This window comes from Oncorhynchus mykiss, chromosome 24, assembly GCF_013265735.2.
Source record: "Oncorhynchus mykiss isolate Arlee chromosome 24, USDA_OmykA_1.1, whole genome shotgun sequence".
Classification (NCBI taxonomy): domain Eukaryota; kingdom Metazoa; phylum Chordata; class Actinopteri; order Salmoniformes; family Salmonidae; genus Oncorhynchus; species Oncorhynchus mykiss.
The window spans coordinates 45,254,350-45,396,940 of record NC_048588.1 but is presented as its reverse complement, the minus strand read 5'-3'; the positions used below and the strand labels follow the sequence as shown (position 1 = coordinate 45,396,940).

At 42.7% G+C, this 142,591-nt stretch overlaps 1 protein-coding gene and 1 long non-coding RNA gene across 10 annotated transcripts; both read left to right on the top strand.

Annotated features, from left to right (window-relative positions):
* Nucleotides 1-26,588: 26,588 nt before the first annotated feature.
* LOC110503298 (Yes1 associated transcriptional regulator) lies at nt 26,589-95,627 on the top strand. 2 transcript variants are annotated; one of them, XR_005039359.1, is made up of 9 exons: nt 26,589-27,472; nt 31,612-31,841; nt 48,488-48,606; nt 57,520-57,633; nt 68,065-68,243; nt 75,929-76,062; nt 88,756-88,952; nt 92,944-93,301; nt 93,364-95,627. XR_005039359.1 is itself a non-coding variant. In XM_036961713.1 (8 exons), the coding sequence occupies exons 1-8, from the start codon at nt 27,272-27,274 to the stop codon at nt 93,177-93,179; spliced, it is 1,410 nt and encodes a 469-aa protein (XP_036817608.1). In that variant the 5' UTR covers nt 26,589-27,271; the 3' UTR covers nt 93,180-95,627. The 2 variants fall into 2 exon arrangements, 1 of the variants encoding a protein (XP_036817608.1); XM_036961713.1 differs by having other exon boundaries at nt 92,944-95,627.
* LOC118944063 lies at nt 59,969-62,820 on the top strand. 8 transcript variants are annotated; one of them, XR_005039364.1, is made up of 3 exons: nt 59,969-61,378; nt 61,557-62,016; nt 62,181-62,820. It is a non-coding gene; the product is annotated as an uncharacterized LOC118944063 (long non-coding RNA). The 8 variants fall into 8 exon arrangements; XR_005039362.1 differs by having other exon boundaries at nt 62,122-62,820; XR_005039367.1 differs by having other exon boundaries at nt 61,557-61,898; nt 62,062-62,819.
* Nucleotides 95,628-142,591: the final 46,964 nt, after the last annotated feature.

Below are 142,591 nucleotides of genomic sequence, written 5' to 3'. Positions count from 1 at the left end.
ACCCCTAACAACATGGATCACTCTAATGACACCACCAAGACCCCTTACAACATGGATAACTCTAATGACACCACTAAGACCCCTAACAACATGGATCACTCTAATGACACCACTAAGACCCCTAACAACATGGATAACTCTAATGACACCACTAAGACCAATAACAACATGGATCACTCTAATGACACCACCAAAACCCCTAACAACATGGATCACTCTAATGACACCACCAAAACCCCTAACAACATGGATCACTCTAATGACACCACCAAAACCCCTAACAACATGGATCACTCTAATGACACCACCAAAACCCCTAACAACATGGATCACTCTAATGACACCACCAAAACCCCTAACAACATGGATCACTCTAATGACACCACCAAAACCCCTAACAACATGGATCACTCTAATGACACCACCAAAACCCCTTACAACATGGATCACTCTGTCACCACCAAAACCCCTAACAACATGGATCACTCTGTCACCACCAAAACCCCTAACAACATGGATCACTCTAATGACACCACTAAGACCCCTAACAACATGGATCACTCTGTCACCACCAAAACCCCTAACAACATGGATCACTCTAATGACACCACCAAAACCCCTAACAACATGGATCACTCTGTCACCACCAAAACCCCTAACAACATGGATCACTCTAATGACACCACTAAGACCCCTTACAACATGGATAACTCTAATGACACCACTAAGACCCCTAACAACATGGATCACTCTAATGACACCACTAAGACCCCTAACAACATGGATCACTCTAATGACACCACTAAGACCAATAACAACATGGATCACTCTAATGACGCCACCAAGACCCCTAACAACATGGATCACTCTAATGACACCACCAAGACCCCTAACAACATGGATCACTCTGATGACACCACCTGCTTTTTTTGTTTTATGTACTTTATGACTGATGTCATCCACCTGCTATTTTAAATATAATTCAAACTGATAATTTTTGCTGAATTAGTATGCATTCCAGCCCTACTAGAGCTGAGGACCCAGTGACCCACAGACTTTCCACTGAACTCTCCCTGCACATCGTGTTGGATTCTAGTCCAACAAAAACTGAACTCTCCCTGCACATCGTGTTGGATTCTAGTCCAACAGAAACTGAACTCCCATATTGTATTGTATTCTAGTCCAACAGAAACTGAACTCCCCCTGCATATTGTATTGTATTCTAGTCCAACAGAAACTGAACTCCCATATTGTATTGTATTCTAGTCCAACAGAAACTGAACTCCCATATTGTATTGTATTCTAGTCCAACAGAAACTGAACTCCCCCTGCATATTGTATTGTATTCTAGTCCAACAGAAACTGAACTCCCCCGGCACATCGTGTTGGATTCTAGTCCAACAGAAACTGAACTCCCATATTGTATTGTATTCTAGTCCAACAGAAACTGAACTCCCATATTGTATTGTATTCTAGTCCAACAGAAACTGAACTCCCCCTGCATATTGTATTGTATTCTAGTCCAACAGAAACTGAACTCCCCCTGCATATTGTATTGTATTCTAGTCCAACAGAAACTGAACTCCCCCTGCATATTGTATTGTATTCTAGTCCAACAGAAACTGAACTCCCCCTGCATATTGTATTGTATTCTAGTCCAACAGAAACTGAACTCCCATATTGTATTGTATTCTAGTCCAACAGAAACATAACTCCCCCTGCATATTGTATTGTATTCTAGTCCAACAGAAACTGAACTCCCATATTGTATTGTATTCTAGTCCAACAGAAACTGAACTCCCATATTGTATTGTATTCTAGTCCAACAGAAACTGAACTCCCATATTGCATTGTATTCCAGTCCAACAGAAACTGAACTCCCATATTGTATTGTATTCTAGTCCAACAGAAACTGAACTCCCCCTGCACATCGTGTTGGATTCTAGTCCAACAGAAACTGAACTCCCATATTGTATTGTATTCTAGTCCAACAGAAACTGAACTCCCCCTGCATATTGTATTGTATTCTAGTCCAACAGAAACTGAACTCCCATATTGTATTGTATTCTAGTCCAACAGAAACTGAACTCCCCCTGCACATCGTGTTGGATTCTAGTCCAACAGAAACTGAACTCCCCCTGCATATTGTATTGTATTCTAGTCCAACAGAAACTGAACTCCCATATTGTATTGTATTCTAGTCCAACAGAAACTGAACTCCCATATTGTATTGTATTCTAGTCCAACAGAAACTGAACTCCCATATTGTATTGTATTCTAGTCCAACAGAAACTGAACTCCCATATTGTATTGTATTCTAGTCCAACAGAAACTGAACTCCCATATTGTATTGTATTCTAGTCCAACAGAAACTGAACTCCCCCTGCATATTGTATTGTATTCTAGTCCAACAGAAACTGAACTCCCCCTGCATATTGTATTGTATTCTAGTCCAACAGAAACTGAACTCCCCCTGCATATTGTATTGTATTCTAGTCCAACAGAAACTGAACTCCCATATTGTATTGTATTCTAGTCCAACAAAAACTGAACTCCCATATTGTATTGTATTCTAGTCCAACAGAAACTGAACTCCCATATTGTATTGTATTCTAGTCCAACAGAAACTGAACTCCCATATTGTATTGTATTGTTTTCTAGTCCAACAGAAACTGAACTCCCATATTGTATTGTATTCTACTTCAACAGAAACTGAACTCCCCCTGCACATCATGTTGTATTCTAGTCCAACAGAAACTGAACTCCCATATTGTATTGTATTCTAGTCCAACAGAAACTGAACTCCCCCTGCACATCGTGTTGTATTCTAGTCCAACAGAAACTGAACTCCCATATTGTATTGTATTCTAGTCCAACAGAAACTGAACTCCCATATTGTATTGCATTCTAGTCCAACAGAAACTGAACTCCCATATTGTATTGTATTCTAGTCCAACAGAAACTGAACTCCCCCTGCACATCGTGTTGGATTCTAGTCCAACAAAAACTGAACTCCCATATTGTATTGTATTCTAGTCCAACAGAAACTGAACTCCCCCTGCACATCGTGTTGGATTCTAGTCCAACAAAAACTGAACTCCCATATTGTATTGTATTCTAGTCCAACAGAAATTGAACTCCCCCTGCATATTGTATTGTATTCTAGTCCAACAGAAACTGAACTCCCCCTGCACATCGTGTTGGATTCTAGTCCAACAGAAACTGAACTCCCATATTGTATTGTATTCTAGTCCAACAGAAACTGAACTCCCCCTGCATATTGTATTGTATTCTAGTCCAACAGAAACTGAACTCCCATATTGTATTGTATTCTAGTCCAACAGAAACTGAACTCCCATATTGTATTGTATTCTAGTCCAACAGAAACTGAACTCCCCCTGCATATTGTATTGTATTCTAGTCCAACAGAAACTGAACTCCCCCTGCATATTGTATTGTATTCTAGTCCAACAGAAACTGAACTCCCATATTGTATTGTATTCTAGTCCAACAGAAACTGAACTCCCCCTGCACATCGTGTTGGATTCTAGTCCAACAGAAACTGAACTGCCATATTGTATTGTATTCTAGTCCAACAGAAACTGAACTCCCCCTGCATATTGTATTGTATTCTAGTCCAACAGAAACTGAACTCCCATATTGTATTGTATTCTAGTCCAACAGAAACTGAACTCCCCCTGCATATTGTATTGTATTCTAGTCCAACAGAAACTGAACTCCCCCTGCATATTGTATTGCATTCTAGTCCAACAGAAACTGAACTCCCATATTGTATTGTATTCTAGTCCAACAGAAACTGAACTCCCCCTGCACATCGTGTTGTATTCTAGTCCAACAGAAACTGAACTCCCATATTGAATTGTATTCTAGTCCAACAGAAACTGAACTCCCATATTGTATTGTATTCTAGTCCAACAGAAACTGAACTCCCCCTGCATATTGTATTGTATTCTAGTCCAACAGAAACTGAACTCCCCCTGCATATTGTATTGTATTCTAGTCTAACAGAAACTGAACTCCCATATTGTATTGTATTCTAGTCCAACAGAAACTGAACTCCCCCTGCATATTGTATTGTATTCTAGTCCAACAGAAACTGAACTCCCCGTGCACATCGTGTTGGATTCTAGTCCAACAGAAACTGAACTCCCATATTGTATTGTATTCTAGTCCAACAGAAACTGAACTCCCATATTGTATTGTATTCTAGTCCAACAGAAATTGAACTCCCCCTGCATATTGTATTGTATTCTAGTCCAACAGAAACTGAACTCCCCCTGCATATTGTATTGTATTCTAGTCCAACAGAAACTGAACTCCCATATTGTATTGTATTCTAGTCCAACAGAAACTGAACTCCCATATTGTATTGTATTCTAGTCCAACAGAAACTGAACTCCCCCTGCATATTGTATTGTATTCCAGTCCAACAGAAACCCTTTGACAGAGCTTTACTCTCTTTGTGTGGCTGCCAGTTTGCAAATTTGTTTGAGATTCTTTGGAGATATTATTTTCTCTTTGGAAAGCTTCTTCTTAAGTTGCATCAATACGCTGTGTTTTCATTCCCCCTGTCCCGTTCACCACCACTTACAGGATTACTATGTCATGGTGGAAATGTTATTTTTGGGTCACCTCATGTTTTTATATTGGTGGACAATTTCGAGAAGATCTTGAGGTTTTTCATAACAGAATGTATACCAGGCAGGGAAAACGAGTAACCTCTGGAAATGAAATTCCTTGAACCTTTTCCCTGACGTTATTCTTCTATTGCCTTATTGGGGGCTGTGTAATCACCTTCGATGACCCTAGAACCATTTTGCCTCTCAATGGTTAATTGTGTACTTTGCCTCAAGCCCGTGCCAACCTACAATACCAGTCGAAAGTTCCGACACACCTATTCATTCAAGGGTTTTTCTTTATTTTTTTACTAATTTCTACATTGTAGAGTTATAGTGAAGACATCACAACTATGAATTAACAGATATGGAATCATGTGGTAACCAAAAAAGTGTTAAACAAATAAAAATGTATTTTATACTTTAGATTCTTCAAAGTAGCCACCCTTTGCCTTGATGACAGCTTTGCAAACTCTTGGCATTCTCTCAACCAGCTTCACCTGGAATGCTTTTCCAAAAGTCTTCAAGGAGTTCCCACATTTGCTGAGCACTTGTTGGCGGCTTTTTCTTCACTCTGCAGTCCAACTCATCCCAAGCCATCTCAATTGGGTTGAGGTCAGGTGAATGTGGAGGCCAGGTCATCTGATGCAGCACTTCATCACTCTAGTTCTTGGTCAAATAGCCCTTACACAGCCAGGAGGTGTGTTTTGGGTCATTGTCCTGTTGGAAAACAAATGATAGTCCCACTAAGCGCATACCAAATGAGTGGCGTATAGCTGCAGAATGCTGTGGTAGCCATTCTGGTTAAGTGTGCCTTGAATTATAAATCACATACAGTGTCACCAGCAAAACACCCCCACACCATCACACCTCCTCTTCCATCCTTCATGGTGGGAACCACACATCCGTTCACCTACTCTGCTTCTCACAAAGACACAGCGGTTGGAACCAAAAATCTCAAATTTGGTCTCATCAGACAGTTTCCCATTGGTCTAATGTCCATTGCTCATTTAGATCAATAGAGTCCATATTAACAAAGGAAATTGAAGGACTAACAGTACAGTTAGATAGCAATAAAAACGTTACCATAGAGGCACAGAATAAGTTAGAGGAAAAACAAAAAGAAATGGAGGAATTTATTCAAGAAAGATCTCATGTAATATATTCTAAAAATAAAGTGAACTGGATGGAATATGGGGAAAAATGCACCAAATTCTTTTTCAATCTTCAATATAGAAATGCTACCAAAAAAAATGTATTAACTTGTTACAAATGAGGGAGTCACGCATGATTCACCAAATTATATTTTGAAATAGGAAGTAAAGTACTTTAAGAATATGTTTTCATTTCAGGCTCCTCCATCTCCACTGACTGAAACTAATTGTATGGATTTTTTTCCTAATAATATTATAAAATTAACATCTGTACAGAAAGACTCATGTGAAGGCCAAATTACCGAGGAGGAACTGCTTGATGCAATTGTGGCCTTTAAGGATGGGAAAACTCCAGGGCTGGATGGCATACCAGTGGAAGTATACAAAACTTTTTTTGGTATACTAAAAGGACCATTATTAGCATGTTTTAACCACTCCTATATAAATGGTAGATTATCAGACACGCAACAAGAAGGTCTGATATCATTATTACTGAAACAGGACCCAAGTGGTATATATAAAGATCCAGTCCATTTAAAAAATTGGAGACCTCTTAGACTTCAGTGTTGTGATGCAAAAATCCTAGCAAAATGCTTGGCGCATAGAATTAAAAAAGTATTGTCAGATATTATTCATCCTAATCAGACAGTTTTTTTTTTACATGGACGATACATTGGAGATAATATAAAACAAGTACTGGAAACAATAGAATACTATGAAATATCGGGGACACCAGGCCTGGTTTTCATAGCTGATTTTGAAAAGGATTTTGATGAAGTACGGCTGGAGTTTATATATAAATGCCTAGAATATTTCAATTTTGGGGAATCTCTTATAAAATGGGTTAAGGTTATGTATAGTATCCCTAGGTGTAAAATAGTAAATAATGGCTACATCTCAGAAAGTTTTAAACTCTCCAGAGGAGTAAAACAAGGTCATCCACTATCGGCATATCTATTTATTATTGCCATCGAAATGTTAGCTGCAAAGATTAGATCAAGTAATAATATTAAGGGATTAGAAATCCATGGCCTAAAAACTAAGGTGTCATTGTACGCTGATGATTCATGTTTTCTTTTAAAACCACAATTAGAGTCTCTCCATGACCTCATAGAGGATCTAGATACTTTTTGCTATTCTCTCTGGATTAAAACCAAATTATGATAAGTGTACTTACTATATTACGTATTGGATCACTAAAAAATACACATTTTACATTACCATGTAGTTTATCAATAAAATGGTGTGATTGTCATGTTCTGACCTTAGTTGTTTGGTTATGTCTTTGTTTAGTATGGTCAGGACGTGAGTTGGGTGGGTTGTCTATTTTCCCTTTTTCTATGATTTGGGATTTCGGTGTTTGGCCTGGTATGGTTCTCAATCAGATGCAGCTGTATATCGTTGTCCCCGATTGAGAACCATACTTGGTCTCACTTTTGAGTGGTGGGTGATTGTTTCCTCTGTCTGTGTGTTCCACACGGAACTGTTTCGGTTTGTTATTTCACTTTGCTATTTTTGTATTTTGTGGTGTTCAGTTTGTTCTATTAAATATGGACACTTACCACGCTGCGCATTGGTCCTCCTCTTCTCCTTCATACGACAACCGTTACAGAATCACCCACCACCAAAGGACCAAGCAGCGTGGTAACGGGCAGCAGCAGCGATCTCAGGACTCCTGGACATGGGAGGAGATTCTGGATGGCAAGGGACCATGGGCACAGGCTGGAGAGTATCGCCGACCCAAGGCAGAGCTGGAGGCAGCGAAAGCCGAGAGGCGGTGGTATGAGGAGGCAGCACGGCAGCGCGGTTGGAAGCCCGAGAGGCAGCCCCAAAAATGTATTGGGGGAGGCAGACGGGGAGTGTGGCTAAGTCAGGTAGGAGACCTGAGCCAACTCCCCGTGCTTACTGTGGAGAGAGAGGGACCGGGCAGGCACCGTGTTATGGCGTGAGGCGCACGGTGTTCCCGGTGCGCAGCCATAGCCCGGTGCGGTACATAGCAGCGCCTCGTATCGGCCTGGCTAAAATGGGCATCGAGCCAGTTGCCATGAAGCCGGCTCAGCGCATCTGGTCTCCAGTGCGTCTCCTTGGGCCGGGGTACATGGCACCAGCCCTACGCATGGTGTCCCCGGTTCGCCAGCACAGCCCAGTGCGGGGAGCATTTAGCCAGGTAGGGTTGGGCAGGCTCGGTGCTCGAGACCTCCAGTGCGCCTTCACGGTCCGGTCTACCCGGTGCCACCTCCACACACCAGCCCTCCGGTGGCAGCCCCTCGCACCAGGCTGTCTCTCCGTCTCCTCCTTACAGGTGCTCCCACCTGTTCAGTGCTGCCAGAGTCTTCCTCCTGCCCAGCGCTGCCAGAGTCTCCAGTCTGTCCTGAGCTGCCAGAGTCTCCCGTCTGTCCTGAGCTGCCAGAGTCTCCCGTCTGTCCTGAGCTGCCAGAGTCTCCCGTCTGTCCTGAGCTGCCAGAGTCTCCCGTCTGTCCTGAGCTGCCAGAGTCTCCCGTCTGTCCTGAGCTGCCAGAGTCTCCCGTCTGTCCTGAGCTGCCAGAGTCTCCCGTCTGTCCTGAGCTGTGGTCAGGACGTGAGTTGGGTAGGTTTTCTATGTTCCTTTTTCTATGATTTGGGATTTCGGTGTTTGGCCTGGTATGGTTCTCAATCAGATGCAGCTGTATATCGTTGTCCCTGATTGAGAACCATACTTAGGTAGCCTGGTTTCACTTTTGAGTGGTGGGTGATTGTTTCCTGTGTCTGTGTGTTCCACACGGAACTGTTTCAGTTTGTTATTTCACTTTGCTATTTTTGTATTTTGTGGTGTTCAGTTTGTTCTATTAAATATGGACACTTACCACGCTGCGCATTGGTCCTCCTCTTCTCCTTCATACGACGACCGTTACACTGATGGAGATGTGGACATACTCGGTATACAAATCCCAAAAGAAAGAAATGATCTCGCTCCAATACATTTTTTATAGAAAAAATACCTGTCTATTTGTGGAAAAATCACCCTGATTAACTCCTTAGTCATACCACAGTTTACCTATTTGCTTATGGTTTTGCCTACACCTAGTGACCTGCTTTTAAATTATATGAACATAAAATATTCAATTGTATATGGAACAACAAGCCAGATAAAATTAGACCTCTCACTAAAGGCATCAGTCATACAAAAGTTATACTTAAATCCAAACTAGTTCTCTAGTAAATTGGTGAACGTATCCTCTGCAGCATGGGTAACTCTGGGGCTTCCTTTCCTGTGGCGGTGCTTATGAGAGCCAGTTAACTCTAATGAACGTATCCTCTGCAGCAGAGATAACTCTGGGTCTTCCTTTCCTGTGGCGGTGCTTATGAGAGACAGGTAACACTAATGAACGTCTCCTCTGCAGCATGGGTAACTCTGGGGCTTCCTTTCCTGTGGCGGTGCTTATGAGAGCCAGTTAACTCTAATGAACGTATTCTCTGCAGCATGGGTAACTCTGGGTCTTCCTTTCCTGTGGCGGTGCTTATGAGAGCCAGTTAACTCTAATGAACGTATTCTCTGCAGCATGGGTAACTCTGGGTCTTCCTTTCCTGTGGCGGTGCTTATGAGAACCAGTTAACTCTAATGAACGTATTCTCTGCAGCATGGGTAACTCTGGGTGTTCCTTTCCTGTGGCGGTCCTCATGAGAGCCAGTTAACTCTAATGAACGTATCCTCTGCAGCAGAGGTAACTCTGGGTCTTCCTTTCCTGTGGCGGCGCTTATGAGAGACAGGTAACACTAATGAACGTATCCTCTGCAGCATGGGTAACTCTGGGTGTTCCTTTCCTGTGGCGGTGCTTATGAGAGCCAGTTAACTCTAATGAACGTATCCTCTGCAGCATGGGTAACTCTGGGTCTTCCTTTCCTGTGGCGGTGCTTATGAGAGCCAGTTAACTCTAATGAACGTATCCTCTGCAGCATGGGTAACTCTGGGTCTTCCTTTCGTGTAGCGGTGCTTATGAGAACCAGTTAACTCTAATGAACGTATCCTCTGCAGCATGGGTAACTCTGGGTCTTCCTTTCCTGTGGCGGTGCTTATGAGAACCAGTTAACTCTAATGAACGTATCCTCTGCAGCAGAGGTATCTCTGGGTCTTCCTTTCCTGTGGCGGTGCTCATGAGAGCCAGTTTCATCATAGTGCTTGGTGGTTTTTGCGACTGCACTTGAAGAAACTTTCAGGGTTCTTGAAACGTTCCGCATTGACTGACCTTCCTGTCTTCAAGTAATGACGAACTGTCGTTTTTCTTTTGTTTATTTGAGCCGTTCTTCTTTTAATATGGACTTGGTCTTTTACCAAATAGTGCTGTCTTCTGTATACCACCCCTAGCTTGTCACATCACAACTGATTGGCTCAAACGCATTAAGAAGGAAAGAAAATACAACAATTCACTTGTAACAAGGCACACCTGTTAATTGAAACGCATTCCAAGTTACTACCTCATGAAGCTTGTTGAAAGAATGCCAAGTGTGTGCAAAACTGTCGTCAAGGCAAAGGCTGGCTACTTTGAAGAATGTCAAATATAAAATATATTTTGATTTGTTCAACACTTTTTTGGTTGCTAAATTATTCCATATGTGTTATTTCATAGTTTTGATGTCTTCACTATTATTCTACAATGTAGAAAATAGTTATTAAAAAGTAATATGATGATAAGTTCTGCTCCCTAACAGATGTCGGGGTGATTAAATTATCAATACCTTTTAAATTTCTCATTAGTAGCCTTGATTGTAGTTGTCTGCAAATAAACCTGTTAACTAAATCATCATTATTGACATACAGTAGGCTACATTTCCAGTAAAAAAAATAGATTTCAGTTGTAGTATGCCATATTATTTCTTTCTTCCATTTTCTATTTTGTTGTTCCTATTTTGTTGGCCCTCACCTCCTCCCTGTAGATCAGCTGTCTTAACACCGTAACAGCATCAGATCAGCTGTCTTAACACCGTAACAGCATCAGATCAGCTGTCTTAACACCGTAACAGTGTCAGATCAGCTGTCTTAACACTGTAACAGTGTCAGATCAGCTGTCTTAACACCACAACAGTGTCAGATCAGCTGTCTTAACACCGTAAGATCAGCTGTCTTAACACCGTAACAGTGTCAGATCGGCTGTCTTAACACCGTAACAGCATAAGATCGGCTCTCTTAACACCGTAACAGCATCAGATCGGCTGTCTTAACACCGTAACGGCATCAGATCAGCTGTCTTAACACCGTAACGGCATCAGATCAGCTGTCTTAACACCGTAACAGCATCAGATCAGCTGTCTTAACACCGTAACAGCATCAGATCAGCTGTCTTAACACCGTAACAGCATCAGATCAGCTGTCTTAACACCGTAACAGCATCAGATCAGCTGTCTTAACACCGTAACAGCGTCAGATCAGCTGTCTTAACACCGTAACAGTGTCAGATCAGCTGTCTTAACACCGTAACAGCATAAGATCAGCTCTCTTAACACCGCAACAGTGTCAGATCAGCTGTCTTAACACCGTAACAGCATAAGATCTGCTGTCTTAACACCGTAACAGCATAAGATCAGCTGTCTTAACAGCATCAGATCAGCTGTCTTAACACCGTAACAGCGTCAGATCAGCTGTCTTAAAACTGTAACAGTCAGATCAGCTGTCTTAACACCGTAACAGCATCAGATCAGCTGTCTTAACACCGTAACAGTATCAGATCAACTGTCTTAACACCGTAACAGTATCAGATCAGCAGTCTGTATATGAAGAGTCATCAACAGTCTGTATATGAATATATGAAGAGTCATCAACAGTCTGTATATGTAGAGTCATCAACAGTCTGTATATGAAGGGTCATCAACAGTCTGTATATGAAGGGTCATCAACAGTCTATATATGAAGAGTCATCAACAGTCTATATATGAAGAGTCATCAACAGTCTATATATGAAGAGTCATCAACAGTCTGTATATGGAGGGTCATCAACAGTCTGTATATGAAGAGTCATCAACAGTCAATATATGAAGAGTCATCAACAGTCTATATATGAAGAGTCATCAACAGTCTATATATGAAGAGTCATCAACAGTCTGTATATGTAGAGTCATCAACAGTCTGTATATGAAGAGTCATCAACAGTCTGTATATGAAGAGTCATCAACAGTCTGTATATGAAGAGTCATCAGCAGTCTGTATATGTAGAGTCATCAACAGTCTACATATATAGAGTCATCAGCAGTCTGTATATGAAGGGTAACCAACAGTCTGTATATGAATATATGAAGAGTCATCAACAGTCTGTATATGTAGAGTCATCAACAGTCTGTATATGAAGGGTAATCAACAGTCTGTATATGAATATATGAAAAGTCATCAACAGTCTGTATATGAAGAGTCATCAACAGTCTATATATGAAGAGTCATCAACAGTCTATATATGAAGAGTCATCAACAGTCTGTATATGAAGGGTCATCAACAGTCTGTATATGAAGAGTCATCAACAGTCTAGATATGAAGAGTCATCAACAGTCTATATATGTAGAGTCATCAGCAGTCTGTATATGAAGCGTCATCAACAGTCTATATATGAAGAGTCATCAACAGTCTATATATGAAGAGTCATCAACAGTCTGTATATGAAGAGTCATCAACAGTCTGTATATGAATAAATGAAGAGTCATCAACAGTCTATATATGTAGAGTCATCAGCAGTCTGTATATGTAGAGTCATCAACAGTCTGTATATGAAGGGTCATCAACAGTCTGTATATGAAGAGTCATCAACAGTCTGTATATGAATATATGAAGAGTCATCAACAATCTATATATGTAGAGTCATCAGCAGTCTGTATATGTAGAGTCATCAACAGTCTGTATATGAAGGGTCATCAACAGTCTATATATGAAGGGTCATCAACAGTCTGTATATGAAGAGTCATCAACAGTCTATATATGAAGAGTCATCAACAGTCTATATATGAAGAGTCATCAACAATCCGTGCTTCTACACCTGCATTGCTTGCTGTTTGGGGTTTTAGGCTGGGTTTCTGTACAGCACTTTGAGATATCAGCTGATGTACGAAGGGCTATATAAATACATTTGATTTTATTTTATTTTATTTGTATATGAAGAGTCATCAACAGTCTTTATATGAAGAGTCATCAACAGTCTATATATGAAGCGTTATCAGCAGTCTATATATGTAGGGTCACCAACAGTCTGTATATGAAGAGTCATCAACATTCTTTATATGAAGAGTTATCAACAGTCTGTATATGAAGAGTCATCAACAGTCTGTATATGAATATATGAAGAGTCATCAACAGTCTATATATGTAGAGTCATCAGCAGTCTGTATATGAAGAGTCTTAACAGTCTGTATATGAAGCGTAAGGGGAAGTCTATATATGAAGCGACATCAACAGTCTGTATATGAAGAGTCATGGCAGTCTATATATAAAGAGTCATCAACAGTGTGCATACAGTATGAAGAGTCATGGCAGTCTATATATGAAGAGTCACAACAGTCTGTATATGAAGGGTCATGGCAGTCTATATATAAAGAGTCATCAACAGTGTGCATACAGTATGAAGTCATGGCAGTCTATATATGAAGAGTCACAACAGTCTGTATATGAAGGGTCATTGCAGACTACATATTTAAAGAGTCATCAACAGTGTGCATACAGTATGAAGAGTCATGGCAGTCTATATGTGAAGAGTCATGGCAGTCTATATATGAAGGGTCAAGAACAAAATATGTTTCCTATACTCAACAAAGTCATTACTTCCTAATATGTGGTGCAAACACTTTATTAAGGTGTTTTTGAAAATGTTACAAGTTTTCATTATACCTGGTAAACAAATATATTCTGTCAGTGCCTGCAAAACAACAATACATCTTCATAATCATTCATTCAGCTGGATGTATGGGAAAAGGACCGAAACAGAGGCTCTATGTCCAGAGACTGGGTCCAGAGGCTGGGTCCAGAGGCTCTATGTCCAGATGCTGGGTCCAGAGGCTCTATGTCCAGAGCCTGGGTCCAGAGGCTCTATGTCCAGAGACTGGGTCCAGAGGCTCTATGTCCAGAGACTGGGTCCAGAGGCTGGATCCAGAGGCTGGGTCCAGAGGCTCTATGTCTAGAGACTGGGTCTTGAGGCTGGGTCCAGCGGCTGGGTCCAGAGACTCTATGTCCAGAGACTGGGTCCAGAGACTCTATGTCCAGAGCCTGGGTCCAGAGACTCTATGTCCAGAGACTGGGTCCAGAGGCTCTATGTCCAGAGGCTGGATCCAGAGGCTGGGTCCAGAGGCTCTATGTCTAGAGACTGCGTCCAGAGGCGCTATGTCCAGAGGCTCTATGTCCAGAGGCTGGGTCCAGAGACTCTATGTCCAGAGACTCTATGTCCAGAGACTGGGTCCAGAGGCTCTATGTCCAGAGACTGGGTCCAGAGACTGGGTCCAGAGACTGGGTCCAGAGGCTGGGTCCAGAAGCTCTATGTCCAGAGGCTGGGTCCAGAGGCTGGGTCCAGAGGCTCTATGTCCAGAGGCTGGGTCCAGAGGCTCTATGTCAAGAGACTGGGTCCAGAGGCTCTATGTAAAGAGGCTGGGTCCAGAGGCTCTATGTCCAGAGACTGGGTCCAGAGGCTGGATCCAGAGGCTGGGTCCAGAGGCTCTATGTCGAGAGACTGGGTCCAGAGGCTCTATGTCCAGAGGCTCTATGTCCAAAGGCTGGGTCCAGAGACTGGGTCCAGAGACTGGGTCCAGAGGCTGGGTCCAGAGACTGGGTCCAGAGACTGGGTCCAGAGGCTGGGTCCAGAGACTGGGTCCAGAGACTGGGTCCAGAGGCTCTATGTCCAGAGACTGGGTCCAGAGACTCCATGTCCAGAGACTGGGTCTAGAGACTCTATGTCCAGAGACTGGGTCCAGAGGCTCTATGTCCAGAGGCTGGGTCTAGAGGCTCTATGTCCAGAGGCTGGGTCCAGAGGCTGGGTCCAGAGGCTCTATGTCCAGAGGCTGGGTCCAGAGGCACTATGTCCAGAGCCTGGGTCCAGAGGCTCTATATCAAGAGACTGGGTCCAGAGGCTGGGTCCAGAGACTGGGTCCAGAGACCGGGTCCAGAGACTCTATGTCCAGAGGCTGGGTCAGAGGCTCTATTTCCAGATACTGGGTCCAGAGACTGGGTCCAGAGACTGTGTCCAGAGACAAGGTCCAGAGACCGGGTCCAGAGACTCTATGTCCAGAGACTGGGTCCAGAGGCTGGGTCCAGAGACTGGGTCCAGAGGCTCTATGTCCAGAGACTGGGTCCAGAGGGTCTATGTCCAGAGACTGGGTCCAGAGACTGGGTCCAGAGGCTCTATGTCCATAGACTGGGTCCAGAGGCTCTATGTCCATAGACTGGGTCCAGAGGCTCTATGTCCATAGACTGGGTCCAGAGACTGGGTCCAGAGGCTGGGTCCAGAGGCTGGGTCCAGAGGCTGGTTAGAGAGGCTGGGTCCAGAGGCTCTATGTCCAGAGACAGGGTCCAGAGGCTGGGTCCAGAGACTCTATGTCCAGAGACTCTATGTCCAGAGACTGGGTCCAGAGGCTCTATGTCCATAGACTGGGTCCAGAGGCTCTATGTCCATAGACTGGGTCCAGAGGCTCTATGTCCATAGACTGGGTCCAGAGACTGGGTCCAGAGGCTGGGTCCAGAGGCTGGGTCCAGAGTCTGGGTAGAGAGGCTGGGTCCAGAGGCTCTATGTCCAGAGACAGGGTCCAGAGGCTGGGTCCAGAGACTCTATGTCCAGAGGCTGGGTCCAGAGGCTGGGTCCAGAGGCTGGTTCCAGAGGCTCTATGTCCAGAGACAAGGTCCAGAGGCTGGGTCCAGAGACTCTATGTCCAGAGACTGGGTCCAGAGACTGGATCCAGAGGCTCTATGTCCAGAGGCTGGGTCCAATGGCTGGGTCCAGAGGCTGGGTCCAGAGACTATGTCCAGCGACTGAGTCCAGAGGCTCTATGTCCAGAGACTGGGTCCAGAGGCTCTATGTGCAGAGTCTGGGTCCAGAGGCTCTATGTCCAGAGACTGGATCCAGAGGCTCTATGTCCAGAGACTGGGTCCAGAGACTGGGTCCAGAGGCTCTATGTCCAGAGGCTGGGTCCAGAGGCTCTATGTCCAGAGCCTGGGTCCAGAGGCTCTATGTCAAGAGACTGGGTCCAGAGGCTCTATGTCCAGAGGCTGGGTCCAGAGGCTGGGTCCAGAGACTGTGTCCAGAGACAAGGTCCAGAGACCGGGTCCAGAGACTCTATGTCCAGAGACTGGGTCCAGAGACTGGGTCCAGAGCCTGGGTCCAGAGGCTCTATGTCCAGAGACTGGGTCCAGAGGGTCTATGTCCAGAGACTGGGTCCAGGGACTGGGTCCAGAGGCTCTATGTCCAGAGGCTGGGTCCAGAGTCTGGGTGGAGAGGCTCTATGTCCAGAGACTGGGTCCAGAGGCTCTATGTCCAGAGGCTGGGTCTAGAGGCTCTATGTCCAGAGGCTGGGTCCAGAGGCTGGGTCCAGAGGCTCTATGTCCAGAGGCTGGGTCCAGAGGCTCTATGTCCAGAGCCTGGGTCCAGAGGCTCTATATCAAGAGACTGGGTCCAGAGGCTCTATGTCCAGAGGCTGGGTCCAGAGGCTCTATGTCCAGAGACTGGGTCCAGAGGCTGGATCCAGAGGCTGGGTCCAGAGGCTCTATGTCTAGAGACTGCGTCCAGAGGCGCTATGTCGAGAGACTGGGTCCAGAGGCTCTATGTCCAGAGGCTCTATGTCCAGAGGATGGGTCCAGAGACTGGGTCCAGATGCTGGGTCCAGAGGCTGGGTCCAGAGACTGGGTCCAGAGACTGGGTCCAGAGGTTGGGTCCAGAGACTGGGTCCAGAGACTGGGTCCAGAGGCTCTATGTCCAGAGACTGGGTCCAGAGACTCCATGTCCAGAGACTGGGTCTAGAGACTCTATGTCCAGAGACTGGGTCCAGAGGCTGGGTCAAGAGACTCTATGTCCAGAGGCTGGGTCCAGAGTCTGGGTCCAGGGGCTCTATGTCCAGAGACTGGGTCCAGAGACTGGGTCCAGAGGCTCTATGTCCAGAGACTGGGTCCAGGGGCTCTATGTCCAGAGACTGGGTCCAGAGACTGGGTCCAGAGGCTCTATGTCCAGAGAATGGGTCCAGAGGCTGGGTCCAGAGACTGGGTCCAGAGGCTCTATGTCCAGAGACTGGGTCCAGAGGGTCTATGTCCAGAGACTGGGTCCAGAGACTGGGTCCAGAGGCTCTATGTCCATAGACTGGGTCCAGAGGCTCTATGTCCATAGACTGGGTCCAGAGGCTCTATGTCCATAGACTGGGTCCAGAGACTGGGTCCAGAGGCTGGGTCCAGAGGCTGGGTCCAGAGGCTGGTTAGAGAGGCTGGGTCCAGAGGCTCTATGTCCAGAGACAGGGTCCAGAGGCTGGGTCCAGAGACTCTATGTCCAGAGACTCTATGTCCAGAGACTGGGTCCAGAGGCTCTATGTCCATAGACTGGGTCCAGAGGCTCTATGTCCATAGACTGGGTCCAGAGGCTCTATGTCCATAGACTGGGTCCAGAGACTGGGTCCAGAGGCTGGGTCCAGAGGCTGGGTCCAGAGTCTGGGTAGAGAGGCTGGGTCCAGAGGCTCTATGTCCAGAGACTGGGTCCAGAGGCTCTATGTCCAGAGGCTGGGTCCAGAGGCTCTATGTCCAGAGCCTGGGTCCAGAGGCTCTATGTCAAGAGACTGGGTCCAGAGGCTCTATGTCCAGAGGCTGGGTCCAGAGGCTGGGTCCAGAGACTGTGTCCAGAGACAAGGTCCAGAGACCGGGTCCAGAGACTCTATGTCCAGAGACTGGGTCCAGAGACTGGGTCCAGAGACTGGGTCCAGAGGGTCTATGTCCAGAGACTGGGTCCAGAGGGTCTATGTCCAGAGACTGGGTCCAGGGACTGGGTCCAGAGGCTCTATGTCCAGAGGCTGGGTCCAGAGTCTGGGTGGAGAGGCTCTATGTCCAGAGACTGGGTCCAGAGGCTCTATGTCCAGAGGCTGGGTCTAGAGGCTCTATGTCCAGAGGCTGGGTCCAGAGGCTGGGTCCAGAGGCTCTATGTCCAGAGGCTGGGTCCAGAGGCTCTATGTCCAGAGCCTGGGTCCAGAGGCTCTATATCAAGAGACTGGGTCCAGAGGCTCTATGTCCAGAGGCTGGGTCCAGAGGCTCTATGTCCAGAGACTGGGTCCAGAGGCTGGATCCAGAGGCTGGGTCCAGAGGCTCTATGTCTAGAGACTGCGTCCAGAGGCGCTATGTCGAGAGACTGGGTCCAGAGGCTCTATGTCCAGAGGCTCTATGTCCAGAGGATGGGTCCAGAGACTGGGTCCAGATGCTGGGTCCAGAGGCTGGGTCCAGAGACTGGGTCCAGAGACTGGGTCCAGAGGTTGGGTCCAGAGACTGGGTCCAGAGACTGGGTCCAGGGGCTCTATGTCCAGAGACTGGGTCCAGAGACTGGGTCCAGAGGCTCTATGTCCAGAGAATGGGTCCAGAGGCTGGGTCCAGAGACTGGGTCCAGAGGCTCTATGTCCAGAGACTGGGTCCAGAGGGTCTATGTCCAGAGACTGGGTCCAGAGACTGGGTCCAGAGGCTCTATGTCCATAGACTGGGTCCAGAGGCTCTATGTCCATAGACTGGGTCCAGAGGCTCTATGTCCATAGACTGGGTCCAGAGACTGGGTCCAGAGGCTGGGTCCAGAGGCTGGGTCCAGAGGCTGGTTAGAGAGGCTGGGTCCAGAGGCTCTATGTCCAGAGACAGGGTCCAGAGGCTGGGTCCAGAGACTCTATGTCCAGAGACTCTATGTCCAGAGACTGGGTCCAGAGGCTCTATGTCCATAGACTGGGTCCAGAGGCTCTATGTCCATAGACTGGGTCCAGAGGCTCTATGTCCATAGACTGGGTCCAGAGACTGGGTCCAGAGGCTGGGTCCAGAGGCTGGGTCCAGAGTCTGGGTAGAGAGGCTGGGTCCAGAGGCTCTATGTCCAGAGACTGGGTCCAGAGGCTCTATGTCCAGAGGCTGGGTCCAGAGGCTCTATGTCCAGAGCCTGGGTCCAGAGGCTCTATGTCAAGAGACTGGGTCCAGAGGCTCTATGTCCAGAGGCTGGGTCCAGAGGCTGGGTCCAGAGACTGTGTCCAGAGACAAGGTCCAGAGACCGGGTCCAGAGACTCTATGTCCAGAGACTGGGTCCAGAGACTGGGTCCAGAGACTGGGTCCAGAGGGTCTATGTCCAGAGACTGGGTCCAGAGGGTCTATGTCCAGAGACTGGGTCCAGGGACTGGGTCCAGAGGCTCTATGTCCAGAGGCTGGGTCCAGAGTCTGGGTGGAGAGGCTCTATGTCCAGAGACTGGGTCCAGAGGCTCTATGTCCAGAGGCTGGGTCTAGAGGCTCTATGTCCAGAGGCTGGGTCCAGAGGCTGGGTCCAGAGGCTCTATGTCCAGAGGCTGGGTCCAGAGGCTCTATGTCCAGAGCCTGGGTCCAGAGGCTCTATATCAAGAGACTGGGTCCAGAGGCTCTATGTCCAGAGGCTGGGTCCAGAGGCTCTATGTCCAGAGACTGGGTCCAGAGGCTGGATCCAGAGGCTGGGTCCAGAGGCTCTATGTCTAGAGACTGCGTCCAGAGGCGCTATGTCGAGAGACTGGGTCCAGAGGCTCTATGTCCAGAGGCTCTATGTCCAGAGGATGGGTCCAGAGACTGGGTCCAGATGCTGGGTCCAGAGGCTGGGTCCAGAGACTGGGTCCAGAGACTGGGTCCAGAGGTTGGGTCCAGAGACTGGGTCCAGAGACTGGGTCCAGGGGCTCTATGTCCAGAGACTGGGTCCAGGGACTGGGTCCAGAGGCTCTATGTCCAGAGAATGGGTCCAGAGGCTGGGTACAGAGACTGGGTCCAGAGGCTCTATGTCCAGAGACTGGGTCCAGAGGGTCTATGTCCAGAGACTGGGTCCAGAGACTGGGTCCAGAGGCTCTATGTCCATAGACTGGGTCCAGAGGCTCTATGTCCATAGACTGGGTCCAGAGGCTCTATGTCCATAGACTGGGTCCAGAGACTGGGTCCAGAGGCTGGGTCCAGAGGCTGGGTCCAGAGGCTGGTTAGAGAGGCTGGGTCCAGAGGCTCTATGTCCAGAGACAGGGTCCAGAGGCTGGGTCCAGAGACTCTATGTCCAGAGACTCTATGTCCAGAGACTGGGTCCAGAGGCTCTATGTCCATAGACTGGGTCCAGAGGCTCTATGTCCATAGACTGGGTCCAGAGGCTCTATGTCCATAGACTGGGTCCAGAGACTGGGTCCAGAGGCTGGGTCCAGAGGCTGGGTCCAGAGTCTGGGTAGAGAGGCTGGGTCCAGAGGCTCTATGTCCAGAGACAGGGTCCAGAGGCTGGGTCCAGAGACTCTATGTCCAGAGGCTGGGTCCAGAGGCTGGGTCCAGAGGCTGGTTCCAGAGGCTCTATGTCCAGAGACAGGGTCCAGAGGCTGGGTCCAGAGACTCTATGTCCAGAGGCTGGGTCCAGAGGCTGGGTCCAGAGGCTGGTTCCAGAGGCTCTATGTCCAGAGACAGGGTCCAGAGGCTGGGTCCAGAGACTCTATGTCCAAAGACTGGGTCCAGAGGCTCTATGTCCAGAGACTGGGTCCTGAGGCTCTATGTCCAGAGACTGGGTCCAGAGACTTGGGTCCAGAGGCTCTATGTCCAGAGACTGGGTCCTGAGGCTCTATGTCCAGAGACTGGGTCCAGAGGCTCTATGTCCAGAGACTGGGTCCAGAGACTGGGTCCAGAGACTCTATGTCCAGAGACTGGGTCCAGAGGCTCTATGTCCAGAGACTGGGTCCAGAGGCTCTATGTCCAGAGACTGGGTCCAGAGACTGGGTCCAGAGGCTCTATGTCCAGAGACTGGGTCCAGAGGCTCTATGTCCAGAGATTGGGTCCTGAGGCTCTATGTCCAGAGACTGGGTCCAGAGACTGGGTCCAGAGGCTCTATGTCCAGAGACTGGGTCCAGAGGCTCTATGTCCAGAGACTGGGTCCAGAGGCTGGGTCCAAAGGCTCTATGTCCAGAGACTGGGTCCAGAGTCTCTATGTCCAGAGACTGGGTCCAGAGGCTCTATGTCCAGAGACTGGGTCTTGACAAAATTATTTCTTAAGGGAGCGGGGATGCTCATTTGCATAACAATTATGGGAACTGCATGGGATTACTTTTTCTATCAGCACTAGAGAAAGAGAGAGGGCGAGAGAGGGAGAGAGAGGGAATAAGCTACGCAATGTTTAAAAATAGCATAGCCTACATTTGCAACAGTGCAATCTAATTTTAGAGTGAGAGAGAGGGAGAGAGAGAGAAAGAAAACAAGAGAGAAGAAAGAAAGAAAGAAAGAAAGAAAGAGAGAGAGAGAGAGAGAGAGAGAGAGAGAGAGAGAGATAAGAAAGAGAGAGAGCAGAGAGAGAGAGCCGAGAGAGAAAGAGGGAGAGAGAGAGCAGAGAGAGAGAGAGAGAGAGAAAGAAAGAAACACAGCTCATCACAGCACAGCACTGACCACTGGTCTAGGGTCAGGCAGAACACTGTCCTTCAGAGAAGTACACCACATGATGCAGTCTACACCATGTATCATTCAGATCATCAGCCTACATATGCAGATGTAACTGTTATGTTTGTTCCTTATATAATGACAAACCGGGGCGTAGGTTTAACTACTGTTAATGAACATATACTTCAGCTAGAAAACTCCATGTTTAGCCATGCAAGGCATTCTTCAACCATCCGCCTAGCCCGCATAGCCTGCTGGGTAACGCAGTCTAAATGTTATTAACACATAACAACACAGCAACCTTTGGCAAAGGACACCTATAACTATCAATGATTGGACAGGTGCACCAGCAACTGCATCTAATATGCAGACTACTGGGCTAGACAGACCCTTTAATTCATAAACACACACACACGAAACACACACTAAACACACACTAAACACACACTAAACACACACTAAACACACACTAAACACACACGAAACACACACGAAACACACACGAAACACACACTAAACACACACTAAACACACACTAAACACACACTAAACACACACTAAACACACACTAAACACACACTAAACACACACTAAACACACACGAAACACACACGAAACACACACTAAACACACACTAAACACACACTAAACACACACTAAACACACACAAAACACACACTAAACACACACTAAACACACACTAAACACACACTAAACACACACTAAACACACACTAAACACACACTAAACACACACTAAACACACACTAAACACACACGAAACACACACTAAACACACACTAAACACACACTAAACACACACTAAACACACACTAAACACACACTAAACACACACGAAACACACACTAAACACACACTAAACACACACTAAACACACACTAAACACACACTAAACACACACGAAACACACACTAAACACACACTAAACACACACGAAACACACACTAAACACACACGAAACACACACTAAACACACACTAAACACACACTAAACACACACTAAACACACACTAAACACACACGAAACACACACTAAACACACACTAAACACACACTAAACACACACTAAACACACACGAAACACACACGAAACACACACGAAACACACACGAAACACACACTAAACACACACTAAACACACACGAAACACACACTAAACACACACGAAACACACACGAAACACACACTAAACACACACTAAACACACACTAAACACACACTAAACACACACTAAACACACACTAAACACACACTAAACACACACTAAACACACACTAAACACACTAAACACACACTAAACACACACTAAACACACACTAAACACACACTAAACACACACTAAACACACACGAAACACACACTAAACACACACGAAACACACACTAAACACACACTAAACACACACTAAACACACACTAAACACACACTAAACACACACTAAACACACACTAAACACACACGAAACACACACTAAACACACACGAAACACACACTAAACACACACTAAACACACACGAAACACACACGAAACACACACGAAACACACACGAAACACACACTAAACACACACTAAACACACACGAAACACACACTAAACACACACGAAACACACACGAAACACACACTAAACACACACGAAACACACACTAAACACACACTAAACACACACGAAACACACACTAAACACACACTAAACACACACGAAACACACACTAAACACACACTAAACACACACTAAACACACACTAAACACACACTAAACACACACTAAACACACACTAAACACACACTAAACACACACTAAACACACACTAAACACACACTAAACACACACTAAACACACATTAAACACACACGAAACACACACGAAACACACACTAAACACACACTAAACACACACTAAACACACACTAAACACACACTAAACACACACTAAACACACACGAAACACACACTAAACACACACTAAACACACACTAAACACACACTAAACACACACTAAACACACACTAAACACACACTAAACACACACTAAACACACACGAAACACACACTAAACACACACTAAACACACACGAAACACACACTAAACACACACTAAACACACACTAAACACACACTAAACACACACTAAACACACACTAAACACACACGAAACACACACGAAACACACACTAAACACACACTAAACACACACTAAACACACACTAAACACACACGAAACACACACGAAACACACACGAAACACACACTAAACACACACGAAACACACACTAAACACACACTAAACACACACTAAACACACACTAAACACACACTAAACACACACTAAACACACACTAAACACACACTAAACACACACTAAACACACACTAAACACACACTAAACACACACTAAACACACACTAAACACACTAAACACACACTAAACACACACTAAACACACACTAAACACACACTAAACACACTAAACACACACGTACAAGGGGTTGCAGATTGTATTGTACTTATTTTTAGTTCAACCTTATTCCCTTCTTATTGATTTGTTGACAACTATTCTTAATTTTGTTGCCATTGGTATTATTGCTCCTCTTCCACCCCAGCTGCCAAACTAACCCTGATTCAGATGACCATCCTACCCATGATAGATTACGGAGACATAATTTATATACCGGCAGGTAAGGTTGCTCTCGAGCGGCTGGATGTTCTTTACCATTCGGCCATCAGATTTGCCACCAATGCTCCTTATAGGAAGCATCACTGCACTCTATACTCCTCAGTAAACTGGTCATCAGGTACCTACTACAGCCCTCATCCTCCACATACAACACCCGTTCTGCCAGTCACATTCAGTCACATTCTGTTAAAGGTCCCCAAAGATGAAAATATAGAAAAAATCATTATAATTTAATGCACTTTAAACCCAAGAGCTGAGCCCAGAAACAAGCCCTCTCAGTCAGCTGGTGTTGGACCTAACCAACCAAACTGACACCAGCACTGCTTCGGAAAAAAAAGTATTAAAATAAACAAAATCATGAACCAATCAAATGACTCATATTTATAAAATTGGAAAAACGAAACAAAATCTCAAAGCCGAATAAATTGCTATCTGGCCCTAAACAGGGAATATGAATTGGCTGATTATCTGTAACGGTTGTCTTCTTCCTCCTCTGAGGAGGAGGAGTAGGAAGGAGGACCAAAATGCAGCGTGGTATGGATCCATAATGTAATTTAATGGAAAAATTCATACAAAATACAAAAGAACAAGAGAATCGAAATGAAAACCGAAACTGTCCCGAATGGTGCAAACACCATGGGGAAAAAACATACAACATTATACAATCCATGTACACAAACAACAAGTGTGCGGTTCAAATGGGCAAAAAACACACATTTCTTTCCACAGGGCCGTGCAGTGAGACGGGATAAAGCTTCAACTCCAGCCTCTTCAACATATATATCAACGAATTGGCGAGGGCACTAGAACAGTCTGCAGCACCCGGCCTACTAGAATCTGAAGTCAAATGTCTACTGTTTTCTGAAGATCTGGTACCTCTGTCACCAACCAAGGAGGGCCTATAGCAGCACCTAGATCTTCTGCACAGATTCTGTCAGACCTGGGCCCTGACAGTAAATCTCAGTAAGACAAAAAATAATGGTCTTCCAAAAAAATGTCCAGTTCCCAGGACCATGACACCATGACATCTAGACACCGTTGCCTGAGAAAACTATACGTTGCACAGAAAACTATACATATCTCGGCCTAAACATCAGCACCACAGGTCACTTCCACAAAGCTGTGAACGATCTGAGAGACAAGGCAAGAAGAGCCTTCTATGCCATCAAAAGGAACACAAAATTCAACTTACCAATTAGGATCTGGCTAAAAATACTTGAATCAGTTATAGAACCCATTGCCATTCATGGTTGTGAGGTCTGGGGTCCGCTCATCAACCAAGAATTCACAAAATGGGACAAACACCAAATTGAGACTGTATGCAGATTTTTGCAAAAATATCCTCTGTTATAACGTAGAACACGAAATAATGCATGCAGAGCAGAATTAGGCTGATACCCGATAATTATTGAAATCCAGAAAAGAGCCGTTAAATTCTACAACAACCTAAAAGGAAGTGATTCACAAACCTTCCATAACAAAGCCATCACCTACAGAGAGATGAACATGGAGAAGAGTCCCCTAAGCAAGCTGGTCCTGGGGCTCTGTTCACAAACACAAACTCACCCCACAGAGCCCCAGGACAGCAGCACAATTAGACCCAACCAAATCATGAGAAAAACTAAAAGATAATTACTTGACACATTGGAAAGAATTAACATATCAACAGAGCAAACTAGAATGCTATTTGGCCATAAACAGAGAGTACACAGTGGCAGAATACCTGACCACTGTGACTGACCCAAACTTAAGGAAAGCTTTGACTATGTACAGACTCAGTGAGCATAGCCTTGCTATTGAGAAAGGCCGCCGTAGGCAGACAAGAAGACAGGCTGTGTGCACACTGCCCACAAAATGAGGTGGAAACTGAGCTGTACTTCCTAACCTCCTGCCAAATGTATGACCATGTTAGAGACACATATTTCCCTCAGATTACACAGATCCACAAAGAATTCAAAAACAAACCTGATTTTGACACACTCCCATATCTACTGGGTGAAATACCACAGACCACAGTGTGCCATCACAGCAGCAAGATTTGTGACCTGTTGCCAAAAGAAAAGGTCAACCAGTGAAGAACAAACACCATAGTAAATACAACTCAAATTTGTGTTTATTTATTTTCCGTTTTGTACTTTAACCATTTGTACATCGTTACAACACTGTACATATATATAATATGACATTTGAAATGTCTTTATTATTTTGGAACTTCTGTCAGTGTAATATTTACTATAATTGTTTTTGTTTACTTCACTTTTGTTTGTGATCTACTTCACTTGCTTTGGCAATGTTGACAAATGTTTTCCATGCCAATAAAGCCATTAAATTGATATTATTTACTAAGGCATGACTATAGAGTATTCATAATGTATGAAGGCTTAAATAGTTTATTCATCATTTATTAAGGAATAACTATAGTTTATTCATCATTTCCCAAGACATGACTATAGTTTATTAATCATTTACTAAGGCATGACAATACAATGGCATTTCAATTGCTATAACAATAAAACAGAACAAGTTTCCCGACACAAAAACACTCCAGATTAGTCTCAAATCTAAATCACAGTCGTAAGAATAGTTGATGAAACGTTGCTGTAGAGAAAGTTCTCCCCACTAGAGAAGAGGGATGTGGTCTCTGTAAAGGCTCTCTGTCCCAGTGAATGATCCCAAGCCCTGCCCATTCCGAGGTTCAGATCACATGAGTCAGAGTCGGATGTCCTGCCTGGAGTGTAGAACCAAGTCAGCTTCAACTTTACAACAGTGAGAAGGCAATGATTTACAATGCGCGCTGTCACTCCTGTTTCATGGCAAAATCGGTAAACTCTCGAAAGTTAATCTGTGCAGTTATTTGAGTTTCGCTCAAGATACGTTTTTAGCTGTTCTCTTTGTGTTTCTTTTTGGAAAAGTTACAGATACAGTTGGGTAGATATGCACGTTGTTATATTAGCTAGTGTGTCTTTCCGAAACAGCAGAAAGAAGAGTACACTTTTCGGAGATTACAATAGTTAGCACGTATATTAGCACGCCATATTGTTGGGAGAAAATACATTCACAATAAATTAACAACCTCATCGAATTTACTTTTGGAAGAATTTACTTTTGGAAGTTGGATGATTTGAGGTTTCAAGTTTCGTTCTGAAGAAAACTTTGCATTGATTTTGGCTCTTTGAATCTTTTCTATACATTTTTTTCTCGAGCAAATACGTTTTGTATTGTTTTTGGAATAACCATGGATCCCAGCCAGCACAACCCTCCAGCCGGTCACCAGATAGTCCATGTCCGGGGAGACTCGGAGACTGATCTGGAGGCCCTTTTCAACGCTGTTATGAACCCGAAAAACACAATCGTCCCTGCCTCCGTCCCCATGAGGATGAGAAAGCTACCCGATTCCTTCTTCAAACCGCCTGAGCCAAAGTCCCACTCCAGACAAGTAAGAGATTAGAGACCACCCTCACACACACAACCCACCTACTAGGCCCACGACACTTTACTGACTAGTAGAGGAAAACCTTTTGTGTCGTTTTACACTTACGCACACATGTTACTACTCGGGAGTGTCCTACAACTCCAGACAAAAGCGGGAGGTTTAAAACATATTTAAAAGTCGCCAAAGTTCAGGAGCATGTCTTTAACTAATTCAACTGATTGAGAAGTTATCTTCTATTTCCTAAATACAGACCAATCAACAACTGAGCACGGTAACCTTTGAGGGAGTTGTTGATTAACGTTTAAAGTGTTATTACTATAGTAGTGCGTGCTGTGTGCATGGATTACTTTTAAAATTAGTTATTTGAAGTTAGTACACAAGTTCTGGTTGCAAGTTGTAGTTGCAAAAGTGATATGAGTTATTTTATAAAAAAACTGTATTTTTTTGTGTTGCCTAAATAAGCTTATTAATATACAGTACCACTATAAAATATACATTATTAATTTTAAGATTGATTAAAGGTGTAACTTTTGATGTTTGTAAATTTGAACAAAATGTCCTGTGATCAAAAAATGGACTGTAGGCTTATATTTACTTCGATAGCAACAGATACGTTTGTGTAGAAGTGGATGCTGCCAGCGCGGTTTGTGAAACAATGTAGCGGTTACAAAATCATATGCTGGTTGTTGAATCACTCAATCCTATTGACAATTTCTTCTTTTTAGTTTCTGATCTTTGGTAAAAGAGTTGAGCTAACTACATTTCGCAGTAGCTTGGAGGTAGTTCACTAGTTAATAGCCTTTTTTTTGCCATGGAGTGGTAGAGCTAACTACTGGAACTACAAACCACTTTTTCTTCTCCAAAAATATAAAAAAATATGGGTGAAGTAGGCAGTCATTTCCTTTATTTTTTGTCATCAGACCTGCCTAATTCTCACTTGAAACATTCTTGTTGTTTTTAATAGACTACATTATACATTCTGTTAAAATATAACCCCAAAAGTTATCTCTTCTTCTAATTTTTTGTCTGTGACATGTTAGATTTATATATGATAATTGTTCACTAAGTAGTTCGGATGTAGTGGACTACTTTTTCAAAGTAACTATAGTTCATTAAACTGTATTTTTGGTATTGGCTTTAAGGGCGGCAGGTGAGGTTAGAGTATTGGGCCAGTAACCAAAAGGCTGCTGGTTCGAATACCTGAGCTGACAAGGTGAAACATCTGTCCATGTGCCCGTGAGCAAGGCACTTAACCCTAATTGCTCCAGGGGCACTGTACAACGGTGAAGGTGGCCGTGACCCCACTCCCTGTGGATGTCTCAGGGGCAGTTGGGATATGGTGATCGTGGCCGTGACCCCACTCCCTGTGGATGTCTCAGGGGGAGTTGGGATATGGTGACCGTGGCCGTGACCCCACTCCCTGTGGATGTCTCAGGGGGAGTTGGGATATGGTGACCGTGGCCGTGACCCCACTCTCTGTGGGTGTCTCAGGGGGAGTTGGGATATGGTGACCCTGGCCGTGACCCCACTCCCTGTGGATGTCTCAGGGGGAGTTGGGATATGGTGACCCTGGCCATGACCCCACTCTCTGTGGATGTCTCAGGGGGAGTTGGGATATGGTGACCCTGGCCGTGACCCCACTCCCTGTGGATGTCTCAGGGGGAGTTGGGATATGGTGACCCTGGCCGTGACCCCACTCTCTGTGGATGTCTCAGGGGGAGTTGGGATATGGTGACCCTGGCCGTGACCCCACTCCCTGTGGATGTCTCAGGGGGAGTTGGGATATGGTGACCCTGGCCGTGACCCCACTCCCTGTGGATGTCTCAGGGGGAGTTGGGATATGGTGACCCTGGCCGTGACCCCACTCCCTGTGGATGTCTCAGGGGGAGTTGGGATATGGTGACCGTGGCCGTGACCCCACTCCCTGTGGATGTCTCAGGGGGAGTTGGGATATGGTGACCCTGGCCGTGACCCCACTCTCTGTGGATGTCTCAGGGGGAGTTGGGATATGGTGACCGTGGCCGTGACCCCACTCCCTGTGGATATCTCAGGGGGAGTTGGGATATGGTGACCCTGGCCGTGACCCCACTCCCTGTGGATGTCTCAGGGGGAGTTGGGATATGGTGACCGTGGCCGTGACCCCACTCTCTGTGGATGTCTCAGGGGGAGTTGGGATATGGTGACCCTGGCCGTGACCCCACTCCCTGTGGATGTCTCAGGGGGAGTTGGGATATGGTGACCCTGGCCGTGACCCCACTCCCTGTGGATGTCTCAGGGGGAGTTGGGATATGGTGACCCTGGCCGTGACCCCACTCCCTGTGGATGTCTCAGGGGGAGTTGGGATATGGTGACCCTGGCCGTGACCCCACTCTCTGTGGATGTCTCAGGGGGAGTTGGGATATGGTGACCCTGGCCGTGACCCCACTCTCTGTGGATGTCTCAGGGGGAGTTGGGATATGGTGACCCTGGCCGTGACCCCACTCCCTGTGGATGTCTCAGGGGGAGTTGGGATATGGTGACCCTGGCCGTGACCCCACTCCCTGTGGGTGTCTCAGGGGGAGTTGGGATATGGTGACCCTGGCCGTGACCCTACTCCCTGTGGGTGTCTCAGGGGGAGTTGGGATATGGTGACCCTGGCCGTGACCCCACTCCCTGTGGGTGTCTCAGGGGGAGTTGGGATATGGTGACCCTGGCCGTGACCCCACTCCCTGTGGATGTCTCAGGGGGAGTTGGGATATGGTGACCCTGGCCGTGACCCCACTCCCTGTGGATGTCTCAGGAGGAGTTGGGATATGGTGACCCTGGCCGTGACCCCACTCTCTGTGGGTGTCTCAGGGGGAGTTGGGATATGGTGACCCTGGCCGTGACCCCACTCCCTGTGGGTGTCTCAGGGGGAGTTGGGATATGGTGACCCTGGCCGTGACCCCACTCCCTGTGGATGTCTCAGGGGGAGTTGGGATATGGTGACCCTGGCCGTGACCCCACTCCCTGTGGATGTCTCAGGGGGAGTTGGGATATGGTGACCCTGGCCGTGACCCCACTCTCTGTGGATGTCTCAGGGGGAGTTGGGATATGGTGACCCTGGCCGTGACCCCACTCCCTGTGGGTGTCTCAGGGGGAGTTGGGATATGGTGACCCTGGCTGTGACCCCACTCCCTGTGGATGTCTCAGGGGGAGTTGGGATATGGTGACCCTGGCGGTGACCCCACTCCCTGTGGGTGTCTCAGGGGGAGTTGGGATATGATGACCCTGGCGGTGACCCCACTCCCTGTGGGTGTCTCAGGGGGAGTTGGGATATGGTGACCCTGGCTGTGACCGCACTCCCTGTGGATGTCTCAGGGGGAGTTGGGATATGGTGACCCTGGCTGTGACCCCACTCCCTGTGGATGTCTCAGGGGGAGTTGGGATATGGTGACCCTGGCGGTGACCCCACTCCCTGTGGGTGTCTCAGGGGGAGTTGGGATATGGTGACCCTGGCCGTGACCCCACTCCCTGTGGATGTCTCAGGGGGAGTTGGGATATGGTGACCCTGGCCGTGACCCCACTCCCTGTGGATGTCTCAGGGGGAGTTGGGATATGGTGACCCTGACTGTGACCCCACTCCCTGTGGATGTCTCAGGGGGAGTTGGGATATGGTGACCCTGGCCGTGACCCCACTCCCTGTGGGTGTCTCAGGGGGAGTTGGGATATGGTGACCCTGGCCGTGACCCCACTCCCTGTGGATGTCTCAGGGGGAGTTGGGATATGGTGACCCTGGCCGTGACCCCACTCTCTGTGGATGTCTCAGGGGGAGTTGGGATATGGTGACCCTGGCCGTGACCCCACTCCCTGTGGATGTCTCAGGGGGAGTTGGGATATGGTGACCCTGACCGTGACCCCACTCCCTGTGGATGTCTCAGGGGGAGTTGGGATATGGAAGAAACACATTTCCATTACACACTGTGTGTAACAGGACAATATTAAAGTATATTTATAGTAACTTCTTCCAGTGTGAAGGAACTGGTAGCTTGGTAAACTGTATTCTCCTCTCTCGCCCTCCTGTCCTCTCTTCCTCTCCTCTCTCCCCCTCCTCTCTCCACTCTTCCCCTCCTCTCTCCCCTCCTCATCCCCCCTCATCTCCTCTCCTTCCTACCTCCACCCAGGCTAGCACAGATGCAGTTACGGCTGGTGCCCTCGCCCCCCACCATGTGCGTGCCCACTCATCTCCGGCCTCTCTACAGCTAGGGGCAGTGTCACCCCTGTTGGGCATGGTCCCAGCGGGCGCGCCTCCATCAAACCTCCGACAGTCGTCCTATGAGATCCCAGATGACATGCCCCTGCCCCCAGGTTGGGAGGTGGCTCAGACCCCCTCTGGACAGAGATACTTCCTCAAGTAAGTTTAAAAACAACACTGTAATAACACACTATGTAGGCTGCATCCTTTCTGGTTGTATCACCGCCTGGTGCGGCAACTGCACTGCCCACAACCACAGGGCTCTCCAGAGGGTGGTGTGGTTTGCCCAACGCATCACTGGGGGCACATTGCCTGCCTTGCAGGACACCTATAGCACCTGATATCACAGGAAGGCCATAAAGATCATCAAGGACAACAACCACCCTAGCCACTGCCTGTTCACCCTGCTATCATCCAGAAGGCGAGGTCAGTACAGGTGCATCAAAGCTGGGACCGAGAGACTGAAAAACAGCTTCTATCTCAAGTCCATCAGACTGTTAAATAGCCATCACTAGCCGGCCTCCACCCGGTTACTCAACCCTGCACGTTAGAGGCTGCTGCCCCATATACATAGACATGGAATCACTGGTCACTTTAATAATGGAACACTAGCCACTCTCAACCCTGCACGTTAGAGGCTGCTGCCCTATAGACATGGAATCACTGGTCACTTTAATAATGGAACACTAGCCACTCTCAACCCTGCACGTTAGAGGCTGCTGCCCTATAGACATGGAATCACTGGTCACTTTAATAATGGAACACTAGCCACTCTCAACCCTGCACGTTAGAGGCTGCTGCCCCATATACATAGACATGGAATCACTGGTCACTTTAATAATGTTTATATGGTGCTTTGCTCATCTCATATGTATATACTGTCTTCTGTTCAACTGTATTTAGTCAACGCCACTCCAACATTGCTCGTCCTAATATTTACATTTCTTAACTCCATTATTTTACTTTAGATTTGTGTGTATTGTTGTGAATTGTTAGATATTACTGCACTGTTGGAGCTAGAAACACAAGCATTTAGTTAGATACTACTGTACTGTTGGAGCTAGAAACACAAGCATTTAGTTAGATATTACTGCACTGTTGGAGCTAGAAACACAAGCATTTAGTTAGATATTACTGCACTGTTGGAGCTAGAAACACAAGCATTTAGTTAGATATTACTGTACTGTTGGAGCTAGAAACACAAGCATTTAGTTAGATACTACTGTACTGTTGGAGCTAGAAACACAAGCATTTAGTTAGATATTACTGTTGGAGCTAGAAACAAAAGCATTTAGTTAGATATTACTGCACTGTTGGAGCTAGAAACACAAGCATTTAGTTAGACATTACTGTTGGAGCTAGAAACACAAGCATTTAGTTAGATATTACTGTTGGAGCTAGAAACACAAGCATTTAGTTAGATATTACTGTTGGAGCTAGAAACACAAGCATTTAGTTAGATATTACTGCACTGTTGGAGCTAGAAACACAAGCATTTAGTTAGATATTACTGCACTGCTGGAGCTAGAAACACAAGCATTTAGTTAGATACTACTGTACTGTTGGAGCTAGAAACAGAAGCCTTTAGTTAGATACTACTGCACTGTTGGAGCTAGGAACACAAGCATTTAGTTAGATATTACTGTTGGAGCTAGGAACACAAGCATTTAGTTAGATATTACTGTTGGAGCTAGAAACACAAGCATTTAGTTAGATATTACTGTTGGAGCTAGAAACACAAGCATTTAGTTAGATATTACTGTTGGAGCTAGAAACACAAGCATTTAGTTAGATATTACTGCGCTGTTGGAGCTATAAACACAAGCATTTAGTTAGATACTACTGTACTGTTGGAGCTAGAAACACAAGCATTTAGTTAGATATTACTGCGCTGTTGGAGCTATAAACACAAGCATTTAGTTAGATACTACTGCACTGTTGGAGCTAGAAACACAAGCATTTAGTTAGATACTACTGTTGGAGCTAGAAACACAAGCATTTAGTTAGATATTACTGTTTTAGCTAGAAACACAAGCATTTAGTTAGATACTACTGCACTGTTGGAGCTAGAAACACAAGCATTTAGTTAGATACTACTGTTGGAGCTAGAAACACAAGCATTTAGTTAGATATTACTGTTGGAGCTAGAAACACAAACATTTAGTTAGATATTACTGTTTTAGCTAGAAACACAAGCATTTAGTTAGATACTACTGCACTGTTGGAGCTAGAAACACAAGCATTTAGTTAGATACTACTGTTGGAGCTAGAAACACAAGCATTTAGTTAGATATTACTGTTGGAGCTAGAAACACAAACATTTAGTTAGATATTACTGTTTTAGCTAGAAACACAAGCATTTAGTTAGATACTACTGTACTGTTGGAGCTAGGAACACAAGCATTTAGTTAGATATTACTGCACTGTTGGACTAGAAACACAAGCATTTAGTTAGATATTACTGCACTGTTGAAGTTAGGAACACAAGCATTTAGTTAGATATTACTGTTGGAGCTAGAAACACAAGCATTTAGTTAGATATTACTGTTGGAGCTAGGAACACAAGCATTTAGTTAGATACTACTGCACTGTTGGAGCTAGGAACACAAGCATTTAGTTAGATATTACTGCACTGTTGGAGCTAGGAACACAAGCATTTAGTTAGATACTACTGCACTGTTGGAGCTAGGAACACAAGCATTTAGTTAGCTATTACTGCACTGTTGGAGCTAGAAACACAAGCATTTAGTTAGATACTACTGCACTGTTGGAGCTAGAAACACAAGCATTTAGTTAGATATTACTGTTGGAGCTAGGAACACAAGCATTTAGTTAGATATTACTGTTGGAGCTAGGAACACAAGCATTTAGTTAGATACTACTGCACTGTTGGAGCTAGGAACACAAGCATTTAGTTAGATATTACTGCACTGCTGGAGCTAGAAACACAAGCATTTAGTTAGATACTACTGTACTGTTGGAGCTAGAAACACAAGCATTTAGTTATATATTACTGTACTGTTGGAGCTAGAAACACAAGCATTTAGTTAGATATTACTGTTGGAGCTAGGAACACAATCATTTAGTTAGATATTACTGTTGGAGTTAGGAACACAATCATTTAGTTAGATATTACTGTTGGAGTTAGGAACACAATCATTTAGTTAGATATTACTGTTGGAGTTAGGAACACAATCATTTAGTTAGATATTACTGTTGGAGCTAGAAGCACAAGCATTTAGTTAGATATTACTGTTGGTGCTAGGAACACAAGCATTTAGCTAGATATTATTGCACTGTTGGAGCTAGGAACACAAGCATTTAGTTAGATACTACTGCACTGTTGGAGCTAGGAACACAAGCATTTAGTTAGATATTACTGCAATGTTGGAGCTAGGAACACAAGCATTTAGTTGGATATTACTGCACTGTTGGAGCTAGGAACACAAGCATTTAGTTAGATACTACTATACTGTTGGAGCTAGGAACACAATCATTTATTTAGATACTACTGTACTGTTGGAGCTAGAAACACAATCATTTAGTTAGATATTACTATACTGTTGGAGCTAGGAACACAATCATTTAGTTAGATATTACTATACTGTTGGAGCTAGGAACACAATCATTTATTTAGAGACTACTGTACTGTTGGAGCTAGAAACACAATCATTTAGTTAGATACTACTGTACTGTTGGAGCTAGGAACACAAGCATTTAGTTAGATATTAATGCACTGTTGGAGCTATAAACACAAGCATTTAGTTAGATATTACTGTTGGAGCTATAAACACAAGCATTTAGTTAGATATTACTGTTGGAGCTAGGAACACAAGCATTTAGTTAGATATTACTGTTGGAGCTAGAAACACAAGCATTTAGTTAGATATTACTGTTGGAACTATGAACACAAGCATTTAGTTAGATATTATTGCACTGTTGGAGCTAGGAACACAAGCATTTAGTAAGATATTACTGCACTGTTGGAGCTAGGAACACAAGCATTTAGTTAGACATTACTGCGCTGTTGGAGCTAGGAACACAAGCATTTAGTTAGATATTACTGCACTGTTGGAGCTAGGAACACAAGCATTTCGCTAGATATTACTGCTCTGTTGGAGCTAGGAACACAAACAATTAGTTAGATATTACTGTACTGTTGGAGCTAGAAACACAAGCATTTCGCTAGACCCGCAAAACACCAGTCTCAACATCAACAGTAAAGAGGTGACTCCGGGATGCTGGCCTTCTAGGCAGAGGAGCAAAGAAAAAGCCGTATCTCAGACTGGCCAATAAAAAGTATTAAAAAAAAAAGTATTTTTATTGGCCAATCTGAGATATGCAAAAGATGGGCAAAAGAACACAGACGCTAGACAGTAGAACTCTGCCTAGAAGGTCAGCATCCCGGAGTCACCTCTTCACTGTTTACGTTGCGACTAGTGTTTTGCGGGTACTATTTCATGAAGCTGCCAGTTGAGGACTTGTGAGACGTCTGGTTCTCAAACTAGACACTAATGTACTGGCCCTCTTGCTCAGTTGTGCACCTCCCACTCTTTCTATTCTGGTTAGAGCCAGTTTGCATTGTTTTGTGAAGGAAGTAGTACACAGCGTTGTACAAGATCTTCAGTTTCTTGCCAATTTCTCACATGGAATAGCCTTCATTTCTGAGAACAAGAATAGACTGAAGAGTTTCAGAAGAAAGGTCTTTGTTTCTGGCCATTTTGAGCCTGTAATCTAACCCACAAATGCTGATGCTCCAGATACTCAACTAGTCTAAAGAAGGCCAGTTGTATTGCTTCTTTAATCAGGACAACAGTTTTCAGCTATGCTAACATAATTGCAAAAAAGGGTTTTCTAATAATCAGATAGTCCTTTAAAATGATAAACTTGGATTAGCTAACACAACGTGCCATTGGAACACAGGAGTGATGGTTGCTGATAATGGGCCTCTGTACGCCTATGTAGATATTCCATAAAAAAATCTGCCATTTCCAGCTACAATAGTCATTTACAACATTAACAATGTCTACACTGAAATTCTGACCAATATTATGCTTTTCTTTCAAAAACAAGGGCATTTCTATGTGACCCTAAACTTTAGAATGTTTGTGTAAATGGGGATAGGAATAACATGTAAAAAAATATATATATATTTCACCTTTATTTAACCAGGTAGTCTTGTTAAGAACAAGTTCTCATTTGCAACTGCAACCTGGCCAAGATAAAGCAAAGCAGTTTGACACATACAACAACACAGAGTTACACATGGAATAAACAAACATACAGTCAATAATACAGTAGAAAAAGTCTATATACAGCATGTGCAAATGAGGTAAGATAAGGGAGTTAAGGCAATAAATAGGCTGTGGTGGCGAAGTAATTACAATATAGCAATTAAACACTGGAATGGTACATGTGCAGAAGATGAATATGCAAGTAGAGATACTGGGGTGCAAAGGAGCAAAATAAATAAATACAGTATGGGAATGAGGTAGTTGGATGGGCTGTTTACAGGTGCAGTGATCTGTAAGCTGCTCTGACAGCTGGTGCTTAAAGTTAGTGAGGTAGATGTGAGTCTCCAGCTTCAGATATTTTTGCAGTTTGTTCCAGTCATTAGCAGCAGAGAACTGGAAGGAAAGGCGACCAAAGGAGGAGTTGGCTTTGGGGGTGACCAGTGAGATATACCTGCAGGAGCGCGTGCTAGGAGTGGGTGCTGCTATGGTGACCAGTGAGCTGAGATAAGGCGGAGCTTTACCTAGCAGAGACGTGTAGATGACCTGGAGCCAGTGGGTTTGGCGACGAGTATGAAGAGAGGGCCAACCAACGAGAGTGTACAGTTCGCAATGGTGGGTAGTATATGGGGCTTTGGTGACAAAACGGATGGCACTGTGATAGACTGCATCCATTTTGTTGAGTAGGGTGTTGGAGGCTATTTTATAGATGACATCGCCAAAGTTGAGGATCGGTAAGATGGTCAGTTTTACGAGGGTATGTTTGGCAGCATGAGTGAAGGATGCTTTGTTGCGATATAGAAAGCCTATTCTAGATTTAATTTTGGATTGGAGATGCTTAATGTGAGTCTGGAAGGAGAGTTTACAGTCTAACCAGACACCTAGGTATTTGTATTTGCAAGACAATGATAGGTTGCTTTAACTTTTATTTACCATGTAGAAGTGTAAAACGTGTCAAACCTCCTGCGTTAGTTTAAAGGTGCAGAAATCGCTGCACCATATCCTGGTTGATTAAATTATAATAGTTAATCATAACATCAGTTTATGTGACAAAACAAGCAAGTATAGTGTAGAGAATCATTGTTCCGTCTAAACTGCTGTGAAATATATTTTACATTTAACACAAATATTGTATTTTCAGGTGTTAAAATCTGATTTACAAAACTGAAAGTAAAAGATGCAAAAACAACACTTAAGAACGGAAAGCATAGAAACAGAGCACATAGAACAGACATACTGCTTCTTAGACTGGCTTTCAATGAAAATGACAGATCTATAACTCACATGTCTATGTGAATTTGGTCGGGTCACCCAGAAAGTTGCATATTGCAAATAAATAACAATAGAAATGTGACAATTCTTTCAAAGCTTCCTGTTGGTTGTTTTGTTATGTGTATTGTTGTGATGTACTTTGTTAGAGCCTTCCAGAGAGGGCCCAAGCCATAAACAAAGGACCTTTAAATGGATCGGAAAGAAAGAGAGAACTAGAGAATAGCAGCAGGGTATTGGGTCGTAGCTCAGACAGAGCCTTTGTCCAGCAGGTGAAGCCTTTGTAAATGTGGAACACATGTTGTTGAGGTCTGGGACTGACCTTCCCACCCGCCCTGTGTGTGTGTGTGTGTGTGTGTGTGTGTGTGCGCGTGCGCGCGCGCGTGCGTGCGTGCGTGTGTGTGTGTATGTGCGTGTGTGCGCGCGCGCGCGTGTGCGTCTACAGACATGGCCCTGTAAGAAGAGACCAGCACCCTTCATCTGAATCAGCCAACAAATACCAACAATGCTGTAATTATCAATGGCTTCACTATGTGGCCTCCCCAACCCAGCCAGTCAGTCAGTCCCCTATCCCCTCACTAGACCAGCCAGTCAGTCAGTCCCCTATCCCCTCAATAGACCAGCCAGTCAGTCAGTCCCCTATCCCCTCACTAGACCAGCCAGTCAGTTAGTCCCCTATCCCCTCACTAGACCAGCCAGTCAGTCAGTCCCCTATCCCCTCACTAGACCAGCCAGTCAGTCAGTCCCCTATCCCCTCACTAGACCAGCCAGTCAGTCAGTCCCCTATCCCCTCACTAGACCAGCCAGTCAGTCAGTCCCCTATCCCCTCCCCAACGCAGCCAGTCAGTCAGTCCCCTATCCCCTCACTAGACCAGCCAGTCAGTCAGTCCCCTATCCCCTCCCCAACCCAGCCAGTCAGTCAGTCCCTTATCCCCTCACTAGACCTGCCAGTCAGTCAGTCCCCTATCCCCTCCCCAACCCAGCCAGTCAGTCAGTCCCCTATCCCCTCCACAACCCAGCCAGTCAGTCAGTCCCCTATCCCCTCACTAGACCAGCCAGTCAGTCAGTCCCCTATCCCCTCACTAGACCAGCCAGTCAGACAGTCCACTATCCCCTCCCCAACCCAGCCAGTCAGTCAGTCAGTCCCCTATCCCCTCACTAGACCAGTCAGTCAGTCCCCTATCCCCTCCCCAACCCAGTCAGTCAGTCAGTCCCCTATCCCCTCACTAGACCAGCCAGTCAGTCAGTCCCCTATCCCCTCACTAGACCAGCCAGTCAGTCAGTTCCCTATCCCCTCACTAGACCAGCCAGTCAGTCAGTCCCCTATCCCCTCACTAGACCAGCCAGTCAGTCAGTCCCCTATCCCCAACCCAGCCAGTCAGTCAGTACCCTATCCCCTCACTAGACCAGCCAGTCAGTCAGTCCCCTAACCCCTCACTAGACCAGCCAGTCAGTCAGTCCACTATCCCCTCACTAGACCAGTCAGTCAGTCAGTCCCCTATCCCCTCCCCAACCCAGCCAGTCAGTCAGTCCCCTATCCCCTCACTAGATCAGCCAGTCAGTCAGTCCCCTATCTCCTCACTAGACCAGCCAGTCAGTCAGTTCCCTATCCCCTCACTAGACCAGCCAGTCAGTCAGTCCCCTATCCCCTCACTAGACCAGCCAGTCAGTCAGTCCCCTATCCCCTCACTAGAACAGCCAGTCAGTCAGTCCCCTATCCCCTCCCCAACCCAGCCAGTCAGTCAGTCCCCTATCCCCTCACTAGACCAGCCAGTTAGTCAGTCCCCTATCCCCTCACTAGACCAGCCAGTCAGTCAGTCCCCTATCCCCTCCCCAACCCAAATTAAATTTACGTCATTTAGCAGACGCTGTTCAAGAGCACATCGGCAGATTTTTCAATTAGTCGGCTTGGGGATTTAAACCAGTGACCTTTCGGGTACTGGCCCAACGCTCTTAACCGCTAGGCTACCTGCCAACGACACTGATGTGTCTTGACATAGAGATCCGTCATTTACATAAGGACACTGATTGGTTCAAGGCAGGCGCTATAGTAATCAACCGAAATGTGTTAATCCATATCTCAATTGGTCCAATTGGTCTGCGTAATTCCTGGGGGACGACATGTTTACTGTTGCCTCGTTTCCCGCTGTAAGAGGTATGATATGGCTGGTTGAATTTACACTATTTAGAGTTGTGATTATCTGTTTGAGTTTTAGAGTAAATGAACCAGTATGTTGTAGTTCAGATACACAGGACGGGAGGAGCAGGCAGGAAGGGAGGAGCAGGCAGGAAGGGAGGAGAAGACAGGAATGGAGGAGAAGACAGGAAGGGAGGAGCAGACAGGAAAGGGAGGAGCAGGCAGGAAGGAAGGAGCAGGCAGGAATTGAGCAGCAGACAGGAAGGGAGCAGCAGGCAGGAAGGGAGGAGCAGGCAGGAAGGGAGGAGAAGACAGGAAGGGAAGAGCAGACAGGAAGGGAGGAGCAGACAGGAAGGAAGGAGCAGGCAGGAAGGGAGGAGAAGACAGGAAGGGAGGAGCAGGCAGGAAGGAAGGAGCAGACAGGAAGGGAGCAGCAGGCAGGAAGGGAGGAGCAGGCAGGAAGGGAGGAGTAGGCAGGAAGGGAGTAGAAGGGAGGAACAGGCAGGAAGGGAGGAGAGGGCAGGAAGGAAGGAGCAGGCAGGAAGGTAGTAGAAGGTAGTAGAAGGCAGGAAGGGAGAAGCAGGCAGGAAGGGAGGAGCAGGCAGGAAGGGAGGAGCAGGCAGGAAGGGAGTAGAAGGCAGGAAGAGAGTAGAGGCAGGAAGGGAGGAGCAGGCAGGAAGGGAGGAGAAGGCAGGAAGGGAGGAGCAGGAAGGAAGGGAGGAACAGACAGGAAGGGAGTAGAAGGCAGGAAGAAAGGAACAGGCAGGAAGGGAGGAGCAGGCAGGAAGGGAGGAGAGGGCAGAAAGGAAGGAGCAGGCAGGAAGGAAGTAGAAGGTAGTAGAAGGCAGGAAGGGAGGAGCAGACAGGAAGGGAGGAGCAGGCAGGAAGGGAGGAGCAGGCAGGAAGAGAGGAGCAGGGAGCTCTATTGTGATCCTGTCTCTACTCTATAAAAGCTCAGACACACCTGTAGGATTGTCAAATGTTTGCCTGCCAACAGTACTTTGCACCTCTGAACAGTGTCGGCATTCAACCAATCTTTTTTGTGTTCACACAGCAAAGACCTTGAAGTAGTCAGCCTTGTTAAAATACTCCAAACAAGATGGTGAAAGTAGCATTGATTGGCAGTGTTGACCATGTGTGTTGCTTAGTCATGCTATTTTAAAGAAGGCCTTAGTTGATACTAGCCAGATGGCTACAGCTAGATAACTACCTAGCAAGATGACGAAGAAACAATTTAATTCACTTTCTATAATCCCATACTGCCAGTGCCAGACCATAGACAAATGTTTAGCTAGCTAGCTAACATTACCATATTCACCAGCTAGCACAGCATCCTAGCTAGCTAAGTATGGTGCTCGCCAACTAACACAGGAAGCTGTTTCATGGAAACTAATCCATTGTGATTTAATTATGTCAATACTAGCTACAGTGGTTAGCTAGCTTGGAGGAAGTATTTAGTGTTGTGTGCATTGCATCTCTGTACTTAGCTAGCTACCATCCCATAGCCTACATTGAATATGAATTGTGACTGGCTCATGACATTTAGCCAAAGACAGTACAGTTTGAGGGGTACGTTCAGTTCGCTTTCATGTTTGCTATGTTCCCCAAAACGTTCTTGTGTGTTCTTGAACAGGGGGTCTGTTTGCTACCGTTTGTTGTGGCGAGGTGTGACTTGATGCAATGAGTGACGTATTTAAAGGGATTGGCCATGCTGACAGCGTTCCCCAACCCACAACCCAACTCCTCCCAGTTTTTCAACTGGTCATTCATTCCAGAATAAAATAAAGTACTGAACGCATCCCTGATCTAACGGTTGTCTCGCGCTGTTCAATCAAAGGCACTCCTTTGATAAGAAGTTGTTTTTGACGAAAACGTGTCAGTTTGTCATCTTCAAGAGGTTGGATTACTAAGATGTTCAACTAGATAACGACTCCAATCTATAGTCGATTGTATTTAACAACTAAGGAAGACCTTTTCCCTTCTCTCATTGACTCCTCAAACCTCGGCCTGGTCCGCCTGGTCCGCTTGGTCCGCCTGGTCTGCTTGGTCCGCCTGGTCCGCTTGGTCCGCCTGGTCCGCTTGGTCCGCTTGGTCCGCCTGGTCCGCTTGGTCCGCCTGGTCCGCCTGGTCCGCTTGGTCCGCCTGGGCCGCCTTGTTCGCTTGGTCCGCCTGGTCCGCTTGGTCCGCCTGGTCCGCCTGGTCCGCTTGGTCCGCTTGATCCGCTTGGTCCGCCTGGTCCGCCTGGTCCGCTTGGTCCGCCTGGTCCGCCTGGTCCGCTTGGTCCGCTTGGTCCGCCTGGTCCGCTTGGTCCGCTTGGTCTGCTTGGTCCGCCTGGTCCACTTGGTCTGCTTGGTCCACTTGGTCCGCTAGGTCCGCCTGGTCTGCTTGGTCCGCTTGGCCTGCTTGGTACGCCTGGTCCGCTTTGACGCGTTCCTAGAAGTCTGGTGATGTTGCGCCTCTGGGCTTAGAAACTCTGTGATTTAACCTTGGATTAGTGGAGAAAATGCCCTCTTTTTCCTTTTTGTTGTCACTCCTGTTGGTTCCCCACGTCGGGGTTCATGCTCTCTGATTGGCTCAAAGTTAAGTTGTTGGCTACCAGGATCGAAAACGATGTCCCGGGTGAAGACATATTGGTCGCGGGTGGCAGGTTTTTGGGCTACTATTAAATTGCACCACGGCCCACGTAAAAATAGAGATATTTAACTGTAACCTGCTGCTGCTGACTATCAGACAGTGAACAGCTTGTTACTGAGTGAGTGAGTGTGAGACTCATGTTTACCAGTTGTAGGTAGACTATTTAGATTGGTTATTGTGGAGATTCCTGTTTACCAGCAGGCTATTTAGATTGGTCACTATGGGGACTCCTGTTACCAGTAGACTATTTAGATTGGTCATCATGGAGACACCCTGTTTACCAGTAGACTATTTAGATTCGTCACTATGGAGACTGCTGTTTACCAGTAGACTATTTAGATTGGTCATCATGGAGACTCCTGTTTACCAGTACACTATTTAGATTGGTCATCATGGAGACTCCTGTTTACCAGTAGACTATTTAGATTCGTCAGTATGGAGACTACTGTTTACCAGTAGACTATTTAGATTGGTCACTATGGAGACTCCTGTTTACCAGTAGACTATTTAGATTGGTCACTATGGAGACTCCTGTTTACCAGTATACTATATAGATTGGTTATTATGGAGACTGCTGTTTACCAGTAGACTATTTAGATTGGTCACTATGGAGACTCCTGTTTACCAGTAGACTATTTAGATTGGTCATCATGGAGACTCCTGTTTACCAGTATACTATTTAGATTGGTCACTATGGAGACTCCTGTTTACCAGTAGACTATTTAGATTGGTCACTATGGAGACTCCTGTTTACCAGTATACTATTTAGATTGGTCATCATGGAGACTGCTGTTTACCAGTAGACTATTTAGATTGGTTATTATGGAGACACCTGTTTACCAGTAGACTATTTAGATTGGTCACTATGGAGACTCCTGTTTACCAGTAGACTATTTAGATTGGTCATCATGGAGACTCCTGTTTACCAGTAGACTATTTAGATTGGTTATTATGGAGACTCCTGTTTACCAGTAGACTATTTAGATTGGTCATCATGGAGACTGCTGTTTACCAGTAGACTATTTAGATTGGTCATCATGGAGACTGCTGTTTACCAGTAGACTATTTAGATTGGTCATCATGGAGACTGCTGTTTACCAGTAGACTATTTAGATTGGTCATCATGGAGACTCCTGTTTACCAGTAGACTATTTAGATTGGTTATTATGGAGACTGCTGTTTACCAGTAGACTATTTAGATTGGTCACTATGGAGACACCTGTTTACCAGTAGACTATTTAGATTGGTTATTATGGAGACTCCTGTTTACCAGTAGACTATTTAGATTGGTCACTATGGAGACTCCTGTTTACCAGTAGACTATTTAGGTTAGTCACTATGGAGACTACTGTTTACCAGTAGACTATTTAGATTGGTCACTATGGAGACTCCTGTTTACCAGTAGACTATTTAGATTGGTTATTATGGAGACTCCTGTTTACCAGTAGACTATTTAGATTGGTCACTATGGAGACTCCTGTTTACCAGTATACTATATAGATTGGTTATTATGGAGACTGCTGTTTACCAGTAGACTATTTAGATTGGTCACTATGGAGACTCCTGTTTACCAGTAGACTATTTAGATTGGTCATCATGGAGACTCCTGTTTACCAGTATACTATTTAGATTGGTCACTATGGAGACAACTGTTTACCAGTAGACTATTTAGATTGGTCACTATGGAGACAACTGTTTACCAGTAGACTATTTAGATTGGTCACTATGGAGACTCCTGTTTACCAGTAGACTATTTAGATTGGTCACTATGGAGACACATGTTTACCAGTAGACTATTTAGATTGGTCACTATGGAGACACATGTTTACCAGTAGACTATTTAGATTGGTTATTATGGAGACTGCTGTTTACCAGTAGACTATTTAGATTGGTCACTATGGAGACTGCTGATTACCAGTAGACTATTTAGATTGGTCACTATGGAGACTGCTGTTTACCAGTAGACTATTTAGATTGGTCACTATGGAGACCCCTGTTTACCAGTAGACTATTTAGATTGGTTATTGTGGAGACTCCTGTTTACCAGTAGACTATTTAGATTGGTTATTATGGAGACTCCTGTTTACCAGTAGACTATTTAGATTGGTTATTATGGAGACTCCTGTTTACCAGTATACTATATAGATTGGTTATTATGGAGACTGCTGTTTACCAGTAGACTATTTAGATTGGTCACTATGGAGACTCCTGTTTACCAGTAGACTATTTAGATTGGTCACTATGGAGACTCCTGTTTACCAGTAGACTATTTAGATTGGTCACTATGGAGACTACTGTTTACCAGTAGACTATTTAGATTGGTCACTATGGAGACACATGTTTACCAGTAGACTATTTAGATTGTTTACCAGTTGTAGGTAGATGTCACGTTCTGACCTTAGTTCCTTGGATTTATCTTTGTTTTAGTATGGTCAGGACGTGATTTGGGTGGGTTGTCTATGTTCCCTTTTCTATGTTGTGTTTTGCGTTTGGCCTGGTATGGTTCTCAATCAGAGGCAGGTGTCGTTAGTTGTCTCTGATTGAGAATCATACTTAGGTAGCCTTTTCCCACTTGTGTTTCGTGGGTGTTTATTTTCTGTGTCTGTTTGTTCCACATGGAACTGTTTGGTGGGTGGTTATTTTCTGTGTCTGTGTTCCACATGGAACTGTTTGGTGGGTGGTTATTTTCTGTGTCTGTGTTCCACATGGAACTGTTTGGTGGGTGGTTATTTTCTGTGTCTGTTTGTTCCACATGGAACTGTTTGGTGGGTGGTTATTTTCTGTGTCTGTGTTCCACATGGAACTGTTTGGTGGTTGGTTATTTTCTGTGTCTGTGTTCCACATGGAACTGTTTGGTGGGTGGTTATTTTCTGTGTCTGTGTTCCACATGGAACTGTTTGGTGGGTGGTTATTTTCTGTGTCTGTGTTCCACATGGAACTGTTTCGTTTGGTTATTTTCTGTGTCTGTGTTCCACATGGAACTGTTTGGTGGTTGGTTATTTTCTGTGTCTGTGTGTTCCACATGGAACTGTTTGGTGGGTGGTTATTTTCTGTGTCTGTGTTCCACATGGAACTGTTTCGTTTGGTTATTTTCTGTGTCTGTGTTCCACATGGAACTGTTTGGTGGTTGGTTATTTTCTGTGTCTGTGTTCCACATGGAACTGTTTGGTGGGTGGTTATTTTCTGTGTCTGTGTTCCACATGGAACTGTTTGGTGGTTGGTTATTTTCTGTGTCTGTGTTCCACATTGAACTGTTTGGTGGGTGGTTATTTTCTGTGTCTGTGTTCCACATGGAACTGTTTGGTGGTTGGTTATTTTCTGTGTCTGTGTTCCACATTGAACTGTTTGGTGGGTGGTTATTTTCTGTGTCTGTGTTCCACATGGAACTGTTTCGTTTGGTTATTTTCTGTGTCTGTGTGTTCCACATGGAACTGTTTGGTGGGTTATTTTCTGTGTCTGTGTTCCACATGGAACTGTTTCGTTTGGTTATTTTCTGTGTCTGTGTTCCACATTGAACTGTTTGGTGGTTGGTTATTTTCTGTGTCTGTGTGTTCCACATTGAACTGTTTGGTGGGTGGTTATTTTCTGTGTCTGTGTTCCACATGGAACTGTTTCGTTTGGTTATTTTCTGTGTCTGTGTGTTCCACATGGAACTGTTTGGTGGGTTATTTTCTGTGTCTGTGTTCCACATGGAACTGTTTCGTTTGGTTATTTTCTGTGTCTGTGTGTTCCACATGGAACTGTTTGGTGGTTGGTTATTTGCTGTGTCTGTGTGTTCCACATGGAACTGTTTCGTTTGGTTATTTCACGTGTCCTTTATTGTTTTGTTTCAGTGTTGTTTTAATAAAGAGCATGAACACGTACCACGCTGCACATTCGTCCTCCGATCCTTACCACTTTTCCTCGTCAGAGGAAGACAGCCGTTACAGTAGACTATTTGGATTGGTCTTTACGGGAGACTCCTGTTTACCATAAAACATATTAACTGATATAACGGCTACAAAGCATTGGAAAATGACTTTAGGCGCACTAGAGCTCTTTAGATAAATTATCTCAGAGGTGGTTTAAAGTCAACTACATTCAAATGTCGACTTTTCTTATGGATAACCGCATCAAGTGTTTTTTACTCAGTTGGAGCCCTGCGAGAGTAGAAATTTGAAATGGAAGTTACAGAACTCCCTCGCGTGCTTCTGTTATGGGAAAATGTCCACAATTAAAAGGACATTAAATGTGGAGAATCATAGCCAACAGATGCTAATGTAGCCTATCACAGGCTATTAATTTATATACCATTCTAGGCTACAGCAGCGTAACATTTTATACAGTACAATAAATATGTTGAAATGACGATATAGCTGGCAAACAGATTTAATACATAGCATTTGACTGCGTTTTTAGTTGTGGCCTCATGTTACTATGCCCTTGTTAATGGCCATGTTTAGTTCATGTCAAGGCTCAGGATAAGACCCAGATGCAGACTGTATTACAGAAGCAGGGGGCAGGCAAACGACAGGTTGAGATTCTCTGTCCAATTTTCATCACTCAAACTCTCCTGTCAAATGTATCTATAGCACATACAAAATGTATTTACAATTCTAAACTGTGTGGTTTGAGCCCTGAATGCTGATTGGTAGAACGTCATGGTATATCAGACTGTGTACCATGGGAATGACAAAAACATGACTTTTTACTATTGTAATTACATTGCTAGCCAGTTTATAATAGCAATAAGGCACCTCAGGGGTTTGTGGTATATGGCCAATATACCACGGCTAAGGGCTGTGTTTAAAGAGCAGCCCTTAGCCGTGGTATTTTGATATATACCACACCTCCTCTGGACTTATTGTTTAGTCATAGAAGTCAAAACAAGTTAAATCCATTGATCTGGAGAGTTTAATAAGGGCCATTTATCTTTTATCTTGTGACATATTCTTAAACATACAATAATTATTATTTGGAAGGAAAACCATATTTAGCTTCTTAGCCTACGTCGTTAAAAATGACGTCGATATTCCTTCTTAATTCGCTCGATAAAGTTATGGAAAAAGTGCCTCTTGGATAAATGTGTCAACTCCTCTCTTGGATAAATGTGTCAACTCCTCTCTTGGATAAATGTGTCAACTCCTCTCTTGGATAAATGTGTCAACTCCTCTCTTGGATAAATGTGTCAACTCCTCTCGCCGAGATTGTTTTTTTGGGGGATAGTTTTCAGGCCTTGGTTCAGTTCAGTTTGTGGGGTTCCCTCCCTAAAGGGAAGCTCTATACAGTATAATGTGTCGTCCAGTGATATGGACCGTCATTTACAGAGATGGCGTCTGGACAATATACTTTTCAGCTTCAAATCAGCTTCCCAGTTTTCTCTTTCTCCTAAAATAATTTGTGGGCCCTGTAGAAGAATCAGCACATATTTTATGCTCTTAATAACTCTACTCTTCTTGCAGTTTTTGATTCCATTTTCCATGAACGTTTTTAAAAAGTTTCATGACAGTTGTTCATTTCGTTCAGTGATGGACTCTTCTCTTCTCTCTGTGCAGCCACCTGGACCAGTCGACCACCTGGCTGGACCCTCGTAAGGCCCTCCTACAGATGAACCAGGCCCCTCCCACCAGCCCTGTACCAGTCCAGCAGCAGAACATCATGAGCCCAGCTAGTGGTCAGGACACATACACACACATACACACACATACACACACACACACACACACACACACATACACACATACACACACACATACATACATACACACACACATACACACACACATACATACACACACACACACGCACACAGTTGTGTATGTTGCACTGACAACATAGGGGGTTCTTTTGGAGCATTCAATGGCTTAAATCAAATCAAATCAAATCAAATTTATTTTATATAGCCCTTCGTACATCAGCTGATATCTCAAAGTGCTGTTCAGAAACCTAGCCTAAAACCCCAAACAGCAAGCAATGCAGGTGTAGAAGCACGGTGGCTAGGAAAAACTCCCTAGAAAGGCCAAAACCTAGGAAGAAACCTAGAGAGGAACCAGGCTATGTGGGGTGGCCAGTCCTCTACTGGCTGTGCCGGGTGGAGATTATAACAGAACATGGCCAAGATGTTCAAATGTTCATAAATGACCAGCATGGTCAAATAATAATAATCACAGGCAGAACAGTTGAAACTGGAGCAGCAGCACGGCAAGGTGGACAGCAAGGAGTCATCATGCCAGGTAGTCCTGAGGCATGGTCCTAGGGCTCAGGTCCTCCGAGAGAGCGAGAAAGAGACAATTAGAGAGAGCATACTTAAATTCACACAGGACACCGGATAGGACAGGAGAAGTACTCCAGATATAACAAACTGACCCTAGCCCCCCGACACATTAACTACTGCAGCATAAATACTGGAGGCTGAGACAGGAGGGGTCAGGAGACACTGTGGCCCCATCCGATGACACCCCCGGACAGGGCCAAACAGGAAGGATATAACCCCACCCACTTTGCCAAACCACAGCCCCCACACCACTAGAGGGATATCTTCAACCACCAACTTACCATCCTGAGACAAGGCCGAGTATAGCCCACAAAGATCTCCGCCACGGCACAACCCAAGGGGGGGCGCCAACCCAGACAGGAAGATCACATCAGTGACTCAACCCACTCAAGTGACGCACCCCTCCTAGGGACGGTATGAAAGAGCCCTAGTAAGCCAGTGACTCAGCCCCTGTAATAGGGTTAGAGGCAGAGAATCCCAGTGGAAAGAGGGGAACCGGCCAGGCAGAGACAGCAAGGGCGGTTCGTTGCTCCAGAGCCTTTCCGTTCACCTTCACACTCCTGGGCCAGACTATACTTAATCATATGACCCACTGAAGAGATGAGTCTTCAGTAAAGACTTAAAGGTTGAGACCGAGTATGTGTCTCTCACAAGGGTAGGCAGACCATTCCATAAAAATTGAGCTCTAGAGGAGAAAGCCTTGCCTCCAGCTGTTTGCTTAGAAATTCTAGGGACAGTAAGGAGGCCTGCGTCTTGTGACCGTAGCGAACATGTAGGTATGTACGGCAGGACCAAATCGGAAAGAGAGGTAGAAGAAAGCCCATGTAATGCTTTGTATGTTAGCAGTAAAACCTTGAAATCAGCCCTTTCCTTAACAGGAAGCCAGTGTAGGGAGGCTAGCACTGGAGTAATATGATCAATTTATTTGGTTCTAGTCAGGATTCTAGCAGCCGTATTTAGCACTAACTGAAGTTTATTTAGTGCTTTATCCGGGTAGCCGGAAAGTAGAGCATTGCAGTAGTCTAACCTAGAAGTAACAAAAGCATGGATTCATTTTTCTGCGTAACTTTTGGACAGAAAGTTTCTGATTTTTGCAATGTTTGGGGCTTCACCATGTTTCATTGAAATGTACAGATGTGTGTCATCCGCATAGCAGTGAAAGTTAACATTATGTTTTCGAATGACATCCCCAAGAGGTAAAATATATAGTGAAAACAATAGTGGTCCTAAAACAGAACTTTGAGGAACACTGGAATTTACAGTTGATTTGTCAGAGGACAAACCATTCACAGAGACAAATTGATATCTTTCCGACAGATAAGATCTAAACCAGGCCAGAACTTGTCCGTGTAGACCAATTTGGGTTTCCAATCTCTCCAGAAGAATGTGTTGATCAGTGGTATCAAAAGCAGCACTAAGGTCTTGGAACACGAGGACAGATGCAGAGCCTCGGTCTGACGCCATTAAAAGGCCATTTACCACCTTCACAAGTGCAGTCTCAGTGCTATGATGGGGTCTAAAACCAGACTGAAGCATTTCGTATACATTGTTTGTCTTCAGAAAGGCAGTGAATTGCTGCGCAACAGCTTTTTCTAAAAATGTTGAGAGGAATGGAAGATTCGATAAAGGCTGATAGTTTTTTATATTTTCTGGGTCAAGGTTTGGCTTTTTCAAGAGAGGCTTTATTACTGCCACTTTTAGTGAGTTTGGTACACATCCGGTGGATAGAGAGCCGTTTATTTTGTTCAACATAGGAGGGCCAAGCACAGGAAGCAGCTCTTTCAGTAATTTAGTTGGAATAGGTTCCTGTATGCAGCTTGAAGGTTTAGAGGCCATGATTATTTTCATCAATGTGTCAAATGATATAGTACTAAGTCACTTGAGTGTCTCCCTAGGTCCTGGCAGAGTTGTGCAGACTCAGGACAACTGAGCTTTGGAGGAATACTCAGATTTAAAGAGGAGTCCGTAATTTGCTTTCTAATGATCATTATCTTTCCTCAAAGAAGTTCATGAATTTATTACTGCTGAAGTGAAAGCCATCCTCTCTTGGAGAATGCTGCTTTTTAGTTAGCTTAGCGAAAGTATCAAAAATAAATTTCGGATTGTTCTTATTATCCTCAATTAAGTTGTAAAAATAGGATGATCGAGCAGCAGTGAGGGCTCTTTGAAACTGCACGGTACTGTCTTTCCAAGCTAGTCGGAAGACTTCCAGTTTGGTGTGGCGCCATTTCCGTTCCAATTTTCTGGAAGCTTGCTTCAGAGCTCGGGTATTTTCTGTATACCAGGGAGCTAGTTTCTTATGAGAAATGGTTTTAGGGGTGCAACTGCATCTAGGGTATTGCACAAGGTTTAATTGAGTTCCTCAGTTAGGTGGTTAACTTATTTTTGTCCTCTGACGTCCTTGGGTAGGCAGAGGGAGTCTGGAAGGACATCAAGGAATCTTTGTGTTGTCTGTGAATTTATAGCACAACTTTTGATGCTCCTTGGTTGGGTTCTGAGCAGATTATTTGTTGCGATTGCGAACGTAATAAAATGGTGGTCCGATAGTCCAGGATTATGAGGAAAAACATTCACAAGATTCACAACATTTATTCCATGGGACAAAACTAGGTCCAGAGTATGACTGTGACAGTGAGTAGGTCCAGAGAAATGTTGGACAAAACCCACTGAGTCGATGATGGCTCCGAAAGCCTTTTGGAGTGGGTCTGTGGACTTTTCCATGTGAATATTAAAGTCACCAAAACTTAGAATATGATCCGCTATGACTACAAGGTCCGATAGGAATTCAGGGAACTCAATGAGGAACGCTGTATATGGCCCAGGAGGCCTGTAAACAGTAGCTATCAAAAGACAAACATTTTGTTTTCTTTTTTGTAAATTGAAATTTGCTATCATAAATGTTAGCAGCACCTCCGCCTTTGCGGGATGCGCGGGGGATATGGTCACTAGTGTAGCCAGGAGGTGAGGCCTCATTTAACACAGTAAATTCATCAGCCTTAAGCCATGTTTCAGTCAGGCCAATAACATCAAGATTATGATCAGTGATTAGTTCATTGACTATAACTGCCTTGGAAGTGAGGGATCTAACATTAAGTAGCCCTATTTTGAGATGTGAGGTATCATGATCTCTTTCAATAATGACAGGAATGGAGGAGGTCTTTATTCTAGTGAGATTGCTAAGGCGAACACCGCCATGTTTAGTTTTGCCCAACCTAGGTTGAGGCACAGACACAGTCTCAATGGGGATAGCTGAGCTGACTACACTGACTGTGCTAGTGGCAGACACCACTAAGCTGGCAGGATGGCTAACAGCCTGCTGCCTGGCCTGCACCGTATCTCATTTTGGAGCCAGAGGAGTTAGAGCCCTGTCTATGTTGGTAGATAAGATGAGAGCACCCCTCCAGCTAGGATGGAGTCCGTCACTCCTCAACAGGCCAGGCTTGGTCCTGTTTGTGGGTGAGTCCCAGAAATAGGGCCAATTATCTACAAATTCTATCTTTTGGGAGGGGCAGAAAACAGTTTTCAACCAGCGATTGAGTTGTGAGACTGCTGTAGAGCTCCTCACTCCCCCTAACTGAGAGGGGGCCAGAGACAATTACTCGATGCCAACACATCTTTCTAGCTGATTTACACGCTGAAGCTATGTTGCACTTGGTGACCTCTGACTGTTTCATCTTAACATGACTCTAGTCAGTGAGCTGTCTCAGTTGGTGTCCTAGTGGAATTTGCGCTAGGTGGGTTGAGAGAGGTAGAATGAGACTATTTCTAGGTGGGGTTAGAGAGAGGTAGAACTAGACTATTCCTATTTGGGGTTAGAGAGAGGTAGAACTAGACTATTCCTATTTGGGGTTAGAGAGAGGTAGAACTAGACTATTCATAGGTGGAGTTAGAGAGAGGTAGAACTAGACTATTCCTAGGTGGGGTTAGAGAGAGGTGGAACTCGACTATTCATAGGTGGGGTTAGAGAGAGGTAGAACTAGACTATTCATAGGTGGGTTGAGAGAGGTAGAATGAGACTATTTCTAGGTGGGTTAAGAGAGAGGTAGAATGAGACTATTCCTAGGTGGGGTTAGAAAGAGGTATAACTAGACTTCCTAGGTGGGGTTAGAGAGAGGTAGAACTAGACTATTCATAGGTGGGGTTAGAGAGAGGTAGAACTAGACTATTCCTATTTGGGGTTAGAGAGAGGTAGAAATAGACTATTCCTGGGTGGGGTTAGAGAGAGGTAGAACTAGACTATTCCTATTTGGGGTTAGAGAGAGGTAGAACTAGACTATTCCTATTTGGGGTTAGAGAGAGGTAGAACTAGACTATTCCTAGGTGGGGTTAGAGAGATGTAGAACTAGACTATTCCTAGGTGGGGTTAGAGAGAGGTAGAACTAGACTATTCATAGGTGGGGTTAGAGAGAGGTAGAACTAGACTATTCCTAGGTGGGATTAGAGAGAGGTAGAACAAGACTATTCCTATTTGGGGTTAGAGAGAGATAGAACTAGACTATTCCTAGGTGGGGTTAGAGAGAGGTAGAAATAGACTATTCCTATTTGGGGTTAGACAGAGGTAGAACTAGACTATTCCTATTTGGGGTTAGAGAGAGGTAGAACTAGACTATTCCTATTTGGGGTTAGAGAGAGGTAGAACTAGACTATTCATAGGTGGGGTTAGAGAGAGGTAGAACTAGACTATTCCTAGGTGGGGTTAGAGAGAGGTAGAACTAGACTATTCATAGGTGGGGTTAGAGAGAGGTAGAACTAGACTATTCATAGGTGGGGTTAGAGAGAGGTAGAACTAGACTATTCCTAGGTGGGGTTAGAGAGAGGTAGAACTAGACTATTCATAGGTGGGGTTAGAGAGAGGTAGAACTAGACTATTCATAGGTGGGGTTAGAGAGAAGTAGAACTAGACTATTCATAGGTGGGGTTAGAGAGAGGTAGAACTAGACTATTCCTAGGTGGGGTTAGAGAGAGGTAGAACTAGACTATTCATAGGTGGGGTTAGAGAGAGGTAGAACTAGACTATTCATAGGTGGGGTTAGAGAGAGGTAGAACTAGACTATTCATAGGTGGGGTTAGAGAGAGGTAGAACTAGACTATTCATAAGTGGGGTTAGAGAGAGGTAGAACTAGACTATTCATAGGTGGGGTTAGAGAGAGGTAGAACTAGACTATTCATAGGTGGGGTTAGAGAGAGGTAGAACTAGACTATTCTTAGTTGGGGTTAGAAAGAGGTAGAACACGACTAACCCTCTCCAACATGTTTGATGGGAGTCCATTGATTGGCAGTTCTGTCTACCAACCAGACCTATTGTCTATACTACTGAACAGGTTATGCTGCTTGTTTTGTTTGTAGACACATTTCTTGACTGTTTATTAAAGTAAATGTATCTAGTAAATCAATATGATAAGCACTTTCAGAGCTTTAACGTTTCAACAGTGGTTTCTTTGTTCATTTAATATACAGTACCAGTCAAAAGTTTGGACACACTTACTTACTCATTCAAGGCTTTTTCATTATTTTTACTATTTTCTACATTGTAGAATAATAGTGAAGACATCAGGACTATGAAATAACACACATGGAATCATGTAGTGACCAAGAAAGTGTTAAACAAATATATTTTAGATTTTACATTCTTAAAAGTAGCTGGCCTTTGCCTTGATGACAGGTTTGCACCACTCTTGGCATTCTCTCAACCAGCTTCATGAGGTAGTCACCTGGAATGCATTTCAATTAATAGGTGTGCCTTCTCAAAAGTTAATTTGCTGAATATCTTTCCTTCTTAATGTGTTTGAGCCAATCAGTTGTGTTGTAACAAGGTAGGGGTGGTATACAGAAGATAGCCCTATTTGGTAAAAGACCAAGTCCATATTATGGCAAGAACAGCTCAAATAAGCAAAGAGAAACGACAGTCCATCATTACTTTAAGACATGAAGGTCACTCAATCAGGACAATTTCAAGAACGTTTTTTCAAGTGCAGTCGCAAAAACCATCAAGTGCTATGATTAAACTAACTGGTTTAACTGGTTGCCAGTGACGACAGAGACAGAAGTCATGTTAGTGACCCAACTGAGACAGCTCTCTGACTAGAGTCATGTTAGTGAATCAACTGAGACAGCTCTCTGACTAGAGTCATGTTAGTGACCCAACTGAGACAGCTCTCTGACTAGAGTCATGTTAGTGAACCAACTGAGACGGCTCACTGACTAGAGTCATGTTAGTGAACCAACTGAGACGGCTCACTGACTAGAGTCATGTTAGTGACCCAACTGAGACGGCTCACTGACTAGAGTCATGTTAGTGAACCATCTCAACTCAAATCAAATTTTATTTCTCACATACACATGGTTAGCAGATGTTAATGCAAGTGTAGCGAAATGCTTGTGCTTCTAGTTACGACAATGCAGTAATAACCAACGAGTAATCTAACCTAACAATTTCACAACAATTACCTTATACACACAAGTGTAAAGGAATGAATAAGAAAATGTACATAAAAATATATGCATGAGCTATGGCCGAACGGCATTGGCAAGATGCAATAGATGGTGTAGAGTACAGTATATACACATGAGATGGGTAATGTAGGGCATGTAAACATTATATAAAGTGGCATTGTTTAAAGTGACTAGTGATACATTTATTACATACATTTTTCCATTATTAAAGTGGCTGGAGTTGAGTCAGTGTGTTGGCAGCAGCCACTCAATGTTAGTGGTGGCTGTTTAACAGTCTGATGGCCTTGAGATAGAAGCTGTTTTTCAGTCTCTCGGTCCCAGCTTTGATGCACCTGTACTGACCTCGCCTTCTGGATGATAGCGGGGTGAACAGTCAGTGGCTCGGGTGGTTGTTGTCCTTAATGATCTTTTTGGCCTTCCTATGACATCGGGTGGTGTAGGTGTCCTGGAGGGCAGGTAGTTTGCCCCCGGTGATGCGTTGTGCAGACGTCAATACACTCTGGAGAGACGTACGGTTGTGGGCGGAGCAGTTGCCGTACCAGGCGGTGATACAGTCCGACAGGATGCTGTCGATTGTGCATCTGTAAAAGTGTGTGAGACAAGCCAAATTTCTTCAGCCTCCTGAGGTTGAAGAGGTGCTGTTGTGCCTTCTTCACTACGCTGTCTGTGTGGGAGGACCATTTGTTTGTCCATGATGTGTACGCCAAGGAACTTAAAACTCTCCACCCTCTCCACTACTGTCCCATTGATGTGGATAGGGGGGTGCTCCCTCTGCTGTTTCCTGAAGTCCACTATCATCTCCTTTGTTTTGTTGACGTTGAGTGTGAGGTTATTTTCCTGACACCACACTCCGAGTGCCCTCACCTCCTCCCCGTAGGCCGTCTCGTCGTTGTTGGTAATCAAGCCTACCACTGTAGTGTCGTCTGCAAACTTGATGATTGAGTTGGAGGCGTGCATGGCCACGCAGTCGTGGGTGAACAGGGAGTACAGGAGAGGGCACCCTTGTGGGGCCCCAGTGTTGAGGATCAACTGAGACAGTTCACTGACTAGAGTCATGTTAGTGACCCAACTGAGACAGCCCACTGACTAGAGTCATGTTAGTGACCCAACTGAGACAGCCCACTGACTAGAGTCATGTTAGTGACCCAACTGAGACAGCCCACTGACTAGAGTCATGTTAGTGAATTAACTGAGACGGCTCACTGACTAGAGTCATGTTAGTGAACCAACTGAGACAGCTCACTGACTAGAGTCATGTTAGTGACCCAACTGAGACGGCTCACTGACTAGAGTCATGTTAGTGAACCAACTGAGACGGCTCACTGACTAGAGTCATGTTAGTGACCCAACTGAGACAGCTCTCTGACTAGAGTCATGTTAGTGAATTAACTGAGACGGCTCACTGACTAGAGTCATGTTAGTGACCCAACTGAGACGGCTCACTGACTAGAGTCATGTTAGTGAATCAACTGAGACAGCTCACTGACTAGAGTCATGTTAGTGAATCAACTGAGACGGCTCAAATCGAATAATCTGTATATTAATTTAAAATCTGTGACTTTATTCATTCAATAACGGTTGTTATTTGAGCTTCTAATCATCTCTATTTGGTCTGATGGTGACATATTGTTTGGACCCCTTATTGGCTGCTCATAGTTGAACACACCCATCCAGATGACTTTCTGTCTTTATTGGTGGGTTTCCTGGAACTAGCTGTTGCGGATCTATTCAGTATCACTCTACATCCCTCCTTCTGTTTCCACACGCTGCACAGACAGTATGCCTTAGCAGAATCACCACACACACCCTGCCTGCCCAGCCGCAGCCTAATCTCCCTGTGTATGTGCCTGTCTCTCTCAGGTCCTCTCCCTGACGGCTGGGAACAGGCCGGCACCTCTGAGGGAGAGATCTACTACATCAACCACAAGAACAAAACCACCTCCTGGCTCGACCCACGCCTGGAGCCGTGCTACAGTGAGATAACACACACCACTCAGTTCTGTCATGTTCACCTCTCAGTCTGTCATATTCACCTCTCAGTCTGTCATGTTCACCTCTCAGTCTGTCATATTCACTTCTCAGCCTGTCATATTCACCTCTCACTTCTGTCATATTCACCTCTCAGTCTGTCATATTCACCTCTCAGTCTGTCATGTTCACCTCTCAGTTCTGTCATATTCACTTCTCAGTTCTGTCATGTTCACCTCTCAGTTCTGTCATGTTCACCTCTCAGCCTGTCATGTTCACCTCTCAGCCTGTCATATTCACCTCTCAGCCTGTCATGTTCACCTCTCAGCCTGTCATATTCACCTCTCAGCCTCTCATATTCACCTCTCACTTCTGTCATATTCACCTCTCAGTCTGTCATGTCCACCTCTCAGCCTGTCATATTCACCTCTCAGCCTGTCATATTCACCTCTCAGCCTGTCATATTCACCTCTCAGCCTGTCATATTCACCTCTCAGCCTGTCATATTCACCTCTCACCCTGTCATATTCACCTCTCAGCCTGTCATGTTCACCTCTCAGCCTGTCATGTTCACCTCTCAGCCTGTCATGTTCACCTCTCAGCCTGTCATGTCCACCTCTCAGCCTGTCATATTCACCTCTCAGCCTGTCATATTCACCTCTCAGTTCTGTCATATTCACCTCTCAGCCTGTCATATTCACCTCTCAGCCTGTCATATTCACCTCTCAGCCTGTCATATTCACCTCTCAGCCTGTCATATTCACCTCTCACCCTGTCATATTCACCTCTCAGCCTGTCATGTTCACCTCTCAGCCTGTCATGTTCACCTCTCAGCCTGTCATGTTCACCTCTCAGCCTGTCATGTCCACCTCTCAGCCTGTCATATTCACCTCTCAGCCTGTCATATTCACCTCTCAGTTCTGTCATATTCACCTCTCAGTCTGTCATGTCCACCTCTCAGCCTGTCATATTCACCTCTCAGCCTGTCATATTCACCTCTCAGCCTGTCATATTCACCTCTCAGCCTGTCATATTCACCTCTCAGCCTGTCATATTCACCTCTCAGCCTGTCATGTTCACCTCTCAGTTCTGTCATGTTCATCTCTCAGTTCTGTCATATTCACCTCTCAGTCTGTCATGTCCACCTCTCAGCCTGTCATATTCACCTCTCAGCCTGTCATATTCACCTCTCAGCCTGTCATATTCACCTCTCAGCCTGTCATGTTCACCTCTCAGTTCTGTCATGTTCACCTCTCACTTCTGTCATGTTCACCTCTCACTTCTGTCATATTCACCTCTCAGGTAGACCTCACAGTGAAATGCTGAATACAACAGGTGTAGTAGACCTCACAGTGAAATGCTGAATACAACAGGTGTAGTAGACCTTACAGTAAAATGCTGAATACAACAGGTGTAGTAGACCTCACAGTGAAATGCTGAATACAACAGGTGTAGTAGACCTTACAGTAAAATGCTGAATACAACAGGTGTAGTAGACCTCACAGTGAAATGCTGAATACAACAGGTGTAGTAGACTTTACAGTGAAATGCTGAATACAACAGGTGTAGTAGACCTCACAGTGAAATGCTGAATACAACAGGTGTAGTAGACCTCACAGTGAAATGCTGAATACAACAGGTGTAGTAGACCTTACAGTGAAATGCTGAATACAACAGGTGTAGTAGACCTTACAGTGAAATGCTGAATACAACAGGTGTAGTAGACCTTACAGTGAAATGCTGAATACAACAGGTGTAGTAGACCTTACAGTGAAATGCTGAATACAACAGGTGTAGTAGACCTTACAGTGAAATGCTGAATACAACAGGTGTAGTAGATCTTACAGTGAAATGATGAATACAACAGGTGTAGGTAGACCTCACAGTGAAATGCTGAATACAACAGGTGTAGTAGACTTTACAGTGAAATGCTGAATACAACAGGTGTAGTAGACCTCACAGTGAAATGCTGAATACAACAGGTGTAGGTAGACCTCACAGTGAAATGCTGAATACAACAGGTGTAGTAGACCTCACAGTGAAATGCTGAATACAACAGGTGTAGTAGACCTTACAGTAAAATGCTGAATACAACAGGTGTAGTAGACCTCACAGTGAAATGCTGAATACAACAGGTGTAGTAGACCTTACAGTAAAATGCTGAATACAACAGGTGTAGTAGACCTCACAGTGAAATGCTTACTTACAAGACCTTAACCAACAATGCAGTTAAGAAAATATTTACTAAATAAACTTAAGTAAATAAAGTTACACAATAATAAAAAGTTTCACAATAAAATAACAATAATGAGGCTTTATTCAGGGGGTACTGAGTCAGTGTACATGTAGGTTGGGGTACATCATAAACAGATAGTAACAGCAGTGTACATGTAGGTTGGGTAAAGGAACTATGAGTACATCATAAACAGATAGTAACAGCAGTGTACATGTAGGTTGGGGTAAAGGAACTATGAGTACATCATAAACAGATAGTAACAGCAGTGTACATGTAGGTTGGGTAAAGGAACTATGAGTACATCATAAACAGATAGTAACAGCAGTGTACATGTAGGTTGGGGTAAAGGGACTATGAGTACATCATAAACAGATAGTAACAGCAGTGTACATGTAGGTTGGGGTAAAGGAACTATGAGTACATCATAAACAGATAGTAACAGCAGTGTACATGTAGGTTGGGGTAAAGGAACTATGAGTACATCATAAACAGATAGTAACAGCAGTGTACATGTAGGTTGGGGTAAAGTGACTATGAGTACATCATAAACAGATAGTAACAGCAGTGTACATGTAGGTTGGGGTAAAGGAACTATGAGTACATCATAAACAGATAGTAACAGCAGTGTACATGTAGGTTGGGGTAAAGGAACTATGAGTACATCATAAACAGATAGTAACAGCAGTGTACATGTAGGTTGGGTAAAGGGACTATGAGTACATCATAAACAGATAGTAACAGCAGTGTACATGTAGGTTGGGTAAAGGGACTATGAGTACATCATAAACAGATAGTAACAGCAGTGTACATGTAGGTTGGGGTAAAGGGACTATGAGTACATCATAAACAGATAGTAACAGCAGTGTACATGTAGGTTGGGGTAAAGGGACTATGAGTACATCATAAACAGATAGTAACAGCAGTGTACATGTAGGTTGGGGTACATCATAAACAGATAGTAACAGCAGTGTACATGTAGGTTGGGTAAAGGAACTATGAGTACATCATAAACAGATAGTAACAGCAGTGTACATGTAGGTTGGGGTAAAGGAACTATGAGTACATCATAAACAGATAGTAACAGCAGTGTACATGTAGGTTGGGGTAAAGGAACTATGAGTACATCATAAACAGATAGTAACAGCAGTGTACATGTAGGTTGGGGTAAAGTGACTATGAGTACATCATAAACAGATAGTAACAGCAGTGTACATGTAGGTTGGGGTAAAGGAACTATGAGTACATCATAAACAGATAGTAACAGCAGTGTACATGTAGGTTGGGTAAAGGGACTATGAGTACATCATAAACAGATAGTAACAGCAGTGTACATGTAGGTTGGGTAAAGGGACTATGAGTACATCATAAACAGATAGTAACAGCAGTGTACATGTAGGTTGGGTAAAGGAACTATGAGTACATCATAAACAGATAGTAACAGCAGTGTACATGTAGGTTGGGGTAAAGGAACTATGAGTACATCATAAACAGATAGTAACAGCAGTGTACATGTAGGTTGGGGTAAAGTGACTATGAGTACATCATAAACAGATAGTAACAGCAGTGTACATGTAGGTTGGGTAAAGGAACTGTGAGTACATATTAAACAGATAGTAACAGCAGTGTACATGTAGGTTGGGTAAAGGGACTATGAGTACATCATAAACAGATAGTAACAGCAGTGTACATGTAGGTTGGGGTACATCATAAACAGATAGTAACAGCAGTGTACATGTAGGTTGGGTAAAGGAACTATGAGTACATCATAAACAGATAGTAACAGCAGTGTACATGTAGGTTGGGTAAAGGAACTATGAGTACATCATAAACAGATAGTAACAGCAGTGTACATGTAGGTTGGGTAAAGGAACTATGAGTACATCATAAACAGATAGTAACAGCAGTGTACATGTAGGTTGGGGTAAAGGAACTATGAGTACATCATAAACAGATAGTAACAGCAGTGTACATGTAGGTTGGGGTAAAGTGACTATGAGTACATCATAAACAGATAGTAACAGCAGTGTACATGTAGGTTGGGTAAAGGGACTATGAGTACATCATAAACAGATAGTAACAGCAGTGTACATGTAGGTTGGGTAAAGGAACTATGAGTACATCATAAACAGATAGTAACAGCAGTGTACATGTAGGTTGGGGTACATCATAAACAGATAGTAACAGCAGTGTACATGTAGGTTGGGGTAAAGGAACTATGAGTACATCATAAACAGATAGTAACAGCAGTGTACATGTAGGTTGGGTAAAGGGACTATGAGTACATCATAAACAGATAGTAACAGCAGTGTACATGTAGGTTGGGTAAAGGAACTATGAGTACATCATAAACAGATAGTAACAGCAGTGTACATGTAGGTTGGGTAAAGGGACTATGAGTACATCATAAACAGATAGTAACAGCAGTGTACATGTAGGTTGGGTAAAGTGACTATGAGTACATCATAAACAGATAGTAACAGCAGTGTACATGTAGGTTGGGGTAAAGGAACTATGAGTACATCATAAACAGATAGTAACAGCAGTGTACATGTAGGTTGGGGTAAAGGGACTATGAGTACATCATAAACAGATAGTAACAGCAGTGTACATGTAGGTTGGGTAAAGTGACTATGAGTACATCATAAACAGATAGTAACAGCAGTGTACATGTAGGTTGGGTAAAGGAACTATGAGTACATCATAAACAGATAGTAACAGCAGTGTACATGTAGGTTGGGTAAAGGGACTATGAGTACATCATAAACAGATAGTAACAGCAGTGTACATGTAGGTTGGGGTAAAGGAACTATGAGTACATCATAAACAGCTAGTAACAGCAGTGTAAAAACTAAGGAGGGGGGGGGGGGGTCAATGCAAATAGTCTGGTGGCCATTTGATTAGCTGTTCGAGAGTCTTATGTCTGGGGGATAGAAGCTGTCAAGGAGCCTTTTGGTCCTAGACTTGGTGCTCAGGGTACTGCTTGCCGTGCGGTAGAGGAGAGAGAACAGTCTATGACTGGGGTGGCTGGGGTCTGGGGTGGCTGGGGCCTTCCTCTGACACCACCTGGTATAGAGGTCCTGGATGGCAGGAAGCTTGGCCCCAGTAATGTACTGGGCCGTTCGCACTACCCTCTGAAGTGCCTTACGGTCGGAGGCCGAGCAGTTGCCATACCAGGCGGTGATGCAACCGGGCAGGATGCTCTCGATGGTGCAGCTGTAGAACTTTTTGAGGATCTGGGTCCCATGCCAAAACCTCTCCTGAGGGGGAAAATGCGTTGTTGTGCCCTCTTCACGACTGTCTTGGTAATAGAGTTTAGTTGTTTTTTAGGTTAGCCCGTAGTTCATGCTGGACTCATGAGTAAACTCACTTTAATTCAATATCCAGTGACGAGTCAGACTATGCCATCTTTCTAATCACATTTCAACTTCTTCTCTGGGTTCACTGCTACTACAGGACTTTACAGAGTCTGGGAGAAGAAAGGTTGCAGCAATAACAACAACACGTTTTACAGGAGACCCATTTTCAAGTCATTTCCAAGGGATTCCATATAGTTAATCCTGTTCGGAGTGGTTTGGGCAACACACACAGCTAACCCTATAGTCCAGAACTCGGACCATGGCTAAGTCTTGGTGTTAGGACTAGCCGTTAGCCATTTTAGTGTTTCAGCAACAGCTGAGTTAGCCGTTAACTAATCCTTTGGACTGTACATGTGAGAGGTCAGTAGTGCTGCTGTAGCCATTGGTGGGCTGGCGTTGGACTGGTGATCTGGTGAAAGGTACCTGTGTGTGTGTATGTACCTGGTGTGTATGTACCTGTGTGTGTGTATGTACCTGGTGTATATGTACCTGGTGTGTATGTACCTGGTGTGTATGTACCCGGTGTGTATGTACCTGGTGTGTATGTACCTGGTGTGTATGTACCTGGTGTGTATGTACCTGTGTGTGTGTATGTACCTGGTGTGTATGTACCCGGTGTGTATGTACCCGGTGTGTATGTACCCGGTGTGTATGTACCCGGTGTGTATGTACCTGGTGTGTATGTACCCGGTGTGTATGTACCCGGTGTGTATGTACCTGGTGTGTATGTACCCGGTGTGTATGTACCCGGTGTATATGTACCCGGTGTATATGTACCTGGTGTATATGTACCTGGTGTATATGTACCTGGTGTATATGTACCTGGTGTATATGTACCTGTGTGTGTGTATGTACCTGGTGTGTATGTACCTGTGTGTGTGTATGTACCTGGTGTATATGTACCTGGTGTATATGTACCCGGTGTGTATGTACCTGGTGTATATGTACCTGGTGTATATGTACCTGGTGTACATGTACCTGGTGTATATGTACCTGGTGTGTATGTACCTGGTGTGTATGTACCTGGTGTGTATGTACCCGGTGTGTATGTACCTGGTGTGTATGTACCCGGTGTGTATGTACCCGGTGTGTATGTACCCGGTGTGTATGTACCCGGTGTGTATGTACCCGGTGTGTATGTACCCGGTGTGTATGTACCCGGTGTGTATGTACCCGGTGTGTATGTACCTGGTGTATATGTACCTGGTGTATATGTACCTGGTGTGTATGTACCTGGTGTGTATGTACCTGGTGTGTATGTACCTGGTGTGTATGTACCTGGTGTGTATGTACCTGGTGTGTATGTACCTGGTGTGTATGTACCTGGTGTGTATGTACCTGGTGTGTATGTACCTGGTGTGTATGTACCTGGTGTGTATGTACTAGAGGTGGACCGATTATGATTTTTCAACGCCGATAACTTTACCGATTATTAGAGGACCAAAAAAAGCCGATACAGATTAATCTGACAATTGTTTTGTATTTATTTGTAATAATGACAATTAGAACAATACTGAATGAACACAGACCAGACACTAATCCAATACCCAGATGTGACCGACCAGACACTAATCCAATACCTAGATGTGACTGACCAGACACTAATCCAATACCCAGATGTGACTGACCAGACACTAATCCAATACCCAGATGTGACCGACCAGACACTAATCCAATACCCAGATGTGACCGACCAGACACTAATCCAATACCTAGATGTGACTGTCCAGACACTAATCCAATACCCAGATGTGACCGACCAGACACTAATCCAATACCCAGATGTGACAGACCAGACACTAATCCAATACCCAGATGTGACCGACCAGACACTAATCCAATACCTAGATGTGACTGTCCAGACACTAATCCAATACCCAGATGTGACCGACCAGACACTAATCCAATACCTAGATGTGACCGACCAGACACTAATCCAATACCCAGATGTGACTGACCAGACAGTAATCCAATACCCAGATGTGACTGACCAGACACTAATCCAATACCCAGATGTGACTGACCAGACACTAATCCAATACCTAGATGTGACCGACCAGACACTAATCCAATACCCAGATGTGACTGACCAGACAGTAATCCAATACCCAGATGTGACAGACCAGACACTAATCCAATACCTAGATGTGACCGACCAGACACTAATCCAATACCCAGATGTGACCGACCAGACACTAATCCAATACCTAGATGTGACTGTCCAGACACTAATCCAATACCCAGATGTGACCGACCAGACACTAATCCAATACCTAGATGTGACCGACCAGACACTAATCCAATACCCAGATGTGACTGACCAGACAGTAATCCAATACCCAGATGTGACTGACCAGACACTAATCCAATACCCAGATGTGACCGACCAGACACTAATCCAATACCCAGATGTGACTGACCAGACACTAATCCAATACCCAGATGTGACTGACCAGACACTAATCCAATACCCAGATGTGACTGACCAGACAGTAATCCAATACCCAGATGTGACTGACCAGACACTAATCCAATACCCAGATGTGACTGACCAGACACTAATCCAATACCTAGATGTGACTGACCAGACAGTAATCCAATACCTAGATGTGACCGACCAGACACTAATCCAATAGCCAGATGTGACTGACCAGACAGTAATCCAGTACCCAGATGTGACTGACCAGACACTAATCCAATACCCAGATGTGACTGACCAGACACTAATCCAATACCTAGATGTGACCGACCAGACACTAATCCAATACCCAGATGTGACTGACCAGACAGTAATCCAATACCCAGATGTGACCGACCAGACACTAATCCAATACCCAGATGTGACCGACCAGACACTAATCCAATACCTAGATGTGACTGACCAGACACTAATCCAATACCCAGATGTGATTGACCAGACACTAATCCAATACCCAGATGTGACTGACCAGACACTAATCCAATACCCAGATGTGACTGACCAGACACTAATCCAATACCCAGATGTGACCGACCAGACACTAATCCAATACCCAGATGTGACCGACCAGACACTAATCCAATACCCAGATGTGACTGACCAGACACTAATCCAATACCCAGATGTGACTGACCAGACACTAATCCAATACCCAGATGTGACTGACCAGACACTAATCCAATACCCAGATGTGACTGACCAGACACTAATCCAATACCCAGATGTGACCGACCAGACACTAATCCAATACCCAGATGTGACCGACCAGACACTAATCCAATACCCAGATGTGACTGACCAGACACTAATCCAATACTCAGATGTGACTGACCAGACACTTCTGATAAGGACCAGTTTGTCTTTTTTTCTCACCATTGACCTTTTCATATTGATCATATGACCTTTCTATCACATGTTCCTAACCCTTTCTATCACATGTAGTTGTGTCATTCTTTTTTCTTATCTCAACCCAGGATGTGCAACACCCTGGACATGCAACACCCTGGCAATAACCTCCCTGTTAAATTGACAGCTGACAAATATTGACCTAACCTTCAAAGAACAGAAAGCTGCAGATCATTTTAATAGTTCTCAGCTGGCACACCCTTCGTAGAGTGTGTGTTTGTGTGCGTGTCTGTGTGCATGTGTGTCCTTATGAGTAATTCACACTGCAACAATGTAGTAAACTAACAGAGTCTGCCTCTCTGTCTGTCTGTCTGTCTGTCTGTCTGTCTGTCTGTCTGCCTGCCTGTCTGCCTGCCTGTCAGTCTGTCTGTCTGCCTGTCTGCGAGTCAGAAAGAGGAGGCGATTCACTGTTTTGATTGATGCGTTGTGGAAGACTTGTGATCTGTTCTGGAAAGACTTTGAGATGCGTTGTGGAATGCCATTTTAAATTAACATTTTAATATATTTGTATATTATTTTTTTTATACATTTGTTTTCTTTATTTCTTCTTATTATTTGTTTTTGTAGTTTTATTTATTTGTATTTATTTTTTACGTTGTGGAAGACTTGTGTTGCGTTGTGTTGGGGCTTCTTTCCCTCTCATTGGCTCAACACTAGAACACAAAGGCTTGAAATGGCAAATTGCACCCTATTCCCTATAAAGTGCACTACTTTTCACCGTGGTGCATAGGCATGTGGGACACACCTAAACACTCACAGTACACAGACAGACAGGCAGACAGACAGGCAGACAGGCAGGCAGACAGACAGACAGAAAGACAGACAGACACCATTTCTGCAAAAGAGAGTCCAATGCACAAGATGTAATAGTTTCACTTTGATTGTAACTTGGTTGTAGGAATGAATGGTAGTGTGTAGAGAATGGTCATGGCTGACTGTAGCATACATAATACAAATACATCATATACACAGTACACCGTATACACAGTACACCAAATACACAGTACATCAAATACACCTAATACACAATACACCTGATACACAGTACATCAAATACACCTAATACACATTACACCTAATACACAGTACATCAAATACACCTATACACATTACACCAAATACACAGTACATCAAATACACCAATACACATTACACCAAATACACAGTACATCAAATACACCTAATACACAGTACATCATATACACAGTACACCGTATACACAGTACACCAAATGCACAGTACACCAAATACACCTAATACACATTACATCAAATACACAGTACATCATATACACAGTCAACAGTATACACAGTGCACCTAATACACAGTACACCAAATACACCTAATACACATTACACCAAATACACAGTACATCAAATACACAGTACACCAACAATGCTGGATGATTTGTGTGTTGTAAAATCTGATAATTAACCTCTCACCCCTCTCTCCCTCTGGAGGCCTGAACCAGCAGCGTATCACCCAGAGTGCTCCTGGTAAGCAGGGGAGCCAGCTGCCTTCCAGCCCCCAAAGTGGAGGAGTCATGGGGGGCAGCAACCAGATAAAGCTCCAGCAGCTGCAGATGGAGAAGGAGAGGTTGAGACTGAAACACCAGGAGCTGCTCCGCACCAGACCACAGGTCAGCAGAAATCCATATAAACTAACCTGAATCCCAACTCAGATCCATGTCTATATAAACTAACCTGAATCCCAACTCAGATCCATGTCTATATAAACTAACTGAATCCCAACTCAGATCCATGTCTATATAAACTAACCTGAATCCCAACTCAGATCCATGTCTATATAAACTAACCTGAATCCCAACTCAGATCCCTGTCTATATAAACTAACCTGAATCCCAACTCAGATCCATGTCTATATAAACTAACCTGAATCCCAACTCAGATCCATGTCTATATAAACTAACCTGAATCACAACTCAGATCCATGTCTATATAAACTAACCTGAATCCCAACTCAGATCCATGTCTATATAAACTAACCTGAATCCCAACACAGATCCATGCCTATATAAACTAACCTGAATCCCAACTCAGATCCATGTCTATATAAACTAACCTGTCCCACCACACATTATCCCAGTTCCACTACACAGTATATCTCTATTTTTTTATCTCTCTCTCTCTCTTTCTCTCTCTCTCTCTCTCTCTCTCTCTCATTCTCTCCCTCTGTCTCTCTCTCTCTCTGTCTCTCCCTGTCTCTCTGTCTGTCTCTCTCTCTCTTCTTACTCAAGTGGAAGGATCACATAGCTGTGTGATGTCTGTCTGTTTAATCCTAGATTTAACTTGATATACAGTGGATAGAACGCAAATTAACTCTGACACAGACAGACAGACAGACAGACAGACAGACAGACAGACAGACAGACAGAAAGAGGGTGAAGGAGAGACTAACATGTGTAATGTGTATATGATCCACTAACATGTGTAATGTGTATATGATCCACTAACATGTGTAATGTGTATATGATCCACTAACATGTGTAATGTGTATATGATCCACTAACGTGTGTAATGTGTATATGATCCACTAACGTGTGTAATGTGTATATGATCCACTAACGTGTGTAATGTGTATATGATCCACTAACATGTGTAATCTGTATATGATCCACTAACATGTGTAATGTGTATATGATCCACTAACGTGTGTAATGTGTATATGATCCACTAACGTGTGTAATGTGTATATGATCCACTAACGTGTGTAATGTGTATATGATCCACTAACGTGTGTAATGTGTATATGATCCACTAACATGTGTAATGTGTATATGATCCACTAACGTGTGTAATGTGTATATGATCCACTAACATGTGTATATGCTCCACTAACATGTGTAATGTGTATATGATCCACTAACATGTGTATATGCTCCACTAACATGTGTAATGTGTATATGATCCACTAACATGTGTAATCTGTATATGATCCACTAACATGTGTAATCTGTATATGATCCACTAACATGTGTAATGTCTATATGCTCCACTAACATGTGTAATGTGTATATGATCCACTAACATGTGTATATGATCCACTAACATGTGTAATGTGTATATGATCCACTAACGTGTGTAATGTGTATATGATCCACTAACATGTGTAATGTGTATATGATCCACTAACATGTGTAATGTGTATATGATCCACTAACGTGTGTAATGTGTATATGATCCACTAACGTGTGTAATGTGTAAATGATCCACTAACGTGTGTAATGTGTATATGATCCACTAACATGTGTAATGTGTATATGCTCCACTAACATGTGTAATGTGTATATGATCCACTAACATGTGTAATGTGTATATGCTCCACTAACGTGTGTAATGTGTAAATGATCCACTAACGTGTGTAATGTGTATATGATCCACTAACATGTGTAATGTGTATATGATCCACTAACATGTGTAATGTGTATATGATCCACTAACATGTGTAATGTGTATATGCTCCACTAACATGTGTAATGTGTATATAATCCACTAACATGTGTAATGTGTATATGATCCACTAACATGTGTAATGTGTATATGATCCACTAACATGTGTAATCTGTATATGATCCACTAACATGTGTAATCTGTATATGATCCACTAACATGTGTAATGTCTATATGCTCCACTAACATGTGTAATGTGTATATGATCCACTAACATGTGTAATGTCTATATGCTCCACTAGCATGTGTAATGTGTATATGATCCACTAACATGTGTAATCTGTATATGATCCACTAACATGTGTAATGTGTATATGATCCACTAACATGTGTAATGTGTATATGATCCACTAACATGTGTAATGTGTATATGATCCACTAACATGTGTAATGTGTATATGATCCACTAACATGTGTAATGTGTATATGCTCCACTAACATGTGTAATGTGTATATGATCCACTAACATGTGTAATCTGTATATGATCTACTAACATGTGTAATGTTTATATGCTCCACTAACATGTGTAATGTGTATATGATCTACTAACATGTGTAATGTTTATATGCTCCACTAACATGTGTAATGTGTATATGATCCACTAACATGTGTAATGTGTATATGATCCACTAACATGTGTAATCTGTATATGATCCACTAACGTGTGTAATGTGTATATGATCCACTAACGTGTGTAATGTGTAAATGATCCACTAACGTGTGTAATGTGTATATGATCCACTAACATGTGTAATGTGTATATGATCCACTAACATGTGTAATCTGTATATGATCCACTAACGTGTGTAATGTGTATATGATCCACTAACGTGTGTAATGTGTAAATGATCCACTAACGTGTGTAATGTGTATATGATCCACTAACATGTGTAATGTGTATATGCTCCACTAACATGTGTAATGTGTATATGATCCACTAACATGTGTAATCTGTATATGATCCACTAACGTGTGTAATGTGTATATGATCCACTAACGTGTGTAATGTGTAAATGATCCACTAACGTGTGTAATGTGTATATGATCCACTAACATGTGTAATGTGTATATGCTCCACTAACATGTGTAATGTGTATATGATCCACTAACATGTGTAATGTGTATATGCTCCACTAACGTGTGTAATGTGTAAATGATCCACTAACGTGTGTAATGTGTATATGATCCACTAACATGTGTAATGTGTATATGATCCACTAACATGTGTAATGTGTATATGATCCACTAACATGTGTAATGTGTATATGCTCCACTAACATGTGTAATGTGTATATAATCCACTAACATGTGTAATGTGTATATGATCCACTAACATGTGTAATGTGTATATGATCCACTAACATGTGTAATCTGTATATGATCCACTAACATGTGTAATCTGTATATGATCCACTAACATGTGTAATGTCTATATGCTCCACTAACATGTGTAATGTGTATATGATCCACTAACATGTGTAATGTCTATATGCTCCACTAACATGTGTAATGTGTATATGATCCACTAACATGTGTAATCTGTATATGATCCACTAACATGTGTAATGTGTATATGATCCACTAACATGTGTAATGTGTATATGATCCACTAACATGTGTAATGTGTATATGATCCACTAACATGTGTAATGTGTATATGATCCACTAACATGTGTAATGTGTATATGCTCCACTAACATGTGTAATGTGTATATGATCCACTAACATGTGTAATCTGTATATGATCTACTAACATGTGTAATGTTTATATGCTCCACTAACATGTGTAATGTGTATATGATCTACTAACATGTGTAATGTTTATATGCTCCACTAACATGTGTAATGTGTATATGATCCACTAACATGTGTAATGTGTATATGATCCACTAACATGTGTAATCTGTATATGATCCACTAACATGTGTAATGTGTATATGATCCACTAACATGTGTAATGTGTATATGATCCACTAACATGTGTAATCTGTATATGATCCACTAACATGTGTAATCTGTATATGATCCACTAACATGTGTAATGTGTATATGATCCACTAACATGTGTAATCTGTATATGATCCACTAACATGTGTAATGTGTATATGATCCACTAACATGTGTAATGTGTATATGATCCACTAACATGTGTAATGTGTATATGATCCACTAACATGTGTAATGTGTATATGATCCACTAACATGTGTAATGTGTATATGATCCACTAACATGTGTAATCTGTATATGATCCACTAACATGTGTAATGTGTATATGATCCACTAACATGTGTAATGTGTATATGATCCACTAACATGTGTAATGTGTATATGATCCACTAACATGTGTAATGTGTATATGCTCCACTAACATGTGTAATGTGTATATGATCCACTAACGTGTGTAATGTGTATATGATCCACTAACGTGTGTAATCTGTATATGATCCACTAACATGTGTAATGTGTATATGATCCACTAACATGTGTAATCTGTATATGATCCACTAACATGTGTATATGATCCACTAACATGTGTAATGTGTATATGATCCACTAACGTGTGTAATGTGTATATGATCCACTAACATGTGTAATCTGTATATGATCCACTAACATGTGTAATGTGTATATGATCCACTAACATGTGTAATGTGTATATGATCCACTAACATGTGTAATGTGTATATGCTCCACTAACATGTGTAATGTGTATATGATCCACTAACGTGTGTAATGTGTATATGATCCACTAACATGTGTAATCTGTATATGATCCACTAACATGTGTAATGTTTATATGCTCCACTAACATGTGTAATGTGTATATGATCCACTAACATGTGTAATCTGTATATGATCCACTAACATGTGTAATGTGTATATGCTCCACTAACATGTCTAATGTGTATATGATCCACTAACGTGTGTAATGTGTATATGATCCACTAACATGTGTAATCTGTATATGATCCACTAACATGTGTAATGTGTATATGATCCACTAACATGTGTAATCTGTATATGATCCACTAACATGTGTAATCTGTATATGATCCACTAACATGTGTAATGTGTATATGATCCACTAACATGTGTAATCTGTATATGATCCACTAACATGTGTATATGATCCACTAACATGTGTAATGTGTATATGATCCACTAACGTGTGTAATGTGTATATGATCCACTAACATGTGTAATGTGTATATGATCCACTAACATGTGTAATGTGTATATGATCCACTAACATGTGTAATGTGTATATGATCCACTAACATGTGTAATCTGTATATGCTCCACTAACATGTGTAATCTGTATATGATCCACTAACATGTGTAATGTGTATATGATCCACTAACATGTGTAATGTGTATATGATCCACTAACATGTGTAATCTGTATATGATCCACTAACATGTGTAATGTGTATATGATCCACTAACATGTGTAATGTGTATATGATCCACTAACATGTGTAATGTGTATATGATCCACTAACATGTGTAATGTGTATATGCTCCACTAACGTGTGTAATGTGTATATGATCCACTAACGTGTGTAATGTGTATATGATCCACTAACATGTGTAATCTGTATATGATCCACTAACATGTGTAATGTTTATATGCTCCACTAACATGTGTAATGTGTATATGATCCACTAACATGTGTAATGTCTATATGATCCACTAACATGTGTAATCTGTATATGATCCACTAACATGTGTAATGTGTATATGCTCCACTAACATGTGTAATGTGTATATGATCCACTAACATGTGTAATGTGTATATGATCCACTAACATGTGTAATGTGTATATGATCCACTAACATGTGTAATGTGTATATGATCCACTAACATGTGTAATGTGTATATGATCCACTAACATGTGTATTGTGTATATAATCCACTAACATGTGTAATGTGTATATGCTCCACTAACATGTGTAATGTGTATATGATCCACTAACATGTGTAATGTGTATATGATCCACTAACATGTGTAATGTGTATATGATCCACTAACATGTGTAATCTGTATATGATCCACTAACATGTGTAATGTGTATATGATCCACTAACATGTGTAATGTGTATATGATCCACTAACATGTGTAATGTGTATATGATCCACTAACATGTGTAATGTGTATATGATCCACTAACATGTGTAATGTGTATATGCTCCACTAACATGTGTAATGTGTATATGCTCCACTAACATGTGTAATGTGTATATGATCCACTAACATGTGTAATGTTTATATGCTCCACTAACATGTGTAATGTGTATATGATCCACTAACATGTGTAATGTGTATATGATCCACTAACATGTGTAATGTGTATATGCTCCACTAACATGTGTAATGTGTATATGCTCCACTAACATGTGTAATGTGTATATGATCCACTAACATGTGTAATGTGTATGATCCACTAACATGTGTAATGTGTATATGATCCACTAACATGTGTAATCTGTATATGATCCACTAACATGTGGAATCTGTATATGATCCACTAACATGTGTAATGTGTATATGATCCACTAACATGTGTAATGTGTATATGATCCACTAACATGTGTATTGTGTATATAATCCACTAACATGTGTAATGTGTATATGATCCACTAACATGTGGAATCTGTATATGATCCACTAACATGTGTAATGTGTATATGATCCACTAACATGTGTATTGTGTATATGATCCACTAACATGTGTAATGTGTATATGCTCCACTAACATGTGTAATGTGTATATGATCCACTAACATGTGTAATGTGTATATGATCCACTAACATGTGTAATCTGTATATGATCCACTAACATGTGTAATGTGTATATGATCCACTAACATGTGTAATGTGTATATGATCCACTAACATGTGTAATGTGTATATGCTCCACTAACATGTGTAATGTGTATATGATCCACTAACATGTGTAATGTGTATATGATCCACTAACATGTGTAATGTGTATATGATCCACTAACATGTGTAATGTGTATATGCTCCACTAACATGTGTAATGTGTATATGATCCACTAACATGTGTAATCTGTATATGCTCCACTAACATGTGTAATGTTTATATGCTCCACTAACATGTGTAATGTGTATATGATCCACTAACATGTGTAATGTGTATATGATCCACTAACATGTGTATTGTGTATATGATCCACTAACATGTGTAATGTGTATATGCTCCACTAACATGTGTAATGTGTATATGATCCACTAACGTGTGTAATGTGTATATGATCTACTAACATGTGTAATGTTTATATGCTCCACTAACATGTGTAATGTGTATATGATCCACTAACATGTGTAATGTGTATATGATCCACTAACATGTGTATTGTGTATATAATCCACTAACATGTGTAATGTGTATATGCTCCACTAACATGTGTAATGTGTATATGATCCACTAACATGTGTAATGTGTATATGCTCCACTAACATGTGTAATCTGTATATGATCCACTAACATGTGTAATGTGTATATGATCCACTAACATGTGTAATATGTATATAATCCACTAACATGTGTAATGTGTATATGCTCCACTAACATGTGTAATGTGTATATGATCCACTAACATGTGTAATGTGTATATGATCCACTAACATGTGTGATGTGTATATAATCCACTAACATGTGTAATGTGTATATGCTCCACTAACATGTGTAATGTGTATATGATCCACTAACATGTGTAATGTGTATATGATCCACTAACATGTGTAATGTGTATATGATCCACTAACATGTGTAATGTGTATATGATCCACTAACGTGTAATGTGTATGTTGTGTGTTGAAGGAGCTTGCTCTGAGGAACCAACTGCCCACCAGTATGGAGCAGGATGGGGGAACCCTTAACCCCGTGTCGTCCCCTGGGATGGGCCAGGACGCCCGAATCATGACCACCAACAGCAATGACCCATTCCTCAACAGGTACGCCTACCTCTTTGTCTGGAACTTATTTGTTGTCTTAAGCCAGAATTCAGATTGTGCTTTGTCTGCAATGCACCTTTAAAAAGGCAATGCTCCCACGTTCATAGAAACCACATTCACTGTAAACACTGCATATGTAGGCAAAATCGGATGTCACCTTTAAATGGCATTGTCCAAATCCGCAGTCGAATCCTGGCTTGAGTTTAGCTAAATCTGTGTCCAGGAAACCAGCTCTGAGTGTTCTAGATTGGCTAGACTTTACCAATATTTAAAACAATAGATTTGACCTTTACCTGGGTCAACTGCCTTGTTCAGGTGCAGAATGACAGATGTTTACCTTGTCAGCTCAGGGATTCGATCCAGCAACCTTTCGGTTACTAGTCCAACACTCTAACCTGCCGCCCCAACACACAGATGGGAAAAGTGACTCATGATTTGTGAAATAGTGTTTGAAGTATTAGTTACTTCAGAAAGCATTCAACCCCCTTGACTTATTCCCAGTTCAACATGTATTACATATCTGTTTTCTCACCCATCTACACACAATGACAATAATGATAACATGTTTTTAGAAATGTTTGGGGAAACAATCTGAATTAAATACAGAAATATCTCATTTACATAGCTATTCACACCCCTTTGTCAACACTTTGGCAGCGATTACAGAGGTTTCTACACAATTGCCCATTATTCTTAAAAACAATATTCAAGCTCTGTCAAGTTGGTTGTTGATCATTACTAGACAACCATTTTCAGGCCTTACTGTAGATTTTCAGGTAGATTTATGTCAAAACTAGCTTGGCCACTCAGGAACATTCACTGTCTTCTTGCTAAGCAACTCCAGTGTAGATTTAGCCTTGTGTTTTAGATTATTGCTGGAAGGTGAATTCATCTCCCACTGTCTGTTTGTTTTTACCCTGAAAAACTCCCCAGTCCTTAACGATTACAGGCATACCCATAGCATAGCCACAACTATGCTTGAAATAATGCAGAGTGGTACTCAGTAATGTGTTGTATTGGATTTGACCCAAACACAACACTTTGCATTAAAGACAAAAAATAAATTGCTTTGCCAGTACTACTTTAGTGCCTTGTTGCAAACAGATGCATGTTTTGGAATATTTTCTATTTTGTAAAGGCTTCCTTCTTTTCACTTGCATTCTGAAAGTATTCAGACCCCTTCACTTTTTCAACATTTTGATACATTACAGCCTTATTCTAAAATGGATTAAATAAATACAAATCCTCAGCAGTGTATACACAGATGTTTACAAATGTATAAAAAAATAAACAGAAATACCTTATTTACATAAGTATTCAGACCCTTTGCTATAAGACTCGAAATTAAACTCAGGTGCATCCTGTTTCCATTGATCATCCTTGAGATGTTTCTACAACATGATTTGAGTCCACCTGTGGTAAATTCAATTGATTAGACTTGATTTGGAAAGGCACACCTGGAAAGACACACCTGGAAAGACACACCTGGAAAGACACACCTGGAAAGACACAACTGGAAAGGCACACCTGGAAAGGCACACCTGGAAAGGCACACCTGGAAAGACACACCTGGAAAGACACAACTGGAAAGACACACCTGGAAAGACACACCTGGAAAGGCACACCTGGAAAGACACACCTGGAAAGGCACACCTGGAAAGGCACACCTGGAAAGACACACCTGGAAAGACACACCTGGAAAGACAAACCTGGAAAGGCACACCTGGAAAGGCACACCTGAAAAGGCACACCTGGAAAGACACAACTGGAAAGACACACCTGGAAAGACACACCTGGAAAGACACAACTGGAAAGACACAACTGGAAAGACACAACTGGAAAGACACAACTGGAAAGGCACACCTGGAAAGGCACACCTGGAAAGGCACACCTGGAAAGACACACCTGGAAAGGCACACCTGGAAAGGCACACCTGGAAAGACACACCTGGAAAGGCACACCTGGAAAGGCACAACTGGAAAGACACAACTGGAAAGACACACCTGGAAAGACACACCTGGAAAGACACACCTGGAAAGGCACACCTGGAAAGACACACCTGGAAAGGCACACCTGGAAAGACACATCTGGAAAGACACACCTGGAAAGACACAACTGGAAAGACACAACTGGAAAGGCACACCTGGAAAGACACACCTGGAACGACACACCTGGAAAGGCACACCTGGAAAGGCACACCTGGAAAGGCACACCTGGAAAGACACACCTGGAAAGACACTTCTGGAAAGGCACACCTGGAAAGACACACCTGGAAAGGCACACCTGGAAAGACACACCAGGAAAGGCACACCTGAAAAGGCACACCTGGAAAGACACAACTGGAAAGACACACCTGGAAAGACACAATTGGAAAGGCACACCTGGAAAGACACACCTGGAAAGGCACACCTGGAAAGACACAACTGGAAAGACACACCTGGAAAGGCACACCTGGAAAGACACAACTGGAAAGACACACCTGGAAAGACACCTGGAAAGGCACACCTGGAAAGGCACACCTGGAAAGACACACCTGGAAAGACACTTCTGGAAAGGCACACCTGGAAAGACACACCTGGAAAGGCACACCTGGAAAGACACACCAGGAAAGGCACACCTGAAAAGGCACACCTGGAAAGACACAACTGGAAAGACACACCTGGAAAGACACAATTGGAAAGGCACACCTGGAAAGACACACCTGGAAAGGCACACCTGGAAAGACACAACTGGAAAGACACACCTGGAAAGGCACACCTGGAAAGACACAACTGGAAAGACACACCTGGAAAGACACCTGGAAAGGCACACCTGGAAAGGCACACCTGGAAAGGCACACATGTCTATATAAGGTCCCACAGTTGACAGTGCATGTCAGAGCAAAAACCAAGAGGTTGTAATGTGAATAAAGGGAAAAAGGCAATTTTTGAACATGGGGTGAGACATTCTTACTAATCTGGTAGAGAACCAGTTTGGATTTAATTATAACTTTTGTATGACTGAAGTTTTTAGTGAGAGGTCTCATGTTTTAATATTGAAACATTTCTGCCCTCCGAATTCATATTTGTTATATAAATAGGCCTGTTAAATGTTGTCTGGCTTGCCATTCCAAATCAAATGGAATCGTTTTTTCTCATATAATTTCAAAAGCAGGTCGCTAGGTGTAGGCAAAACCATAAGCAAATAGATAAACTGGGAAATGACTAAAGAGTAAATCAGGGTAAACTGGGATATGACCAAAGAGTTAATCAGGGTAAACTGGGATATGACTAAAGAGTAAATCAGGGTAAACTGGGAAATGACTAAAGAGTAAATCAGGGTAAACTGGGATATGACTAAAGAGTTAATCAGGGTAAACTGGGATATGACTAAAGAGTTAATCAGGATAAACTGGGATATGACTAAAGAGTTAATCAGGATAAACTAGGATATGAATAAAGAGTTAATCAGGATAAACTAGGATATGAATAAAGAGTTAATCAGGGTAAACTGGGATATGACTAAAGAGTTAATCAGGTTAAACTGGGATATGACTAAAGAGTTAATCAGGGTAAACTGGGATATGACTAAAGAGTTAATCAGGGTAAACTGGGATATGACCAAAGAGTTAATCAGGGTAAACTGGGATATGACTAAAGAGTTAATCAGGGTAAACTGGGATATGACTAAAGAGTTAATCAGGGTAAACTGGGATATGACTAAAGAGTTAATCAGGGTAAACTGGGATATGACTAAAGAGTTAATCAGGGTAAACTGGGATATGACTAGAGTTAATCAGGGTAAACTGGGAAATGACTAAAGAGTAAATCAGGGTAAACTGGGATATGACCAAAGAGTTAATCAGGGTAAACTGGGATATGACTAAAGAGTTAATCAGGGTAATCTGGGATATGACTAAAGAGTTAATCAGGGTAAACTGGGATATGACTAAAGAGTTAATCAGGGTAAACTGGGATATGACTAAAGAGTTAATCAGGGTAAACTGGGATATGACTAAAGAGTTAATCAGGGTAAACTGGAATATGACTAAAGAGTTAATCAGGGTAATCTGGGATATGACCAAAGAGTTAATCAGGGTAAACTGGAATATGACTAAATAGTTAATCAGGGTAAACTGGGACATGACTAAAGAGTTAATCAGGGTAAACTGGGATATGACTAAAGAGTTAAACAAGGTTAACTGGGATATGACTAAAGAGTTAATCAGGGTAAACTGGGATATGACTAGAGTTAATCAGGGTAATCTGGGATATGACTTAAGAGTTAATCAGGGTAAACTGGGATATGACTAAAGAGTTAATCAGGATAAACTGGGATATGAATAAAGAGTTAATCAGGGTAAACTGGGATATGACTAAAGAGTTTTTCAGGTTAAACTGGGATATGACTAAAGAGTTAATCAGGCTGAGTTTTCCACAAATAGACAGGGATTTTAATTTCCATGGTAGCAAAATCATGTGGAGACACAGGGCGTTAGGAAGCAGGTAGTGTGATTTCCTTAAGAGCCTGAGGGTGATAGTTTGTAGTGTGATTTCCTTAAGAGCGTGAGGGTGATAGTTTGTAGTGTGATTTCCTTTACGGTCCATTAAGGTATTTAAAACCGTATTATAATCTCCCATCCTAATAATATAGTCTAGTGTTTTGCTTGCAGGGTTGATTATTTATTTTCAAGAAGCGTGGATCATCGTAATTTGGACCATATAGATTAATGAGCCATATCTTTTTATGGTCCAATAATATATTTCAAATAATCCATCTACCTTGATGATCTGTTTGGACAATTTGCACATTCGGATCAAAATGACTGTAAATTAATATCATCACCCCTTCTGAGTTTCTTTGCCCAACAGTAGTATCTAACTAAATGCTTGTTTTTATAGCACCAACAGTGCAGAAGTATCTAACTAAATACTTGTTTTTATAGCACCAACAGTGCAGTAGTATCTGACTAAATGCTTGTGTTTCTAGCTCCAACAGTGCAGTAATATCTAACTAAATGCTTGTGTTTATAGCTCCAACAGTAGTATCTAACTAAATGCTTGTTTTTATAGCACCAACAGTGCAGAAGTATCTAACTAAATACTTGTTTTTATAGCACCAACAGTGCAGTAGTATCTGACTAAATGCTTGTGTTCCTAGCTCCAACAGTAGTATCTAACTAAATGCTTGTTTTTATAGCACCAACAGTGCAGAAGTATCTAACTAAATACTTGTTTTTATAGCACCAACAGTGCAGTAGTATCTGACTAAATGCTTGTGTTTCTAGCTCCAACAGTGCAGTAATATCTAACTAAATGCTTGTGTTTATAGCTCCAACAGTAGTATCTAACTAAATGCTTGTTTTTATAGCACCAACAGTGCAGAAGTATCTAACTAAATACTTGTTTTTATAGCACCAACAGTGCAGTAGTATCTGACTAAATGCTTGTGTTCCTAGCTCCAACAGTAGTATCTAACTAAATGCTTGTTTTTATAGCACCAACAGTGCAGAAGTATCTAACTAAATACTTGTTTTTATAGCACCAACAGTGCAGTAGTATCTGACTAAATGCTTGTGTTTCTAGCTCCAACAGTGCAGTAATATCTAACTAAATGCTTGTGTTTATAGCTCCAGCATTGCAGAAGTATCTAACTAAATGCTTGTGTTTCTAGCTCCAACAGTACAGTAGTATCTAACTAAATGCTTGTGTTTCTTGCTCCAACAGTACAGTAGTATCTAACTAAATGCTTGTGTTTCTTGCTCCAACAGTACAGTAGTATCTAACTAAATGCTTGTGTTTCTTGCTCCAACAGTACAGTAGTATCTAACTAAATGCTTGTGTTTCTTGCTCCAACAGTACAGTAGTATCTAACTAAATGCTTGTGTTTCTTGCTCCAACAGTACAGTAGTATCTAGCTAAATGCTTGTGTTCCTAACTCCAACAGTAATATCTAACTAAATGCTTGTGTTTCTAGCTCCAGCAGTACAGTAGTATCTAACTAAATGCTTGTGTTCCTAGCTCCAACAGTAATATCTAACTAAATGCTTGTTTTTATAGCACCAACAGTGCAGTAGTATCTAACTAAATGCTTGTGTTTCTAGAACCAACAGTGCAGTAGTATCTAACTAAATGCTTGTGTTTCTAGCTCCAACAGTAATATCTAACTAAATGCTTGTGTTCCTAGCTCCAACAGTGCAGTAATATCTAACTAAATGCTTGTGTTCCTAGCTACAACAGTGCAGTAGTATCTAACTAAATGCTTGTGTTTCTAGTTCCAACAGTACAGTAGTATGTAACTAAATGCTTGTGTTCCTAGCTCCAACAGTGCAGTAGTATCTAACTAAATGCTTGTGTTCCTAGTTCCAACAGTACAGTAGTATCTAACTAAATGCTTGTGTTCCTAGCTACAACAGTGCAGTAATATCTAACTAAATGCTTGTGTTCCTAGTTCCAACAGTGCAGTAGTATCTAACTATATGCTTGTGTTTCTAGCTCCAAAGGTGAAGTAGTATCTAACTAAATGCTTGTGTTCCTTGTTCCAACAGTACATTAGTATCTAACTAAATGCTTGTGTTCCTAGTTCCAACAGTACAGTAGTATCTAACTAAATGCTTGTGTTTCTAGAACCAACAGTGCAGTAATATCTAACTAAATGCTTGTGTTCCTAGTTCCAACAGTGCAGTAATATCTAACTAAATGCTTGTGTTTCTAGCTCCAAAGGTGAAGTAGTATCTAACTAAATGCTTGTGTTTCTAGTTCCAACAGTGCAGTAATATCTAACTAAATGCTTGTGTTCCTAGTTCCAACAGTGCAGTAATATCTAACTAAATGCTTGTGTTTCTAGCTCCAACAGTGCAGTAGTATCTAACTATATGCTTGTGTTTCTAGCTCCAACAGTGCAGTAATATCTAACTAAATGATTGTGTTTCTAGCTCCAAAGTTGAAGTAGTATCTAACTAAATGCTTGTGTTCCTAGTTCCAACAGTACAGTAGTATCTAACTAAATGCTTGTGTTCCTAGTTCCAACAGTACAGTAGTATCTAACTAAATGCTTGTGTTTCTAGTTCCAACAGTACAGTAGTATCTAACTAAATGCTTGTGTTCCTAGTTCCAACAGTACAGTAGTATCTAACTAAATGCTTGTGTTCCTAGTTCCAACAGTGCAGTAGTATCTAACTATATGCCTGTGTTTCTAGCTCCAAAGGTGAAGTAGTATCTAACTAAATGCTTGTGTTCCTAGTTCCAACAGTACATTAGTATCTAACTAAATGGTTGTGTTTCTAGCTCCAACAGTGCAGTAGTATCTAACTATATGCTTGTGTTTCTAGCTCCAACAGTGCAGTAATATCTAACTAAATGATTGTGTTTCTAGCTCCAAAGGTGAAGTAGTATCTAACTAAATGCTTGTGTTCCTAGTTCCAACAGTACAGTAGTATCTAACTAAATGCTTGTGTTCCTAGTTCCAACAGTACAGTAGTATCTAACTAAATGCTGGTGTTCCTAGTTCCAACAGTGCAGTAGTATCTAACTAAATGTTTGTGTTTCTAGCTCCAACAGTGCAGTAATATCTAACTATATGCTTGTGTTTCTAGCTCCAACAGTGCAGTAATATCTAACTAAATGATTGTGTTTCTAGCTCCAAAGGTGAAGTAGTATCTAACTAAATGCTTGTGTTCCTAGTTCCAACAGTACAGTAGTATCTAACTAAATGCTTGTGTTCCTAGTTCCAACAGTGCAGTAGTATCTAACTACATGCTTGTGTTCCTAGTTCCAACAGTGCAGTAGTATCTAACTAAATGTTTGTGTTTCTAGCTCCAACAGTGCAGTAATATCTAACTATATGCTTGTGTTTCTAGCTCCAACAGTGCAGTAATATCTAACTAAATGCATGTTTTCCTAACTCCAAGAGTACAGTAGTATCTAACGATTTACAACAATACAAACAAATCACAGGTCGTCCCAGTGACTGACAGACCACCCCTGTCCACCTGGATCCCAGGTTGTCCCAGTGACTGGCAGACCACCCCTGTCCACCTGGATCCCAGGTTGTCCCAGTGACTGGCAGACCATCCCTGTCCAGCTGGATCCCAGGTCGTCCCAGTGACTGGCAGACCATCCCTGTCCAGCTGGATCCAAGGTCGTCCCAGTGACTGGCATACCATCCCTGTCCAGCTGGATCCCAGGTTGTCCCAGTGACTGGCAGACCATCCTGTCCAGCTGGATCCCAGGTCGTCCCAGTGACTGGCAGACCACCCCTGTCCACCTGGATCCCAGGTCGTCCCAGTGACTGGCAGACCACCCCTGTCCACCTGGATCCCAGGTCGTCCCAGTCACTGGCAGACCACCCTGTCCACCTGGATCCCTGGCCTCTGAGTGATGGGGACCCATCCTTTATAAAGAGCTCCCAGTGACTGGCAGACCACCCTGTCCAGCTGGATCCCTGGCCTCTGAGTGATGGGGACCCATCCTTTATAAAGAGCTCCCAGTGCCTGGCAGACCACCCTGTCCAGCTGGATCCCTGGCCTCTGAGTGATGGGGACCCATCCTTTATAAAGAGCTCCCAGTGACTGGCAGACCACCCTGTCCAGCTGGATCCCTGGCCTCTGAGTGATGGGAACCCATCCTTTATAAAGAGCTCCCAGTTACTGGCAGACCACCCTGTCCAGCTGGATCCCTGGCCTCTGAGTGATGGGGACCCATCCTTTATAAAGAGCTCCCAGTGACTGGCAGACCACCCTGTCCAGCTGGATCCCTGGCCTCTGAGTGATGGGAACCCATCCTTTATAAAGAGCTCCCAGTGAATGACAGACCACCCTGTCCAGCTGGATCCCTGGCCTCTGAGTGATGGGGACCCATCCTTTATAAAGAGCTCCCAGTGACTGGCAGACCACCCTGTCCAGCTGGATCCCTGGCCTCTGAGTGATGGGAACCCATCCTTTATAAAGAGCTCCCAGTTACTGGCAGACCACCCTGTCCAGCTGGATCCCTGGCCTCTGAGTGATGGGGACCCATCCTTTATAAAGAGCTCCCAGTGACTGGCAGACCACCCTGTCCAGCTGGATCCCTGGCCTCTGAGTGATGGGGACCCATCCTTTATAAAGAGCTCCCAGTGACTGGCAGACCACCCTGTCCAGCTGGATCCCTGGCCTCTGAGTGATGGGGACCCATCCTTTATAAAGAGCTCCCAGTGCCACCCACATAACAGAAGCAGATTAACTGCCACAAGCATTTCCAGCCGCCCTCACCTCCATTATATTGTATATAGTTATTCAAAAGTATATATAAAAAAATCTTGTATATCTTAATTTATTTCCACAATAAATTTTATAATATGCGCAAAAATTTTGGCAGTTCATGCGAAGGATTGTTACCTATAACCAGGATTGATATTACAAAAATACAATTTTTAGCAAGCATTCACAATTATTGTGATTCATCCTATATTTATCCCTAACATCATTACCTCATAGCAACAGATGTGGGAAACACGCACACACACACACACACACACACACACACACACACACACACACACACAATTTCCCCACAAACAACCACAAGCTCAGATGTTCAACAGATGTTCCATCCCCAAGCCTCAAGAGATAAGTTGTTTGAGAAGTCATGCAAAATTGAGCAAGAATGTGGAGATTTGATTAACCAATGTGAAGTCCTAGGTGATGGAGATCAGATACACCCCTTTCCCCTGAAAGACAGACACGCTGGTCCCCCGTTGTGACCATTTCCCCAAGCATCTCTGCAGTCAGACCTTTTAATGATTTTGTGCCACCGGGGCCACAATAGCTTGCCCCTTCTCTGATTGTCCGAGTGTGACCCCCTCCCCATGAGTTACCGCAGCTAGTGTTGCCAGCACTGCCACTGCCTGGGTGGGGGCCCCCCACCGGAATCCCCACCGGCTCGCTACAAGGTCGTCAAGGTTCTCATTAGCAGCTTTGAGAATTTCCTTGTATATTATGCTCTCCCATCAGGGGGCTTTGGCTTTGCAGTACCAACCCTGTCAGGCAGGCTCAGAACCACCAACCCTGTCAGGCAGGCTCAGAACCACTGTTGGACCAACCCTGTCAGGCAGGCTCAGAACCACCAACCCTGCCAGGCAGGCTCAGAACCCCCAACCCTGCCAGGCAGGCTCAGAACCCCCAACCCTGTCAGGCAGGCTCAGAACCACCAACCCTGTCAGGCAGGCTCAGAACCACCAACCCTGTCAGGCAGACTCAGAACCACCAACCCTGTCAGGCAGGCTCAGAACCACTGTTGGACCAACCCTGTCAGGCAGGCTCAGAACCACTGTCGGACCAACCCTGTCAGGCAGGCTCAGAACCCCCAACCCTGTCAGGCAGGCTCAGAACCACCAACCCTGTCAGGCAGGCTCAGAACCACTGTTGGACCAACCCTGTCAGGCAGGCTCAGAACCACCAACCCTGCCAGGCAGGCTCAGAACCACCAACCCTGTCAGGCAGGCTCAGAACCACCAACCCTGTCAGGCAGGCTCAGAACCACTGTTGGACCAACCCTGTCAGGCAGGCTCAGAACCACTGTCGGACCAACCCTGTCAGGCAGGCTCAGAACCCCCAACCCTGTCAGGCAGGCTCAGAACCACCAACCCTGTCAGGCAGGCTCAGAACCACCAACCCTGTCAGGCAGGCTCATAACCACCAACCCTGTCAGGCAGGCTCAGAACCACTGTCGGACCAACCCTGTCAGGCAGGCCCAGAACCACTGTTTGCTCAGAACCACTGTCGGACCAACCCTGTCAGGCAGGCTCAGAACCACCAACCCTGTCAGGCAGGCTCAGAACCACCAACCCTGTCAGGCAGGCTCAGAACCACCAACACTGTCAGGCAGGCTCAGAACCACCAACCCTGTCAGGCAGGCTCAGAACCACTGTCGGACCCCCCTGTCAGGCAGGCTCAGAACCACTGTCGGACCAACCCTGTCAGGCAGGTTCAGAACCACCAACCCTGTCAGGTAGGCTCAGAACCACTGTCGGACCAACCCTGTCAGGCAGGCTCAGAACCACCAAACCTGTCAGGCAGGCTCAGAACCACTGTCGGACCAACCCTGTCAGGCAGGCTCAGAACCACCAACCCTGTCAGGCAGGCTCAGAACCACCAACCCTGTCAGGCAGGCTCAGAACCACTGTCGGACCAACCCTGTCAGGCAGGCTCAGAACCACTGTCGGACCCCCCCTGTCAGGCAGGCTCAGAACCACCAACCCTGTCAGGCAGGCTCAGAACCACTGTCGGACCAACCCTGTCAGGCAGGCTCAGAACCACCAACCCTGTCAGGCAGGCTCAGAACCACTGTCGGACCCCCCTGTCAGGCAGGCTCAGAACCACTGTCGGACCCCCCCTGTCAGGCAGGCTCAGAATCTTGAGAGGGCTGTGCTGCTTTATCAGGTCTCTGACCGCATTCATCTTTCTGTCCTGGCTGCATATAGGCTACTTACAGCAGGCCAATAAATACAGATAAGAACTTCTGCTTAGTGTGTGGGTCCATCAGGTGGGTGTCTAGGGTATATGGTTGGAGACCGCTCCATCATGATAGGACAATAGATAAATCAACTATATTTATAATCTATTTTAAAATGAATATCCCATATCTGCAAAACATGTAAAGCTCTCTAGGATTTGCAACTATTTTCCTGTTTTGCTCCAGAATCTTCCAAACACAAAAACACACACCTTCTGTCACAATACACCCACACACACCCACATACTATGTCCTCTGTTTGCTGTGTTTTTATCCAAACCATGTTGATTCCTACCTCATTTCAGGCTTTTGTGTTTCAGTTCGTTATATTTGTAGAGGTATTATTTCAATAATGATCCTTTCTTCCAATGCTGTCTTTTATCTATTTATAAATACTTTGGATAGAAAGTTGAATAATAATTATTTTACAACATTCACTATCTTGAATGGTATAGTGTATTTGTTGTGTATTTCTTTTTCCTGGCAGCAGAGTGTGCAGTTTATAGAAGGTTTAACATAACCTAATGTGACTAGCCTCTGGAACCTCCTATTAAAGAGGACCAGGAACAACTCTGGGCTCTAGAGCCTCTACTAAAGGAGCAGGAAAAACTATTGGATCTAAACCCTCTACATAGAGAGGAGCAGGTACAACCCTGGGCTCTAGAGCCTATACTTAAAGAGCAGGAACAACCCTGGGCTCTAGAGTCTCTACTTAAAGGGCAGGTACAACCCTGGGCTCTAGAGCCTATACTTAAAGAGCAGGGGAACAACCCTGGGCTCTAGAGTCTCTACTTAAAGGGCAGGTACAACCCTGGGCTCTAGAGCCTATACTTAAAGAGCAGGAACAACCCTGGACTCCAGAGCCTCTACTGAAAGAGCAGGAACAACTCTGGGCTCTAGAGCCTCTACTGAAAGAGCAGGAACAACCATGGACTCCAGAGACTCTACTTAAAGAGCAGGAACAACCCTGGACTCCAGAGCCTCTACTTAAAGAGCCAATGAGAGCTAAGTGGAATAGGCAGCCAGCCAATGAGAGCCAGGCTGACTAGACAGCCAACCAATAGCAGACAGCCCGTGTGAACGTGTGATTCGGGTCCCTCCCCTTCCCCGGCTCAATGCTCCGCCCTCTCTCAGCAGATTTTATTATAGAAATTACTATAAGGTTTAACAGTAATTACATTATAAAATAATAACATTTGATGTGTCCTGTATCTTGTCTCCACAGTGGGACCTACCACTCCAGGGATGAGAGCACAGACAGTGGTCTGAGTATGAGCAGCTACAGTGTCCCCCGTACCCCCGACGACTTCCTCAACAGTGTGGACAGTGTCCCCCGTACCCCCGACGACTTCCTCAACAGTTTGGACAGTGTCCCCCGAACCCCTGATGACTTTCTCAACGGTGTGGACGAGATGGACACAGGTGAGACATACTAGCTCCAGTTAGCAGCATGGACCTGATGTTGAGATGGTCTGGTATCAGTCAGTATGTCTGATGATGTGATTAACTCACAGTGTTGTCAATACACTTCCAGTATCAGTGGTTTGTCATTAAGTTATTCAATGGACTGGGCTGTTTAGTCAGGATCATTATGGGACAATACTAGGACATTACATCATAATACATTATAACAACATCATAATACACTAGAACAACATCGTAATACATTATAACAACATCATACTACATTATTACATCATCATAATAAAACATTATAACAATATTATAATACATTATAACAACATCATAATACATTATTACATCATCATAATAATACATAATAACAATATTATAATACATTATAACAACATCATAATACATTATAACATAATAAATTATAACAACATCATAATACATTATTACAACATATTAAAACATTATAACTACATCATAATACATTATAACAACATCATCATACATTATAACAACATCTTAATACATTATAACAACATCATAATACATTATAACATAATACATTATAACAACATCATAATACATTATAACAACATCTTAATACATTATAACATAATACATTATTACAACATCATAATACATTATAACAACATCATAATAAATTATTACAACATCATAATACATTATAACAACATCATAATACATTATTACAACATCATAATACATTATAACAACATCATAATACATTATTACAACATCATAATACATTATTACAACATCATAATACATTATAACAACATCATAATACATTATAACAATACATTATAACAACATCATAATACATTATAACATCATAATACATTATTACAACATCATGATACATTATAACAACATCATAATGCATTATAACAACATCATAATACATTATAGCATAATACATTATAACAACATCATAATACATTATAACAACATCATAATACATTATAACAACATCATAATACACTAGAACAACAACGTAATACATTATAACAACATCATAATACATTATTACAACATAATAAAACATTATAACAACATCATAATACACTAGAACAACAACATAATACATTATAACAACATCATAATGCATTATAACAACATCTTAATACATTATAACATAATACATTATAACAACATCATAATACATTATAACAACATCATAATACATTATAACAACATCATAATAAATTATTACAACATCATAATACATTATTACAACATCATAATACATTATAACATCATAATGCATTATAACAACATCTTAATACATTATAACATAACACATTATAACAACATCATAATACATGATACAACATCATAATACATTATAACATCATAATACATTATTACAACATCATAATACATTATTACAACATCATAATACATTATTACAACATCATAATACATTATTACAATATCATAATACATTAAAACAACATCATAATACATTATTACAACATCATAATACATTATTACAACATCATAATACATTATTACAACATCATAATACATTATAGCAACATCATAATGCATTATAACAACATCATAATACATTATAGCATAATACATTATAACAACATCATAATACATTATAACAACATCATAATACATTATAACAACATCATAATACACTAGAACAACAACGTAATACATTATAACAACATCATAATACATTATTACAACATAATAAAACATTATAACAACATCATAATACACTAGAACAACAACATAATACATTATAACAACATCATAATGCATTATAACAATATCATAATACATTATAACAACATCATAATACATTATTACAACATCATAATACATTATTACAACATCATAATACATTATTACAACATCATAATACATTATTACAACATCATAATACATTATTACAACATCATAATACATTATTACAACATCATAATACATTATAACAACATCATAATACATTATTGCAACATCATAATACATTATAACAACATCATAATACATTATAGCATAATACATTATAACAACATCATAATACATTATTACAACATCATAATACATTATAACAACATCATAATACATTATTACAACATCATAATACATTATTACATAATACATTATAACAACATCATAATACATTATTACATAATACATTATAACAACATAATACATTATAACAACATCATAATACATTATAACAACATCATAATACATTATTACATAATACATTATAACAACATCATAATACATTATTACAACATCATAATACATTATAACAACATCATAATACATAATAACAACATCATAATACATTATTACAACATAATACATTATAACATCATAATACATTATAACAACATCATAATACATTATTGCAACATCATAATACATTATTACAACATCATAATACATTATAACTACATCATAATACATTATAACAACATCATAATACATTATTACAACATCATAATGCATTATAACATCATAATACATTATAACAACATCATAATACATTATTGCAACATCATAATACATTATAACAACATCATAATACATTATTACATAATACATTATAACAACATCATAATACATTATTACATAATACATTATAACAACATCATAATACATTATTACAACATCATAATACATTATTACAACATCATAATACATTATAACAACATCATAATACATTATAACATAATACAATATAACAACATCATAATACATTATAACATAATACATTATAACAACATCATAATACATTATAACAACATCATAATACATAATAACAACATCATAATACATTATAACAACATCATAATACATTATAACATAATACATTATAACAACATCATAATACATTATTACAACATCATAATACATTATTACAACATCATAATACATAATAACAACATCATAATACATTATAACAACATCATAATACATTATTACAACATCGTAATACATTATTGCAACATCATAATACATTATAGCAACATCATAATACATTATTGCAACATCATAATACATTATTACAACATCATAATACATTATTACAACATCATAATACATAATAACAACATCATAATACATTATAACAACATCATAATACATTATTACAACATCATAATACATTATAACAACATCATAATACATTATTACAACATCATAATACATAATAACAACATCATAATACATTATAACATAATACATTATAACATAATACATTATAACAACATCATAATACATAACATAATACATTATAACAACATCATAATACATTATATCATAATACATTATAACAACATCATAATACATTATAACAACATCATAATACATAATAACAACATCATAATACATTATAACAACATCATAATACATTATAACATAATACATTATAACAACATCATAATACATTATTACAACATCATAATACATAATAACAACATCATAATACATTATAACAACATCATAATACATTATAACAACATCATAATACATTATTACAACATCATAATACATTATTGCAACATCATAATACATTATAACAACATCATAATACATTATTACAACATCATAATACATTATAACAACATCATAATACATTATAACAACATCATAATACATTATAACAACATCATAATACATTATTACAACATCATAATACATAATAACAACATCATAATACATTATAACAACATCATAATACATTATAACAACATCATAATACATTATTGCAACATCATAATACATTATTGCATCATCATAATACATTATAACAACATCATAATACATTATATCATAATACATTATAACAACATCATAATACACTAGAACAACAACATAATACATTATAACAACATCACAATACATTATAACAACGTCATAATACATTATAACATAATACATTATAACAACATCATAATGCTTCATAACTTTACATAACTCATCCATGTGGTTGTTTTGTCATAATCAGGGGACTCCCTGCCGGTCTCCATGGGAACACAGGCCAGTCGTTTCCCTGACTACTTGGACGTCATCCCGGGGACAGATGTAGACCTTGGCACGCTGGAGAACAAGAGCATGGCCGTGGAGGGGGAAGAGCTAATGCCTAGTCTCCAGGAAGCCTTGAGCTCCGACATCCTAAACGACATGGAGTCAGTTCTGGCAGCCACCAAGATGGACAAGGAGAACTTCCTCACATGGTTATAGACCAAGCCGGACCTGGGCCTGCTCACTGATAAGCTATAGTATACAACATCGGTTTACAAACTTTTTTTTGCTACTTGACCCACCAATTGAGGTGGGTGTTTAGTCATGACCCACCAATTGAGGTGGGTGTTCAGTCATGACCCACCAATTGAGATGGGTGTTTAGTCATGACCCACCAATTGAGGTGGGTGTTTAGTCATGACCCACCACACGATTTGAGCAGTGGAACAACATGCTCTGACCCGCAGGTATATAGGAGAGAGGAGAGGAGCCTGGGATTAGCTACAATGGGCTCTATAGGAGAGACACTGCTCTTCACTCCTATAGTCCACACGTTTACCTGCTGCCTAGTCAAACTCTCAGACCAGTGAACGATGTGTAGTTGCCTTGATTAAAATATTTTCCTCCTTCCTGGATATGAATGATATCTGTCATCGGGCAGCATACATGTTAACATGGCCGACTGAGGCACTGCTATTCTGTTGTTTCTATATCTTTCTTTTTGTTGTCTGTGTCTTCAAGGCTGGCCTGTGAACACACAATTTATTCAAAGGTCCCTGAATCTTTTCACACGGCTGGCATTCTCAATCTGTCCATCATCTTTACCTGGTTGTTTCTCTACCACACCTTTACATCTAGGGTGTCTTACCTGCTGGCCGGCCGGCAAGGCAAGGGGCCTGCTGCTCTCCTTATCCCCCAACCCCCACATCTGATCTGGGTGGCTGCCTGCCTGTACTCCTCTCACCTCGGCCCCAGGCTTCCTGACAATAGCATTCAAGCATTGTATTATCCTGCCTTTTTTTCTTTTAATTCATGTATTTTACATTGTTGTTTTAAATAGTTTTTGTTTTTAATGATGAGCCGGAGAAAACCCAAAATGATATATCTGAAGTTGTGTCAAGAACTGTATTGATTTGGAAGGTTAGTTTAGGTACGTTAGGTTAGGGCTTCGCCCCAAATGGCACATATTCCTGACATAGTACACTACTATGGCCCCTGGTAGTAGTGCACTAGATAAGGTATAGGGTGCTATTTGGGACATAACCTGGTTTACACAAGCTGGAGTCCCAGTTAGGACATGTTAGCTCTGTGTGGTGGTGATGGGGCTATTGCCTGGAGCCTGGGCCGGGGACCTCGCATACTATACTCAGTGGTGGAAAAAGTACCCAATTGTTATACTTGAATAAAAAGTAAAGATACCTTAATAGAAAATGTCTCAAGTAAAAGTGCAAGTCACCCAGTAAAATACTACCTGAGTAAAAGTCTAAAAGTGTTTGTTTTTAAATTAACTTTAGTATCAAAAGTAAAAGTATAAATCACTTAAAATTCCTTACATTAAACAAACCAGACCTCACCATTTTCTTGTTTTTTAATTTACAGATAGCCAGGGGTACACGCCAACATAATTTACAAAAGATGCATGCATGTGTGTTTACTGAGTCCGCCAAATCAGAGGCAGTAGGAATGACCAGGGATGTTCTCTTGATAAGTTTGTGAATTAGACTATTTTCCTGCCCTGCTAAGAATTCAAAATGTAAGGAGTGCTTTTGGGTGTCAGGGAAAATGTATGGATTCAAAATTACATTATTTTATTTAGGAATGTAGTGAAGTACAATTATAAGTTGTCAAAAAAGTAAATAATAAAGTACAGATACCCCAAAAAACGACTTAAGTAGTACTTTAAAGTATTTTTACTTAAGTACTATACACCACTGGCTATACTATACAATATGATACATACGTACTGCTGCTTGGCTGTGCCAGCATGTTTATACGTTTTTGTCAAATCAAAGTGCCTTCAGTTGTATTTTTTGAGAGAAGAAGAGCAAGAAAATCTACACCAAGTAATAATACTAAATAATGTGTCTAAGAAGTTGTATTATTGCCAAACAAACATCAAAAATACTCTCCTCTACTTACGTTAATGTCCAATAATCAACAGTATGTTTCTGTTTTTCTAAAAACGTGTTATTATTATGGGACTTCAGTAACACTTTACTTGACACCCTTGACACGATCAAAACCATGTCATAATATGTCTTAACAGCTACCATAACCATACCATAACCTGTCATAACACTATCATGACCCATATATTTACACCTGTTGTGACATATTGTGTTATTTCATGGCTGGTTATGAACCCTATATGCTGTAAGTTTGTTGTTGTTGTTGTTGTTGTTGTAATGAATTGTTAACAGTCATCATATTTTAAATAACTTGTAGAAAATACTCTTTATAACACTGTCAAGAAGCTTTATGACATCATAATCAGATAGGCTTTTCACGTACATCCCCTTATTTCAGTCATTAGTCAAAAAGATGGTGTCTTGTCCTGCTCCTGTCCTCCTGTGTCTTGTCCTGCTCCTGTCCTCCTGTGTCTTGTCTTGTCCTGCTCCTGTCCTCCTGTGTCTTGTCTTGTCCTGCTCCTGTCCTCCTGTGTCTTGTCTTGTCCTGCTCCTGTCCTCCTGTGTCTTGCCTTGTCCTGCTCCTGTCCTCCTGTGTCTTGCCTTGTCCTGCTCCTGTCCTCCTGTGTCTTGTCTTGTCCTGCTCCTGTCCTCCTGTGTCTTGTCTTGTCCTGCTGCTGTCCTCCTGTGTCTTGTCCTGCTCCTGTCCTCCTGTGTCTTGTCCTGCTCCTGTCCTCCTGTGTCTTGCCTTGTCCTGCTCCTGTCCTCCTGTGTCTTGTCTTGTCCTGCTCCTGTCCTCCTGTGTCTTGTCTTGTCCTGCTGCTGTCCTCCTGTGTCTTGTCCTGCTCCTGTCCTCCTGTGTCTTGTCCTGCTCCTGTCCTCCTGTGTCTTGCCTTGTCCTGCTCCTGTCCTCCTGTGTCTTGCCTTGTCCTGCTCCTGTCCTCCTGTGTCTTGTCTTGTCCTGCTCCTGTCCTCCTGTGTCTTGTCTTGTCCTGCTCCTGAAATCTGCTCTTGCATTTGCCCCAGGCACTGGGGGGCCACGGGGACTGGGACGGGGGGACGGGGTGCATGTGTGACATCATTGTGTGCACAATTACAATGATAATTTAATATGGTCAATTTCAGAACATTTTAAATTACATAAACATACTGTTGACAAGTAGGCTATGGTGTAATGGAAGGTTTTGCCTTGTGTGCTGTGCTAGGTTTTGTGAGATTTTATATTCTTATGTATGTGTCATAACCAGCCCTAAAATAACTACCGTGGTAGGTTTTTGGCACTCTTATTTTTTTAACCTTTATTTAACTAGGCAAATCAGTTAAGAAAAAATTATTATTTTCAATGACGGCCTAGGAACAGTGAGTTAACTGGTCTAGGAACAGTGAGTTAACTGCCTGTTCAGGGGCAGAACGACAGATTTGTACCTCGTCAGCTCGGGGTTTTGAACTTGCAACCTTTCGGTTACTAGTCCATTGCTCTAACCACTAGGCTACCCTGTCGCCCATGCATGTAGATGTATGTAGATATGTCATGTATGTATATGTCATAACCAGCCATAAAATAACACAATGTCACAACATGGCTGTTAAGACCATATTATGACAGATTATGACAATTTATGTCAGTTGACATTACACCACATGTTTTGATGCTTGGTGTCATGTAAAGTGTTACCGGGATATCTTATTTTTAATGAAGCCTAGCTTCTTTATATTTCAGTCTTATTTCTGTTTTATCTTTTAATCATCTTCTAAGTTAATTAGGTTATTATTTTGTGATGTATTATAGATCAAACCGCTTTTTAATTTTTACTTTATCGTGATGTTTTATAGGTAGATTGATACATTTTAACCGGGCCACCTTTCAGCACATCACTGCAACAGATCCAACTGACATGGGGCTTTTCAGAACCAAAACCAGAATCCGTTACAAATTCCCTCTTTCACCAGTTTACGATATCTGGTTGGCAGATTGGTTATGATTTTATCGGGGTTAGGGTTATTGTATCCTTATCAATCACACTCAGCTTTCATTCTTTCCCTATTACCTGAGGATATTCTTAATCAATAACCCATCCCCCAAAAAAGGAACAGTTTGAAGAAAACAAGAAAACAAAAGGCACTTTGGATCAATAAGAACTGGTTTGATGTAGTGTCCCAAATGACATCCTATTCCCTACATAGTTCACTACTCAATACATGTCAAAAGTAGTGCACCTTTGAGGGAATAGGGTGTCATTTAGGAGACAGTGATTGTCTCCATGTCTGAAAGGCAGTCTATGGACTTACTGCCCTCGTATAGACCTGCTGTTTTGTGCTGTGCTGAAACAGATGGTGGTTAGGACATGTTTTAGCTGGCTAGAAAAGCATTTTTGTGAGGTTCCAGCCGGGGCTTGATTTGATCAATGGTAAATGTGAGTTACAGCATGGGGACTCTAGTTGGTGTACAGTTAGAATTTCTCCTCATGAACAAAAACAACAAAAATCAATCAGCTATGATTTTACTAAAGTCAGGAATTGTTGTGATGAGTTATTTTTTATTTTTTTTAAACATTTCCTAATAATTCTTCTTCCAAATGATACTGAATCTGCCTTCACGGGTGACAAAAATGATGAAAATTATTTGTTATTATCACCCGCTATCTGTCTAACTACACATGTATAAGTGAATGAGAGCATGACTTCGTGTTTGAGGTAACAGAGATTTCTGAGTAGTCAGAGGCAAAATACCATCTCTAGACATGGTGGCCATTTTGATTGACTAACCCTGTGAGGATTCTAGGAGTTCTAGAATAGAACAAACAAGTACGTGATTTTTTTCTTATTTTTTTTTACATTTTTGTTATGAGTTTGTTTCCATTCTTCCAGAACAAGAGAACACTACAGCAACATTATGTTATTGCTATATTTCTTCCTTTATGATCAGAATCGCTGCTTTCTCAGATGTTTAAATGTTGATGACACTTAGGGCTCTATTCAATCCGTATCGCGGTAATTGAGCATCACAGCGTGATTGAAATTTGAAGGCAATGCCTTCGCGTTAGCAGAGACTGCATTGACGGTAAAAGCTGCAAATGTCGGCTCAATAGGAAATTACCTTTACATTTCTAGTGCGGTATGTGTAACACTTCAGCGATCCAGATTGAATAGAGCCCTAACACATTATCCAGACTGAATAGAGCCCTAACACATTATCCAGACTGAATAGAGCCCTAACACATTATCCAGACTGAATAGAGCCCTAACACATTATCCAGACTGAGCAGAGCCTTAACACATTATACAGACTGAATAGAGCCCTAACACATTATCCAGACTGAGCAGAGCCTTAACACATTATCCAGACTGAATAGAGCCCTAACACATTATCCAGACTGAATAGAGCCCTAACACATTATCCAGACTGATTAGAACCCTACACATTATCCAGGCTGAAGAGTCCTAACACATTATCCAGATTGAATAGAGCCCGAACACATTATCAAGACTGAACAGAGCCCTAACACATTATCCAGACTGAATAGAGCCCTAACACATTATCAAGACTGAACAGAGCCCTAACACATTATCCAGACTGAATAGAGCCCTAACACATTATCCAGACTGAATAGAGCCCTAACACATTATCCAGATTGAATAGAGCCCGAACACATTATCAAGACTGAACAGAGCCCTAACACATTATCCAGACTGAATAGAGCCCTAACACATTATTCACTCATAACATCGCTCAGTTCCTTTAATGATCTATCAGCCTGTCTACTGTAGAGGAAGGACATTTTGACGACTGATGATATATTGCTAGCTACACTAAAAAGCCAAGATGCCAAATTGGCAGTATTTAACTTTTTACATAACAAATGTTTTACATTGTTACCATGTACATTTTGAGTGTGGATTATGTTTTCAGTCATTTCCATTCAGTTGATTGATTCTCTGATTATCATGTATAGCACTGATGGTGGCTATTGGATGGATGGGTTAAACAGTGAGAGAGACAGAACAATGCAACTAAAGTGACTTTTCTTGTCATCGTTGGTGGTCCGCTACTCTACCGTGCTTGTATTGCACATATACAGAATGTTGGCAGAAATGATTTATTTGTCACAGAAGTGTGACTTTGTCCATAGCTAGTTTGTGTAATTGTCAGACTAAATCAAATCAAAGTTTATTTGTCACATGCGCCGAATACAACAGGTGTAGACCTCACAGTGAAATGCTGAATACAACAGGTGTAGTAGACCTTACAGTGAAATTCTTACTTACAGGCTCTAACCAATAGTGCAAAAAATGTATTAGGTGAACAAGTAAGTAAAGAAATAAAACAGTAAAAAGACAGGCTATATAAAGTAGAGAGGCTATATACAGACACCGGTTAGACTGATCGAGGTGACTATAGTTAACTGTTGACTGTCTTTGGATCGTAGTACTAACCACTGTCAGACTACAGTTAACTGTTGACTGTCTTTGGATCGTAGTACTAACCACTGTCAGACTACAGTTAACTGTTGACTGTCTTTGGAGCAGGACTCACCACTGTCAGACTACAGTTAACTGTTGGCTGTCTTTGGAGCAGGACTAACCACTGTCAGACTACAGTTAACTGTTGACTGTCTTTGGAGCAGCACTAACCACTGTCAGACTACAGTTAACTGTTGACTGTCTTTGGATTGTAGTACTAACCACTGTCAGACTACAGTTAACTGTTGACTGTCTTTGGATCGTAGTACTAACCACTGTCAAACTAGTTAACTGTTGACTGTCTTTGGATCGTAGTACTAACCACTGTCAGACTACAGTTAACTGTTGACTGTCTTTGGAGCAGGACTCACCACTGTCAGACTACAGTTAACTGTTGACTGTCTTTGGAGCAGCACTAACCACTGTCAGACTACAGTTAACTGTTGACTGTCTTTGGATCGTAGTACTAACCACTGTCAGACTACAGTTAACTGTTGACTGTCTTTGGAGCAGCACTAACCACTGTCAGACTACAGTTAACTGTTGACTGTCTTTGGATCGTAGTACTAACCACTGTCAAACTAGTTAACTGTTGACTGTCTTTGGATCGTAGTACTAACCACTGTCAGACTACAGTTAACTGTTGACTGTCTTTGGAGCAGGACTAACCACTCACGTTTAAAGGATTGGTATTTAGACATTATCGAAATGCACACAACAAAAATGAGACTATATTCAGTAACTGTGATCATGTTATAGATATTATTTGCATGTATTTTATCTTTATCTCCTTCTATAATACTTTGAATTGGAATAAAGTATATACCTTCTGGTAATTATGTCTGGAGTTATTTTCCTTCCTATGATCAGATAGAGGTTCTACTCACACACAGACACACACACCCATTAACTCATAACTGTCATCTATTCTGTAGGAGAGATACGCCCTGACCTTTGATATCTCTGTTTTCATTCTATTTTGGTTAGGTCAGGATGTGACTCGGGGTGGTACGCTAGTTATTATATTGTCTAGGGTTTTTGTATGTCTAGGGTGGTTGTAGTTCTAGGGGTTTTTGTATTTTTCTATGTTGGCCTGATATGGTTCTCAATCAGAGACAGCTGTTTATTGTTGTATCTAATTGGGAATCATATTTAGGTAGCCATTTTCCCTTTTTTGTTGGTGGGATCTTGTCTATACAGCCTGTTCAGCACTAGTTTGTGTAGCTTTACGGTTCGTTTTGTTATTTTGTTGGTTTATTAAGTGTTCATTCTGTTAATAAAAAGAATGTACGCATACCACGCTGCACCTTGGTCCGATCCTTATAACGAACGTAACAGAAGATCCCACCAAAAATCGACCAAGCAGCGCGATCAGGAGGAATGGACCTGGGAGGAGATCCTGGATGGAGCAGGACCCTGGACGCAGGCTGGGGAGTAATGCCGTCCTAAGGAGGAGATCGAGGCAGTGAAAGCTGAACGGCGATATTACGAATTGTACCAACGAGACAAGCACGAGAGGCAGCCCCATAACTCAGATTGGCTGAGTCAGGTTGGAGACCTGAGCCGACTCCTCGTGCTTACCGTGGGACCGTGTGACTGGTCAGACACTGTGTTACGCAGTGATGAGCACGGTGTCTCCAGTTCGCATTCACAGCCTGGTGCGCTCTATTCCAGCTCCTCGCTAGAATGGGCATCCAGCCAGGAAGGAGGGTGCCGGCTCAGAGCTCCTAGTCTCCAATACACCTCCTTGGACCAGGATATCCTGCGCCAGCTCTGCATACTGTGTCTCCGGTGTGTCTGCGCAGCCCAGTGCACAGCCCTGTGCCTGAGCCCCGCACTTGCCGGGCTCAAGTGAGCATCCAACCAGGACGTATTGTGCCAGCTCTACGCTCAAGATCTCCAGTGCGCCTCCACAGTCCAGTACGTCCTGTGCCTGCTCCCCACACTCGCCCTGAGGTGCGTGTCACCAGCCCGGTACCACCAGTGCCGGCACCACACACCAGACCTCCAGTGCCCCTCCACAGTCCAGTATGTCCTGTGCCTCCTCCCCGCACTTGCCCTGAGATGCATGTCTTCAGCCTGGTGCCACCTGTACCAGTCCCACACACCAGGCCTCCAGTGCGCCTCCAGAGTCCAGTACGTCCTCTGCCTCCTCCCCGCACTCACCCTGAGGTGCGTGTCTTCAGCCCAGTGCCACCTGTACCGGTCCCACGCACCAGGCCTCCAGTGCGCCTCCATAGTCCAGTACGTCCTGTGCCTGCTCCCCGCACTCGCCCTGAGATGCGTGTCTTCAGCCCGGTACCACCAGTGCCTGCACCACGCATCAGGTATCCAGTGCGCCTCCACAGTCCAGAGCTTCTGGCGACAGTCCCCAGTCCAGAGCTTCCGGCGGCAGTTCCCAATCCGGAACCTCCAACGACGGGTCACAGTCCGGAACCTCCAACGACGGGCCACAGTCCGGAACCTCCAACGACGGCCCACAGTTCGGAACCACCAACGAGGGCCCACAGTCCGGAACCTCCACCGACGGTCCGCAGTCTGGAACCACCACCAACGGTCCACAGTCCGGAACCTCCAACGACGGTCCACATTCCGGAACCTCCAACGAGGGCCCACAGTCCAGAACCTCCACCGACGGTCCGCAGTCCAGAACCACCAGCGACGGTGTCCAGTCCGGGGTCTCCAGCGACGGTCCCCAGTCCGGGGCCTCCGGCGACGATCCGCAGTCCAGAGCCTCCGGCGATGATCCACGGTCCGGTTCTATAAAGTTATAGCTTCACGTTTCGTTTTGTTATTTTGTTGGTTTATTCGGTGTTCATTCTGTTAATAAAACGAATGTACGCATACCACACAGCGCCTACATCTCTTTACCAGTATAATAAATCTCTTTACCAGTATAATACATATCTTTACCAGTATGATACATCTCTTTACCAGTATGATACATCTCTTTACCAGTATAATACATCTCTTTACCAGTATGATACATCTCTTTACCAGTATAATACATCTCTTTACCAGTATGATACATCTCTTTACCAGTATGATACATCTCTTTACCAGTATAATACATCTCTTTACCAGTATAATACATCTCTTTACCAGTATGATACATCTCTTTACCAGTATGATACATCTCTTTACCAGTATGATACATCTCTTTACCAGTTTAACACATCTCTTTACCAGTATAATACATATCTTTACCAGTATAATACATCTCTTTACCAGTACAATATATATATATATTACCAGTATGATACATCTCTTTACCAGTATGATACATCTCTTTACCAGTATGATACATCTCTTTACCAGTATAATACATCTCTTTACCAGTATAATACATCTCTTTATCAGTATGATACATCTCTTTACCAGTATGATACATCTCTTTACCAGTATAATACATCTCTTTATCAGTATGATACATCTCTTTACCAGTATGATACATCTCTTTACCAGTATAATACATATCTTTACCAGTATAATACATCTCTTTACCAGTATGATACATCTCTTTACCAGTATAATACATCTCTTTACCAGTACAATATATATATATATATTACCAGTATAATACATATCTTTACCAGAACAATATATATATATATTACCAGTATAATACATCTCTTTACCAGTACACTATATATATATATATTACCAGTATGATACATCTCTTTACCAGTATGATACATCTCTTTACCAGTATAATACATCTCTTTACCAGTATAATACATCTCTTTACCAGTATAATACATCTCTTTACCAGTATAATACATCTCTTTACCAGTATGATACATCTCTTTACCAGTATGATACATCTCTTTACCAGTATGATACATCTCTTTACCAGTATAATACATCTCTTTACCAGTATGATACATCTCTTTACCAGTATGATACATCTCTTTACCAGTATAATACATCTCTTTACCAGTATAATACATCTCTTTACCAGTATAATACATCTCTTTACCAGTATGATACATCTCTTTACCAGTATGATACATCTCTTTACCAGTATGATACATCTCTTTACCAGTATAATACATCTCTTTACCAGTATAATACATATCTTTACCAGTATGATACATCTCTTTACCAGTATGATACATCTCTTTACCAGTATAATACATCTCTTTACCAGTATGATACATCTCTTTACCAGTATAACACATCTCTTTACCAGTATAATACATATCTTTACCAGTATAATACATCTCTTTACCAGTACAATATATATATATATTACCAGTATGATACATCTCTTTACCAGTATGATACATCTCTTTACCAGTATAATACATCTCTTTACCAGTATAATACATCTCTTTACCAGTATGATACATCTCTTTACCAGTATGATACATCTCTTTACCAGTATGATACATCTCTTTACCAGTATGATACATCTCTTTACCAGTATAACACATCTCTTTACCAGTATAATACATCTCTTTACCAGTACAATATATATATATATTACCAGTATAATACATCTCTTTACCAGTATAATACATCTCTTTACCAGTATGATACATCTCTTTACCAGTATAATACATCTCTTTACCAGTATAATACATCTCTTTACCAGTATGATACATCTCTTTACCAGTATGATACATCTCTTTACCAGTATGATACATCTCTTTACCAGTATAATACATCTCTTTACCAGTATGATACATCTCTTTACCAGTATGATACATCTCTTTACCAGTATGATACATCTCTTTACCAGTATGATACATCTCTTTACCAGTATAATACATCTCTTTACCAGTACAATATATATATATATTACCAGTATAATACATCTCTTTACCAGTACAATATATATATATATTACCAGTATAATACATCTCTTTACCAGTACAATATATATATATATATTACCAGTATAATACATCTCTTTTTTTTATTTTTTTATTTTTATTTCACCTTTATTTAACCAGGTAGGCTAGTTGAGAACAAGTTCTCATTTGCAACTGCGACCTGGCCAAGATAAAGCATAGCAGTATGAGCAGACAACACAGAGTTACACATGGAGTAAACAATTAACAAGTCAATAACACAGTAGAAAACAAAGGGGGGGTCTATATACAATGTGTGCAAAAGGCATGAGGTAGGCGAATAATTACAATTTTGCAGATTAACACTGGAGTGATAAATGATCAGATGGTCATGTACAGGTAGAGATATTGGTGTGCAAAAGAGCAGAAAAATAAATAAATAAAAACAGTATGGGATGAGGTAGGTGAAAATGGGTGGGCTATTTACCAATAGACTATGTACAGCTGCAGCGATCGGTTAGCTGCTCAGATAGCTGATGTTTGAAGTTGGTGAGGGAGATAAAAGTCTCCAACTTCAGCGATTTTTGCAATTCGTTCCAGTCACAGGCAGCAGAGTACTGGAACGAAAGGCGGCCAAATGAGGTGTTGGCTTTAGGGATGATCAGTGAGATACACCTGCTGGAGCGCGTGCTACGGGTGGGTGTTGCCATCGTGACCAGTGAGCTGAGATAAGGCGGAGCTTTACCTAGCATGGACTTGTAGATGACCTGGAGCCAGTGGGTCTGGCGACGAATATGTAGCGAGGGCCAGCCGACTAGAGCATACAAGTCGCAGTGGTGGGTGGTATAAGGTGCTTTAGTGACAAAACGGATGGCACTGTGATAGACTGCATCCAGTTTGCTGAGTAGAGTGTTGGAAGCCATTTTGTAGATGACATCGCCGAAGTCGAGGATCGGTAGGATAGTCAGTTTTACTAGGGTAAGCTTGGCGGCGTGAGTGAAGGAGGCTTTGTTGCGGAATAGAAAGCCGACTCTTGATTTGATTTTCGATTGGAGATGTTTGATATGAGTCTGGAAGGAGAGTTTGCAGTCTAGCCAGACACCTAGGTACTTATAGATGTCCACATATTCTAGGTCGGAACCATCCAGGGTGGTGATGCTAGGCGGGGATGCGGGTGCAGGCAGCGATCGGTTGAAAAGCATGCATTTGGTTTTACTAGCGTTTAAGAGCAGTCGGAGGCCACGGAAGGAGTGTTGTATGGCATTGAAGCTTGTTTGGAGGTTAGATAGCACAGTGTCCAATGACGGGCCGAAAGTATATAAAATGGTGTCGTCTGCGTAGAGGTGGATCAGGGAATCGCCCGCAGCAAGAGCAACATCATTGATGTATACAGAGAAAAGAGTCGGCCCGAGAATTGAACCCTGTGGCACCCCCATAGAGACTGCCAGAGGACCGGACAGCATGCCCTCCGATTTGACACACTGAACTCTGTCTGCAAAGTAATTGGTGAACCAGGCAAGGCAGTCATCCGAAAAACCGAGGCTACTGAGTCTGCCGATAAGAATATGGTGATTGACAGAGTCGAAAGCCTTGGCAAGGTCGATGAAGACGGCTGCACAGTACTGTCTTTTATCAATGGCGGTTATGATATCGTTTAGTACCTTGAGTGTGGCTGAGGTGCACCCGTGACCGGCTCGGAAACCAGATTGCACAGCGGAGAAGGTACAGTGGGATTCAAGATGGTCAGTGACCTGTTTGTTGACTTGGCTTTCGAAGACCTTAGATAGGCAGGGCAGGATGGATATAGGTCTGTAACAGTTTGGGTCCAGGGTGTCTCCCCCTTTGAAGAGGGGGATAACTGCGGCAGCTTTCCAATCCTTGGGGATCTCAGACGATATGAAAGAGAGGTTGAACAGGCTGGTAATAGGGGTTGCGACAATGGTGGCGGATAGTTTCAGAAATAGAGGGTCCAGATTGTCAAGCCCAGCTGATTTGTACGGGTCCAGGTTTTGCAGCTCTTTCAGAACATCTGCTATCTGGATTTGGGTAAAGGAGAACCTGGAGAGGCTTGGGCGAGGAGCAGCGGGGGGGGCGGGGCTGTAGGCCGAGGTTGAAGTAGCCAGGCGGAAGGCATGGCCAGCCGTTGAGAAATGCTCATTGAAGTTTTCGATAATCATGGATTTATCGGTGGTGACCGTGTTACCTAGCCTCAGTGCAGTGGGCAGCTGGGAGGAGGTGCTCTTGTTCTCCATTGACTTCACAGTGTCCCAGAACTTTTTGGAGTTGGAGCTACAGGATGCAAACTTCTGCCTGAAGAAGCTGGCCTTAGCTTTCCTGACTGACTGCGTGTATTGGTTCCGGACTTCCCTGAACAGTTGCATATCACGGGGACTATTCGATGCTATTGCAGTCCGCCACAGGATGTTTTTGTGCTGGTCGAGGGCAGTCAGGTCTGGGGTGAACCAAGGGCTGTATCTGTTCTTAGTTCTGCATTTTTTGAACGGAGCATGCTTATCTAAAATGGTGAGGAAGTTACTTTTAAAGAATGACCAGGCATCCTCAACTGACGGGATGAGGTCAATGTCCTTCCAGGATACCTGGGCCAGGTCGATTAGGAAGGCCTGCTCACAGAAGTGTTTTAGGGAGCGTTTGACAGTGATGAGGGGTGGTCGTTTGACTGCGGCTCCGTAGCGGATACAGGCAATGAGGCAGTGATCGCTGAGATCCTGGTTGAAGACAGCGGAGGTGTATTTGGAGGGCCAGTTGGTCAGGATGACGTCTATGAGGGTGCCCTTGTTTACAGAGTTAGGGTTGTACCTGGTGGGTTCCTTGATGATTTGTGTGAGATTGAGGGCATCTAGCTTAGATTGTAGGACTGCCGGGGTGTTAAGCATATCCCAGTTTAGGTCACCTAACAGAACAAACTCTGAAGCTAGATGGGGGGCGATCAATTCACAAATGGTGTCCAGGGCACAGCTGGGAGCTGAGGGAGGTCGGTAGCAGGCGGCAACAGTGAGAGACTTATTTCTGGAGAGAGTAATTTTCAAAATTAGTAGTTCGAACTGTTTGGGTATGGACCTGGAAAGTATGACATTACTTTGCAGGCTATCTCTGCAGTAGACTGCAACTCCCCCCCCTTTGGCAGTTCTATCTTGACGGAAGATGTTATAGTTGGGTATGGAAATCTCTGAATTTTTGGTGGCCTTCCTGAGCCAGGATTCAGACACAGCAAGGACATCAGGGTTAGCAGAGTGTGCTAGAGCAGTGAGTAAAACAAACTTAGGGAGGAGGCTTCTGATGTTGACATGCATGAAACCAAGGCTTTTTCGATCACAGAAGTCAACAAATGAGGGTGCCTGGGGACATGCAGGGCCTGGGTTTACCTCCACATCACCCGCGGAACAGAGAAGGAGTAGTATGAGAGTGCGGCTAAAGGCTATCAAAACTGGTCGCCTAGAGCGTTGGGGACAGAGAATAAGAGGAGCAGGTTTCTGGGCATGGTAGAATATATTCAGGGCATAATGCGCAGACAGGGGTATGGTGGGGTGCGGGTACAGCGGAGGTAAGCCCAGGCACTGGGTGATGATGAGAGAGGTTGTATCTCTGGACATGCTGGTTGTAATGGGTGAGGTCACCGCATGTGTGGGAGGTGGGACAAAGGAGTTATCAGGGGTATGAAGAGTGGAACTAGGGGCTCCATTGTGAACTAAAACAATGATAACTAACCTGAACAACAGTATACAAGGCATATTGACACTTGAGGGAGACATACAGCGAGGCATACAGTAATCACAGGTGTTGAGTTGGGAAAGCTAGCTAGACAGTAGGTGAGACAACAGCTAATCAGCTAGCACAGCAACAGCAGGTAAAATGGCGTTGACTAGGCAACGGGGCCAACAGATAAAACAAACAAGCAGAATGGAGTACCGTGATTAATGGACAGTCCAGCGTGCATCAGCTATGTAGCCAAGAGATCAGTGTCCAGGGGGCAGCGGTGGATGGGGCAGGGAAGCTGGACTGGCGAGTGTTATCCAGGTTAAAAAAACTAACAATGACTAGATAGCTTGTAGCTAGTTAGCTGGTTAGCTTCTGGGGGTTCTTGAGTGTGTACTAAAAATTAAAAATAATAGCGATTCCGTATCACATTGGTTGAGGCAGGTGTCCGGAAGGTATAAACAAGTTAAAAATCAAAAAGAGATAGAAAGTAAATATGGATCCAGTGAGTGTTTGGGACGCGGCGATTCAGACGGTTAGCAGGCCTGTGCTAACAAGCTAACAGTTTGTAGGCCCGGGGTAAACAAGGTAGCAGTTAGCGGACCGGAGCTGGACAAGCTAGCAGTTAGCAGGCCTAATTAGCAAGCAGGGAGATAGAGAGGGCTAGAGAGTTAGCCTTTGGGGGACTTCGCGATGGGGTGAGTCTGTTTATTCCTCTTCATGCGGTGACATCGATAGACCGGTCGTGGGCCCGGGTATTGTAGCCCAGGAGTATGCTACGGTGGTAGCACAGGTGCGCTGGCCGGGCTAGCTTCAAGCTAAGTGGGTGGAAACGCTAGCCAGGAGCAATCATCCGGGGTTGCGGTTTAGCTAGATAGCTAGTTGTGAAGATCCAGCTGAGAAATGTTCCGTTTGCGGTGGGAATCCGGGGATGAATCCGGGGATGAAAAAAATAAATAGGTCCGTTGTGCTCTGGTTAGTCGCGTTGTTCGAACTGGCGAGAGCTTTCCGAGCTAAAGGTTAGCTGATGACCGGTTAGCTGAAGACCGCTAGCACAGCTGGTGGTTAGCTGGCTAGCTTCAGTTGAGGGGTTCCGGTTCCGAAGTAAATATAAATACTTTAAGAAAAATAGCTACGTTGGGTGAGGCGGGTTGCAGGAGAGTAGTGGAAGCTTAGGTTTAGCAAAATGTTTTTAAAGAGATATGCTTAGAAAAATATGTAAAAAAAACGAAAAAGAAACGATATATACAAGGGACACGACAGGACGACCTACTGCTACGCCATCTTGGATCAGTAGAACAATACTGATCCAATACTTGGATTACCAGAACAATATATATATATATTACCAGTATTATTGTGTGAATTCCACTTGTAGTAAAGCTTTCAGGTCTGTTTTCAATGAGGTGCTTCAAATAGACAAGTGGCTTAAATATCTTAATAGTTTAATGAGGTATTACTCCCTCATGACTACATTAAACAACATCAACTAGACAATAGCTACATCTTTGTAGTTTATTTGTGGTAGTAAAGGCAAGTTCCTCTCTTATTTGTAATGAATACGATGAGAGACAGAGCTGTTTTCATTCGCAGGGCGCAGCAGGTGTTTATTTGTAAGGGACCACAGGAGGAGGCAGGTAGCTGGGTCCAGGGGCAGGCAGGTCATACACAGGAGGAGGCAGGTAGCTGGGTCCAGGGGCAGGCAGAAGGTCATACACAGGAGGAGGCAGGTAGCTGGGTCCAGGGGCAGGCAGAAGGTCATACACAGGAGGAGGCAGGTAGCTGGGTCCAGGGGCAGGCAGAAGGTCATACACAGGAGGAGGCAGGTAGCTGGGTCCAGGGGCAGGCAGAAGGTCATACACAGGAGGAGGCAGGTAGCTGGGTCCAGGGGCAGGCAGAAGGTCATACACAGGAGGAGGCAGGTAGCTGGGTCCAGGGGCAGGCAGAAGGTCATACACAGGGGGTCCAAAAAGGCAACAGTACGGGCAGGGAAATTGCTAGTAACGTAGTCCGGGAGATCAGGCAAGAGGTTGATGACAGGAAATCCGATAGGCAAAAGTACAGGCAGGGAATTGGCAATTGTCGTCAATGAGGACTGCCAAAAACTACGATACAGAGGAGGACTAATACAGGGAAACCAAAAGCTCTAAATAGAATGTGTATCAAAACAAACAACACCTCACAACGATGGGGTGCAATGAACTGATCTAAATAGACTGTGATAATGACATACAGGTGTGTGAACAGGTGACCAGAATTCAGGTGATTGGGATCTGGAGAGTGAGCTGCGTTCAGGGGATCTATGTGTTTGAGAGTGTGAGTTGGAAAGTGGGCTACCTACTACCTACTCTACTGTCACTCCATAGGCTACTACTGTGCTTACAAATGAAGTGCTTATTGACAGATGTAACATTCCGGCTGCAGAGAACTTTGCCATGTCCTATGAGGTGTATGTTAACGAGACGTTGCATTTGTCAATATATGTTTAATTTTCAATCATACACAATGTGTTTGAGTCCATCTAATTATTTATCCTGTAATATACTGTAGTCTTTATTTCTCCTGTTATATAGACTTTATTTCTCCTGTTATCTAGACTTTATTTCTCGTGTTATATAGACTTTATTTATCCTGTTATATTGTGTCCTGGTTAAGAGAACATGTCTGTGTCCTGGATAAGAGAACATGTCTGTGTCCTGGATAAGAGAACATGTCTGTGTCCTAGATAGGAGAACATGTCTGTGTCCTGGATAAGAGAACATGTCTGTGTCCTGGATAAGAGAACATGTCATGGTTAAGAGAACATGTCTGTGTCCTGGATAAGAGAACATGTGTGTGTCCTGGTTAAGAGAACATGCCTGTGTCCTGGTTAAGAGAACATGTCCTGGTTAAGAGAACATGTCTGTGTCCTGGATAAGAGAACATGCCCTGGATAAGAGAACATGTCCTGGTTAAGATAACATGTCTGTGTCCTGGATAAGAGAACATGTCTGTGTCCTGGTTAAGAGAACATCTCTGTGTCCTGGATAAGAGAACATGTCTGTGTCCTGGTTAAGAGAACATGTCCTAGTTAAGAGAACATGTCTGTGTCCTGGATAAGAGAACATGTCCTGGATAAGATAACATGTCCTGGTTAAGAGAACATGTCTGTGTCCTGGATAAGAGAACATGTCTGTGTCCTGGATAAGAGAACATGTCTGTGTCCTGGTTAAGAGAACATGTCTGTGTCCTGGATAAGAGAACATGTCCTGGTTAAGAGAACATGTCTGTGTCCTGGATAAGAGAACATGTCCTGGATAAGAGAACATGTCCTGGTTAAGAGAACATGTCTGTGTCCTGGATAAGAGAACATGTCTGTGTCCTGGATAAGAGAACATGTCTGTGTCCTGGTTAAGAGAACATGCCTGCGTCCTGGATAAGAGAACATGTCTGTGTCCTGGATAAGAGAACATGTCCTGGTTAAGAGAACATGTCTGTGTCCTGGATAAGATAACATGTCTGTGTCCTGGATAAGAGAACATGTCTGTGTCCTGGTTAAGAGAACATGCCTGTGTCCTGGTTAAGAGAACATGTCCTGGTTAAGAGAACATGTCTGTGTCCTGGATAAGAGAACATGCCCTGGATAAGAGAACATGTCCTGGTTAAGATAACATGTCTGTGTCCTGGATAAGAGAATATGTCGGTGTCCTGGTTAAGAGAACATGTCTGTGTCCTGGATAAGAGAACATGTCTGTGTCCTGGATATGAGAACATGTCCTGGTTAAGAGAACATGTCTGTGTCCTGGATAAGAGAACATGTCCTGGATAAGAGAACATGTCCTGGTTAAGAGAACATGTCTGTGTCCTGGATAAGAGAACATGTCTGTGTCCTGGTTAAGAGAACATGTCTGTGTCCTGGATAAGATAACATGTCCTGGTTAAGAGAACATGCCTGTGTCCTGGATAAGAGAACATGTCTGTATCCTGGATAAGAGAAGATGTCTTGGTTAAGAGAACATGTCCTGGTTAAGAGAACATGTCCTGGTTAAGAGAACATGTCTGTGTCCCGGTTAAGAGAACACATCCATGCATTACATTTGACACGGCCCATGGGGCACAATAAATGTTAAGGTGCCATTTGGGACTCAGGCAATTAGGTGTTTGGTAAATAAAGTACAGAATAAGTGTGCTTTATGTTTTACTCAAGGAGGAAGTTAACTTTAGTTTAGTCTCTAGTTCCATTTTGAATGAATGAGTTAAACATGCAGACACCAGACAGAATATCACTCCGTTGGCTTATTCTCCTTCTTTTCGTGAATTCAGTGGGGCTCTAAATCCTTACTGAATATTTCTATGTGCAAATGAACCTCAATCACTCATACCACGCCACTCCTCTATCTCTTCCTGCCTCCCTTCTCTTCTTTCTCTGACATTTTCTCCTCAGTTCTGTCGCCTTAATTGACACCCGGTCGGTGGTGAGAAAAGAGACTTGGATATAATAATCCCTCTGAGAAAGAGAGAGAGAGGGAGACAGAGAGAGAGAAAGAGAGAGGGAGATAGAGAGAGACAGAGAGAAAGAGAGCGAGAGAGAGAGACAGAGAGAAAGAGAGCGAGAGAGAGAGAGAAAGAGATAGAGAGTGGGAGAGAGGAATGAGAGAGTGAGAGAGAGAGTGAGAGAGTATATTTAGCTCTTTCCCTACTGTCTGTGTAGATCTGACATCAAAGACTGGTTGTTGTAATCCTCCTGGAGATAAACATGAAGACAGGTTGGTAGGCTGGGAGGGATGGGAGGCTGTAAGGGATGGGAGGCTGGGAGGGTTTGGAGGCTGGGAGGGATGGGAGGTTGGGAGGGATGGGAGGCTGTAAGGGATGGGAGGCTGGGAGGGTTTGGAGGCTGGGAGGGATGGGAGGTTGGGAGGGATGGGAGGCTGGGAGGGTGTACGGGATGGGAGGCTGGGAGGGTTTGGAGGCTGGGAGGGTTGGTAGGCTGGGAGGCTGTAAGGGATGGGAGGTTTGGAGGCTGTAAGGGATGGGAGGTTGGGAGGCTGTAAGGGATGGGAGGTTGGGAGGCTGTAATGGATGGGAGGCTGTGAGGGATGGGAGGGTTGGGAGGCTGTAAGGGATGGGAGGTTGGGAGGCTGTAAAGGATGGGAGGCTGGGAGGGATGGGAGGTTGGGATGCTGTAAGGGATGGGAGACTGGCAGGGTTTGGAGGCTGGGAGGGTTGGGAGGCTAGGAAGCTGGGAGGGATGGGAGGTTGGGAGGCTGTAAGGGATGGGAGGCTGGGAGGGATGGGAGGTTGGGATGCTGTAAGGGATGGGAGGCTGGGAGGGATGGGAGGCTGGCAGGGTTGGGAGGCTAGTAAGCTGGGAGGGATGGGAGGTTGGGAGGCTGTAAGGGTTGGGAGGCTGTAAGGGATGGGAGGTTGGGAGGCTGTAAGGGATGGGAGGTTGGGAGGCTGTAAGGGATGGGAGGCTGGGAGGTTGGGAGACTGTAAGGGATGGGAGGCTGGCAGGGTTTGGAGGCTAGGAAGCTGGGAGGGTTGGGAAGGTTGGGAGGGTGACAGGATGGTAGGATTGGTAGGCTGGGAGGGTGACAGGCTGGGAAGTTTCAATCAATCAAATGTATATATAAAGCCATTTTTACATCAGTCGATGTCACAAAGTGCTGTACAGAAACCCAGGCTAAAACCCCAAACAGCAAGCAATGCAGATGTAGAAGCACGGTGGCTAGGAAAAACTCCCTAGAAAGGCAGGAACCTAGGAAGAAACCTAGTTAGGAACCAGGTTCTGAGGGGTGGCCAGTCATCTTGTGGCTGTGCCGGGTGGAGATTATAACAGTACATGGCCAAGATGTTCAAATGTTCATAGATGACCAGCAGGGTCAAATAATAATAATAATCACAGTAGTTGTCGAGGGTGCAGCAGGTAAGTAACTCAGGAATAAATGTCAGTTGGCTTTTCATAGCTGATCATTCAGAGTTAGAGACAGCAGGTGCGGTAGAGAGAGAGTCTAAAACAGTAGGTCTGGGACAGGTAGCACGTCCGGTGAACAGGTCAGGGTTCCATAGCCGCAGACAGAACAGTTGAAACTGGAGCAGCAGCACGACCAGGTGGACTGTGGACAGCAAGGAGTCATCAGTGCTATGGTTCTCCGAGAGAAGAGAGAAAGAGAGAGAGAGAGAGAGAGAGAGAGAGAGAGAGAGAGAGAGAGAGAGAGAGAGAGAGAGAGAGAGAGATAACTAGAGGGAGAATACTTAAATTCACACAGGACACCTGGTAAGACATGAAAAATACTCCAGATATAATACTCCAGACACCATTAAAAGGTAATTTACCACCTTCACGAGTGCAGTCTCAGCGCTATGATGGGGTCTAAAACCAGACTGAAGCGTTTCATACACATTATTTGTCTTGTGGAAGGCAGTGAGTTGCTGCGCAACAGCTTTTATATATTTTTTTAGAAGAATGCTTGATTCGATATATAGGCCAATAGTTTTTTATACTGTCTTGGTCAAGGTTGTGTTACAATACTTATGTTATGTTACTTATACTTATTATGTTACAATACTTTTATTGCATTAAATGGTTGTTTTATGCAACAGAATAAAGGGTTGTTAGAACACTCATCTCTGTGTGTTCTACTGAGGATGGGCCTCTGTGTCACGCTCGCTATCCTCAAACTCCCTGTCATAAATCAACCAAGGCGCAGCGTGCATGTAGTTCCACATCTTTTAATGAAAGTGAAACCGAAACAACCAAAAGAAAAACAGGTAAACACAAACACACACGGAAAAATAATTACCCACAACACACAGGTGGGAAAAGGCTACCTAAGTATGGTTCTCAATCACAGACAATGGTTGACAGCTGCCTCTGATTGGGAACCATACCAGGCCAAACACATAGAAATAGAAAACATAGAAAAAACACAGAATGCCCACCCCAACTCACGCCCTGACCAAACCAAAAGAGAGACATAAAAAAGGAACTAAGGTCAGGACGTGACACTCTGGAAGATGTACAATATCGTTGGGTGATACCGCATTCCAGAGCATGGGTTAATGTTTCTGTTCTATACAGTACAGCGAGATGACCCCAGGGCCATACCTTGGTATCTACACAAAGATAACTGTTTTTACAGCAGATACTGTCTGCTGTGAGTTATAAGTATATTTCATATGAATCTTAACCCTGTGACCCATTCCATACATCTGTTGTTCATCATGTAGGTTGAAAGGGGTATATCTTGGCTATAAAAGACCTTTGTAATTTTGTCTCGGGGCTCTCAACAAATCATCTGAGGGCAAGGATATGTGTTTACTTTCAGCTTCCTGTGGCAAACAAAAGTGCCTTAAATAAATATTGTTCGGGATAGGGGGCAGTATTCGGAATTTTGGATGACTGAGGTGTCCAAAGTTAACTGCCTGTTACTCAGGCCCAGAAGCTAGGATATGCATATGCATGGTAGTATTGAATAGAAAACTCTAAAGTGTCTGTGAGTATAACAGAACTGATTTGGCAGTCAAAAACCGAAGACTAATTTTATTTCTGTTGACCTGCCAGCCAATTCCAAGATTAAGCTATTGAAACCAACGACTTCTGCCTCCCAAATTGCAGTTCCTATGGCTTCCACTAGATGTCAACAGACTTTATACATGGTTTCAGGCTTGTATTCTGAAAAACCAATGAGGAATAGTTGTTTATCCTCAGGAAGTCCCGAGGCAAAACTAGTCTCAGTGCTCGCGTGACCGAGGGAGTGTGCTTCTAGAGCTCTGAAACTTTAGAAACCTGTTCTAGATCTCAAGTCTATAGTGCACAGTGAGTTATGAGTCTCTAGAAGGTTATCAGACCGAGAAACAGCCTCGTACATTTGCATTAACTTCAATTCATTTTGAACGTCGCAAAAATTATGACATTTAGAAAAGTACCAGAATCACAAGACTAGGTACATTGAAACCACCTTGGCCCATAGAGACTGACTCTACACATTTCTGGCCTATAGCTCGTTCAAGGACCCCGTAGCAACCCTGAAATAAGTGAATTTTCAGCACTAATTAAGGTCACTGCTTGGGCTCCGAATGACCTATCGAGCCGAAACTCAGCTAGGCCTACACATAATGTCAGAACTGGACACGCATGGTTACATATATGTAACCATGTTTTAGATTTTTTTTTAATGGTTTTAACAAAAGGCGAAATTGATTGTGGGGCCGGCTCTGAAATATGTGAGAGTTGGCTTTTAAAAGATTTGGACAAAGTGAGTTTGGTGTCAGTATGTGTATGTTTTGTGTCAATATGATATCTTATTGACTGATGAGTGACTTGATGGCAGTATAATATATTGGCATTGTACATTTTATATCACAAATGGACAGTGTAGATTTCCAATGTATTTAATGAGGGATTTACCATCACCAAATGGACAGGCTGAAATCAACACCAATGAGTGATGGAGAGGAACCACTCTCACTGCTTGGCCATCCCGAGTTGAACGAGCCAGTCAGGCTGAAATCAACACCAACAAACGATTGGATAGTGTCCATTACCAATATGCTATATTGTCAGTGTGAACATGCTATTCTGCAAGTTGACAGCATCCATTGCCAATGTTTATCCATAAGGACTTCCCATTACGAATTGAACATGCTGAATCAACATCAACAAGAAATGTATACTTCCTTCTATGATCGAACATGACAAATAGACCTTCTAGATTGATTAAGGGCTTAACATTGTGATATATATAATTTGGGCAGTATAAATGCCATTTGGACATGGTTCACTGACTTTTGGGTTCGGAAGCAGACTTCATATGATCATATATGGCAAATGGACATAACATCCTGATTTTGTACTTTCAATACATATATGCCATTTGGACATTTCTTATGCCATTTGAACATGGTTCACTGACTTTTGGGTTCGGAAGCCGACTTTCTATGGTCATATATGGCAAATGGACAAAACATAGGCCTTACGGACAAACTCAATAAAATAAGACCAATGTATATCCATACGGTTACGAAATATGTATTATTGCCACAATTTATTTTTAGAAAAATGGTCCAAAACGCACATTTTATGAGGTTTGAAAATGTTAATTTGTTTTTGAGATTTTTAAAATTTCACCATTTGGGCCTGACTTTGTGCCCATTTCCCATATGAAAACCTACGGTAGAGCACGCTCTAGCCCTATTGGATTTTTGGTTTATTAAACTTGCCATTTGTAATTGTCCGGTTGCAATATGGTTTTGATGAAGTGCCGTCCATTTGAGTGGTATTTGCGATTGTGCATATGGTTTGACCAATGCCAATAAGTTGCCATTCATTTTTGTCCATTTCATGGGGTCTTTCCTTACCGTTCCAATTTTCTGGAAGCTTGCTTCAGGGCTCTGGTATTTTCTGTATACCAGAGAGCTAGTTTCTTATGGCAAATTATTTTTGTTTTTACGGGTGTGACTGCATCTAGGGTATTACGCAAGGTTAAATTTAGTTCCTCAGTTGGGTGGTTAACCGATTGTTGTACTCTGACGTCCTAGGGTAGGAGGAGGGAGTCTGGAAGGTCATCTAGATTTTTTGGGGATGAAAGATCGGCTTTGTACAGCTGCAGTGATTGGTAAGCTGCTCTGACAGCCCCATATACTACCCACCACTGCTGCCCACTGCACTGCGACTAGGAAACAATGTTACCACAGATAAATCTACAATAACCAATAATTTCAATAAGCATTTCTCTACGGCTCACTCAAATCCAGACAGCAGATGTTCTGAAAGAGCTGAAAAATCTGGACCCAACAAATCAGTTATCTGAGCAGCTTACCGACCGCTGCAGCGTACACAGCCCACCTGTAAATAGCCCATCCAACTTCCTACCTCATCCCCATATTGTTTTTATTTACTTTTTTGCTATTTTGCACACTATTATTTCTACTTGCACATCCTCATCTGCACATCTATCACTTAACTTGCTAAATTGTAATTACTTCGCTACTATGGCCTATTTATTGCCTTATCTCCTTACTCCATTTGCACACACTGTATATAGATTTTTCTATTGTGTTATTGACTGTACTTTTGTTTATCCCATGTGTAACTCTGTTGTTTGTGGCGTACTGCTCTGCTTTATCTTGGCCAGGTCGCAGATGTAAATGAGAATTGTTCCTACCTGGTGAAATAAAATACATGTAAAAAGTACTGCAGCATATATGCAGGTATATTACTGCAGCAGGTACATTACTGCAGCAGGTATACAGGTATATTACTGCAGCAGGTACATTACTGCAGCAGGTACATTACTGCAGCAGGTGGCAGGTATAGTACTGCAGCAGGTATACAGGTATAGTACTGCAGCAGGTAACACAGGTATAGTACTGCAGCAGGTACATTACTGCAGCAGGTGGCAGGTATAGTACTGCAGCAGGTATGCAGGTATAGTACTGCAGCAGGTACACAGGTATAGTACTGCAGCAGGTATGCAGGTATATTACTGCAGCAGGTATGCAGGTATATTACTGCAGCAGGTACGCAGGTATAGTACTGCAGCAGGTACACAGGTATATTACTGCAGCAGGTATGCAGGTATATTACTGCAGCAGGTACGCAGGTATATTACTGCAGCAGGTACGCAGGTATAGTACTGCAGTAGGTATACAGGTATAGTACTGCAGCAGGTATGCAGGTATATTACTGCAGCAGGTACGCAGGTATATTACTGCAGCAGGTACGCAGGTATAGTACTGCAGAAGGTATACAGGTATAGTACTGCAGTAGGTATACAGGTATAGTACTGCAGCAGGTATGCAGGTATATTACTGCAGCAGGTACGCAGGTATAGTACTGCAGCAGGTACGCAGGTATAGTACTGCAGCAGGTATACAGGTATAGTACTGCAGCAGGTACGCAGGTATAGTACTGCAGCAGGTATACAGGTATAGTACTGCAGCAGGTATGCAGGTATAGTACTGCAGCAGGTATACAGGTATAGTACTGCAGCAGGTATGCAGGTATATTACTGCAGCAGGTACGCAGGTATAGTACTGCAGCAGGTATACAGGTATAGTACTGCAGCAGGTAACACAGGTATAGTACTGCAGCAGGTAACACAGGTATAGTACTGCAGCAGGTATGCAGGTATAGTACTGCAGTAGGTATGCAGGTATAGTACTGCAGCAGGTACGCAGGTATAGTACTGCAGCAGGTACGCAGGTATAGTACTGCAGCAGGTACGCAGGTATATTACTGCAGCAGGTATGCAGGTATAGTACTGCAGTAGGTATGCAGGTATAGTACTGCAGTAGGTATACAGGTATAGTACTGCAGCAGGTATGCAGGTATATTACTGCAGCAGGTACGCAGGTATAGTACTGCAGCAGGTACGCAGGTATAGTACTGCAGCAGGTATACAGGTATAGTACTGCAGCAGGTACGCAGGTATAGTACTGCAGCAGGTATACAGGTATAGTACTGCAGCAGGTATGCAGGTATAGTACTGCAGCAGGTATACAGGTATAGTACTGCAGCAGGTATGCAGGTATATTACTGCAGCAGGTACGCAGGTATAGTACTGCAGCAGGTATACAGGTATAGTACTGCAGCAGGTAACGCAGGTATAGTACTGCAGCAGGTAACACAGGTATAGTACTGCAGCAGGTATGCAGGTATAGTACTGCAGTAGGTATGCAGGTATAGTACTGCAGCAGGTACGCAGGTATAGTACTGCAGCAGGTACGCAGGTATAGTACTGCAGCAGGTACGCAGGTATATTACTGCAGCAGGTATGCAGGTATAGTACTGCAGTAGGTATGCAGGTATAGTACTGCAGCAGGTACGCAGGTATATTACTGCAGCAGGTACGCAGGTATAGTACTGCAGTAGGTATGCAGGTATTGTACTGCAGCAGGTACGCAGGTATATTACTGCAGCAGGTACATTACTGCAGCAGGTGGCAGGTATAGTACTGCAGCAGGTATACAGGTATAGTACTGCAGCAGGTATGCAGGTATAGTACTGCAGCAGGTACGCAGGTATAGTACTGCAGCAGGTATGCAGGTATAGTACTGCAGCAGGTATGCAGGTATAGTACTGCAGTAGGTATGCAGGTATAGTACTGCAGTAGGTATGCAGGTATAGTACTGCAGCAGGTACGCAGGTATAGTACTGCAGCAGGTATGCAGGTTTAGTTCTGCAGCAGGTATGCAGGTTTAGTTCTGCAGCAGGTATACAGACATAGTCCTGCAGCAGGTATACAGACATAGTTCTGCAGCAGGTATGCAGGTATAGTACTGCAGCAGGTATGCAGGTTTAGTACTGCAGCAGGTATGCAGGTTTACAGACATAGTTCTGCAGCAGGTATGCAGGTATAGTTCTGCAGCAGGAAACAGATATAGTTCTGCAGCAGGTAAACAGATATAGTTCTGCAGCAGGTAAACAGATATAGTTCTGCAGCAGGTAAACAGACATAGTCCTGCAGCAGGTAAACAGATATAGTTCTGCAGCAGGTATACAGATATAGTTCTGCAGCAGGTAAACAGATATAGTTCTGCAGCAGGTAAACAGATATAGTTCTGCAGCAGGTAAACAGATATAGTTCTGCTACAGGTATGCAGGTTTAGTTCTGCAGCAGGTAAACAGATATAGTTCTGCAGCAGGTATACAGATATAGTTCTGCAGCAGGTATGCAGGTATAGTTCTGCAGCAGGTAAACAGATATAGTTCTGCTACAGGTAAACAGATATAGTTCTGCTACAGGTATGCAGGTTTAGTTCTGCAGCAGGTAAACAGATATAGTTCTGCAGCAGGTAAACAGACATAGTTCTGCTACAGGTATGCAGGTTTAGTTCTGCAGCAGGTAAACAGATATAGTTCTGCTTCAGGTAAACAGACATAGTTCTGCTACAGGTATACAGACATAGTTCTGCAGCAGGTAAACAGACATAGGTCTGCAGCATGTATGCAGGTATGCGGCCCTAGAGCTCAAAGGCTAGTTTTATTACCAGTTTGTGTATCCAAGGCAACATAATTTAAAAAAAAAAATAAAACCTTACATATGACAAAACATTTATTTGGCTTCCGTTTTCCATTTGCCAAAGAAAACATGATGCATAGGAGAGGTCAAAGCCCAAGCTAGATCCAACTGACAGAGAGGTCATAGCCCAAGCCAGATCCAACAGACAGAGAGGTCATAGCCCAAGCCAGATCCAACAGACAGAGAGGTCATAGCCCAAGCCAGATCCAACAGACAGAGGAAATTATAACAATTACCATAGTTATAAATGCAATGCATTCATTCACTTTCCTCACTGAAGACGTAGCAAAGAAATACATTCAATAATGGCCTCTCATGTAAAAATGACAACTTCCGTCACAACATTTGTCATAGGTAATGCTTATTATTCAAAATTAGATATTCTCAAACAACTTGTTTTTGCAAATACTACTTAGCGTTAAAGGAGCATCCAAATTAGCATTGTGGTAAATCAACCTGCATACTGAGGACCACAGAGCTGTCTCTAATCAACCTGCATACTGAGTACCACATAGCTGTCTCTAATCAACCTGCATACTGAGTACCACAGAGCTGTCTCTAATCAACCTGCATACTGAGTATCACAGAGTTGTTTCTAATCAACCTGCATACTGAGTACCACAGAGCTGTCTGTAATCAACCTGCATACTGAGTACCACAGAGCTGTCTCTAATCAACCTGCATACTGAGTACCACAGAGCTGTCTGTAATCAACCTGCATACTGAGTACCACAGAGCTGTCTCTAATCAACCTGCATACTGAGTACCACAGAGCTGTCTGTAATCAACCTGCATACTGAGTATCACAGAGTTGTTTCTAATCAACCTGCATACTGAGTACCACAGAGCTGTCTCTAATCAACCTGCATACTGAGTACCACAGAGCTGTCTGTAATCAACCTGCATACTGAGTACCACAGAGCTGTCTCTAATCAACCTGCATACTGAGTACCACAGAGCTGTCTGTAATCAACCTGCATACTGAGTATCACAGAGTTGTTTCTAATCAACCTGCATACTGAGTACCACAGAGCTGTCTCTAATCAACCTGCATACTGAGTACCACAGAGCTGTCTGTAATCAACCTGCATACTGAGTACCACAGAGCTGTCTCCCTAAGGCAGAAACCTCCATGTATGCCCTCTGCAGATGTGGTTTTGAAAACAGTAATCTAGAAAACACTTTGCACATAGGCAGATGTTTGTTGTTATAAAAAATGAAGTACTATATTATTCACATCTCATCACCTGTTTGTGTCTTGTGATTGAAATCCTGTCTAGGGTTGTGATGGTCTTAGAATAGACTTGCTGTAATATATACAGTTAACTGCCAAAATAAAGGAAACACAAGTAAATGAGGGATAGAAAGTGGATTGAAAGCAGGTGATTCCACACAGGTGTGGTTCCTAAGTTAATTAAACATTTTTTTTTTTAAATGTAACCTTTATTTAACTAGGCAAGTCAGTTAAGAACAAATTCTTATTTACAATGACGGCTTAGGAACAGTGGGTTAACTGCCTGTTCAGGGGCAGAACGACAGATTTTTACCTTGTCAGCTCGGGGATTTGATCTTTCAACCTTTCGGTTACTAGTCCAATAATCTAACTACTAGGCTACCTGCCCCCCCTAACATCCCACCATGCTTAGGGTCATGCATAAAAATGCTGGGCAGGTCATTATTTTGGCTACCATGGCTATACCCGCATAGGATGACAATGCCCCCATCCACAGCGCACAAGTAGTCACTGGATGGTTTGATGAGCATGAAAACAATGTAAACCATATGCAAGGCTGTCTCAGACACCGGATCTCAACCCATTTGAACACCTATGGGAGGTTCTGGAGCGGCGCCGGAGACAAGATTTTCCACCACCAACAACAAAACACCAAAGTATGGAATTTCTCATGGAAGAACGATGTCCAATCTAATTATATTTGTCACATACTTTGTAAAAATATTAAATCAAATCAACTTTGTCACATGCATCGAATACAACAGGTGTCGATCTTACCGTGAAATGCTTAGTTAGAAGCCCTTAAACAACAATGCAGTTTGAAGAAAATAGAGTTAAGAAAATACTTACCAAACAGCTGTAGACTGATAGTGAAATGCTGACTTACAGGTCCTTCCCAACAATGCAGAGAAACCTGATAAAAAAGTGAAAATTATAAGGATTAAATAGATAAGGAGTAACAATAACATGGCTAGATACAGGAATTACCTGGTATTAACATACTGCCCAGGTTGTATTCATACCTGGTAATAACATACTGCCCTGGTTGTATTCATACCTGGTAATAACATAGTGCCCTGGTTGTATTCATACCTGATATTAACATACTGCCCTGGTTGTACTCATACCTGGTAATAACATACTGCCCTGGTTGTATTCATACCTGGTAATAACATACTGCCCTGGTTGTATTCATACCTGGTAATAACATACTGCCCTGGTTGTACTCATACCTGGAAATAACATACTGCCCTGGTTGTATTCATACCTGGTAATAACATACTGCCCTGGTTGTACTCATACCTGGAAATAACATACTGCCCTGGTTGTACTCATACCTGGTAATAACATACTGCCCTGGTTGTATTCATACCTGGTAATAACATACTGCCCTGGTTGTATTCATACCTGATATTAACATACTGCCCTGGTTGTATTAATACCTGGTAATAACATACTGCCCTGGTTGTATTCATACCTGGTAATAACATACTGCCCTGGTTGTATTCATACCTGGTAATAACATACTGCCCTGGTTGTATTCATACCTGGTAATAACATACTGCCCTGGTTGTATTCATACCTGGTAATAACATACTGCCCTGGTTGTATTCATACCTGGAAATAACATACTGCCCTGGTTGTATTCATACCTGGTAATAACATACTGCCCTGGTTGTATTCATACCTGGTAATAACATACTGCCCTGGTTGTACTCATACCTGGAAATAACATACTGCCCTGCTTGTATTCATACCTGGTAATAACATACTGCCCTGGTTGTATTCATACCTGGTAATAACATACTGCCCTGGTTGTATTCATACCTGGTAATAACATACTGCCCTGGTTGTATTCATACCTGGTAATAACATACTGCCCTGGTTGTATTCATACCTGATATTAACATACTGCCCTGGTTGTATTCATACCTGGTAATAACATACTGCCCTGGTTGTATTCATACCTGGTAATAACATACTGCCCTGGTTGTATTCATACCTGGTAATAACATACTGCCCTGGTTGTATTCATACCTGGTAATAACATACTGCCCTGGTTGTACTCATACCTGGAAATAACATACTGCCCTGGTTGTATTCATACCTGGTAATAACATACTGCCCTGGTTGTATTCATACCTGGAAATAACATACTGCCCTGGTTGTATTCATACCTGGTAATAACATACTGCCCTGGTTGTACTCATACCTGGAAATAACATACTGCCCTGGTTGTACTCATACCTGGAAATAACATACTGCCCTGGTTGTATTCATACCTGGTAATAACATACTGCCCTGGTTGTATTCATACCTGGTAATAACATACTGCCCTGGTTGTATTAATACCTGGTAATAACATACTGCCCTGGTTGTATTAATACCTGGTAATAACATACTGCCCAGGTTGTACTCATACCTGGTAATAACATACTGCCCTGGTTGTATTCATACCTGGTATTAACATACTGCCCTGGTTGTATTCATACCTGGAAATAACATACTGCCCTGGTTGTATTCATACCTGGTAATAACATACTGCCCTGGTTGTACTCATACCTGGAAATAACATACTGCCCTGGTTGTATTCATACCTGGTAATAACATACTGCCCTGGTTGTATTCATACCTGGAAATAACATACTGCCCTGGTTGTATTCATACCTGGTAATAACATACTGCCCTGGTTGTATTCATACCTGGTAATAACATACTGCCCTGGTTGTACTCATACCTGGTAATAACATACTGCCCTGGTTGTATTCATACCTGGTAATAACATACTGCCCTGGTTGTATTCATACCTGGTAGTAACATACTGCCCTGGTTGTATTAATACCTGGTAATAACATACTGCCCTGGTTGTATTCATACCTGGTAATAACATACTGTCCTGGTTGTATTCATACCTGGTAATAACATACTGCCCTGGTTGTATTCATACCTGGTAATAACATACTGCCCTGGTTGTATTCATACCTGGTAATAACATACTGCCCTGGTTGTATTCATACCTGATATTAACATACTGCCCTGGTTGTATTAATACCTGGTAATAACATACTGCCCTGGTTGTATTCATACCTGGTAATAACATACTGCCCTGGTTGTATTCATACCTGGTAATAACATACTGCCCTGGTTGTATTCATACCTGATATTAACATACTGCCCTGGTTGTATTCATACCTGGTAATAACATACTGCCCTGGTTGTATTCATACCTGGTAATAACATACTGCCCTGGTTGTATTCATACCTGATATTAACATACTGCCCTGGTTGTATTAATACCTGGTAATAACATACTGCCCTGGTTGTATTAATACCTGGTAATAACATACTGCCCTGGTTGTACTCATACCTGGAAAACAGATAGGGTTCCCTCCTCCTACATCTCATGTATTTTTTAGAGTGGACTGTTCTCATGCCAGGATACCCTCCAGAGACCCTATCTGGTCACGGCAAAGAGCTGTGAATGTTTTTAAAGTCGTGCATTATAAAGTTAAATGAGCAACACATAATAACCCAGAGACCGTTAACCTGAACGGCGGTAGAAAATACTATTTTTATGGTGCAGATTTAACCATGGCTGTGGCTAAGTAGAATGCATAGCCGGGGTCTAACGGCTTATTTAACTGTGGAGGTCGAGCGGCTACCTCATTTGTGCAGACGGGACAACTCGTTTGGAAAATGTAATGTTCTCTGAAGTGATGTGGGCTGCATGGTGAGATCTGCAGAATGGTAGGGGCTGTAGAGTAGCCATGTCTGTCACACTCAGTCCCAGGGATGTTTAAAGTCTGTAGTGTTTTTACATTAGACCGAGAGATGGAGGTGACAGGTTTACATAAATGGCCATTCATCATGTCTTCATCATATTTAAAGAGTGTTCCACCAAGGACCATCTAGGTTTGATCAAACTGACATAGTGGGAAACCAGGACATTAAAGACAAAACAACAACAACTTAGTTTCGATAAACTGGCCTCAGGTATTACTCTAGGGACAGGAGTGTCGCCTGAACACGTGACTCTGTGCTCTAGTAATATGCAGTACTATTTATGGTCAGATGACATGGAAGTAGGTCCAATCCATAATGCCGTTAATCAACAGTCTCGTGAAAATAGAGCTCTTTGGCGACGCACACCAGTGGCGGATTTGGTGTCAAAAAACAGAAGCAGAAGAAGTACCTCATACCTGCTGTAGAATGTGGTGGTGGAGCTTTGATGTTATGGGTCTATTTTGCTTCCACTGGTCCTGGGGCTCTTGTTAAGGTCAACGACATGAACTTTACTAAGTTTCAGGACATTTTAACAAAAAACCTGGTTGCCTTTGCCAGGAGGCTGACACTTGGCCACAAGTGGATCTTCCATCCAGACATTAACCCCAAGCACAAATCAAATGAAAATTTGTGTAGCTAATTGACCCCAAAAAATCGACATTTTGCAGTGGTCATCGCATTCTCCGTACTTGAACCCTGTTGAAAACCTGTGGTTTCAATTGAAGAGGACAGTTTTTAGGAGCAGATGAAAGGATCTTGACAGATTCTGTATGGAGGAATGGTCTAAGATCACTCCCAATGTGTTCTCCAATATCATAAAACATTTTAGAAAAGTACTGTGTCATTATCCTCATAAGGAGAGGGTGCTGGAGTATTGAAAACAATCATTTTGACCAGGACTGTGTCATTATCCTCATAAGGAGAGGGTGCTGGAGTATTGAAAACAATCATTTTGACCAGGACTGTGTCGTTATCCTCATAAGGGGAGGGTGCTGGAGTGTTTAAAACAATCATTTTGACCAGGACTGTGTCATTATCCTCATAAGGAGAGGGTGCTGGAGTATTGAAAACAATCATTTTGACCAGGACTGTGTCGTTATCCTCATAAGGGGAGGGTGCTGGAGTGTTTAAAACAATCATTTTGACCAGGACTGTGCCGTTATCCTCATAAGGAGAGGGTGCTGGAGTATTGAAAACAATCATTTTGACCCGGACTGTGTCGTTATCCTCATAAGGAGAGGGTGCTGGAGTATTGAAAACAATCATTTTGACCAGGACTGTGTCGTTATCCTCATAAGGAGAGGGTGCTGGAGTATTGAAAACAATCATTTTGACCCGGACTGTGTCGTTATCCTCATAAGGAGAGGGTACTGGAGTATTGAAAACAATCATTTTGACCAGGACTGTGTCGTTATTCTCATAAGGAGAGGGTGCTGGAGTATTGAAAACAATCATTTTGACCAGGACTGTGTCGTTATCCTCATAAGGAGAGGGTGCTGGAGTGTTTAAAACATGGGTGTCAATCATTTTGACCCGGACTGTGTCATTATCCTCATAAGGAGAGGGTGTTAAAACAGGGGTGTAAATCATTTTGACCCAGACTGTGTCGTTATCCTCATAAGGAGAGGGTGCTGGAGTATTGAAAACAATCATTTTGACAAGGACTGTATCGTTATCCTCATAAGGAGAGGGTGCTGGAGTATTGAAAACAATCATTTTGACCCGGACTGTGCCGTTATCCTCATAAGGAGATGGTGCTGGAGTATTGAAAACAATCATTTTGACCCGGACTGTGTCGTTATCCTCATAAGGAGAGGGTGCTGGAGTATTGAAAACAATATTTTTGACCAGGACTGTGCCGTTATCCTCATAAGGAGATGGTGCTGGAGTATTGAAAACAATCATTTTGACCCGGACTGTGTCGTTATCCTCATAAGGATAGGGTGCTTGAGTATTGAAAACAGTCCTTTTGACCTCTATCTTTTTGAAAATGATGTTTATTACTTGTAAAAGCTGTGATATTTGACTTTTTGGGCGAACTGACCAAATTCACATAGACATGTGAGTTATAGATCTGTCATTTTCATTGAAAGCCAGTCAAAGAAGCAGTATGTCTGTTCTATGTGCTCTGTTTCTATGCTTTCCGTTCTTAAGTGTTGTTTTTGCATCTTTTACTTTCAGTTTTGTAAATCAGATTTTAACACCTGAAAATACAATATTCGTGTTAATGTAAAATATATTTCACAGCAGTTTAGACGGTACAATGATTCTCTACACTATACTTGCTGGTTTTGTCCCATACATTTTAGCAACCAGGAAATGGCAGAGCGATTTCTGCATAGTGCATATTGAAACATATATTCCTCTGAGTAAATGTATTAGTATAAAATATTTTTTGGGGCATTCTGTACGATATAGCTCAGTATTTATAGTATTTAATTTGTATCTTTTTTGCTTATCCTTATCCATGGTGCCAATACTTTGGACATGACTGTAACGCATATGTGTGATTATTGTTGTAGTGATTCATTAACACCAAGGGGTGGCGCCAAAACACAGCCCAAAGAGAGGTCTGTTCTCTTGTACCTCTGTACTGGGAGAAACCCTGGCTCTAAGAGAGGTCTGTTCTCCTGCAGCTCTGCACTGGGAGGAACCCTGGCTCTAAGAGAGGTCTGTTCTCTTGTACCTCTGTACTGGGAGAAACCCTGGCTCTAAGAGAGGTCTGTTCTCCTGCAGCTCTGCACTGGGAGGAACCCTGGCTCTAAGAGAGGTCTGTTCTCCTGTACCTCTGTACTGTGAGGAATCTTTGCTCTAAGAGAGTTCTGTTCTCCTGTACCTCTGCACTGGGAGGAATCCTGGCTCTAAGAGAGGTCTGTTCTCCTGTACATCTGCACTGGGAGGTATCCTGGCTCTAAGAGAGGTCTGTTCTCCTGTACATCTGCACTGGGAGGTATCCTGGCTCTAAGAGAGGTCTGTTCTCCTGCACCTCTGCACTGTGAGGAATGCTGGCTCTAAGAGACAGATAGATAGCATATCTTATTTATGTGAAAGATTTCACATCTCACGAGAGAAACTAGATAATGTACCTATTGAATATGAGCTCAAACATTTCTCTATCTCCTGACTAACAATTTATTAATTGGACTTCTAGTTCTAGATTTTTCATTGATCACCTTTGTTTGATCTGTTCACAGTTTACAACCAAATCACAGTTCACCGTCCTTAATGAATCCGACAAATGGTAAGCTGCAGCGGGTGACAGTCCATGATGCTGACAAATGGTAATTAGCAGCGGTTACCGTCATTAACGAATCAGACAAATGGTAATTAGCAGCAGGTTACCGTCATTAACGAATCAGACAAATGGTAATTAGCAGCAGTTACCGTCATTAACGAATCAGACAAATGGTAATTAGCAGCGGTTACCGTCATTAACGAATCAGACAAATGGTAATTAGCAGCAGGTTACCGTCATTAACGAATCATACAAATGGTAATTAGCAGCAGTTACCGTCATTAACGAATCAGACAAATGGTAATTAGCAGCGGTTACCGTCATTAACGAATCAGACAAATGGTAATTAGCAGCAGTATCCGTCATTAACGAATCAGACAAATGGTAAATAGCAGCGGTTACCGTCATTAACGAATCAGACAAATAGTAATTAGCAGCAGTTACCGTCATTAACGAATCAGACAAATGGTAATTAGCAGCGGTTACTGTCATTAACGAATCAGACAAATGGTAATTAGCAGCAGTTACCGTCATTAACGAATCAGACAAATGGTAATTAGCAGCGTTTACCGTCATTAACGAATCAGACAAATAGTAATTAGCAGCAGTTACCGTCATTAACGAATCAGACAAATGGTAATTAGCAGCGGTTACCGTCATTAACGAATCAGACAAATGGTAATTAGCAGCAATTACCGTCATTAACGAATCAGACAAATGGTAATTAGCAGCGGTTACCTTCATTAACAAATCAGACAAATGGTAATTAGCCGCAGTTACCGTCATTAACAAATCAGACAAATGGTAATTAGCAGCAGTTACCGTCATTAACGAATCAGACAAATGGTAATTAGCAGCAGTTACCATCATTAACGAATCAGACAAATGGTAATTAGCAGCGGGTGACCATCATTAACGAATCAGACAAATGGTAATTAGCAGCGGTTACCGTCATTAACGAATCAGACAAATGGTAATTAGCAGCGGTTACCGTCATTAACGAATCAGACAAATGGTAATTAGCAGCAGTTACCATCATTAACGAATCTGACAAATGGTAATTAGCAGCAGTTACCATCATTAACGAATCAGACAAATGGTAATAACAGCAGTCACCGTCATTAACGAATCTGACAAACGGTAATTACTAGCGGGTGACCATCATTAATGAATCTGACAAAAGGTAATTAGCAGCAGTAACCATCATTAATGAATCTGACAAAAGGTAATTAGCAGCAGTAACCATCATTAATGAATCTGACAAACGGTTATTAGCAGCAGTAACCATCATTAATGAATCTGACAAACGGTAATTAGCAGCGGGTAACCATCATTATCGAATCTGACAAACGGTTATTAGCAGCAGTTACCATCATTATCGAATCTGACAAACGGTTATTAGCAGCAGTAACCATCATTAATGAATCTGACAAACGGTAATTAGCAGCAGTTACCATCATTAACGAATCTGACAAAAGGTAATTAGCAGCGGGTGACAATCATTAACAAATCTGACAAACGGTAATTAGCAGCAGTTACCATCATTAACGAATCTGACAAACGGTAATTAGCAGCAGTTACCATCATTAACGAATCTGACAAACGGTAATTAGCAGCAGTTACCATCATTAACAAATCTGACAAACGGTAATTAGCAGCAGTTACCATCATTAACGAATCTGACAAACGGTAATTAGCAGTGGGTGACCATCCATAATGCTGACAAATGGTAATTAGCAGCAGTTACCATCATTAACGAATCTGACAAACGGTAATTAGCAGCGGGTGACCATCATTAACGAATCTGACAAACGGTAATTAGCAGTGGGTGACCATCCATAATGCTGACAAATTGTAATTTGCAGCCGGTGACCGTCCTTAACTTCTTGGTGACGGGGCAGTATTTTCACGTCCGGATGAAATGCATGCCCAAATTCAACTGCCTGCCACTCATCCCTAGAAGATAAGATATGCATATTATTAGTAGATTTGGATAGAAAACACTCTGAAGTTTCTAAAACTGTTTGAAACAAGTCTGTGAGTATAACAGAACTTATTTAGCAGGCAAAACCCAGAGGACAAAGCATTCAGATTTTTTATTTTTGAGGTCACTCCCTTTTCAATGAGATTTCATTGGGAATCCAGATTTCTAAGGGACCTTCTTGCAGTTTCTTACCGCTTCCACTGGATGTCACCAGTCTTTAGAAATTGGTTGAGGTTTTTCCTTTATGTAATGAAGAAGTAGCCCTGTTCTGAACGAGGGTCACTTGTAGTGTACTGTTAGATAGAGGTGCGTGACATGATAGCTAGCTACAGTTTGTTTTCCTCCTGTATTGAACACAGATCATCTTCAATTGTATCAATTATTTACGTTAACTAATACCTAAAGTTGTATTACAAAAATCGTTTGAAATGTTTAGGCAAAGTTTACAGCTAACTTTTGAGATATTTTGTAGTCATCTTGCGCAAGTTGGAACCGGTGTTTTTCTGCATCAAACATGCCAAATAAATTGATATTTTGGATATATATCAATGGAATTAATCAAACAAAAGGACCATTTGTGATGTTTATGGGACATATTGGAGAGCCAACAAAAGAAGCTCGTCAAAGGTAAGGCATGAATTAGATTTTTATTTCTGCCTTTTGTGTCAGGCCTGCAGGGTTGAAATATGCTTTTCTCTCTTTGTTTACAGAGGTGCTATCCTCAGATAATAGAATCGTTTGCTTTCGCCAAAAAGCCTTTTTGAAATCTGACATGTTGGCTGGATTCACAACAAGTGTAGCTCTAATTTGGTATCTTACGTGTGATTTCATGAAAGTTAGATTTTTATAGTAATTTATTTGAATTGGCGCTCTGCATTTTCACTGGCTTTTGGCCAGAGAGGTTAACGCTGACAAATGGTAATTAGCAGTGGGTGACCGCCCTTAACACTGACAAATGGTAAATAGCAGCGGGTGACCTCCCTTAACGCTGACAAATGATAATTAGCAGCGGGAGACCGTTCTTAACGAATCTGGCAAATGGTAATTAGCAGCAAGTGACCATCCTTAACACTGACAAATGGTAATTAGCAGCGTGTGACCATTAACGCTAACAAATTATAATTAGGAGTTGGTGACACGCCTTAACGAATCTGACCATCGAACATTGTCATCATTTTCAATCAATTTTCCAATGTTTCCACATTGCCATCTCAGGTCATCTACTATGTCCGTCGAGAGTTCGGGTTTCTCCGTTTGCACTGTATTTGCATGAGAGGGGTACCTACGACCTAAAGGAATGATATTCAGAAAAGCTTAAAATGTCTGAGGAGTTTTGTCTAAGCCAGATCCAAACGCATCCCCATTAAGAACCAGCATCACCATGACATTTTTTCATCTACAATTGTGGTAACGAGGGGTTAATAGATACAACACTACTCAGTCATGTTGAGCAGTGGTTCATAGATACAACACTACTCAGTCATAGATACAACACTACTCAGTCATGTTGACGAGGGGTTCATAGATACAACACTACTCAGTCATAGATACAACACTACTCAGTCATGTTGACGAGGGGTTCATAGATACAACACTACTCAGTCATAGATACAACACTACTCAGTCATGTTGACGAGGAGTTCATAGATACAACACTACTCAGTCATGTTGACGAGGAGTTCATAGATACAACACTACTCAGTCATGATGACGAGGAGTTCATAGATACAACACTACTCAGTCATAGATACAACACTACTCAGTCATGTTGACGAGGGGTTCATAGATACAACACTACTCAGTCATGTTGACGAGGAGTTCATAGATACAACACTACTCAGTCATGATGACGAGGAGTTCATAGATACAACACTACTCAGTCATAGATACAACACTACTCAGTCATGTAGACGAGGGGTTCATAGATACAACACTACTCAGTCATGATGACGAGGAGTTCATAGATACAACACTACTCAGTCATAGATACAACACTACTCAGTCATAGATACAACACTACTCAGTCATATATACAACACTACTCAGTCATGATGACGAGGAGTTCATAGATACAACACTACTCAGTCATGTTGACGAGGGGTTAATAGATACAACACTACTCAGTCATAGATACAACACTACTCAGTCATGTTGACGAGGAGTTCATAGATACAACACTACTCAGTCATGATGACGAGGAGTTCATAGATACAACACTACTCAGTCATAGATACAACACTACTCAGTCATAGATACAACACTACTCAGTCATAGATACAACACTACTCAGTCATGATGACGAGGAGTTCATAGATACAACACTACTCAGTCATGTTGACGAGGGGTTAATAGATACAACACTACTCAGTCATGTTGACGAGGAGTTCATAGATACAACACTACTCAGTCATGTTGACGAGGGGTTAATAGATACAACACTACTCAGTCATGATGACGAGGAGTTCATAGATACAACACTACTCAGTCATGTTGACGAGGAGTTCATAGATACAACACTACTCAGTCATGTTGACGAGGAGTTCATAGATACAACACTACTCAGTCATGTTGACGAGGAGTTCATAGATACAACACTACTCAGTCATGTTGACGAGGAGTTCATAGATACAACACTACTCAGTCATAGATACAACACTACTCAGTCATGTTGACGAGGAGTTCATAGATACAACACTACTCAGTCATAGATACAACACTACTCAGTCATGTTGACGAGGAGTTCATAGATACAACACTACTCAGTCATAGATACAACACTACTCAGTCATGTTGACGAGGAGTTCATAGATACAACACTACTCAGTCATGTTGACGAGGGGTTCATAGATACAACACTACTCAGTCATAGATACAACACTACTCAGTCATGTTGACGAGGGGTTCATAGATACAACACTACTCAGTCATGTTGACGAGGGGTTCATAGATACAACACTACTCAGTCATGTTGACGAGGAGTTCATAGATACAACACTACTCAGTCATAGATACAACACTACTCAGTCATGTTGACGAGGAGTTCATAGATACAACACTACTCAGTCATGTTGACGAGGAGTTCATAGATACAACACTACTCAGTCATGTTGACGAGGAGTTCATAGATACAACACTACTCAGTCATGTTGACGAGGAGTTCATAGATACAACACTACTCAGTCATGTTGACGAGGAGTTCATAGATACAACACTACTCAGTCATGTTGACGAGGAGTTCATAGATACAACACTACTCAGTCATGTTGACGAGGAGTTCATAGATACAACACTACTCAGTCATGTTGACGAGGAGTTCATAGATACAACACTACTCAGTCATGTTGACGAGGAGTTCATAGATACAACACTACTCAGTCATGTTGACGAGGGGTTCATAGATACAACACTACTCAGTCATGTTGACGAGGAGTTCATAGATACCACACTACTCAGTCATAGATACAACACTACTCAGTCATGTTGACGAGGAGTTCATAGATACAACACTACTCAGTCATGTTGACGAGGAGTTCATAGATACCACACTACTCAGTCATAGATACAACACTACTCAGTCATGTTGACGAGGAGTTCATAGATACAACACTACTCAGTCATGATGACGAGGGGTTCATAGATACAACACTACTCAGTCATGTTGACGAGGAGTTCATAGATACAACACTACTCAGTCATGTTGACGAGGAGTTCATAGATACCACACTACTCAGTCATAGATACAACACTACTCAGTCATGTTGACGAGGGGTTAATAGATACAACACTACTCAGTCATGATGACGAGGAGTTCATAGATACAACACTACTCAGTCATAGATACAACACTACTCAGTCATGTTGACGAGGGGTTAATAGATACAACACTACTCAGTCATGATGACGAGGAGTTCATAGATACAACACTACTCAGTCATGTTGACGAGGGGTTAATAGATACAACACTACTCAGTCATGATGACGAGGAGTTCATAGATACAACACTACTCAGTCATGATGACGAGGAGTTCATAGATACAACACTACTCAGTCATGATGACGAGGAGTTCATAGATACAACACTACTCAGTCATGTTGACGAGGGGTTAATAGATACAACACTACTCAGTCATGATGACGAGGGGTTAATAGATACAACACTACTCAGTCATGATGACGAGGAGTTCATAGATACAACACTACTCAGTCATGATGACGAGGGGTTAATAGATACAACACTACTCAGTCATGTTGACGAGGAGTTCATAGATACAACACTACTCAGTCATGTTGACGAGGAGTTCATAGATACAACACTACTCAGTCATGTTGACGAGGAGTTCATAGATACCACACTACTCAGTCATGTTGACGAGGAGTTCATAGATACAACACTACTCAGTCATGTTGACGAGGAGTTCATAGATACAACACTACTCAGTCATAGATACAACACTACTCAGTCATGTTGACGAGGAGTTCATAGATACAACACTACTCAGTCATTTTGACGAGGAGTTCATAGATACAACACTACTCAGTCATGTTGACGAGGAGTTCATAGATACAACACTACTCAGTCATAGATACAACACTACTCAGTCATGATGACGAGGGGTTCATAGATACAACACTACTTTTGGGTTAATTTTATTAACAAAAAAAAAGCAAAAACAAAACAAACAAAAATAAATCAAAATGCACAACTCTATGCATACCAACAACAAAACAAACCAGAACAAACCATAACAGCCAGGGGAACACCTTCCTTCCTCCTCAATACCCACATTAAACACATTCCCAAATCCTAACTTCCTACCTTTCTCTATTTCCCCATCCCTAAAATATCACCTATTCTCTTTACACTAAAGCTGAATTCCCTTTCCTCCTCTCTCTGGCAGCATGCTGCCCCCACTTCCTCTCCTCCCTTCTTCATCCTCCCCCTCAAGTCATGTTCCACCCTCCACTCTATCCCCTCCACCCCCAATCTCTCCCTGTTTTTACCAAATTCTGCCTGGCTTCGCACAGCCCCCGTTTAAAGAGGCTTATGAGAAGCGGGAGCCGAAACCTGTCCCTGACCGTCCCCCTCGCTCTCCCTACACCTCTCTCTACCCTAGCTCTCGTCAAAACAAAATCCCCCTTCACCCTGCCAAACAACACCAGTGTCATAGCCCATACTACTCTGGCAAAAGCACAATCCCCAAAATAATGGCGCACTGTCTCCTCCCCACCGTAAGATGGTCTTGGACAGGTGGGGGAAGGGGGATTTTGCCGGAACGTACCGGCAAGCACTTGTGGAGGCTCAACCAATTCAGGTCCTTGAGCCTGTTGTCCAGACCCCGCGCCTGCTCTCCCTCCCAGACCACAGCTGGGATACCCACTACAGGCTCCAGACACCCTCCCTGTCTGACCTCTTCATACAAGCGCCGGACACCCTCTCTGTCTGACCTCTTCATACAAGCGCCGGACACCCTCTCTGTTTGATCTCTTTGTACAGGTGCCTGTGGTCTAAACCTACTCGGGCACCTTCAACCTCGGTGTGCGCACACAGCCACTTGGCCGCATGACCAAAGTGCCATGGCAGCTGCTCCGCCTGAGGATCTGTGTTAGACCACACCATTACTCTTCTCGCCTGGTTTTGAGAAGAACACCCGCAGGAGATAACCGGACGGGTGTATCACCGCATGAGCAAGCTCTGTCAACACAAAGGAAACAAAGATTGTGTCCAGCTTGAGGGGAGATGTGGTATCCCCCTGCCTCCCTCCCCGATGGGGCAGAGCATGTTTGCCCTGGTGACCCACTCGTGCCTGCCACCCCACATGAACTGAAACACTAACCTCACTAGAGGCCTTCTCAGACAAGCTGGCAATGGGTACACCAGATATAAAAGAGATGGCAATACATCTCAATACCTTGAGGACCAGGACCTTGTCTATAAGGGACAAAGACTCCCTCCACATCCCCAGCTTATTCTGTACCACTGCAATGCTCCTGTTCCAGCCGGAGGTCTCAAATTGGTCCCCGAGAATCTTCAAGGCCCAGTTACTGAGAGAGAACTCCGTGGGCACATCTGTCCTATCACGCCATCTCCTGAAAAACTTAACGTAATACTTTGCGTGGTTAAGAACTGATCCATATGCTCGGGTGAAATCCCCAATAAGGGTAAGGGAACACCGCCCTGAAATGGACAAAAATGAATGGGAACATATTGGCACCGTACAAAACATATATACGGTGTCCAATACCACTCAATTGGACGTCGTTTCATTCAAAGTTGATTGCAAATGCCACATGGCAAATGCCAAGTGTAACACTGCAAAATTCCAATAGATGGCGAGTGCGCTCCACCGTAATTTTTCATATTGCAAATGTAACAAGTCAAGACCCAAGAGTAAAATTCTGAAAATATGAAAAAAAAAAAAAAAACATGTCACCCACTTAACTTGTTGACGCTACCCATCCCTTTAGTGGGATAATTGTCATCAACAACCGCTGAATAGCATAGCGCCACATTCACATAATATTACTCAAAATATTTATATTCATGAAATCACAAGTGAAATATAGCGAAACACAGCTTAGCCTTTTGTGTCGTCTCAGATTTAGAAATTATGCTTTACAGCGATAATCTGGTTGATATCCCTTTCAATGGCCAATAGGGATGCATAGGAACACAACGGTTTCAAAATAAGAGGGACTTCCTGATTGGATTTTCCTCAGGGTTTCGCCTGCAATATCAGTTCTGTTATACTCACAGACAATATTTTGACAGTTTGGGAAACTTTAGTGTTATCTATCCTAAACTGTCAATTATATGCATATTCTAGCATCTGGTCCTGAGAAATAGGCCGTTTACTTTGGGAATGTTATTTTTCCAAAAATAAAAAAACTGCCCCCTAGTTTTTAATCCACCTGTCGTCTCAGATTTTGAAAATGTTTTATAGCGAAAGCAATCCAAGCGTTTGTGTAAGTTTAACGATCACTCTACAAAACATTAAGTACACTTAGCATCAAGTAGCTCGGTCACAAAAATCAGAAAAGCAATCAAATTAATCATTTACCTTTGATGATCTTTGGATTTTTTCACTCACGAGACTCCCAGTTACACATTAAATGTTCCTTTTGTTCCATAAAGATTATTTTTATATCCAAAATACCTGTTTGTTTGGCAGGTTATGTTCAGAAATCCACAGGAAAGAGCGTTCACGACAACGCAGACGAAAATTCCAAATAATATCCGTAATGGCCACAGAAACATGTCAAACGTTTTTTTTATAATCAATCCTCAGGTTGTTTTTCAAATATATCGATAATATATCAACCGCAAATGTCTTTGTCAGTAGGCGAGGGAAAGGCCATAGCTGACCGAACTCTGTTGTGTGAGCAAAACTCATGTGACCACCTGACACAATGTTATCTTTCTAGCTCATTTTTCAAAATAAAAGCCTGAAACTATGTCTGTTGACTGTTGACACCTTGAGGAAGCGATAGGAAAAGGAATCCGGTTGATATCCCTTTAAATGGAGCAATGGGAGGCTATGGAACATGGAGTTTTCAAAATAGAAGCCACTTCCTGGTTTGATTTTTCTCAGGGTTTTGCCTGCAATATCAGTTATGTTATACTCACAGACAACATTTTGACAGTTTTGGAAACTTTAGAGTGTTTTCTATACAATACTAATAATACTATGCATATACAATAGTTCAAACAAAGGTAACTATTGCAGGCTCTGTCTGTCTCTACGCACCACACTATGTCCCTCCGTCCAAGCTGTGTGTGTGTGTGTGTGTGTGAGTTTTTCTTGGAAATTTTATGGGAGACATGACTGATTTACAGTTCATGAGGGTTGCCTAATCACACATATGAAGTTTTGGAAAGATCTGACTTTTTTAACCTTTCGAAACAGCCCCTATGACACCAATTATGGCACTTCCGGTTGGCACAGGACGCTAAAAGTAAACAAATATCCTCATTGGGGTATGCTTTTACAGAATCCTGAGTTAAGGCTTTACGTTAAGAACTGACTGATTTACACAGGGTTGAATTCACTATTTCTATCAAACATCAGGTTGGGTATGGAAAAACACTTTTGGGTGATTTTAACCACTTCCGGTTGCTTCAGGAAGCTTAGAATCGACACAGGTAGACCTCATAGTGGCCTGATGGATTGTCATCGAAGACAGGTTCATACAGCATTCATAACACACATAGGCTTCAGGTTGAATTTAGGGTTGCAGGCAATGTATTCCTATGGGGAGAGAAGTCAGTGAAAAACTGTTTGATGTAAACACCTTCTTTTAACTGTTAAGGGTTAATGCTACATGTACAAGGTTAGGCTTGCACAGATCGGGAGGACCTCAGGAACGTACCTGAGGTCGAAGTGTGCTTCTAACCCTAATGGTTCTCTCGCTGTCACCCATAAGCAATTGAAATTTAGGGCCAGGCTTCATTTTGGGCCTAGTTTTTCTTATGGTCCTCGAGCGAGCTACGGTCAAGTGGGGCATCTCATTGAACTCGGCACGGCCTTGAGATTATGGTAATGCCATTGCATGCTATTTTGTCTTTAAGCACCGCACTTTGTCACCCCATCCTTGCTGTGTGTGTGTGTGCATTTGAGAGGTTTTTCTTTGACATCTGTTGGGAGAAAGAACTGATTTACAGATCATCAGGGTTACCTAGTCACACATGTGAAGTTTTGGAAAGATGTTACTCTTTTAACCTTCAAAACAGACACTGTGACCCCAATTAAAGGCACTTCCGGTTGGCACAGGAAGCTAAAAGTAAACACATATCCTCATTTGAGTAGACTTTTACAGAATCCTGAGGTTTAAGTCTATACGTTAAGAACTGACTGATTTACACAGGGTTGAATGCACTATTTGTAGGTTGGGAATGGCAAAACACTTTTAGGGTGATTTTAACCACTTCCGGTTGCTCCAGGAAGCTTAGAATAGACAAAGGTAGACCTGATGGACTGTCATCAAAGACAGGTTCATAAGACATTCATAACCCACATAGACTTCAGGTGAACACATATCCTCCTTGAGGTAGGCACGTATAGAATTTTGAGGTTTAAGTCTTTATGTTAAGAACTGACTTATTTACAGAGGGTTGAATGAGTGTGTGTTATTTCAGAAAATCACAGAAATCTCACAGAGCTCTGAAACACACGTCAAAAAGATTTGTCTGAACACGCTGCAACTGGATATGTAACTTTAGAATAAAACCCCCACTTTTTTTGAACATCACCAATTGTACATTGTACGATTTCTCTTAAATTACAATAGATAAATGGCTGGTTCTTTTTTCCCCTGACACCATAGGTTCATTTACTTTGACGTAAAGCGGTCAAATTAGCGCTCTATTTTCATTTTTGACCTTTAATCCCAGAAAAATGGCCATAACTCAAAAACCGTTGAGGCCTCGACGCCATCTTGTTCGGGGCCAATTGCCCATTATGCCAAACCTATGCTCACCAAGTTTCGTCTTCAAAGTCTTTTTCGTTTAAGAGAAAAGGCCACGTCTTGATTGGTGATGTTTTGTACATTTGCAATATGATTCCATTTGCCCTCTTGTGGGATTTACCGGGACAGCGGAAAAATGACAAATTTGAAAATGTTATAAAACGGAAACCGAATGTCCGAGAGACTTCGTTCGATTACTTCCCAGAAGATCCTTTCCCGTGCATGGCCTGCCGCCGTCCGCGAATTTTAGAAAAGTTCACGGACGTCTAGTAAGGGACCGTACATTTGCAATATGGACTTTCTCACTAACCATATGGCAAATGTGAAAATGTTCCCTTCATGTATGGGAGGGATTAATCAAATCACATCCAACTTTATTTGTCACGTGCCGATTTCAACCTTACTGGGAATTGCTTACTTACAAGCCCTTAACCAACAATGCAGTTCAAGAAGAGTTCAGAAAATATTTACCTAATAAACTAAAGTAAAAAATTATGAAAAGTTACACAATTACATAACAATAACGAGGCTATATATACCGGTACCGAGTCAGTGTGCAGGGGTACAGGTTCGAGGTCATTTGTTTATGTAGGTAGGGGTGAAGTGACTATGCATAGATAATAAACAGCGAGTAGCAGCAGTGTACAAAACAAATGGGAGGGGTCAATGTAATAGTCCGCTGGCAAATTGTATTAATTGTTCAATAGTCTTATAGTAGCTTTTAAGGGGCCTTTTGGTCCAAGACTTGGCACTTCGGTACCGCTTGCTGTGCGGTAGAAGAGAAAACAGTCTATAACTTGGGTGACTGGAGAATCTGACAATTTTATGTTGCTTTGCTCTGACACCGCCTATTATATAGGTCCTGGACTGCAGGAAGCTTGGCCCCAGTGATGTACTGGGCTGTACGCATCACCCTCTGTAGTGCCTTACGGTCAGATGCTGAGCAGTTGCATACCAGGCGGTGATGCAACCGGTCAGGATGAACTCAATGGTGCAGCTTAAAACCTGTTAAGGATATGGCAGACATACGCCCCCTTTGGAGAGATTGGGTACCCCTAGTAAACTGGAAAAAAAATCTGTCAAAAATTGCTAATATATGCAAATAAAAATTATTATTGGATAGAAAACACTCTAAAGATTCTAAAACCGTTGGAATTATGTCTGTAAGTATAGCAGAACTCACAGGGCAGGCATTCTTCCAAACTAGTTTTTGTGGCCATGAAAGTTGGAGCAACTTTGACGTCATGGCCCCCACCCTTCCCAACCAGTTATGATTCTGGGTTCTTTCACTTTCTATCTCTTCCGCTAGATGTCCTCTTTCAGTAGAGCTTTGAATCGTTCAAATCCCGCGAGAATTGACCCTATGGGAGTGAAATTAGTGCGTGCCACGAGAGAATAGGCTGTGCGTATGGGCGCGAATTGGTCCCAGCCATTCCTTTGTTCCAGCACTCAAGAGAAGGGCAGACGATGGCCGATTGAATTGAAGTTTGTTTTGCGTGTCTAAAACATCATAAAGCTTGCTTCTGCACTTAGTTTGACCTGTTTAGTCGACATATAATATGTCATTTTGAAGTTTTGATGCGCAACTTTTCCGGACCAGAGGACGTTTTGGGTGCATTTCAGCTGATGTTATTAGCAGTAGCTAATACAAAGACGCAAGACTTGAAACCAAACGATGTATTGGGTAAGTATGAAGCCTTCCAGAACATTCTGAACGAAGACCATCGAAGGTAAGGGAATATTTATGCTTAAATCTGTGTTTCTGTTGACTCCAACATTACGTAGAAATGTAGCTTGGAACTGAGCGCCGTCTCAGCATATAGAATAGTGTG

What these genes read in the sequence shown, in the direction of transcription:
- LOC110503298 (XM_036961713.1), top strand. Translation starts at nt 27,272, where the DNA reads ATGGATCCCAGCCAGCACAACCCTCCAGCCGGTCACCAGATAGTCCAT. An exon ending in ACGCCTGGAGCCGTGCTACA is followed by an intron (nt 57,634 to 68,064) that starts GTGAGATAACAC and finishes CTCCCTCTGGAG; the next exon opens with GCCTGAACCAGCAGCGTATC. An exon ending in AATGACCCATTCCTCAACAG is followed by an intron (nt 76,063 to 88,755) that starts GTACGCCTACCT and finishes TTGTCTCCACAG; the next exon opens with TGGGACCTACCACTCCAGGG.